General features: G+C 58.5%; 13 protein-coding genes across 32 annotated transcripts; 7 read left to right on the forward strand and 6 right to left on the reverse strand.

Moving 5' to 3' along the window:
- Positions 1-367: 367 nt before the first annotated feature.
- On the reverse strand, positions 368-2223 carry EIF4E1B (eukaryotic translation initiation factor 4E family member 1B). 2 transcript variants are annotated; one of them, XM_010399675.4, is made up of 7 exons: positions 1843-2223; positions 1603-1688; positions 1398-1493; positions 1218-1281; positions 925-1038; positions 674-813; positions 368-557 (listed from the first exon to the last, which is right to left on the reverse strand). In XM_010399675.4, exons 1-7 carry the CDS (start codon positions 1858-1860, stop codon positions 443-445), a joined length of 633 nt encoding a protein of 210 aa, XP_010397977.1. In that variant the 5' UTR covers positions 1861-2223; the 3' UTR covers positions 368-442. The 2 variants fall into 2 exon arrangements, with proteins under 2 accessions (XP_010397977.1, XP_010397975.1); XM_010399673.4 differs by having other exon boundaries at positions 674-1038.
- Positions 2224-2287: 64 nt separating this feature from the next.
- SNCB (synuclein beta) lies at positions 2288-6840 on the forward strand. Of its 3 annotated transcripts, none has more exons than XM_039559905.1 (6): positions 2288-2376; positions 2989-3116; positions 4577-4615; positions 4973-5091; positions 5863-5952; positions 6098-6840. In XM_039559905.1, exons 1-6 carry the CDS (start codon positions 2339-2341, stop codon positions 6128-6130), a joined length of 447 nt encoding a protein of 148 aa, XP_039415839.1. In that variant the 5' UTR covers positions 2288-2338; the 3' UTR covers positions 6131-6840. The 3 variants fall into 3 exon arrangements, with proteins under 3 accessions (XP_039415839.1, XP_039415841.1, XP_039415840.1); XM_039559907.1 differs by lacking the exon at positions 2288-2376 and adding an exon at positions 2495-2510; XM_039559906.1 differs by lacking the exon at positions 2288-2376 and adding an exon at positions 2689-2844.
- An 8053-nt stretch (positions 6841-14893) lies between these two features.
- Positions 14894-20123, forward strand: GPRIN1 (G protein regulated inducer of neurite outgrowth 1). 2 transcript variants are annotated; one of them, XM_039559864.1, is made up of 3 exons: positions 14894-15147; positions 16587-16680; positions 16883-20123. In XM_039559864.1, exon 3 carries the CDS (start codon positions 16923-16925, stop codon positions 18294-18296), a length of 1374 nt encoding a protein of 457 aa, XP_039415798.1. In that variant the 5' UTR covers positions 14894-15147; positions 16587-16680; positions 16883-16922; the 3' UTR covers positions 18297-20123. The 2 variants fall into 2 exon arrangements, with proteins under 2 accessions (XP_039415798.1, XP_039415799.1); XM_039559865.1 differs by lacking the exon at positions 14894-15147 and adding an exon at positions 15552-15635.
- A 193-nt stretch (positions 20124-20316) lies between these two features.
- On the reverse strand, positions 20317-30542 carry CDHR2 (cadherin related family member 2). 5 transcript variants are annotated; one of them, XM_019286000.3, is made up of 33 exons: positions 30464-30542; positions 30052-30117; positions 29544-29602; positions 29125-29190; positions 28895-29034; positions 28634-28687; positions 28333-28422; positions 27703-27792; positions 27270-27392; positions 27050-27193; positions 26832-26907; positions 26529-26635; positions 26219-26449; positions 25976-26131; positions 25590-25757; positions 25259-25320; positions 24925-25165; positions 24589-24825; positions 24241-24310; positions 23539-24153; positions 23217-23288; positions 22892-22941; positions 22626-22777; positions 22333-22435; positions 22165-22253; positions 21901-21975; positions 21729-21806; positions 21589-21649; positions 21357-21481; positions 21083-21196; positions 20910-20987; positions 20746-20806; positions 20317-20533 (listed from the first exon to the last, which is right to left on the reverse strand). In XM_019286000.3, the coding sequence occupies exons 2-33, from the start codon at positions 30090-30092 to the stop codon at positions 20414-20416; spliced, it is 3948 nt and encodes a 1315-aa protein (XP_019141545.3). In that variant the 5' UTR covers positions 30093-30117; positions 30464-30542; the 3' UTR covers positions 20317-20413. The 5 variants fall into 5 exon arrangements, with proteins under 5 accessions (XP_019141545.3, XP_019141544.3, XP_019141543.3 ...); XM_019285999.3 differs by lacking the exon at positions 30464-30542 and adding an exon at positions 30406-30450 and having other exon boundaries at positions 20317-20530; XM_019285998.3 differs by lacking the exon at positions 30464-30542 and adding an exon at positions 30406-30450.
- A 1064-nt stretch (positions 30543-31606) lies between these two features.
- Positions 31607-49672, forward strand: RNF44 (ring finger protein 44). Of its 5 annotated transcripts, none has more exons than XM_039559660.1 (11): positions 31607-31711; positions 43543-43723; positions 44117-44333; positions 44829-44996; positions 45171-45347; positions 45534-45695; positions 45773-45897; positions 46060-46147; positions 46292-46413; positions 46502-46601; positions 46842-49672. In XM_039559660.1, the coding sequence occupies exons 2-11, from the start codon at positions 43617-43619 to the stop codon at positions 46902-46904; spliced, it is 1329 nt and encodes a 442-aa protein (XP_039415594.1). In that variant the 5' UTR covers positions 31607-31711; positions 43543-43616; the 3' UTR covers positions 46905-49672. The 5 variants fall into 5 exon arrangements, with proteins under 5 accessions (XP_039415594.1, XP_039415595.1, XP_039415598.1 ...); XM_039559661.1 differs by lacking the exon at positions 31607-31711 and adding an exon at positions 32439-39353; XM_039559664.1 differs by lacking the exon at positions 31607-31711 and adding an exon at positions 40829-40897.
- A 789-nt stretch (positions 49673-50461) lies between these two features.
- FAF2 (Fas associated factor family member 2) lies at positions 50462-65649 on the reverse strand. The gene is made up of 11 exons (XM_039559443.1): positions 64908-65649; positions 58950-59018; positions 58395-58529; positions 57623-57699; positions 56337-56475; positions 54953-55038; positions 54781-54872; positions 53190-53367; positions 52145-52316; positions 51822-51965; positions 50462-51281 (listed from the first exon to the last, which is right to left on the reverse strand). The coding sequence occupies exons 1-11, from the start codon at positions 64968-64970 to the stop codon at positions 51099-51101; spliced, it is 1338 nt and encodes a 445-aa protein (XP_039415377.1). The 5' UTR covers positions 64971-65649; the 3' UTR covers positions 50462-51098.
- Positions 65650-65770: 121 nt separating this feature from the next.
- CLTB (clathrin light chain B) lies at positions 65771-72263 on the forward strand. 2 transcript variants are annotated; one of them, XM_039559445.1, is made up of 6 exons: positions 65771-66040; positions 67605-67648; positions 68779-68896; positions 69187-69298; positions 69679-69732; positions 70225-72263. In XM_039559445.1, exons 1-6 carry the CDS (start codon positions 65857-65859, stop codon positions 70394-70396), a joined length of 684 nt encoding a protein of 227 aa, XP_039415379.1. In that variant the 5' UTR covers positions 65771-65856; the 3' UTR covers positions 70397-72263. The 2 variants fall into 2 exon arrangements, with proteins under 2 accessions (XP_039415379.1, XP_039415380.1); XM_039559446.1 differs by lacking the exon at positions 69679-69732 and having other exon boundaries at positions 65772-66040.
- Positions 72264-73424: 1161 nt separating this feature from the next.
- HIGD2A (HIG1 hypoxia inducible domain family member 2A) lies at positions 73425-74450 on the reverse strand. The gene is made up of 2 exons (XM_039559469.1): positions 74289-74450; positions 73425-74098 (listed from the first exon to the last, which is right to left on the reverse strand). The coding sequence occupies exons 1-2, from the start codon at positions 74401-74403 to the stop codon at positions 73932-73934; spliced, it is 282 nt and encodes a 93-aa protein (XP_039415403.1). The 5' UTR covers positions 74404-74450; the 3' UTR covers positions 73425-73931.
- Positions 74451-74538: 88 nt separating this feature from the next.
- Positions 74539-76876, forward strand: NOP16 (NOP16 nucleolar protein). Its single transcript, XM_039559468.1, has 5 exons — positions 74539-74692; positions 74837-74948; positions 75580-75649; positions 76164-76270; positions 76519-76876. Exons 1-5 carry the CDS (start codon positions 74586-74588, stop codon positions 76660-76662), a joined length of 540 nt encoding a protein of 179 aa, XP_039415402.1. The 5' UTR covers positions 74539-74585; the 3' UTR covers positions 76663-76876.
- Positions 76877-76971: 95 nt separating this feature from the next.
- On the forward strand, positions 76972-84549 carry KIAA1191 (KIAA1191 ortholog). Of its 2 annotated transcripts, XM_039559466.1 has the most exons (7): positions 76972-77614; positions 77692-77883; positions 79174-79297; positions 80483-80607; positions 81771-81877; positions 82190-82326; positions 82779-84549. In XM_039559466.1, exons 2-7 carry the CDS (start codon positions 77728-77730, stop codon positions 82985-82987), a joined length of 858 nt encoding a protein of 285 aa, XP_039415400.1. In that variant the 5' UTR covers positions 76972-77614; positions 77692-77727; the 3' UTR covers positions 82988-84549. The 2 variants fall into 2 exon arrangements, with proteins under 2 accessions (XP_039415400.1, XP_010398207.2); XM_010399905.4 differs by having other exon boundaries at positions 76972-77883.
- A 678-nt stretch (positions 84550-85227) lies between these two features.
- Positions 85228-93279, reverse strand: SIMC1 (SUMO interacting motifs containing 1). Of its 4 annotated transcripts, none has more exons than XM_039559465.1 (10): positions 93098-93279; positions 91042-91773; positions 90666-90886; positions 89988-90057; positions 89457-89602; positions 88855-89004; positions 88248-88376; positions 87163-87319; positions 87000-87084; positions 85228-85672 (listed from the first exon to the last, which is right to left on the reverse strand). In XM_039559465.1, the coding sequence occupies exons 1-10, from the start codon at positions 93197-93199 to the stop codon at positions 85452-85454; spliced, it is 2013 nt and encodes a 670-aa protein (XP_039415399.1). In that variant the 5' UTR covers positions 93200-93279; the 3' UTR covers positions 85228-85451. The 4 variants fall into 4 exon arrangements, with proteins under 4 accessions (XP_039415399.1, XP_039415397.1, XP_039415396.1 ...); XM_039559463.1 differs by lacking the exon at positions 93098-93279 and adding an exon at positions 92470-93025 and having other exon boundaries at positions 90666-90883; XM_039559462.1 differs by lacking the exon at positions 93098-93279 and adding an exon at positions 92470-93024.
- THOC3 (THO complex 3) lies at positions 93276-96734 on the forward strand. Its single transcript, XM_039559467.1, has 6 exons — positions 93276-93516; positions 93897-94053; positions 94799-95003; positions 95325-95486; positions 95574-95674; positions 96005-96734. Exons 1-6 carry the CDS (start codon positions 93334-93336, stop codon positions 96166-96168), a joined length of 972 nt encoding a protein of 323 aa, XP_039415401.1. The 5' UTR covers positions 93276-93333; the 3' UTR covers positions 96169-96734.
- Positions 96735-97730: 996 nt separating this feature from the next.
- On the reverse strand, positions 97731-113462 carry CPLX2 (complexin 2). Of its 3 annotated transcripts, XM_039559814.1 has the most exons (5): positions 113325-113462; positions 108702-108796; positions 99993-100100; positions 99336-99511; positions 97731-99164 (listed from the first exon to the last, which is right to left on the reverse strand). In XM_039559814.1, exons 3-5 carry the CDS (start codon positions 100021-100023, stop codon positions 98967-98969), a joined length of 405 nt encoding a protein of 134 aa, XP_039415748.1. In that variant the 5' UTR covers positions 100024-100100; positions 108702-108796; positions 113325-113462; the 3' UTR covers positions 97731-98966. The 3 variants fall into 3 exon arrangements, with proteins under 3 accessions (XP_039415748.1, XP_039415750.1, XP_039415749.1); XM_039559816.1 differs by lacking the exon at positions 108702-108796; XM_039559815.1 differs by lacking the exons at positions 108702-108796; positions 113325-113462 and adding an exon at positions 102157-102197.
- Between the last annotated feature and the right edge of the window lie 3399 nt (positions 113463-116861).

Raw genomic sequence — 116861 nt, forward strand, 5'->3', positions numbered from 1 at the left:
CTCCCCAGGCTGAGCTGACCCAGATGAGCTGGGCCTCAGCAGTCCCTCCCATGCCCAGGTTTGCAGGGCAGTGAGCTGTGCCCGTGCCTTGGCCAGGAGAGGACAGATCAGCATCCTGCTGGGGGCTATCCAGGGCCTCCCAAAACACCCCCACCGCCCCAGTGAGAGGGGCACTGGTCCCAGGCTCTAGGGGAGGTGAGGAGACATGTGCAGTGTCCCAATCCCTCAGTGATGCCAGCTCTGTTCTCCTGGCCCTGCTCACCCAGAATGGAGGGGCCAAGATATGGCACATTGCCACCTCCCTCCCAGGAAACCTCCCCCCCAAACAAGAGCCACCCCAGCCTGTCAAGAGCCCTGGAGACACAGATCATGCTCAGATGCAGAAATTCATTGTGAGACAGTACATGGGGACCCCGTAGGCAGCTCCCTGCTCCCCCCACAGTCACACCACAAACTTGGTCTTGCTAAGGGAGTTGCTCTTGGTGGCCGTGTCCGCATGGGCCTGGTACCCAATGGTCACCTTCTGTGACAGGCCCAAGTGCTCCTTGTAGACACGCCTGGAGGAGAGAAGGGGATGGATGAATTGGGCAGCACCACTTCTGCTATTGGCCCTATTCCCCGAAACAGGGGGAGCCCTTATTCCCCTGCGCAGCCTCCCCTGAAGCTGCATTACCCAATGTGGGTGACCCCTTCCTGGTTCTCCGCTTCCCGGGTCCAGATAGCAATCTTGTCCCCCTTGGTGCGGATGTTGATGACGGCCCCGCACACCTCGTCGCTGTACTCATCAAACATCTCCCCAATGAGACACAGCAGCTGTGGGGAGGAGAAGAGGAGCCTGGGACAGTCCCCACTGCAGTTCAGCCCTGGGGCAGCGGGAACACCATAGCCAGGACCCCCAGGACCCTCGAGTGGGGCTGCACTCACTGTCTCCAGCCAGAAACGGTCCAGCTCGGTGTGACGCTGCTGCTTGGCCAGGGTGATGAGCCAGCGCCCACCACGCTTGTTCTGGCTGTCCTCCCACATGGGCTCAATGCCGTCCTAGGGGTGGGCGAGCAGACAGTCAGGGGCACCAAGTACCCAACCAGAGCTGGCCTGGGGAGCTGCGAACAACCAGCCAGACTTCCCCTTCCACCTTATGGCCAGGGCACCCTGAGCAGCACCCAGTGTGCCCCAATAATGCTGGGTGCTGTGGGGATTCTGAGGATAAGGTACCATACCTTGAAGAGGGAATAGTCACAGCCAGCTGCAAGCTTGCTGGCGAGCTGGATGTGACTGTACAGCCTGTGTTAGATGGAGACACAGCAGCAGGTGAGAATAGGTGCCTTAGGCTCAGACCCCCCCCACTAGGACATCTCCAGAAGGGGCACAGTGGGTGTGCCCACCCAATGGACACTCACGCCCAGAAGTCCTCCACGGTGCTGAATTTGGTGACGAGGCGCAGGTTCGCCTGCCACATCTTGCTCTTGTCATTCTTGAAAAACCACAGTGCCCATCTGGGGAGGGAGGGGAAATGGGGTGTTCAACCATGCTGGAATCCCCCTCCAGCCCCAGCACACCCCTCCCAGTGCTGGGAGAGGCTGTCCATGGCCAGGACCCCCATACCTGTTCTGCAGGGGGTGCTTGCCCAGGATCTCTGCCGGGAGCAGCTCTTGCTGCCGAGCCCTCTGCTGGCGTCGCTCTTGTTGCTTCTGCAGAGGAAGGTGGGACAGCCCCGAAGAGCCCCATGACCACCCCAACAGGGAGTCTGCAGCCCCCCCAGATACCTCCCACGCTGGGTACCCCGAGGGCTGGGAGGGTTGTCTGTGTTCTACAGCCTTCCCAGCCCATAGGGCAAGCACTCACCTGCTCCCCTGTAGCCATCCCGACTAGCACGGGCTGCCCTAGGCTGCCTCTGGCTCTTAAGTACCCACAGGCAGGTGGGATGAGGAGCCATCCCAGCTGCAGCTGGTGGAGTGGGAGGGTGGTGTCCTGGGGAGCAGAGAGGTGGGGGATCCCTCTCTAGGGCAGGGAGCTGGAGGATGAGGGCAGGGGCTCAGAGTGGGATGAGATCAGGATGAGGGAGTAGAATTGTGTAAGTTTGGGACCATGATGTGGTATGGGCAGGGCAGGACAGGACAGTACGCAGAGATAGCACACAGTGGGATAGCATCAGGTTGGAGGGCAGGGATAGGTGGAATGGGGAAGATGGGATCAGGATAGGATGTGATGGGGAGAGTGGGAGATGTGATGGGGAGGGGATGGGACCAGAATTGGATGCGGTGGGATGGGAATGGGGTGGGATGAGATGGGAAGAGGACATGACGAGAAGGGGATGGGAATGGCATAGGGACAGAGTGGAATGTGGAGGGAGTTGGATGGCTATAAGGATGGAATGGGGTAAGGGCAGCCTGTAGACGGAAAGCAATGGGATTGGGATGAGATGGGACAAGGATCGGGAGGAGACGTGGCAGGGAGAGGGTGGGAAAGGATGCGACGGGGGTCAGGACTGAATAGCATGGGGACAGCGTGGGGTGAGATCACGACGAGTGATGGGGCTGGGGAGAACGACTGTCCCAGGGAGCCGCGCAGTGCGGGGACGGAGCCTGCGGGGCTGCGGCGGCGAAGGGCGGGGGGCGCCGCTGGCTTGCGGGGCGGTGCGGGGCGGCGCGGGGGCGGCGGGGCACGGCTCGGCACAGCCGAGCACGGCTCAGCCCGGCTCAGCCCGGCGCGGCGCGGTCCCCCCCGCGCATCACGGCGCAGCGCGGCGCAGCGCAGCGCGGCCCCGGCACAGCCGCACTGAGCCCGCCCCGCCGCAGCCCGGCCCGGCCCGGCCCGGCCCGCCCGTCCCCGCCGACAGCGAGCCAGGTCGGGCGGGCGGCGGGGCCGGGGGCGCGGGACCGGGATGCGCGGGGAAGGGATGCGCGGGACCGGGATGCGCGGGACCGGGATGCGCGGGGCGGACGGGCGCGGGGCCGGGGCGGGGTGAAGCCGTGCGGCCTCTCCCCGCAGAGCCGCCATGGAGGTGTTTATGAAGGGCTTGTCCAAGGCCAAGGAGGGGGTGGTCGCCGCAGCTGAGAAGACCAAGCAGGGGGTGGCCGAGGCCGCCGAGAAGACCAAGGAAGGGGTCCTCTATGTCGGTAAGGACCGGCTCGCCCTGCCAGCCCCCTGCCAGCCCCCTGCCTGCCCCCTGCCAGCCCCTGCCTGCCCCCTGCCTCCCCACCCCCGGCTAATCTCTGCCCGTCCCTGCCTGCCCCTGCCGGCCTTATCTGCCTGCCCTTGCCTACTCCTGCGTTTGCCCTTGCGTCCTCCTGCCCATCCCCCTGCAGTCCCCCTTTCGTCCCCACCTGTCTCCGGTCCCGCTGCCCCTCTCCCCTGCTCCTTTCCTGCCACGACCATCCTGCGGTGGAGTGCCCCGGGGCAGAGAGTCGGTGCCCGCAGTGCCTCGATGCCCACCGGGAATCTGCAGGGCAGGAGAGTGGGCTCCGCGGGCAGAAGCAGAGTCGGGGACTGTTCCCCAGGCTGAGGGGCTGGGACCCTCGGGGACTGGACCCCTTGCAGCTCCCAGTCGGAGCCCGAGGGTCTCTCAGCTCTGTGCCCAGGATGCGCTGGGGCAGGAAAGCAGAGGGACCATGATGGAGGTGGTGACCCCTGTGTTGGGATGTGCCTGTCTTGGGGCAGGGGGGTGGGGACCATGTTTATTCCCCTTGGAGAGGTAATGCCCTGGAGCTCATCCCACACCAGCATCTCCCCTGCACCCAGCTGGTAACTGAGGGGTCCCTCCGTGCTGCCCCTTGGGGCCGGGATCTGTTTGGGGCCAAATCCTAGAAGACATGGCTGGCAGGAGGAGCAGTTCCTGGGCAGTCTGTGCCTGGCTGTGGTGCTGGAATGCCCAGGGAGGGAGCTGAGGCCAACCCTGCTTGCAGGGGGAGGGAGGAAGGCACAGGGCTGAGGCTCTGTTCTGCTCCAGAGGGCACGAGCTCTGTGGGAGAGCTGAGGCCGCAGAACTCTTCCCCTGGGCAGTGCCTGCCCTGGGCCCCCATCCTCCCCAGGGTGTGTGTGCTGGACAGGGGTCCAGCAGCTCAAGGAATGCCCTGCGACCCCATCCTGCTGGAGCTGCCCTACCTTTCCTTCTATCCTAGACACCCCACTCCCATTCCGTGGGGTATCCTGGGTTGTGTCACTCTGCTCGAGGGAGCCTGGCAGGGTTGGCACAGGCAGCAGCAGCAGCCAACTCCAGGCACTCTAGCTGTGGGGCTTCCCATACCGTGCTGGTTCTAGGTTTGGATCCTGTGGGAGGTTTTTCTCAGCAGCATGGCTGCCATTCGCCCTGCCTGGCTGTGCCCTGACACGGGCCCTGGGGTCTCTGCCCTGCCTGGCATGTGGCGGTGGCCCTGTGCTGCCCCAGTTCTGGCTCCTGCAGGGACAAGAGGAGCCTTGAGGGGAGCCAGGCAAGTGCTCAGTCCCCCAGGTGCCCTGGCATGGGTTGTGGACAGGATGCTGTCCTGGCTCAGAGCCCTGCCAGGGTCCCGGGCATGGCACATGCTGGAGCCCAGCTGTCAGTCCCTCTACCCTGATCTCTGTCTCTTTCTACCCTCAGGGAGTAAAACCCAAGGTGTGGTGCAAGGCGTAACCTCAGGTAAGGGCCCCTCTGTCTCCCCACCGTGGTACCCCTCTGGCCCTGAGAGCATGGCCACACTAACAAGATCAGAGGCTAATTGAGGGGCTGATGTCACTCTGCTAAAGCCTCTTATATAACAGGTCCGGCAACCAAGGATTTGCAGCGGCTGCTCACACTCCTTGCCCAGCTGCAGAGGAGTGTCGTGGCCCCCTCCCCTCCCCATCAGGGCAAGGAAGTGGGAAGAGCCTGATCCTGCCCAGCATCTCCCTGCCAGTTCCCCCCCCGCCCCGGGTGGTGCAGGGCATGAAATCACGGCTGGGGCACCCCTTTTAGCACGGGGGAGGGGCACTGATGGGGCACCCCCGGCTCTTGCAGTGGCTGAGAAAGCGAAGGAGCAGGCGTCCCAGCTGGGTGAAGCGGCATTCTCCGGCGCCGGCAACATTGCGGCGGCCACCGGGCTGGTGAAGAAGGAGGAGTTCCCTGCGGACCTGAAGGTGAGAGTCCCCAGGCATTGCCGTGCCCATGGGGAGGCTGGCACATCCCCAGGTTTGGTGGGGAGCCCCTTGGCTGTTGCCCAGACCCAGAGGAGGGACCACGAGGGTGCCCAGGTGGTCTCCCCATGCCCAGGGCAGGCAGGCATCGCGGCCCCGGCGTGCGCGGCCTTGTGCGCGGTGTCTGCGGACGTGTGCGTGCCCGGGCCCTGGCATGGCGGCCGGCGGCGTGGGCCCTCGGCGCATCGCTCCAGCAGCTGCGAGGTGACCTGACAGCTGCGGGAGGGGCAGCGGGTTCCAGCTCGCCGCCCCATGAGCCGTTGGCTTCCAGCTTAGCCCAAAATAGCATCAGCTGAAGAAATGAGGCCACCGCCGCCACCGCTGCTGCACAGGGGGATCTGCTGCCCCCCTTTCCCGCCTGCCAGCCCCAGGGAGGGGTTACCCAGCACCACCCTCCCCTGCCAGGGATGCAGGATGCTCCTGCAGCTCTGCCAGCGCCTGGAGCCTGTCGAGGCCCACGTGGTGCCAGCACTCGTTGCCTGCCCGAGGCTGGGGCTGGGAGCAGGGCAGGTACAGAAACACACAGCCCCTGCTCCCACAGACGTGTGCATGTCACCTCCCAGCTAGGTAGGCTGCTGTGTGCCCGGGGTGTCGCTGGCTCCTCACAGAACCCCTTGTATCCTGAGTGCACTGCTGGTCTGGAAGGGGCAGGAAGGGTGGGTGCCGTGTGGGGGGCTGTGTGTGTGTGGGACTGACCTCCTGGTTCACTCTCAGGCAGAGGAGGTGGCCCAGGAGGCTGTGGAGGAGCCGCTGGTTGAGCCGCTGCTGGAGCCAGAGGGGGAGAACTACGAGGAACCCCCGCAGGTGAGGGGACAGGGTGGCACAGTGGACACAGTGTGACAGTGATCAGTGCACTGTCCAGAGCAAAGCTGGTGTTGGGCTGGAGAAGAGGAGAGCTCCGTGCCCCACTTGAACTCTCTCACTGGCTCTTTCCTTCCCCATCCTGCAGGAGGAATACCAGGAATACGAGCCAGAGGCATAATGGACCCCCATCCTTGCCTCTTCCACCAGCAGCACAACGAACCGCCGGTAGCCCCCTGCTCCTCCTCAGCCGGCCCCGGCCGGTGCCTGTGTGCCGGGGAGGAGCAGGGGTGCCCCTGCCCCGTTCGCTCACGAGTTCTTCCTCCAGTTCCGTTCCAAGGGACCGTGTCCGTGTCTCCGTAACATGTCTAGCAGTGAGAAACACCCGCTGTGTCCAAGCCCCCGAGCCCCGGCACGTGCCCGAGCCGTGGGTGCTGCCCGCAGGGGCTGGTGTGTGTGAGTGTGAGCGTGTGTGTGAAGCCCGGGTTTATGGCTCTGTCTCCCTCCCAGCGCCATAAACCCCAGCTGCGTCCCGGCGTGTCCGTGTGTGTACAAAGCATGTTTACCTGCTCACGGGCTGCTGTACATTTCGCTTGCATGCGTGTCCCTGTGGTTCTGCTCTGGTCATCGTGGAACTATTTTTTTTTTATATATATATCTCTATCTATGGGTGGACGGGTCTTTTGCCTTTGTGAACCCTTGGCGCCCAAGCCCGCTCCCCAGCCTGCTGGGTGGTGACGGTGCCCGCGCCCCTCCCCGAGGTCCCATAGTGCCGACGCTGTGTTGTGACGTGGCATGGATATTCCCCCGTCGCTGGATGTGCAATACGAGGGCAGCTGCCAGTGACACAGCTGCCCCCGTGTCCGTGAATAAAGCCAACTCTTGTCTGTAGCCCCCTGGTCCTGGTCGTGGGGTCCCTGAGGAGGGGTTGTCCCTGTGCTTTGGTGGCAGGGGTAGTTTTGGAAAGAGGAATGCAGCTGGTGCTGGGGGAGTGGGCAGAACTGGTTGCTCATGAGGACAAGATGCCTTTCTGTCTGCTGGCTGCTGCGTCACAGCAGGTCACTGTGCCCTAGGCCTCCAGTCAGACTCTGGCTGAGACTTGGGGTGCAGGCAGTGTCCCCATGCCACCTGCCTGTCTGCAGGGCTTTGCATCTGCAGGGAGCCCTGTGGGGCTGAGGACCAAAAGCCAGGATGAGTGTATACACAGCCCTGGGCTCCAGCACTGGTTTCTCCTTTCCTACGTGCCCCTGCTCCCCTCAAGGGGCTGAGGACGTGGCTGGCACCCAGAGCTCTCTCAGATGCAGTGTGACCACCTGAAGGGCAGGTGGGTGTCACACACATGTGGGATGTCCACCATGGCAGGGGGTCCTGCGCCCACCCCACAGCGCAGTCCTTGGGCCTTCAGCTCTCCCAGGGCAGGACGACCAACCCAGCCTGGGTCCCCAGCTAGCCTGCAGCCCCTTGGCTGCAGCACAAGTCAGGGTGAGAGGCTGGGCTGAGTCTCCTTGCCATGAATATCAGATTAGATCCCCCACCTGTGCTGGCTCGCCGGCTTTGCCAGCGAGGAGTGAAGCTGCAGCAGTCAGCACGGACACACAACGGGTTTGCTGATGCCAGCAAATCCTGCCCTGTCTCTGGTTGCAGCAGTGCTCATACCACCCACTGTGTGTTGTTGGAAGGACCAAGACAGCTCTTTGGGGGCTGGCTGGCTAGATCCCCTAGAACATTTTTTCCTTCCCTTGTCCAATTCTGCCATCCATGGGCAAGCAGACCCAAACCAGCAGCAGCATGACTTGCCCCAGTGCCAGGGAGGCTGTAAAGGGGTTGGGGCAGAGGCAGTGTGGGGGAAGACAAGCCCATGCCTGGGAGAGCTGGAACCCAGAAAGCAGGGAGAGAACTTGCTCAAACCAACCGTTTATAGAAAGGGTGTCTCCTGTGTGCAGCACCCCGTGCACAGCAGGACTGTGACCCTCAGCAGGGCAGATCCCCTGAGTGTTGTGTCTATCGGTGCAGCCGACCTCACTGAACACAGTGAACACCTGCTCCAGGTTCCCTGTCCACACTCAGGCTGTACCTTGCAGTCATGGTTGTAATTTTCTAGAGAGAGGAGAGCTGTGAGGCTGGTGTGTGCCAGGAGGATCTAGGGGCAAGCGGGGACAGAGGTCCCTATGAGGAGTGTGCAGGCAGTGTCACATGAGCAAGCACCAGGCACAAGCCTGGCACAACCCTGGAAATGGGGTGCACAGGTTTGTGGGAACAGAGAGAGGGACAGGGACCCAGCAGCAACAAGGAGCACTGCTGAGCATGAGACTTTATCCAAGATGGATGGAGTCAGTGCTGGGAAGATGAACCCACCCTGGCGCTGACCTGCCAGGAGCTGTGATGGGGTGCCATGGGTGGGAAACCCTCAAATACAGCCCAGGGGCTCTGTAGCAAAGCAAAGAGTCCAAGAACAAGGACGGGTGAGGCAAAGAGCCCTCAGGTACCTTGGCTGACTGTTCCAAGGTGTAGGACAGTCCTGAACACAGTGGTGGGAGGGAGCTGGTATTTGTAGCAGTCCCCTGCTTTGCTCACTTTTTTCTGCTGCCAATGATTTTCAGTGCCAACACGGTGACACCCCAGTACCTTTGAGAGCATCATCTCCTCTGTCCTGAGGGCAGATCTGATACAACAATGAAGACTGAGGATGCAGAAGAGCCAGCCAAGGTCACTCCAAGGATCCTTGCTCCCTGCCAGCAAAGGGAAGGGCTTGGGCTTTCCTTCCCCCAAATGATGTAACCTGCCACCTCCACCTCATGCTCCATCCCTCTGGCACAGCAGGCAAGATGTCAATGTGGTGATGTGGTGCCTTCCTGGGCTGCTGAATTCCTAAAGCCAAGGTTCAGCTGTGCTGATGCCGCTCACACACCAGTGCAGGGTCTGTCAGGAGTGGTCTGTACGTTTGCTTGCTCTGGGGTGTGTTCTCCCTCCTGAGCTGATTCTCAACAGTGGCAGGGGTGAGGGTGTTGTGAGACATCTCTAGGATGCTGCTATCATAGGGATCTGTTTTTGGGAAACCAACTACGGTGCTGTGATCCTGGAATGTGCAGGAGAGTCCTGTTGTTCCCAGCCTGGCAGTGTTAAGCACAGCCCTCAGAGCTGGCTTTGTAGGACACGAGGGGCAGCCACCTTCTCTGTGGGCATTTTAGAGACAGGCACTGACCACCACCCCTTTGAGAACAGGGACTGGAATGACTGGGCTCAACTCACCTGCTCATAGTCTTATAGTGCCTTGGTGTTGATCCTTCTGGAATTTTGAATGGCTCTGTCTGCGTGCCCCACACAAGTACGGCAGGAACCAGACTTGTGCAGGTGTTCAGCCCACTTTGCCAAAGCCCTACAGTGACATGGAGCAGAGATGGTGTGGGAAGAGGGAAGCTGTGGGGACAAATATTTAATCTGGCCCTCTGTGCTGGTAATAGCTCCCTCTCTGGAGCTTTTGCTGAAAAGCACAAATAGAAACCTCAGCATAGCTGTTCTCGGTGAATGTTTTGGCTGGATAGAGACTAGGACCTGGCAGGACAGAGATCTCCTTGGCTGGAGAGAGGGTAGTGAAAAGCAGAGCCTGCTCATCTTCCAGCTCCTCCTGTCTTTATCACCTTCAGAGCTCCTGGACATGATGTTCCAAGCACAGCATGCTGTTCAGTTCCTAAAAGCCAATCCTGATAGAAAACAGATCCAGTGAGAAACAGTCCCTCGCTGGGCACCATGCAGCATCCAGGCGCAATCTGAGTGATCCTGCACTTCACACGGAGGGAGTGCGATTGGCTGCCCCGGGGTCAGCACAGAGCAGGGCCATGGGAGAGATCAACTCTCCTTACTGGGACAGAGGATTTTCCACTGTTTGCCCCAAAGCATTTACCAGCTTGGTACAGCTCCTAAAAGCAAAACCGACACTGCAAACCCAGTCCCAAAGCACAGCAAGACTATCCACATAGTAGTCAAAGTCTTCAGCTGCCTCATTCTCTGCTGTATCAGCGAAGCAGAAGGATGTGTAGAAAGAAAAGGGATCAGCAAAGACATGGCCATTCCCAAGGGCACTGTGGGCAGCAGCTCAGGGTGCAGCCTTGGTTCAAAGCCTCTTCCCCGGGGGAGGGAGCTGCTTTGGGGAGAGAGGGCTTGGAGGGATACACGGAGTGGCAGCTGCAGGCAGGACTTCAGCTGTGTGTTTTCCAGTTTATTCCTCCCTGGCAACAGCCTCAGGAATGGGCAGCTGCAGGCGTTGGATCAGGGCAGCAGCGCCTGGCCAAGAGCAGGAGCTCCTGGAGTTACAGCAGGGGGAAGCACCTCACCGCAGTTGTGAGCTGGACCTGGTCTGCAGGGAAGAGAGGGAAGGTCTTTCCTGGGAGGAGAGGGGAAAATGCAGTGCTGGTACCCTCAGGGTCCCACCGAGCTCTTGGGCTCCAAAGTGGTGCTATCCGAGTTTACCCAGTGCCCTGCTGTGTGGGTGTAGATATTTGCTATCCAGGACATCTCCCACTCCCCAGCTACTGAGACCAGGGGCCAGCACATCAATCCCAGGCCCTGTGGAGGTAGAAAAATCAGTCACATCTTGTCTTGCAACTCATTTGCTGAGCTCCAACCAAAGCATATCTACAACTGGGTGATTACCATGGGCTGGTCATGGTCTTGGACACACCAAGGAGTCCCCTGAACAATGTGTTGTGCTGCCCATATCCCAGGGCCACCCCAGTGTCCCACAGGCATGAATGGCTTTGGCTTTCACAGGGTCTTTGTCTTGGCCCTTACCAAGAGGGTGTGTAGAGGTCTCTGCCTTGTGACCAGCACTCTCTGAGCTCTCTATCACATGCTGAGGCAGGAGAAACCTTCACTCCTCCCTGAGTCTGAGCAGGCCAGTGGGAGTACAGGATAATGCCCAAATGAGGACCCTGCCCAGTAGGAGGACTAGCCTGAGGGTCCCTCTACTCCAAATTCTCAGTGCAGGCAAAGTAAAGTGTAAAGGGACACTGGAACACCAGGGCAGTGACAGGCAGTGATGGTGGCAGCCTCTGTATCTGTATCTGCCTGGCCAGGCAGCTGCTGTCTGCTCCCCTGACTGCCAGCACACACTGCTTACAGAGCCGGGACAAACCCACCACCTACAAACTCCTTCTTGGCCTTTTCTACAGTAAAAGGCCTTGTTATTTTCTCGAGCTTGTGTTCCTGTGCAAGAGCAACAAAACACAGTTGTTACTACAGGCCCCAGGAAAAATCACAGAGCCTCAGTACATCATCCGGCAGCTGCCCTGCCCTGCCTGACGGCTCCAGGGAGTTTAGTCACAGCAGCTGGGGACCCTGGCATGAAAAAAAGAGATGTGTGAACTCCTGCTCCCTTTGCTCACTGCCCTTCTAAGCCCTTGCTGATTTGCCCCTTCCCCCAGCCCAGCAGGCAGTGGTGGGAGCATCCCCACTCCAGACTCCCTCAGCGTGTCTCCGGTCAGATGCACCGACCCATAAACCAGAGTTCACCCCCCTCTCCCCACCCCAAGCTGCTTTTCACAGTCGCTGGGTGAGTGTTACTCACTACAAACATCTCCCCCCACTCGTCAGAGCACATCGCTGTGATGCGCATGGAGAGGGAGGGCTGTGCAAATGGAGCGTGAGTTATGGGCTGTCGGCAGGGAAACGAGGAGTGAACTCACCGAGTATTTCCTTGGATTGATCCTCACACCCACCATGGCAACACAAAAAGGAACATCTGGAAAAGGCTGGGTAAGGCAGACAGATGTTCTCTGCCAGCTCACTGCTCCCCAGGGGGAGGAAGTGACTGTGGCAATCGTGACCGTGTTGGTGAATCCAGGCAAGGGGGAACCGCTTCCCCACACCACACATGGCTCCCTGGTAATGCCGTGAAGCCTCTGCAGAGCAGAGCCGAAGGCAGGACAGGATATGGACCCTGAGCCTGCCACAAATGCCACCAGCCAGAGCTGAATCCATGACAACCCAGGCACAGCCACTGCATCCGAGGAGTACGATGCTTGACACTTCCTGATTAACACCAACATTCCGGGCTGCCAGTGGCGTGTTCTGCAGCGAGACATGCCCTCACACATCTGTGCCCAGAGGAGCATCCTGCACTTGCAAAGACCTTCTGATTTTCACAGCCCCTAATGAGCTTTTCTGACTCATGGCCCCATCCCATGCCCAAGTTACCATGTGCTTTATGTTCCCTTTGTACTTACCCACTACGGTGCGTTTGTGTGCCGTTAATGCAGCCAGGGCTTTCACTTCATCGACATGGATGGAGCTGCTGAAACGAGCCCCTGGGAAAGGAAAGAGAAGAAGTGAAGAGTCCCTGCCTCTCCACCACAAAGGCACAGAGGCACTGTAGGAAAGGCTTTCGCTCTTCTGGAACAGCAGCATCTGGTTGCAATAGATGATTGTATTGATGATCAGAAGTCAGGAGCACCTCTGCTGTGGAGACAGGATGGGAGAGTTGGGGCTGTTCAGCCTGGAGAAGAGAAGGCTCTGAGGAGACCTTAGAGCCCCCTTCCAGTACCTAAGGAGAGTTGGACAGGGACTTTTTACAAGGGAGTGGAGTGATAGGACAAGGTGGAATGTCTTTAAGGTGAAGAACAGTCAATTTAGATTACATATTAGAAAGAAATTCTTCCCTATGAGGGTGGTGTGGCCCTGGCGCAGGTTGTCCAGAGAAGCTGTGTCTGCCCCATCCCTTGAAGTGTTCAAGGTCAGGTTGGATGGGACTCTGAGCATCCCGGTCTAGTGGAAGGTGTCCCTGCCTAGATTATCTTTAAGATCCTTTCCAAACCATTCACTGATTATACGATTGTGTTGGTTCTTTTCCACAGCTCTCCCTTATCCTGTGCTGAGAGATCAAATGTGTGACTGGGTTGTTCTCCAGTGTCACCACCCAGCTCTGGCTGATTGATGCCACGCTCAGGTCCCTCTCAGTGGCACAGAGCAGCTGGCAGAACTGGGCCTCTCTGTGTCCCTGTCGCTGCCTCTGCCCCCAGCTGGCCCTGGGGCCATATCCCTGTCTGTACCCAGCAGTACCCTAGATGATGTTCTCGGCCACCAGGCTGCAGTGTCCTGGGTGCAGTTTTCTCTCATCCCACAGGGCTGAGGCAGGGGCTGTGTTTTGGGGCACCTGGGACAGAGGGTGCTGGCAGGGATCAGATACCCCCCAGCATATCCACACCAAGACAGCTGGGAAAGTAGTGCTGTTTTTAGGGTGCTTGGTGCTTTTGGGTGTCTGGGTAACATCCTTGTCACCCCAAGGCACTCACAGGCACGCTGAGGATCTTCCTGCTGGTGACATGACTTGGGGGACAGCACGGGATGCACGGCTGTGGCCAGAGATGGGATCCTGCTGCCCCTGGGCATCCCCTGCCACCCACTCCAACACCCCACCACCTTCTCACCCGACATCCCTGCCCGCCGACATGTGGGCAGCCGTGTGTGAAGGTGATGTGCCTGTGAGAGGCCGTGGGAACCCCCTCTCCTTCCTGCCGGGCAGCGCCGCAGGGGTCACATTCCCAACCAGACCCTGCCAGCTGTGTCCCACCGCTCCCCGGCACAACCGGGCACCGGAGAGCCGGACGCCGTGGAGCCAAGCTGGGGCTGAGCCGAGTGCGGGGTGCGTGTGCTGCCCGCTCCGGCGTGTGCGGGCGCCGGCGGCGGCGGGGGAGCCCGGTGTGCGTTCACGTGGAGCTGCCCGTGCGGCGTGGGAGGTGGGCCACGGCGCCCGGGGAGGGGGTGCCGTGCTACCTGCGCCAGCACCCCCTCCACCGAGGGAGAACGCGCTTTTCAGGCAGCTGCCTGGCTCCTCCCGAGCCGGCAGCGCGGGAGTGCGTTGCCAAGGCAATGGGGACCATCTTACTCATCCTCCTCGCTATTGTTCTCCTGCCAGCCCTGAGGTGCCCGGGCGGGGAGAGGAGGAGGAGGAGGCAGCCAGCCTGGGATGAAGGCTGCCTGCGGGGAGGGGAGGATGCTCCCCATGACCCCCCCCCCCCCCCCACCTCTCCCCTCCCCCCCCGGCCAGGTCTGGTGGGACGGGGACACGCTGGTGGCAAGATAACGATGGGGATGGGGAGAGACGCTGCCGGCAGAGCTGAGGGAGGCAGGTGGAAGCAAATGGCAGCAGGATGTGACCCCGCAGCCTCCTGCTTGCGGTGAAGTCCCAGCCAGAGGCCAGGAGGCGTTTGTCCCCTCCTCTGCCAGGACTTGCCCCAGTCCATGGTGTCCCTTGGACCCAAAAGGGAATGTGCCGGGGACTGGGTCTGATCCCACATGGGGCACCATGGGATGTAACCCCACACCTGTGCATCACACTAAGGTAGTTCCCCCATCGCTGCAGGCATGCAGCTGGGTCCAGTCAATGCTGCAGGACTGGAACCAGCACGCAGCACACAAATGTGGGGACAAACACCTCGAGGAGGGAACACATTGATGAGTGCAGGGTACACCCCCCACTCCAGCCTCTCCAACCATCTACTGGAGCGCCTGGTGGTGACACTGGGGTGCCTCGTTCTGCCCCAGTGAGGGAGGGGGGCAAGGATTTTTATTTAATTTCCATATCCTGCCTCCCTATTTTTAGCCTTCGGGGTTTTGTTCCAGGCTGGCTGTTTACTGAAAGAAGCATTTCCAGCCTCCCTTGTCTCCAAGCAACCAGGTGTGCCAGCTCCCATGGAACCAGCCTAACCCTATAGATCTATAGGGCTGGGGGACTGGTGCTAACGTTATCTCCAAGATGGGGAACACTGTCTAACCTTAGCACCCAGCCCCCCCAGACCTCGTAGATCTATAGCTCCTGTCTCTGTGCTGACATCCCTGGGTCGGTGGGGGACCCTGGTCCCATAGGGTGATGAGGGGCAGTGGGAAGTTTGGGGGGTATGCTGGAGGTTTTGGGGGGGATGCAGGGATGCAAGTGAGGCGAGCAGGCCGCCTTCCCCCCCGCAGCGCGAGCGGGAGTGCGTGGGAAGGAGTTAGACAAAGCCTGAGCCCGGGAGCAGAGGCAAGCGCTGCCGGGAGCGAGACGGGGCCGTTCTTCTCTCCCCGTCCTCCCCCACCCTCGGGCGAGGGGTACTCGCCCATCTCCATCCCGCCACGCTGGCACGTTGTCCCGGTCCCTCGGGCTGACTGGGGTGCAGCCCCCTCCCCGGTAATGCCCGGGAGGGAAGCGGCCGTCTCCATCACCAGGTAGGAGGGGGACTGGGCTCTGCGTTGCTGTCACCCCCACCCACGGGTCCTACGCTAACGTTTGGGACCCCCTGACTCTACCGATCCCGGCCGTGTGTCCTGCTGTGCCCGAGCGCAGCGGGGAGTGCCGGGATGCTCGTCCCTGGGGCACGCGGGGTGGTGATGCTTTGGGTACCGGGGGGAGGCTCTGGGACCGTGGGGGACTCCCAGAGCAGGACGTTGTGGTGACAGCGATGACACCGGGGGGGATGCGGTGTGCCGGGACCCCCACTCCCCACGAGGCAGCCGGCTCTCCCTCGCCTCCCCACTGCTGCTGGGGGGCGCCGGGGCGGACGGCAGCCGGGGGGAGCGGCCCGGGGCACGGTACCGCCCCCGCCGCCGCCGCCCCACGCATGCTCGCCGCCGCTGCCGCCGCCGCGCCGAGCCGAGCCGAGCGGGACGGGACCGGACGGGACGGGGACGGCACCGGGCGGGCGATTCCGCCGCAGGTACCGGCGGCCCCGGGATGCACGTGGCGGGGCCGGGCCGGGCGCTGCTACCGCCCGCCCCGTACCGGCACCCCCGAGGGGGGGTGGGCTGCAGCCCCGGGACGGGCGGCGGCGGCCGGGGCGGGTCGGGTCGGCCTCCCCCGGCCGGGGCTGCCGCGGGGCCGTCTTTGTCCGGGGCTCGGCCGGGGGAGCGGGGCCGGGGCGTGCACACGCGTGTCCGTGCGTGCGGGTGTGCCCGTGGCCATGTGCTGGCGTGTGCGTGCCCGTGCGTGTGCACACGCGTGTGCCGGGGCTCGCAGCTCCTCCGCGGAGCATCAGTGCCGGGCATGGCGCCACAGCCCCGAGGGATCGGGATGCTGTCGGGGCAGGTCCGGGTGCGGCGCGGCGCGGCCCTCCGGGGATCGGGGTGCTGCGTGGGAACCTACAGACCGGGCAGGGATCATCGCCTCCGGGCCCGGCGCTGCTGGGGGACGTCGGCGACCGCCTGGTACCCGCTCCTGTCGCCTCCCTTGGGAGGAACTCGATCGGCTCCGGCTGTGTCCTCTCGGCTCTGCCCTTTTCGGGACCCACGAGTGGCCGTGTCCGGAGGCATGGAGTGCCCCACGCCTGCCCGGACGCATGTGCCCCCACCTCTGCAGGGACGCCCTGGCATTGGCAAAGCTGGGGGGCTGCCGGAAAGTTTGGGGCTTCCCACCCTGCTTCTGCCCCATGGGGCTGGGAAGGGTTTGGGGACAGTTGGGTGACACTAGACCATGTTCCCCTCATGTGGAGAGGGAAGGGCTTGGGCTGCCCTGTGCTCCTGCCCTTCTCTGCAGCCCCCCTTGGACCCCAGGCCCAGCTTCCTCTCACCCTCCCTGTGCCCAGCTTCCTGCTGACAGGAAGGGGCTGCTGAGCCCCCTGGCTCTCAGCCTGGTGCCCAGGACCATTCTCCAGGTAACACTCTCTCCGCAGGGGTGCCTGCACTGCATCGCCCACTCCACCAGCCACAGCAGCACCTGGATCCTGCTCCCGGTCCTGCTGCACCGGGAGAAAGCTGACTTTTACGGTAGGCAGCCGACACTGTTCCTCCCTTCCCATGTGCCTGGGCACCGTGTGCCACCACACAGGCTGTGCCAGGGACAGTGAGTGCTCTGCGTGGCCGCCCAACCTGTTGTCATGGGTGGCATGGAGAAAAACAGTCGGCAGCTGAGGTGTACTGGGGGTCCATGTGCTGCTCGCTCCTCACTGCCCCATCCTCTCTCTTGCAGACCCGTGGCGGGACTAGCATGGGAGAAGCCTTCCTTGGGCATGGGCAGCGCTAAGGAGCCCGAGGGGCTGCAGGTGCTGAGCCGCCAGGCCGGGGCCGAGGACTCCTGTGAGCCCAGTGCCGGCTCCCCCGGCTGCCCAGTGGCAGGCGAGTGCCTGCCCGGCTCCGGCTGTGCTGCGGGAGCCCGTGCTATGAGGACCTGCTGTGTGGCTGAGCCAGAGTCCCAGGGCACCAAGGCAGAGAAGAAGGTGCTATCACCAGCAGGACCAGCTGGCATACTTCTCCAGGACACCAGCGCAGAGCAGAGTGTGTCAGTAGCAGCAGGGAGCTGCGGGGGACCAAGTGGTGCTGCCCCTGCCTGTGGTCCCACAGGGATGGGGGTCCCCAACACCCAGAAGGAGGACACAGTCCCCACTTCCCCCGTGCCTGATCCCTGCCTCCAGGCAACCAGCAAGGACATGGGGAGCACGCCGGGTCTTGCCAAACATGTGGCATTTGTGGAGCCCACTGCAGGCACCGGGACAGCTGTGCTTCCAAGCCAGGAGCAGCCCCAGGACAACAAAGGGACATCCCTGAGTGCTGCTCCCCAGACAAAGAGCAGTGAGGCTCCCAAGAACCCCCAGGGAGGCACAGCAGAACCCCCCAGCACCAGCACTGTGGGGATTGGGGGTCGAAGTGAGGCAGGTCCGAGCTCCACTGCTCTGGGCCAGGGCAAAGCCGAGGGGAGCTCAGCCCGGGATGTGGGAGCTGGGAGCAGCCAGCAGCCCCAAACAGCCAAGCAGCTTTGTGAATCCTACTCCTTTGAAGTGACCCCACCCCAGGACGCTGGGACACAAGACATGGGGACGCAAGTGGACAGCCGCGTGTCCCTGGTGTCGGTGGCCTTAAGCCCCATGAGCCCCCCATGTGGGGCTACTGCCTTCACTTTCCCCAAGAGAGAGACGGCCTCTGCAGCCCCACGCCTGGAGCCCTCCAAGAAGGATGCGGAGATGCAGGTGTCCATGCCCGTGGAGACCCGCTCAGTGGCCACTGGGCCGATGACACCAGTGGCCAAGTCCCCACAGACCTCATACCCTGAGGTGCAGGTGAAGGGGACGGTGCCGGAGGTGGTGGAAGAGGAGCCTCCGGAGCCCATCCGGGAGGTGAGCTGGGATGAGAAGGGGATGACGTGGGAGGTGTATGGGGCCTCCATGGAGGTGGAGGTCCTGGGAATGGCCATCCAAAAGCACCTCGAGAAGCAGATTGAGGAACACGGGCGGCAGGTGGTGGTGACCCCGCAGAGCACCCGCACCGGCTCCGTCAAGGGAGGGCCCCGCAAAGGCGAGGCCAAGAGGCAGCCCAGTGTCTTCCGTGCTCTGCTGCAGAACGTCCGGCGGCCCCGGTGCTGCTCCCGCGCCGGCCCTGCCATGGAGTGAGTCGCTGCCCATGCTGGCAGGGCGGGGGTGCCTCGGGGCTTCTCAGAGAAGGTGGGGATGGGTCCCTGCCCCGGCGTCCTGAGACACCCGGTGCCAGTGTGCAGGGCTGCGGTGGTGATGGAGCACTGCACACTGGGACAAGGTATCTCCTTTTCTGGGGTCCTCCCTGTCAGCCTGGGGTTCTCCCATGAGTGTAGCCCCATGGAGGTGCCCTGGGACGTGAGACTGGTGGCCTGTCTCTGTGCTTGGTGGCTTTTTTCAGCACGAGGAAGCACGTGGCTCCTTCCAGATGGAGGCAGCTGCTCCTGTGTGTCTCCTGCCCGTGGCACAGGTCCGAAGATGGCTCAGGGTGGGTGCTGCTGGCTGCCCTGAGCTCTGGCACCCCGAGCAGCAGCATCACTTCCCACACTGAAGAGACACTGGTGCCCTGCCACTGCTTTAGCAGCCCCGGGCTTGGCCACTCTCCAACAAGCCCATGGCTGTGCATGCGTGGGTCCCCACGGCTGCCCACAGCAGGCACCAGTCCCCCAACAGCCCTGTCCTCTCTGCCCCACTGCCGTGTTGTGGGTGCCCTGGAGCTGGGAGGATGTGGCCACAGATCTCAAATGGGAGAGACAGGGGACAACCACGTGTGCGATGGAGAGCTGCTCATCCCTGTCACCATGGCTGGAGGTGCTTGGGGAGTCTGTCCCCATGGCCCCCAGCTCGACCTGCCTGGAAGCAGCACATCCTCTCCATGGCTGGTGGTGGGCATGAAGCGTGCCCTGCTTCCAGGCCAGTCCAGCTGCCCCAGTAGTGACGGAAAGGCCCCGTGTGCTGGGGACACGGGCACGTGTCCCACTGGCCCCGCTGGCCGCTCTTCTCCGACGGCAGCTGGGGATGCGATGACTGCAAAACGCTGCCACTTTTTACAGCTGGGGTTTTACAGGGTGGGGGGAGGGGAGCTTTTATTGAACTGTGTTTGCATTTTTGGAGCTTTTTAAGAGACACTTTCAGCCATGAGCGTCCTGCCTGGAGCCACCTCCTCCATGGTGGCTTGTGAGGCTGAGACCATCTTTTCAAACACTGTTCCTACATTGCCTGTGCTCTGCTAGGCTGAAGAGCGTTGGGAGTGAAGGGTCAGTCTGCAGGGGGAGTGAACGTCCCTGTGGTTGGCCAACATCCCTATGGCTGGCAGCACCTTCATGTCTTGTCAGGACATGGATCTTGGCCCCCCAGCCTGGCCCCATACAGAGGACCAGCCCCACAGTGCCACAGCAAGGGGGGCCCACGCCTGTGTCTGGCACCTGATGGGCAGGAGGCTGCAAACAAGGGGTGCTTGGGGAGCTGCACCATCCCCTCTGGGCAGAAGTGCAGGAGGGCTAGAGGTGCCAGAGTCACCACTGCAGCCATTTTCCCTCGTTAAGGGTAAAGTCTTGTCCACCTAAACCCACACTGTACGTCCTGGGCTGGTTTTGTCCCTGTGGGGCTGCAAAGGGCTTGCTTAAGTGCCAGCTGGCAGCCAGGGCCGTGGCAATTGCCCGCTCTGTGCCGTGGCACTTGCCGGGACCTGGCTCTGCTCAGTGCCTTGGGCTGTGGGAGTGGTGCCACGGCTGTGCCAGGAAGACCAGGAGCCCTGGGGCATCCCCCTGCCACCTTGCCCCAGGCTGTGCTCACCTCCAGCCCTGCACTGCCAAGCTGTGGCACACCAGCGCTGCAGCTTCATCACCAATTTTCTTCTGTTTTTCCTCTTCATTTCTTTTTGGGGGGGGGGGGCGGGGGGAGGAAGGGGCGGGAGGACCAATCTGTCAATGTGGATGTTGGGTAATAAAACCTTGCACAAACCTCTGCATGGGGCTGCCTGCACCTCCCTCCCCCGGGGTGGAGAGGGTCCTGGGGACAAGAAGCCAGGCTGAGCCCCACAGTGACACCTCCCCTTCAGCACCAGCTGGCCCAAAACCAGCACTTCATGCTGGGAGAGATGACACCAAGCTGACTGAGCCCCCCAGGCAGATGGGCTGATGGCCACAGGACACTGTGATCCCTGTGGAACAGTTTTATTGCCAGACACTGAGCATATCACCACCAAAGCAGCTGCCCGAGTCCCGCTCTGGCCCCGCTGCACCGCATGAGCCTGCTCACAAGTCTGTGGTGGTGAAGGTGGTGTTGAGGTATGCTGTTTTGGTGGGCTCCTTCAGGTTCAGGGCAGCCACCAGCACCTCCTTGTCAGTGGGGTCTGTTGGCCGTATTTTGACCTGCTGCAGGAGGAGAGCGTGGTCAGAAGGGATGGGGACAGAGATGTAGGGCAGGGACACCCATCCTTCCCAGGAGCTGAGGGCTGTTGAGGGGTGCAGAGTAAAGGACACAAGGGGTCTGTGAGGCCCTAGGGACTACAGCAGAGAGAAGAGGATGCAGGGTGCTCTGTCAGGACTCACAGCTGCCAAGCACTGGCAGCTCTTTGCACACTTACCTCGACCTCAAAGTTGTCATCCGCTGGTGCATTTACTGTATTTTCATCCAGGGAATTCATGCTGTGGAGAGTGAAGGGTGGGAGGTAGAAGAGGACCCAGGCACTGGAGAAGTGAGGCATAGGGTGACAGCCTGTGGCCTTTGGGACCTGCCCATAGAGCTCACCTGGTCACAGAGAGGGAGTCCTCGTGGAAGCCCAGGTCGTGGGAGGGATCGAGCGGGCGGTTCAGCATGGGGTTGGCCCTGGTCAGGGATGGGTGGCAGGTAAGTACTGCAGCCCCTGGATGTGTGGACATGCCTGGTCTCTCCCCACCTGCTACAAGGAGCCCCCCACTCACCCCTCAGCATTGTACTGGTTGGTCCCGGGGATGCCAGCTCCCTGCTGTGCTGTGGCAGGGTTGAATGTTGTGGCCACCTTCAGAGCCTTCATCGCACTCAGCTTCCTCTTGTAGCTGCGAAGTCCAGGGATGGGGTGGGTGATAGGGGCAGGGGGGAGCTGGGCTGTGGGATGGGGTGGGCAGGAGTGGGTTGGAGGATGGGGACGGGTCTGGGGGTGCTGGTGAGGATGGGGGCAGTGGGGGGTGGTAGGAGGGGATGCAGGCAGTGCTGTACCTCCTGGTGGTGAGTACCAAAACCAGGGTCATGACAAGTATGAAGATAAGCAGGAATGCTGCCAATCCTGCGATGATGCCAATCAGCTCCGTCTCCTTGGTGGGCTTTGTCACCTCCCCAGGGCCCTGGCACAGAGCAGGGGTGAGGGCACAGTTCCAGCCAGTGGATGCTCCCAGCCAGCCCCAATGGGGTTGTTGCCCTCTCCCTGTGCCCCTTGCCTTCCCCCACTCACAATGACAGCTAGGCCCAGTTTCACCAGCTCAGCCAAGCCCAGCGCGTCAGACAGTATGAGTCTGCCAAGGAAAGCAGAGGTGTGAGCAGCTGGGGTGCTTCCAGCACGTGGCAGTGCCCATGTACAGCCCCAGCACTCACCTGCTCACGTCGTTGACGTCCAGGGCAGTGCCATTGCTGTACACGAAGTAGGCCTCCATCACTGACTTGGCATCCACCCTGCAGAGTCAGAGAGATGGGGGGAGTGTGGTGCCCTGCCCCAGGGTGACACTCTTGATGCCACCACCATGTCCCCTTCCTCACCGCCACTCACTGGGTGTAAGCGGTGTCCTCAAGGCGTCGGATGGCCACCACGTAGACTGCTGCCTTGGTCACGGTGGTCAAGGCCCTAGGAACAAGAGAGATGGGGCAAGCTGGGCTGGACATCCTGGTGTTCTGCTCATGGGCACAGGAAGCAGATGGAGCCCCTGCTCTGGTGGGGACCTGCCTGGCCCACTGTGTTCACAGTCCGTGAAGCTGAGAGACACAGCTGGTGGGTCCAGCTGTGCACACCTAGCCCCGGCCCAGCACCCCTTACAATTTAATACTTTCGGAGTTACTCTGGACTTCTTCCACCATTGTCACGAACTGGAGCCGAACGCGGTAGCTCTGATCCACCGTGAAGATCTGCGTGTGGGGAGCAGGGGTGAGCGGGGCTGGGCTGGGTGTGTGGCGGCCTGGGATGCGGGATGGGGTTGACACTCACATCCAGCACAGTCTGTGCTCTGTGCACCGGTTCCTGGCCGTCGTAAGCCTCCACTGTCACCTTGTACTGCCCCTTCAGTGATTCATCAAGGTTGCTGGCCACCCTGTGAGGACAGGGACATCAGCGATCCCACTGAGCTGCACAGGATGTCCCCAGGATGGCACTGCCATCCCTCAAGCTCCACCCTACTTCCATGTCCAGACAGGACTCCAGAAAGGCTTTGTCCCCTTTCCAGCCCACCCTGGCCCTGCAGCAGTTGCATCCCCCACCCTGGCCCAGACCCATGACCTCACTGGATACTCCCGACGTAGGTGCCCTTGTTGAGCGTTGTCGACACCTTGAAGAGGTTCTCAAAGGGCCGACTGGCCCCGTTGTCCTCCACAAGCACCACACTGATGATGGAGAAGGTGATGATTCCCCCCTGCCCTGAGTCAGCATCTGTGGCCTGCAGGGACAGAGCATGGCAGGAGCACGGGTGGGAATGGCCCCTGCCTGCCCATGGTGGGGACAGGTGAACAAGGCTCCATGGACTGACAGATACAGGTAGGCGGCTCCTCACCTTCACAGTAGCCACTTGCAGGTTCTCAGGAGAGATTTCGGGGACAACCACTGCCAGGAACAGACAGATGGATGGTGCAGTCATGCTGGTGAGCAGCCAGACTTGCTGCAGACCCCATGCCTACACAGCCCCAGGGTTCTAAGCCCCCACTGCTGCCCTTGGCCCCACAGCCCTCATGGAAAGCACTGAGTAACCCCAGCCTGCCCCCCCCACTGCTCACAGCCCTGCCCTGGGCTCAGGGAAGATCCTCACTGCTGGTGAGTGTGGCAGGGCATGTGTGGATGCAGCGAGGAGCCCATGTGATGTGCCAACCCCAGCTGCTCACCAAAAGTCTCTGAGATGGCCTCGAAGACTGGCGTGTTGTCATTCACATCAATAATGATGATCCTCAGGGTTTCTGCAAAGGTCCCGAAAGCAGAGCTCCGATCACCAACAGACCAGCCCTGCAGCACCATCCTCTGCTTCCTGTAGGAGCCCTGTCCTCCCAGCAGGCTCAGATCAAAAGGGCTGGGGACACCTTCCTTCCATAGCCAAACCACCCAGCTCCCGCCCTGCTGCCCACAGCTTCTCATGGGAGGTGGGAGAGGCAGGTCCCAGCACCTGCCGTGCCCAGTGGTGGTGGAAGGAGCGGGCAGTGGGGGCCGTACCGTTCTGGCTGTAGCGGTTGCCCCTCTCAGTGTACAGGTCTTCAGCCCGCAGCGTGAGCAGAACCCTGTCACACACCTCGTAGTCAATGTCTGAGCTGTTCACCAGCACCGTGCCGTTGGGTGTCAGCACGAACCAGTCCCAGCACACGTCCTCAGCACTGCTGTCCCCCTTGAAGCAGGTGACCGCCAGCTCCTCGAAGACCAGCGAGTGGTTGGTGTCGGGGTCGAAGGCGTTCAGCGTGTGGATCAGACCCTGCTGCGTCCCGTTCTCAGCCACTGACACGTCCTGCAGTGAGTCTGGCAGGATGGTGGGGGACTCGTCATTGATGTCTAGGATGTGGACCATCACTGAGACGTTGGCCTTGTCCCCTGCGTTGTCTGCGGCCGTGTTCTCCGCCAGCACTGTCAAGGTGAAGAATTTCTGCTGCAGGGTGTCATAGTCCAGGGACATGTCAGGGTCTACAGACAGCTGCCCGCTGTAGTTCCCTGGCCCCAGGCGGGATGAGCGGATCAAGAAGTTGCTGGAGCCAGTGCTTCTTTCAAGTTGGAATGAAATGCGGGAATTGATCTCTGTCCGGTCGGCATCTGTGGCCTTCACCTCGCCCACGAAGGACCCTGCAGGTGGAGACAGACACGCAGTGGGCAGTGGGCACTGACTCAGGGCCACTGCTGGTCCCACAAGACTGGCCATGCAGCTTCTACCTGGAGAGTCTTCAAAGACTGAGTACTCATAGGACTGGTTGAGGAACACGGGAATGTTGTCGTTCAGGTCCTGCAGGAGACAAAGCCCATGGCTGCAGCCCTTTCAGGAAACAGGGTTCCCCACAGCCGGCTGGGGACAAGAGTGTGGGCACCTGCCTGCCCACAGGCAGGAGCTACACAAGCCCTCTCCTGCCTCCCTGCATCAACTATTCACTCTGCCCCCACAGAAAGCCTGGAGACACAGCACCTCTGCCACAGCTAGGGATTCCACATCCCTGCCCTGCCCATCCATCCCAGTTCCAAGCCCCAGCCTGCCCCAGCTTGTCCCTGCTTGTGCCCAGGGCTCACCCCCACGGTGATGGTGACGTTCACCATGGTGCTCAGCTGTGGCTCGCCGTGGTCATACACCATCACTGCCACCACCATCTGTCCACGCTCATCTTCCAAGGCCTCGCGGTCCAGCGGCTCCTTGCTGTGCATCTCACCTGTGTCTGCATCGATGGTAAAGTTGTTGCTAAACAGTCCTGGCAAGATCTTGAAGCCCAATTTGCTGTTGAGGCTGCCAGGCTCGTCATTGTCGATGGCCTGAAAAGGTCAGCATTTGAAATGGGGCTGTCGGGCACTCCAGGAACGGTCCCTGCTCTCTGACAATCCCTCAACCCCTCCACCTCTGTTGGTACCCACCTGGATCTGTGTACTAACGTTCTGCCCCTCTTCCACCGAGATGAAGTAGGAGCCAATGATGACGGGCGCCATGTCATTGGCATCCAGCACAGTGATCTCCAGCACTGCAGTGCCCACCAGGTTGCCCCCATCCTTGGCCTGGAGGTTGGCGTAGTAGATGGAGCGAGTCTCCCGGTCCAGCAAGCTCCCGTTGTGCACCAGCAGTGCCCCCGTTGTGGCATTCACGGTGAAGATTTTACGGCTGTGGCATACACAGAGCCATCACTGGGGCTCAGGCCTGGAGCCCCCTCTCCAGGATGATGCCCTGGTTGTGGCTGGCTCTGCCCTTACGTACATGCTCTCTGGCAGCAGCTGGTAGGTGATCTGGCCCAGGATACCGCTGTCTGGATCATAGGCCTAACAGACAGAAAGAAGCATCTTGTGAATCTGTTTCAGACCTCAAAGCAGTGATGAGTCTGGGACAGTGGCTGCTGGCAATGAGCACCCCAAAAAATGTGGCCCTGATAGGAAAGGGGTCCCACCCTTGAGTACCCACTGGCCCTGACTCCTTCCTGTGTACATGAAGAGATCAGTGTCCTCAGCACAAGCTGTACTAGAAGTGCCAGGTGTGCCCAGTGCCCTGCTTGGGGATGTAAGCTGTGCCCACTCCCTGCTCAGTGCCTGACCGTGATGTTTGGGGAGATGATGGTGCCGTCAGGGCTGTTCTCCATCACAGTCAGGTTGTAGGTGCTCTGGGGGAACTCAGGGTTGTGGTCATTGGTGTCGATGAGGTCGATGGTCACGGTGGCCGTGGAGCAGCAGTCTGTGGGGTTCCCCGTGTCATTAGCAATGATCTGCAGGATTGAGAAGGGACTGTGTGTCACATGGGTCCCCAGACATTAGAGAGACCTGTCACACTCTAGCCCAGCTCCCCTGCACCACACAAGCTGCCAGGGCAGAGCCCTGTTCTGCGTTGGCTCCCAAAAATAGAAGGGCTGTGCCCCAATGTGCCCCAGTGCATGCAGGGAGCAGGAACTCCCCCACCACAGCAGGCCAGCCCTACAAGTCCCACCTGCACCACCATGACATGGCTTATCTCATAGTCCACTAAGGATGAGTTTTGCACCAGGATCTGGACTTCCCCTGAGCCCACAATAGTTGTGGGGAACACAGAGAAGGCGGCGGCATTTGGACCCTGCAGGCTCAGCTCAAAACTGCTGTTGATGCCCTGCCAGGGAGAGACAAGAGTGAGGGTGAGTGGTGCAGCCAGGACAGACACCTGCACCACAGCTCAGCCCTGTGGACGGGCTCCTACCTTATCTGGGTCGTGGGCAATGATGTTGAGGTTGGACACAGGCAGTCTGAAGGAGGAGTGCTCTATGATGTTGCCCGTGAAGTTGTCCTGGGCACTGGCAGAGAAGTTGCAGCTGGACAGGGAGCAGTTGTAGAACTGGGGCTTGTTGTCATTGACATCAGTCACCAAGACTGTCACCAGGGTGCTGGTCTGGGCCTCCTTGCCGTAGATATCCAGGTTCTTCTCACGTGCCTGGGCAGGAGGAGAGAGCAGGTTGGAGAGGCCCAGGGAGAGGAAGAGGATGGGGTTCCCCTTGCTACCTCCTACTCACCGTGACTTCCAGCAGCACTTCCTCACTTGGCAGCTGCTCACGGTCCAGGGGCTCACTCACAGTGATGGTGCCCGTTGTGACATTGATAACAAAAGGAACACTGGCATCTAGGACAAGGGGACAGCAGGAACCAGTGGCAGCCACTGGGAAAGGCAGGCCTGGCCCTCTCTCTTCCAGTAGGTCAGGCTGGCAGAGCTTGGGTGCCCAGAACCAGTTTCCAGGGTCCCCCTTGCTGCCTGAGCACCCCTCCTGCTCATTCCACCGTGCCATCCCCTGCCTGTCCCATTCTGCCCCATCACTCACTGGTGATGCTGTACAAGATTTCATCATTCACCCCTGTGTCTCGGTCCATGGCGGTGACAGTCAGCACAGTGGTGCCCTGTGGGGACATGGCCATCAGAGCAGGACCTATGACATCTCCAACTGCCCACAGGCCTGGTGGCCCAGACACTTCAGGGCATCAGAGCCCCCAGGGAGGGCCAGGGGCAGGGACATGACACTGGGGCAGGCAGGCTCCTGACCAGGTCACAGTTCTCAGGCACAGAGCCTGAGTAGGGCTCATTGAGGAACCGTGGGTCCAGGTTGGGCACGTCTTCAATGGTCAGGGACAGGTAGTTAAAGCTCTGCTGGACGATCCAATTGTTGTGCAGCAATCCCCCGCTGTCCTGAGGAGCAAAGCACCTGTCAGTCCCACAGCCCCTTACCTGGCAGCCCTGAACCCACAGCCCGGCTGGTCCCCACCTTGGCGAGGATCTTGATCTGGTAGAATGTGTTTGTGGCATAGTCCAGTGAGCCATTGAGAACCACACTCCCATTGGGCAGGATGTAGAAGAGCTGGTGGTTCTTTGTGTTGTCTGGGATTACCTGAGCAGCGGACATCAGCCTGTGTCATCAAGGCAGGGAGCAGAGGTGTCCCAGAAGAGATGGGGGCTCAATCCCCATCCTTCTGCCAGGCTTGGCTCATGGGGACCCCTTACAACCTGGCTCATCCCTGGCCTGCAACTGTTCAGCACCTTGCACCCATTGCCCGGTGGGTCCTGACCCAAAACATCCCTGCTCCCCCAGAGACATGGGGCTGCCCTGGCCATGTCCCCCAGCACCTCAGCCCCACAGGGGTGGCCCAGGGGTGGGGTTTGGGTATGGTGTGGCCCACTCCACAACGCTCTGTGCTCACCTCCTCGATGCCGTAGCTGACTTTGGAGGCGTTCCCGGTGTCGCTGTCGTTGGCAAACACGGTGTAGATGATGCTGTGCAGGCTCGTGTTCTGGGCAGGGTGGTGGCAGAGCAGGGGGTGATGCTGGGCTCGGACCCTGCCAGCCCTGCTCTGGGATGCTCTGGCCCTGCTGCCCAGTGCCATGGGACACACAGGGACGAGCCTGAATCCCCTTGCTACCCTCCCTGAGGCTCCCTGGGAGCAGGGGCTGCATGCCAGCCCTGGAGTTGCTGGATGGGGGTAGGACTCAGCCCCACACCCCATCCAGTGTCACCCTGTCCTGGGCTGAGAGGCAGCTTGGGGCACACCCTGAACAGAAACTCATTGCAAGGGCAGAGTCCCAGCCATATTCCAGCGCCTCAGCGTGACGCAGAAGCTCCCATCGGGAATTGCCCTGTCACGGAGTGCTCCCAAGTGCTGGCTGCACCCTCGGTGACCCCACACCCAGACACAGCGTCACCACACACCCAGGTGTGGGGTCATACAGTTCCCAGCCCGTTGTTGTCCCCCTGCTGGCACCCCCACGCCACAGGAGCCACCTGGCACCCTTGCCCTGCTGCCCATGGGGGCTGGGAGGTCCCAGGAAGGTACCTCGGGGATGAAGGCGTTATACGGCAGGAACTGGAAGACCGGGGCGTTGTCATTACGGTCCTCCACGATGATGATCATCTTTTGGGAGACCTACCGGGTGTCAGAGAGGGCACAGGATGGCTGTGTGAGATGGTGGCCAGCAGAGCTGGATGCAGTTCTGGCACCCCATGCCCACCCTGGCCAGCCAGCCAGCATCACCCACCCACTTCCAACTGCCTTCCCACTGAGCTTTGTCTATGGCGCTGGCTGGGACCCTGCTCCCTTCCCACCGCAGCCACCCAGCCCTTGCCCCAGCACTCACCTCATTATTTACACCATCAGACACTCTGGCAGTGATGGTGAGCCTGGCCTGGAGCTGAGGTGACACAAGGCAGGACTCGGTCAGGGCTCAATCCTTGGATGGCTGAGCCCCAACCTCTGTGTAGGATGCTCCTCCCAGACAACTCTCCCTCCAGGAGCTGGGTTTTGGGACCAGGGAGTGACCCACAGGCTCTGCCCTCCATCCCCATAGCCCCAGACTCCCACTCAGGCAGAGAAATCTGCCCCCATCCTCTGCCCACACCTCACGGTCCAGGGAGTTCCTCAGTGTCACATTGCCTGATTTGGAGTCGACAGAGAAGTAGAAGGCGTCTGTCCCTCCGATTTGGTAGGTGAGAGGGTCATTGTCTAGGTCATAAGCCTCCAGCTTGAAAGCAAACTGGCCTGGGGGCACAGGCAGTGTCAGGCCCCGCCCAAGAACCCCCCAATCACTCCTCTGACACCCCAGGCCCTTCTCGAGACCGCCCTACTCACCCAGCTCCAGGTCCTCAGGCACGTAGAAGATAGTCGTGTTGAAGATGGGGACTGTGTTGCCTGAAACTGCAGGGAAGAGGAGCTGAGCACCATCACTGAGCCCGGCAGACCCCAGACCCACATCTGGCAGCACCTCCTCCACTCCAGCCCCAGCTCCCAGATGTGGTTTGGGTCTCCATGGGATGCAGGGGAAGCCCCCAGCCCTCACATCCTTGCGCTGATCCCACACCTCCAGACCGCACTTCTCTTCCAGCTGCAGCCCCCATGCTCTCCCCACAGCCCAGCCCGGCTCTCCAGTGGGGTAGGCAGCTGTTTTGGTGTCACAGCTTCCCCCAGGGAATTGAGAAAGAGTGTTGGGGGTCGAAAGCAGCTCCAACACCTCCTGCCCACCCACACCAGATGCCAAGAAGAGTCCTTACCTGTTGCCAGGAGGAAGGGGAGCAGCACCAACGAGCGCCATGCCATCCTGCCAGGATGCCTGCGGGCACACACCAGGGAACAAGCACCTGAGAAACTGAGGGTTGCCCCCCAAATCCCTCCTGGGGAGCAGCCACCGGGGCAGGAGAGGTGCTGGTGGGGACAGTCCCCTCTGCTGAGCTGGGCTGGTGAGCAAACGCCAGGCTCCACACTGCACGCCGGGGCATGGGCTCCCTGAGGGGAGGACGGGGTTGATCTCCAGGTAGAGGAGACTGTGGGTGGGCTTGGGGGACCCCAGGAGCCTGCCCTGGGCATGGCTGGAGGCTCCGTTGCTTGTGCCCAACAGGGCCTCCCCAAGCAGTGCTTGGAGTCCGATCCGTGGCACGACCACAGTGTCTCCCTCCTTGTGCCAGGGCTTGGGGGCAGCTCCACGGCTGACAGACACCCTCACCTCTCCCCGCAGGGAGCAAGGTGCCCGTGGGGGCCGGGATAGGGGCCGACATCCCTTACCTGTGGCTGTGTCCCTGGGGATGCTGCCTCTGCACTTGCATCTTGACACTGCCAGACCTTTGCCTCCTGCAGTAAACACATTCATCAATCATTAACTGCAATTAAGGGGTGAGAAATCCCTCTCCTGTCTTCCGTATTCATTGTGCTCATCCCACAGCTCCCACCCAGCTGAGCTTTTGGCTTGCTTCCCAAAACCAGGTCCCCAGGTCTCCATACTGGGTGCTGTCCCTCAGGATTTAGCCACCCCAACCTGCTCCCATGGGACCCTGGCTCCCAGAAGGGGTGTGGAGCCTGCAGGGATGCAGAGGGATCCTGAACCACCCCAGGAGACCAAAGAGGGGTTAGGGAATTGACCTGCATCCCCTGGGCTGGGGACACTGGGGTCCCATCAGGACAGGGGGTGGGCACTAACCTTGTGGTGTGGCTACTGGGGCAGGTGCCTGGGGCCCTCTGCACCCCCTGCCACTCACTCCCCTCCCCAGGGGCTTGGTCCAGCCTCCCTGACCTACTTCAGACCCGCTGAGGACAAGGCTGGATTGTCCAGCTCTGCTCAGGCAGAAAAGGGCTGGGAAGTGGTGGTGGGGGGGGCATGGCCAGCCTGTTGGACCCCTGCATCCGTGGCCCTGTTCCCTGGGGAACCCACAGGGCCTGGATACTGGAGAAACTCTGGAGTCTCCCCAGACACTCAGCCTGCTCTGAGGTTCCCATCTCACCCTACACCAGAGAAGGGGCTACAGGGGACAGACTGTGACCACCCCATAGTGAACCTCTCCAGAGCTGCTCCAGGGTCACCCCAGCTCCTGCAAAGGCTGCTCCAGAGCATCCTCACAGACACCCCACGAGCTGCCTGGGGTTACCCCTGGAGCCCCCCAGGGCTGTCCCAGGATGCCTCCCCCGAGACTCCTGGGGCTGGTGCTGGACACCCTTTTGCAAACTGCCCCTGGCTGTCCTGGGGCACTTTCACACCTCCCAGGGCTGTCCCGAGACATCCACAACTTCCTGAAAGGAGGTTATAGCCAGGTGGGAGTCGACCTGTTCTCCCTGGCAACCAGTGAAGGATTAGATTGGACGTCAGGAAGAATTTCTTCAGGGAAAGGTTTGTCAGGCATTGGAATGGGCTGCCCAGGGACGTGGTGGAATTACACCCTGGAGGTGTTTAAGGAAAGACTGGATGTGGCACTTAGTGCCATGGTCTAGTTGACATGGTGGTGTTGGGTCACAGGTTGGGCTGCATGATCTCAGAGATGTTTTCCAACCTAAATAATTCTGTGATTCTGTGATTTCTGTGATCGTCCCCAACTCAGCCCAGGGCGGCGTTCACTGCGCTGCCACTCGGAGCATTACGGCTGAAGAGCTCCGCCGTGAGGTTTAGCGGCGCCGCTCTTGGGCTCATTACGGCAGGAGGCGGCGGGCGCGCCCATCGGCGCAGCGCGGGGGGGGGTGGGCAGCGCGGCGCGGCCGGTTCCATCGACGCAGCGGGCGCGGGGGCGCCATGAGGCGGGGCTGAGGCCGGAGCGGTAGCGGCACCGGGACCGGCACCGGCACCGGCACCGGGACGGACACGGAGCCCGGCGGGCCCGGCCGCCGCGCCATGCGAGCGGGCTGAGCGGCGGGCAGCGCCGGGACACGGCACCGAGCGCCGGGGGCGCGCCTCCAGAAGGTACGGGGCGCGGCGGCGGCCGCAGGCCCGGGCTGTGCGGGGCAGGGCCGGGGCACCAGGGGGAGGCGGCGGGTAGGGCCCGGGGCTGGGGGAAGGTGGAGGGCAGCCCCCGGGCAGCGGGACGGGGAGGGCGGCGGGCAGGGCCCAGAGCGATGGGGCGGATGCAGGGCCGGCGGGGCCCGGTGCGGCGGGCGGAGGAGCGAGCGCGGCCCGGTGCGGCGGGGGCGGCCGGGCCGGGCCCGGTGCGCGGAGGGGGCGGATGGCCGGGGCGGGCGGGGGTGGCGGCTGCCGGGGCATCGGGGCTCGGGGAAACGGCCGTAAAGCGCAGCCAGGCCCGGTGCAAGCCGCACGGCGGTGGGAGGAGCCCCGCTGCTCGGGGAGCCCCGCGGGGACAAGGGGGGCAGCGGGAAGGGAGCCGGAGCCGGAGCGCTGCCGCCCACGGCGGCTGTCCGGGCCTGCCCCGGCCGGAGCCCCTTCTCGGGGGCTCCCGCGACCCCGGCCGGGCGGGAGTCAGGGGCTGCTGCCGAGGCTCGTGCTGTGTCCTCCCGCTTGGCATCTCGCGGTGTCCCGTCCGCCGTTCCCCCGGACCCGGTAAACTGTGCCAGCTCGGGGCAAGCCCCGGCGTGGGACAGGGAGCGGGAGGGGAAGTGGTGAAACTCTTCGGAAAGTTGTCCCTGGGGAGGAGGTAGGAAACAAACGAGCCCGAAGTGACAGGGTGGGGGTAGTGGCACCCGGGGTGGTGGCAGTGGGACAAGCCGTGCCACCGGCCCGGGAGGATCTGGGCTGGCAGCGTGGGCTGCGTGTGGGGCCCGTGGCAGCCCTGTCTTACGGAGGACGTGTGGGACCGCGTTGTGGGTGGCTGGGATGCGCTCCAGGGTTTGCTCTCCCGGGCAGGAGTTGAGCTCTGCGGCCAGGAAGGTGCTGTCCTTCCGTGTGGGGACAGCCCCTCTTCCCAGGAGCGCAGCTCTGTTTTGCGCTGGTACCTTGTCCACCAGCTCTGCACCGGCCCTGTGCTCCAGCACAACTGGCTGGATGTGCCTGCGGCTCCAGAGATCATCCCTGCGCTTGCCTTCTTGCTGTCCTGTGCCAGTGCCTTGCTCCATCTCTTTGTCACCTGCGCCCATGTCGGCTCTGACGCCCCAGGACCTCGAGGCCCCCCTCGAGGTGGGGTCTTGTGCCTCGGGGAGATGCGCAGGGCAGAGCCCGGCGGGGCAGGTGGGTCTCCGGGGCCAGGCAGGAGCCTCGGGAGGAGGAGCAGCTGTCGGAGGGGAGCCGGCTGCGTCTGATGTCACTGCGGTGCATGGTGGGTAATTATGCACGTTGCAATGAAAATAATAAGGCCGGCTCCATAGTGGTGTCTAAAAATACTGCTAATGCGGAGTGCCTGCTGGGCGCCTTTGTTTGTCACCTTTGGGTGTCTGCTCTGGGGCTGGCCAGGTGATGTCACACCCCTCGAGCAGTAGGTTAGGTTTAGCAGGTGAGCTGTGCCCCCTCCATGCTCCCCCCATATTGGGACACGGTGCCAGCGGAGACAGGGCAGGTGTTGGCATGGGAGGTGAGGCAGGAGGCACCTGTGTGTGTTTGGGAGGCTCCAGTGCCACCTCTCTGCACGCAGCCATGTGAGGAGTCTCGGTGGGATGGCAAAGCTTTGTTCCCCCAGCCTTGCTTGGAGCTGGGCACTCTGAGTGGTGGCTGTTTTGTGTCCAAGAAATCTGTCCTGATATCCCCTGGCAAGTACCAGCTGGTTCCAGTACAGATCAGGATTTGGGCCCTGGTGGTGTGGTCTGGTCTGTCCATCACTGGCATTGTGTGGCCAGGGCAGAGCTCACTGCAGCTGGGGCTGCTGGACCTTGCCCCTGGGGCTGCCACCATGGTGGGTCCTGGCACTGACAGGACTTGGACTGTGGCAACTTGCTGCTTTCTGGCTGAGCAAAGGTGGGAGGGAGGAACGGATATGCACCTGGAACAGAGGGAAACGATGTGATAGGTGCTGGGCGGCACCTGGGCGCTGGCCCAGGCCAAGGACTGCCCAGCACTCTGATATCCACTCTGTGGGCTCTGCCTGGATGCTCTCAGAGCAGTTCTGGCTGCTGCTGTGGTCCCTGCATCTGCTCCCAGGCTCTGGAAGCTCCTGCTGCAGCAGAGGGAGAGGCTTGCAGGGGTGGCAAGAGCCATCTGGATCCCTGGTGGGCTGGCAGGGGGAAGGTGTTGTGTGGCAGGGCAGCAGCAGGGAGCTGGGAAGAGCAGGAAACACTGAACCTGTGTGCCTGAGTCTCAGTGACGAGTCTCTTCCGCTTTGTGTGCAGGGAGGTCAGAGAGGTGGTGGCTGCTCTTGGTTCCCAGCTGGTGCTTGTGGTGGGCTCTGCCTCCAGCTGTCAGCTGTGGGAGCTGAGCCTTGTCCCTCTTCACTGTGAGCAAACAGGGAGATGTCACCCTGCTGGCATGCTGGGCTGCTTCGCCTTTAGGGTCATGGCTGTGTTCTTGGGGGCCCCTTCACTGGAGAGGGAACATCGCTGCTGCCTCTGCTCTTGCCAGGTGCTAACTCCAACCTCTGAAGCCACGTGTGGCAGTGGTGTTCCCCTGAGCAGTGAAACACCCTGTCCCTACCTGCTGTGCTGTGTGGCTCCCTTTGCTGAGCGAGGAACAAGGAGTGGGGAGAGGAGACTTTGCGAATCCCATTGATCCTCACTGTGGAAGCTGCGTGTTTGCGTCTGCCTGCCCGGGACCAGGGCTCTGTGAGGGGAATTGATCAAGCTGTAAAACCCAGAGCCAGCTAATGAAATAGGGACTATAGATTTTTATTTTAAATGGAAGAGAGTTTAGGAGAGATTTAATTATCCTTGGTTTATGGACCTGTTAGAGGAATGAAATAACAGCTGGCAGGTAAGGGCTGGGCTTCAGCTCATAGCACTTTTCTCCCAGATGTCTGCAGAACTGGTCAAGTTCTGCTACCCAGGGTAGAGCAGGGAGTGATATGAAGTTCCTTGGAGCAGAGTTGGACAGGGTGAAGTCCTGCTTATCCTGCCAGGAGTATGTGTGCTGAAATAGCAGAGGGGCTGGCCCTGGGCAATTGTGGCTGGTGTAAGAACAGCTCTCCTTGTCCCTGGTGCTTGGTGTGGGCCAGTCCTTGTGCTAGTGGACATCAGGGAGTTCAGGAGCCCTGTGCTCACTGGGCTGTCTCCCTCCAGGTGTCATTTTCCCGGGGCTGTGGGCGCTGAGCTCTCGCTGACGCCCTTGTACCTGCGCAGTGTGTGGAGTTTGTAAAGGAGAGCTGCAGAGCGCTGGGATTTGCTGGGCTCAGCTGTGTGTTGGACACAAGCTGTAACGCTGTCACTACAGCCACTCCTCCTGTGTGCATCCACTCCACCGTCACGTGAGGCCGGCCGCAGGGCATGGCTCGGGAGGTGCTGGTGGCAGGTGGCACAGCGCTGGTTTTTGGCAGAAAAGCCTGGCTTCTGGATGCTTTTGGGGTTTTCACCTCTTTATTGAGGAGCTGGTGCACGGCATTTTCCCACCATCCCTTGGCTTCCTGCTTGGACCAGTCTGGAGAAACATGGTTTGCCACCTGCCGTGTGTGGGTGATTAGTTGGCCAAGGGGTTTGTGTACCCACCAGGCAGGCACAGTCCGTAGGGTGCCAGTCTGATGTGTTCAGAGACTGCTGAAACATCCAAGGAAGCTGCTGGTGCTGGAGAGTCCTCCCAGAGGCCCTCTGACACTGGTGCAGGAACTTGGGAGAGCCAGGCCCTGAGCCCTACGGTCATGGAGTTGCATGAGGGTGTTGCGTGGCTCCCTGACACAGCTCAGTTCCAGAGGGGAGCATTGTGGATCTGTGCTGTCAGCTCACAAGGGTGTTGGGAGAACCCAGCCTGCTGACTCTGTGGGCAGCAGAGCTGCACCATGGTGCTTATCCTTTCCTCCATGCTTGCAACCTTCAAGTCCTCAGCATTTCAGGGCAGGAGCTGTTTCCTTCGAGGGCACAAGCAGCCCATGGGGCCCATGTCCAATGTGGCATGTCTGGGTTTTCTGGAGCAGGGTGGTTTGGGAGGGCTCCACACTTGGCTGTGTGCATGGCAGAGGGCGAGGTTGAGCAGTGTCCCCAACAAGCAGCGCTCGTTGCAAGCCTTGGGAATATTATCTTCCAGCTGCAGGCTGGTCCCTGGAGACCTGCCCTCACTGGCTGCAGAGCTGTAGTTCTGAGTCTTCTTTGGCTACCCTGGAAAGCAGGATGAAGGTTTTTAGCTCAACCATGCAGAGCAGAGGACTGGCCTCTAGTGCTCTGTGTTAGGAGCTGCTTCCTCTTGGGTGAGCCTGTGTCATGGTGATCCAGGCCTCCTGCGTCTTTGGCTATTGCCCCTGGGAAGGGAGGGTCCACTTTCTGGTCCTTCTTCCCGCAAGCCTGGCAATGCTGAGGCGCGGTCCCCTCCGGCAGATTGTCTTTTCCCTGCTGTGCTGGTGGGGCTCCCTAGCTGCGTTTGCATTTTGAGCCAAGTGTCTTAGTTGGTTTTCTCTCTGTGCCTGTGCTTCGGGAAAGTGGTGAACAATAAAAATCTGCCGGCGAGAGCTGTAGCAGAGGTCAGGCAGCTCCTGTGCCCCAGGCTGCTCTCTTGTCACTGCACAGTCGTGCTTTGTGCATGGGGGCTGTCAGCTTGAAAGTCATGTTTTTGCTCTTAAAACCAACCTCAGGCACTGGTGTGGGGTTCTCTGAGTGATGTATGGGGACATATTGCAGCAAACCTCCTTTGCACTTAGGGTAGTGGTCACTCCCTGTTTCGGTGCATCTTGTAAGCAGCCTCTTGGCAAATTTTAAATCAAGGACAAAGGAGGGTAAATGGTTGCTGAAAATCCTGAGTTTCTCTGAGCTCCTTTCTGAAAATGATCGTTGCAGGTTGTCGGTGTCCCTGCAGGCTTCTTAAAATGCAAAACAAACCACCCAGCCCAACTTCCTGACTGTCACTAGCGCTTTCAAGAGACGCTTCGTTTGCTGAGCGGTAACAAAACTGTTCTTCGCCATCCACCAGCTCCTCGCTCTGCCTGTATCCCTTTGCAGGAACTGCTCTGCCCGAGCGCAGTGGAGAGCAGTGGGGAAGGTGTTTGGAGCCTGGCCGCTCCTGCCCTTGGCCGCTCACTTGACAGATGCCATTAACACTGTCCACAGCATGTAGAGAGAGGGCTGGACTCAGAGAGATGCTTGTGGAGAGGTGGCAGATGAGGTGGGGACTCCAGGGATGCTGTGTGGGGAAGAGAAAGTGGGGTGATCCCTCCTTCCTGTGCTGGCTCTGTCCAGAGAGATTGGGTCTGTTTTAGGAAAGGGCTGTCTGAAATGAGAACTAAAAGTGAAGGGCAGAGGAGTACGGAGATGTGAATTGCAGTGTCTCATAGTAGGAAGGAAAGGAAGGACCGGGGAGGCTACCCAGGCAGCAGGTTTGGCATGGACATGGTGGCATTTGCTCTTTTTCTCCCACCCATGTGCAACTGAGCTGTGGAACTGGCTGCTGCAAAATGCCTGGGCAGACAGAGGTGTGTGTAGTTCAGTGTGCTTCTGTTCAGGGGAGAAGAGGCCACCCAGGCGAGAGGAGGACACAACCCATTCCTTGATGCTGCTGAGCTACAGAGGTGGCCAAGCTGGACCCAGTTGCTGCACCTGCAGCCTTCTGGTCATGCTATTCAGGTCGTGCTGGTGTTTCTAGGGCAAGTGGAGATCTCTTCTAGGGAAGGTGGAGATCTCTGCAGATTATTTACCCTGTCCTAAGGAAATGAAGGCTTGTTGCAAGCTTACTGTTTATTTGTGAGTGTTCACTCTGCTTTGAACTTGCTGGATGGTGTCAGTTGGGGAAGGTGTCAGGTGTGGATGCTGCCTCCGAGGTCTTGGCTTGCTACAGACTCTGGCTCTCAGGGAGGAAGGTGCTGCTAGTTCTCCCTCTGCAGTGCAGCTCATCCATGCTATTAGACATCAGAGAATCCACGTGGGAGAGATCGACAGGAAACTGGGCGTTATCAGTTCCGCTGCCTGTGCAGCTACTCGCTCCTCATGTCAGCATCCTCCACGTGTGTGTGGCTGGAGGCGTTTGATGGGAGTGCTGTCAGCCCGGGGGTGGGAGTGGGTGGCGTGTGATCACGGCGGAGGCGTCCTGCCTCCACTGCCAGTGAACTCGGCTCCACCGGGTGTGCGGAGCAGGGAGGGAGCTCCTTGCTCCCCCATCTCCACGGTAGAGAAGTGCTTCACCCTGCTGATGTTGGAGTGTCCCATGTCCTCTGGTGCTTGTGTTGGGCCTTGGATAGGGTAGGGACACTTCTGCTGCTCCCCCCTCCTTGCAGTCTGAGAGCTTCTGTGTGCTAGATGCTGGTATGCTGGTTTCTTCATGCTTTTTTTCTAGGGCCTGGGGAGAAAAGAGAAGGATCTGGGGCCTCTTTCTCTCTCTGGACTCGTGTGAGAGGCCCAGGAGAATGTGGAGGTGAAGCATTGGCACGCTGAGTGTCGGGGAGAACACAGGGCAGACCAAGCCTCCAGTGGGAGATGTGCTCTCACCGCTGGATCACCCTGGCTAATCCTGTGTCAGACCTGACCTATATATGGGGCAAGGGAGGTGGCATGTCTGTGGCAGCAGATGGTCTCTTAAAGAGCCTGGGCTTGGGGAGACTTCGTCCTGCTGGCCCCTGGCTATCCTGAAGGAAAGGATGGGCCACCTGTCGGCTGTGGAGCAGCCAGGTTCAGCCTGAGCAGCCCCTTGCAGGTAGAGAGCTTTCTAAGGCTGTCCACTCACTATGGGTGTCACAGGTCTCCGTGGCTGGACTGGGACCCCTTGTCCTGGCTAGAAGCAGTGACCAGCCTTGCCATAGCATCGTTTGGGCCCCTCACATGGTTTTTCAGGCAGAGCTCTGTACTTGGGGCATTGTGATGCTGGTGTCTGTGTGCATGGCTGTGTCCCTGAGACAGTGTGGGTTGAGCTGCTTCCACATGCTCTGGTCCTGCGGCCGGATGTGTGGTGCCCCATCCTCACTGGGCGTAGCCGTGTGCAGTGTGGCTGTACCATGGGAACGATCCAGCCTGGCTGGGCAGGGAGCATGTGCAGCGTGTGAGCTGTGTTCCATCGATGGCTTCTCCTGATGCTGTCCTGAGGACATCGATAGCTGCTGCCCGTGGGGGAGCTGGTGATGCTGGAGCGGGTCTGGAGGGAGTGTCTGCACAGATACCCACCATCTGTGGCCTCTGCCTGCTGCCGGTGCTCTGCCTGTGTCCTGGCAGCCTTGTGAAGGTGCAGTGCTGCCTCTGCCCACAAACAATGGCAAGGTCAAAGGACAGAGTGCTGTTTTCCTTCTCTTCCCTGTAGTCCCCAGCTCCTGAAGCAAAGAGGCTGTAGTGGAACAGACCTGGAGGGTGGTTGTTCAGGTTTGGGCTGATTCAGTCCTTTGGCTCTTCCTGCTGGAGTTCTTGCCTGAGTGCGTGGCTCTGACACCATCACAGGTCTGCCCTGCTGTGCTGCCTTCCTGTCCCGTGTGTCTCCTACCATGGGGACAGAAGCAGTTGGCCGTGGTGCTACTGACAGTCATGGTAGAGGGATCTTGCCCCAGAATGCTCTATGTCCTGGAGGATCCTTGAGCCTGGTGTAGTTCCTCCTGCACGCCTGGATTTGGGGTGAAGAGGTGAGAGCCTTGAGAGGGGCCTGAAGGGACCTGGGCACAGGGCTGGAATCGGGCAAAGCTGAATCTGGCTGCTCATTGCAACAATGAGCTACTGAATTGTTAAATCGTCGATCTGAGGTTTTTTTTGAAAGGGGTGATGCTACAAATTAATTAGCTCCCTTTTGGTTGTTAGCACTTTAAAGCCCAGCTGTCAGGGGAGGGCTGGTTTATAGGCATTACATCAGGGCTGCCGGCTGGCTCGCTCGCCTACCTGGGAATTTCTAAGTGTGCGTTGTAACCGGGGGAAATTTGGCTCGGATGCAGCATCTGGCGCTCAGTGGAGCTGCTGCGATGCACCGTCCTGAGTACGGGGATTTGACTGGTGCCTGAGCGGTGCTGCTGAAGCACACGGGGAGCCAGTGGCACAGCCTCTTGGGCTCCTGGGGAGCCGGTGGCTCGGCCTCTTGCTGTACAGCTCCCGGGGAGCCGGTGGCACAGCCTCCCAGTGTGTGGTTCCCTGGGAGCTGGTGACTTGGCCTCTTGGTGTGCAGTTCCCGGGGAGCCAGTGGCTCTGCCTCTCGGTGCCCAGCTCTCAGCATTAGCCACCAGCCCTCAGGTGAGCTGCAGGTGTGCAGGAGATGGTCCGAGTAGTTCTTGCTTCTTGCTTAAATGTGAGAGAGTAGGAGGCTTTTCTGGTGCATGAAAGTTTGAACTGGCTAGAGATGCCCTGGGAGAGCTGTTGGTGCGGGCGAGGGCTCGATGTGCTGAGCGGGAGCGGAGCAGCTCCTCCATGCTCCCGTCCCAGCGCGGGAGGTGGCGGGGAGCCGCGTCCCTGCTTGCCACCCCCGGGTTTTCTGCCCACCAGCACAGAAACACGGCGACTCCGGGCACACGGGGCTTGCCGTCCCCGCGGCCCCACCAGGCTCACGGAGCTGCCAGCCCGGTGACCAGGGGCCCGGGAGCGATGCGGGGGGGCGCAGGTTTACGTTGCCACCAGCCTTAAGGCCTGTCGCAGCGGGGCGAGGTGGCGGTAGCGGCACCAAGCCCCTTGAGAAGGGCGGGGGCTGCCCGGTTTCCCCCGTTCTGGGCCCCTTCTCGGTGTCCCGGGCGGGGTCGGTGCCCGCGTGGCGCCCCGCCCTCCAAGATGGCTTGCGGACCGTGACACGCCTGGTCACGTGGGACGCGCGCACACCGCGCCGCCCCCCCCCCCGGGCGCCCCCCTTCCCCCCCCGCGCCCGGCGCGCGCGCCCCGGGTGCCCCCGAGCGCTGTGACTCGGTGCGGTGCGTCCCGCTGGTTCTTAAAGGGACAGGCACTCCCGCACACCCCGGCCCGCCGCGGCCGCCCGCGCCGGCGGGAAAACAAAGAGGGCACCGGGAAACAGCGGCGGCGGAGAGGGGGGCCGGCCCGGCGGGGAGGCGGCGGGAGGGAGGGAGGGAGGGCCGCGGCGGGCCGGCGGGGGGGGGGCAGGCCCGGGCCCGGCGTCGGCGAACAAAGAGCGGGCGGAGGGAGGGGGGCGGGGGCGCCGCAGCGGCACCGGAGCGGCGGGCCCAGGCCATCGGTGCAGGTACGTGCGGGCCGGGGGGGGCGGGAGCGGGGGCGGGGGGCGGGGGCCGGCCCCCGGACCCCCGGCAGCACCTGCCCCCGGGCGGCGGCGGCGGAAGCCCGGCGGCCGCCTTATGTTTATTGCTTTTGTTTGGGCGCCGAGCACATGGGCCCCGGGAGCGGCCGGCTCTTTATAAGCCACAGCCTCCGCACGGCACCGGCAGGGCTTCCGGCGGCGGGGGGGGCGCGGGCTGGGGTGCGCTCCCGGGTGCCGGTGGCCGCGGTGCCCTCCCCGGGGTGTTGCACGGTGGGTTGCTTTCGTCGGTGCGCCTCCGGGATGTGCTGGTTCGCCCCGCCCGTGGCGCCGGCCGTTCCCGGACACCCGTGATCGGCGTTCCGGGGGGTCGGGTTGGGGGTCGGGGTTCGGGGCCTTTCGAAGGGGCCTGCCGGTGCGGCGGGCCAGCGGTGACCCCGCTTCCCGGGGGGAGCTGGCGGCGCTCAGCGTGGGAACGGCGGGGAAGGGGCTTCGGGGAGAGCTCGGGGGTGCCGGGACGGAGCCGCCGGCGGGGTGGCCAGCCGGGGTGGGCAGCGACCCCCGGGGCAGGCGGCAGCCTCGGAGCCCGGCTCTGCCCGAGCAGATGGCACCGGGCGTGAGCGCTGGCGCGCTGCTAACTTTGTTCTCGGCGGGGCCCGGGAGCCGCCTCCCTCCGCCCTTCCGAGGGGCTGCGGGACCGCGATCCTCTTCGCTTCGGAGCTGCGGTGGCCTCCGCGGGTCGCGGTCACCCTGCTCGGCGTGAGCGCGGAGGGAGCCGGGTGTGCCCGCTCAGGACAGGAGGGTGGGCACCTTATGGGTGCTGGTTGTGGCAGGACGGGGGCCGGGCCAAAACTGTCCCGCAAGTCGGGGTGCCGTCCTGCCTCGGGATGCTGTCCTGGGGTTCCGAGGGCGCAGGCAGCCCCCCCGCTCTGGTGGTCCCAGGAACAGGAGAGCCCCTGTATGGCTTCAGTGTTCCTCTGCGGACGTGCTACCCATCCCCAAGCCTATCGCTGGTGGTGCCTGGTCTGGAAGGTCCCTGCTGGATCACACAGGACCTTGGTACCACGTGTGCTCCAAGAGTGAGGATGTGGAACTGGAAGCAGTAACACCTCAGAGAAGGTTCTTCAGAGTGGGGTTAAACCTGGGCTGTTGCTGCATTTTGGCCCCCAGCCCACTCAGGGTCACATTGCAGCTGGGCAGAGCTTTGAGGTGGGCAGAATAAACTCCGTGTGGAAGGAACCTCCTGTTCCAGGAACCACCCTTTCCTGGTGACAGTCACAGACAGGTTCCTGGGGGGCTCAGGCTGTGGCTTTTGCCTTTTTTTTTTTTTTTCCTTTTTCCTGCCAAAACAAAGAGAGAAATTTGCTTTCAGCTTCCACAGTAGTGTGGAGATGAGGGTGAGGATAAGAAGAGACCTGTGTGTGGCACGGGACTTGCCCCGGTGGTTGTTGATATGTTGTCACCCAAAAGTGACACTGCAGCTTCTCCCTGCTGGGCTGACATCCCCCCTCTGAGCAGCATTCCCCAGGCTCCAGGTCCCTGAATTGTCTTTTCTGTCCCCAGTGTGTCTTTGCCATGGGCACTGAGGAGGAGGTGAGGCTAAAGAAGCTGCTCTCAGGGGGACCTCACCAGCCTGCAGTGAGCTGGATTTAGGGGCAGGTGGGCTGCAGTCCCAAGGCTGTGGCTGCTGCCGTGTGCTGGCCTGGGCCTGTGGAGGCTGAAGGAAGCTGGGCAGTGGGAGGGTGCCCAGGGAGGATGTTGGACATACACAGAGCCAAGGGAGGCCCTTTTGGGACCTGGGAAAGCAGAGCCTGGGGAAGCCCAGCCCCAAATGCAGATGTCTCCTCTGTGCAGTGCCAGGCTTCACTGGGGCTGAGGGTTCGAGCTGAGTCCTGGAAGGGGGCTCTGGTACAGGAACACCAGTCAGGCTGGGTGCAGGAGGGGAGATGGGGCAGGGCCAGGGCACTGTTCCCCCTGTCCCATTGCCTTGGGGAGCAGCTGGGGGAGCAGAGCTGCCTGCTTGGCTTCAGCAGAGCCCATGCTTGTCGCCTGCTCCATGGGGATGTGTGGCTGCACCCTGTTTGCAGCAGGGAGTTGAAGTGCACAGCCCTGACAGAGAAGGGCCATGTGCCTCGCTGCCACCACCAGCCCCCGCGCCTGTCACTGGGGCAGCAGTATCACTCCAGAGTAGGATGTGCAAGAGATCAGCAACAAAGAGCACCCCCCAGAGCACAGAGCAGCATCAAGGACCTGCTGGGAACTCCCCATGCCACTGCTCAGGCTCCCTGTTGGCCAGTGAGCAGGCTGGGATGCTGCCTCAGCCACAGGGCTCTTCATCACTTTCTTTCCTCTGTGCCAAAAATAAGTGCTTCTCTCTCTCTCTGTGTCTGTATCGTGCATGGGGGGGGGGGGTGACTCTGGCCATGAAGGGGAGGGCCAGTAACAAGGGGGTTGGGGACAGGCTCTTCCTAGCCCCTCTCAGTGCCATATCCAGCCCCAGGAGATGGGGTGGGTGCAGCTCTAGGTGGAGGAGCAGCAAGAGCTCCAGCTGTCGGCATCACCATCCTTGTGGGGATGGAGCAGCAGACTGAGCTGTGGGGGGACAGTGCCATGACCTGCTGTCCCTCTTGCAGAATTCAAGGTGCTGGTATCTTGCCCTGCCTGCAGCCTGAGGTCCCGTGTGCCCATCCGTCTCCCAACGTCACCAATGCGACCATGGGAACTGGCAGTGAATAGGCGGCCGCCCTCTGCCCCTTTTGCCCAGCGCCGTTTCTCGGGGGGACCTTGCAGCAGCCCCGACCACCTCCGGCGAAGGTACGGGGTGCAGGGTGGTGCGGAGCCCTGGCCCTTGTGACACGTGGGGACGTGGGGCCGGTTCCCTGGTCCTGCTGGGGCAAGGCACTGGCTCCCAGTGGGGCTTGGGGGAACATTGACAGGGAAGCACATCCACCTGGCCCAGGTGAGGGGTCCCTGGGGAGCAGGGGTCTTTTTTATGCTGCAGACACGGAGAGGGCACTTGCAGGGTGAGCAGAGAAGCTGGTTCTGGAGCTGCCCAGCCTGATGTGGCCTGGCACAATGCCCTGAGCATCTCACCCTGGGCATTGGGCTGGCACTGATCCTCCTGTGTCCATCCTGCCTGGGGCTGTGGTGCCCCCCTGGCCTGGGGGGTCACTCCTGCTCTGTTTCTCTCCTGCGGTGGCCCCGCAGCCCCTCTGCCAGGCGTCAGTGGGGACGACGCGACCGACCTCTGGCAACCCTGCTGGGCCAGGATGAGCCCCAGGTGCACCCTGCCTTCCCCCAGCAGCCGCACATCCCTGTAGATGAGCCCCGCGCCTACGCTCTTCCCAGCACGCCGCCACGAATGCTTCACCCAGCCGCTCACCCGCCCCACCAGAACCCATTCATGGTGGATCTGCATGACCAGGTAGGTGCTGCAGCCCCCAGCCTCACTCCTAAGTGTGATCCTATGATGGCACTGGGCTTGGTGTCTGGAGTGGTGACTTGTCCCTGGGTCCCCTCTAGGCACTTGCTGCTGGGATCGCCCAGCCCTGAGCCTGCTGGTGCTCTTGTTCTCTTAGCATTTAAATCTTGGGGCCCTTCTGCCAGGGTGGTCCCTCTTGCCAGGGGCTGGGGACAGTCCCCTCGTAGGGTCGTTCATGTGACAACTGTCATCATCATCCATGGTAATGGTGATGTGTTGGAGGCTGTGTCAGCCTGTCTGTGAGGAGGAAAGAGGGGTCCAGAACTCCCTCAAGCTGAGCCCTCACTCAGCCTGTTCCTCTGGCCACACCAGCAGGATGGGCATGCCAGGTGTTCTGTCCCAGTGCTGAGTGCCCAGCGTCCTGCTATGACCCTGTCAGGACAGGGACAGCTCAGCCAGGGCTGTACCCTGACCGTGCCCTCGGCACCTTGTCCTCAGGTGCACCAGGGACCTGTCCCTCTCTCCTACACGGTTACCACCGTAACGACGCAAGGCTTCCCCATCCACGCTGGCCAGCACATCCCTGGGTGCAGCACCCAGCAGCTCCCAGCATGCTCAGTGATGTTCAGTGGACAGCACTACCCGCTCTGCTGCCTCCCACCCCCGGTGAGTCACAGCGGGGGACGCCTGGGGACAGCCTGGGCTGTGAATGCCCAGAAGTCGTGTGGGTACCTAAGCCCACTGTAGTGCAAGTTTCTGGGAACACAGGGTCCTTCGGAGGCCCTGGGGAGGGGGGCAGGGGTGTCTGACCCTTGTTTTTCTCTCTGTCTCTCCTCACAGCTGATTCAGGCATGTGCCATGCAACAACTTCCCGTCTCCTACCAGACATTCCCCCCCATCATCTCCAGCGACCATTACATCCTGCACCCACCCCCGCCACCAGTGCCCCCCCACCAGCCGCCCCACATGGCCCCCCTGGGGCAGTTTGTACCTCTCCAAGCCCAGCATCCACGCATGGTGAGTTGGGGTGGAGGGACGGGCTGGGGACGTGACGCGCCCACCGCTTTGGGGTCTTGTCCTTCTGCAACCCCTGTGGGTCTAAGCTGGGGGTGGCACGCAGGGTGCCCAGGGTGCCTCTGTCTTCATAGCGTCAGGGAGGTGTAATTTGGGATGCTCCTCTCAGCCTAACTGTTTCCCCCACAGCCTCTGCAGAGGATAGACAATGACGTGGACCTGCGAGGGGAGCAGCACCCCATCGCAGGCTTCACGTACCCTCCGTCTCACCACGCTCCCACACTGTCGCCCTCCATGCCGCTGCATTACCTCCCCCACGACCCGCTGCACCAAGAACTGCCATTTGGCGTGGTGAGTCCCTGTCCTGTGGAGGGGTTGGGGACACTGTAGGGCTGGGATGACTCTGAGTGCCCCGTCTCTCCCTGCAGCCATACCCCCATATGATGCCCCGGCGGCTGAACACCCAGCGGTACCGGCTGCAACAGGCGCTGCCCCCACCGCCACCCCCTCCGCCGCCTCCTCCGTACTATCCGAGCTTCCTGCCCTATTTCCTGTGAGTACTGGTGGGGATATTGTAGGATGTGTAGGGCAGGGGTGGCACTGTGGATGGGGGCCACAGTGGCACTGTGTTGGCACAGAGGGAGGGCTCTGCCCCCTGGGGATGCTAGGGTGGGGATTGTGGCCCCATGCTGACTGCCCTGTCCTTCCCCCCCAGTTCTATGCTTCCTGTGTCGCCAACGGCCGTGGGGCCCACGATCAGCTTAGACCTGGACGTGGATGACGTAGAGATGGAGAATTATGAGGTGCGTCGGCTTGGCTTCCCCACAGTGATGGGATGGGAGAGCTGGGGGGGGTTTGCTGATTGCTCTTCTGGGAGGAGAGAGCCTTGGAGGGGTGCTGTGCCAGAACATGAGACGAGCTGAGCTGGCTTCTGCATTTCCCTGCAGGCACTGCTGAACTTGGCCGAGCGGCTGGGGGAGGCCAAGCCACGGGGACTCACCAAAGCAGACATCGAGCACCTCCCATCCTACCGCTTCAACCCTGAGAGCCACCAGTCTGAGCAGACCCTGTGAGTGAGCCACCCGTCTGAGCAGACCCTGTGAGGGGTGGGGGGCTGTGACCGGCAATGGGGCCCTACTGACGGCTGCTTCCCCCAGGTGCGTCGTGTGCTTCAGCGACTTCGAGGCCCGGCAGCTTCTCCGCGTCCTGCCCTGCAACCACGAGTTCCACGCCAAGTGTGTCGACAAATGGTTAAAGGTACTGCCTGTGCCAGCTGTGGGAAGCGGGGTGACTCCCTGGGGTGCCGTGGGGGTGGGGTGCTGCCTTTTGGGTGGCCTCAGTTCCCTCCCTGCGTGCACTGGGAGCTGGGGCCAAGCACTGTGCAAGGCTGGGTAAGCCACTCCTGGGATGTGGTTCCAGCCTTGCCAGCGGTGCATGGTGGGTCCAGTGGGTGCCATGTGGTGCTGCTCACTTGCCTCTGTCTCTGGTTGCCCGCAGGCGAACCGCACGTGCCCGATCTGCCGGGCGGACGCGTCGGAGGTGCAGCGGGAGGCGGACTGAGGCTGACAGGCGCTGTGCCGCACAATTCGCTAGAGGACGAGGACGCCGGGCCGGGGCGGGGGCCGCTGCCCGCTGCTAGGGCTTGACCCTGCGCTTACCCCCCCTCCCCAAAGCCTCTCCTCGGATGTGGTGAGCATTGAGCAGTCCGGGCTCCCGGCCAGCCCTCCTCCTCCCCGCCAGGGCACGGACTCGGCCAGACGCCTGCCCGCTGCGCTCCCAGGGCCCCGAATCGTGTTGTGCTGGAGGCGGGAGGTGCGTGGCCGTGCCCTCTGTGCTCCAAAGACGCTGTTGTTGCTCCATCACTTTCCAGGTCTTTGTACTTTGCTAGGGAATTAGTGGTTTTTCCCTTTGTCACTATTTTTTTTACGATATTTTTTTTTTCCTTGTTTCATTTTTATTTCTGTCAAGTTTTTGGTTCCTTGACCGTTTGCCCCAGGGGCGTGCAGGCGGCTCCTCCCCTCGGCGTTGCTCTCGGAGGACGCGGGGAGGAGAGAGGAGGGAGCGCTGCGGGTTTGATGCCGGCAGCACTGCGAGCCGGAGCGCCGGGCCGGCCCCGGGGAGAGCCGGAGGAGGTGGCTGGCGGAGTGCGGCCGAGGTGGGACACCAGCAACCCCGTGGCGTGGCTGGGGCAGAAAGGCAGGAACACAGGAATGCCTCTGTCCCCGCTCCCGCACGCAGCCCGGCACGGCCCCTCTCCTGCCTCTGCTGCCCTGGGGAGCTCCCAGAGGGCTATGGCTGCTTGGGGTCTTTTGCCAGTGGGAGGATGGTGCTGGCACAGCCCTGGCCCTTCTCCCTGTTCATTCCCCTGTGCCCGGCCGGTGCAGCTCCCGGGGCCAGGCCCATGTGGCATCCTGCAAGGCAGCCAGGCTTGAGGAGGGGACACCAACCTCGTCCCTGGGGCCGTGGGCGTGTGGTGTCCCCGGTGTGCTGCCCAGCCCCCGGCTCCTGCTCGTTTCTCTGTCCCGACGACGTAAATCAAGGTAGCCCCGTGCCCCGTCCTGCTGGCTGGACGGGCGCGGTGTCCCCGGCCGGTGGGCAGCAAGGGGCTGGGCTGTGGCCCCCGGAGCCGGGGGGGGTTTATTCATAACCTCGTGGAGTATTTTCAGTGCTACCCAGGCCTTGGCCCGGCTGGTGCGGGGGAAGCTGTGAGCGGCCCCCCTGCCGCCGTATCCCCTCTGCCCATGCAGGGGCCGGGGGAGAAGCCGCCACGCCGCTGCCCGGCTCCATCAATCCCGCGTGGCCGTTGTTTTGCATGATTAATTAGCGAGGAGGGTGACGGGAGGCGGTGGCAGGGCCGGTGGTGAGAGCACTGCCCTCCCCTCGTGGCGCGTCGCTGACGCCTGGGAGCCTCCGAGCGGACGCCAGCCCTATGTAAATGTTCACAAATATGCATGCATGTCTGACCAGCTTGGAACGTGGTCTTGGCTACGTCTAGCCGGCTGTGGGGTGAGGGGGGTGGGGAGAGGGGTTTTTGTGCTCAGCTGATACTGCCATGCACTGTACTGCACATGTCCGCAACGCCACAGCAGGACCGTGAGACTTTCAGGGCCGTCCCCGCGGGGTCCGTGCCCGCGGCGGCGGCGTGTGCAAGGGACCGGGGTGGGAGGGGGCGGCTCCCCGCGGGGCGGGGGGCAGGCACGGGGCTGGCCCCCGGCGGTGGCTCGGCCGGGTGCGAGGTGAGGGGCCGCGCCCGGAACGTGGGTGGGCACGACGGCGCTCCCCACGCCGAGGGCCGGAGGGCAGTGCCAGCCACCGGTCGGCCGGCTCCGGTCGCTGCCCGGTCTGGCGCGGAGGGCGGCGAGCAGCGGCGGGCTACGGGCCGGCTCCCCCTCGCCGCCCTTTCCCACCTCTCCGGCGGCCGCCCTCCATGCGGAGCGTCGAGGCCGAGGGCCCCGCCGTGGCATGGGCGCCGGCACCGCTGGGCTCGGTGCCCCTTGGGCAGGACCCCGGCCCCCTCCCCGTCCTTCACTCAGTGACAGATAACCAAAGGAGTCCCCGGCTTCGTGCCCCCGGAGACGCCCCCCTCCTCCCCTCCCGCCCTCGCGGTGCCCAGGGAGCCAGGAAAGCCTTACGGTCCTTTGACGGCGACTCGAAAGCTCACAGCTCGTGTGCTGCAGAATTTATTCCAATGAGCAGCTAAAAGTATCATTTAAAAAAAAATAACAAAAAGAAAAAACGACAAAAAAAATACTAAAAAACAATTATTTAGGGTGTTTGTGATTGCTGACTGCGCTGTAGATACCACTGTTTACCAATGAATTCCTGTGGTGGGATAGTGGACTGTTTACTGTTCTATTATACCAGTCCCCGGGCCCTCCGGTGGGACCCCCGCGTTCCCCGCGGCTCCCCGGAAGGTGCTAGGACGTGTGTTCTGTGTTAGAAAGTTTTTATATATATATATATATATAAATATATATATATAATTTTTTTTGCTCTGTTACTTGCACATTTTACAGTTACCTCATTTTTCCCATGTATGTATTTGAAAAAAGGCTAATATATAGAAAAAAAGGTTCTTAAAGCTCTAAAAGTGTTTGTTTTTTTCCATTCCATTGGAATCATATTGGTTTTGTAGCATTTAACATAACTAGTATGTTGTATTATATATATGTGTATTATACTGATTGAAATTTTTAACAGATTTGTACTTTTTTTAAAATGAAAGTTGCTAGTTCTGCTTGACCAAGTAGTGCAATCATTATTTTTTTTAATGTTGTGGCTGATTTTGAGAGGGATATTCACTAATAAATGTATGATGTATACCAACACGCTGGGTCCAGCTCTTATCTCCATGGGGTCTTGAGGGGAACTGTGGGGGCCAGGGATGGGAGGGAGCTGCAGCAGCTGGAAGGGCCCTGGAGAGAGGCTTGGAGGAGAGCCCAAGGGTGGGAGCAGGGCCTGGTTGGATGCTCTGCCCCAGTGGGATCTGGTTTTGAGCAGCACCACACGCCCCCTCCTTCCCACCTCGAGACCCCTCACAGCGTGCACAGAGATGGAAAGTCCTCCTGGCTGCTATCCTGGGACAGCAGAGCTCCCTGGGTGGCTCCAGCTACAGCAGTGGGACACCTTCCACCTCTCCTCCATCCCAACCCTCCAGCAGACCCACACTGGGCCAGGGAAGAGCTATCCCTGTGCTCCTGTGTCCCTGCCCACGGCAGCTGTGCTTTGAGATTCCTTCTACCTTCAACCATTCTAAGTGAGCTTGGCTCCAGAGCAGTAGGGAAGGACCAGGCTCCTACCACTACTCTCCCTTTGGGCAGCTGATGGCCCAGCCTTACACTCACCTCTCACACCTTTTTCACCTCCCACTTGCTCCAAGAGGGTTCACCCAGCTCCCTCCCTCCCTCCCAGCCTGAGCCCAGAGCCGATACCACAGGAAGGGGCAGAGTGGCACCCCCAGCCCTGCCATCCCCTGCGCTGGGCAACAGCTCCATTGGCCCAAAATCCCCACTGTGAGGCCAGAAGCTGAGTGTACCCACACTTCTGGGAGCCACAACTCCCAGAGCAGCTGACCCCCTCCCTCCCTGGGGCACGGGCAGAAAGCATCAGCACAGACATGCTAGAGGCAGAGTTTATTACACTACGCAGGCTAAGAACCCCTGGGCAAGACCCCACACGGGTAAGAATCGAACCAGCTCTTTATCAAAAAGTTAATACTATAGTCAACCCCAGTCTCCTTTGGTCATTACAAAGCAAGAGAAATATTAAAAGAACAGTATTTATACACAGAGGGAAGCTGAAGAGAGTCTGTCCAGCCCTTTCCCCCCACCCCACTCCCAGCACGTTCCGGTGCTCGGTCTTGTGTCTCTCAGGAGCAGCAGAGTATCAAATCTTCACGAGATGTTGGGTTGTTGGGGTTTTATTATTATCGTCATCAATAAAAGCAATAATTACCAAGAGCTGCCATTCCTGTTCCTCCCCAGGGAGGGCAGGGGGGGCAACACCAGCTCGCCCCTGTGTGCCCCCCCAGTGCAGGGGATGGCCGTGCGCACGCGTCCTCTCGCCAGCGCACGCACGCAGCACAGCTGGCACAGGCCATGTGGTCTCTGATCCCTCGTTTGTATGCAGTCTTTTAAAAAAAATATTGTATTATAATAATAATATGAATTTCTCTTTCCGTTTTGTGTCTTCTGGAAAAAAACCAAAACAAAACAAAACAACAAAACAAACAAAAAACAAAACCAAAAAGAAATGTCAATCGTCCGTGAGGTCCTGCACAAAGAGGACTTCCGTGTGGCTGAGTCCGGCCTCCTGCAGCGTGGGGGGGTTGGGCCACTCCTCTGTAGGGAGGCAGGGCAGGACACGGCGAGGGAAGTTGGCCTCAATCTGGAACTTCTCAGGGCTTTCTTTCAAGGAGAACAGGAAGTCGTGGATCACCTGGGAATGAAGCACAGGAATAACTGCCAGCTGGGGGAGCAGTGACACAGCCAGAGCGAATCCCTGGCCTCTCGAGGGGGAAGGTTACCAAATTTGCACCATCACTGCACTATAGACCTGAGACAGCCATTTCCTTGGCACACATGAAACTGGGCTTGGCACAGAGCACTTGCTGAGTCCAGACACTGTTTGTGCCTCTTCCTACGCCTTTATTTCTCAGGGAGCAATGGAACTGTAAAATGTTAAGGGTTGGAAGGGACGTTAAAGATCATCTAGTCCCACACCCTGCCCTGCCATGGGCGTAGACACCTTCCAGCTTTTCAGGAGTTAAAAAAGCTTCTTCCATTTTCTCCCCTCTTCTAAGCTGGTGGGAGCAGGCCCCACAGCACTCTCCTTACTGAGCAGCAGCTCTGCCTGGCAAGGCTCTCAGCAAACGTCACCATTTAGCAAAGTCCAAGGGAAATAAAGCTTTGCTGAGCCACCTGCAAGTCTCTTCATCCCCTTGCTCTGGAAGGCCCCTCAGCTCTGCCCCAAGCTCACCGTCAGTGACTGTGTGAAGTGGAATCGCCGCTCCACTCTGGAATCATTAGGCAGCTTGAAAATGATCTTGACGCTCTCCGGGTCGTCAGGATGTGGCTCTGGAGGGAGGCATTCCGACTTCCGTTCCTTCTCCTCCTGCAGTGTCTGCAAGGCAAGGGGGGAGCAGGAGCAATGGCTTTGCTCTGAGCTGACCTTTGTGCCTGTCCCTGCAGCACAGCTGCTCCCAGAGCCTCGAAGGATGCTCAAAGGCCCAAGCAAGACAAGCAATTCCTACAGCAGGCCACAGGACACTGCAGCCTCTCCTGCTACCCCTCTGCTCTCACCTGCCGCCGTCTCTCCTCTGCCAGTTTTTGCTGCTGCACTTCCTCCTCCTTCTTCTTCTTCCTCTCCCGTTCCTCCTTCTTCTTGCGCTCTTTTTCCTGGTCTGCACGCAAGGATGCCAGATATGCCTCGTCCTGCTGCTGCCTCAGGACTTGGGTTTGGTTCCTCTCTTCCCTGCAAATGTGAGTGGGAAGTGGTCAGGGCTAACAGGCCCTAAAGTGAGGGGGTGGCAGGCTGAGGGCAGACCCAAGGACAGCCTCCAACTCATTAGAGCACACAGCAGGTAATGCCTTGGGGTACCACAAGCTCCCAAAAGGCCAAGCCAGGTCCTCACAGTCCCCCACACACAAACTGCTCCCCAAGGGTGGTGAAACTGAACTTAAAAGGCTTCTGAGCTCCTGCAGCTTGACAGAGCTGACAGACAGCACAAAAACAGTGCCCAGGATTCCTGCCTCATATCTGAAAATCTTCCTGGTTTTATCTCCTTTAGGTAATCCCTTTCAGAACACATTTCAGAAACCAAAACATATTACTGAGGGAAGAGGAGGGAAAAACAGAAGATCAGAAGGTGAGATCCTGTTTTGGACACAACCTGTACATCCCCATAAGAGTCACCAGGAACTTGTGAGGCCCCACCAGAAAAGCAGACAGAGCTCAGCACAACCAGGGCAGCTGCATGCACTCACCAACTGGCTGTGGACACCAGCTCTCCTGCCTGCAATGCCTTTGCTCCCACTGGCTACTGTCCAAGCTTTCCCTGCAAAGCTCCAGCATGCCAAGGGTGTGCTTCAGTTGCAGAGAACAGAGTACTCACACCCACCTCTCAGTGGTGGGATTGTGTGTGCAACACATCTGGCTCCCTGGCTATAGGGTGGCCTGAATTTATGGACTGATGATCCCCCTGGGAAGAGGAGAGCCCGTGGGCTGTGTTACAGAACAGAAGGTGCTGAGCTGTGTGCCTACACACGGTGTCTGGAGGGAGGAAGGGGACAGAGCAGAGCCTGCCTCGACAAGGTCTGTGTTACTGGAGCTCTGGTCCCACCCTACCTTTCCAGGCGCTCGGACACCAGGTATGTCTGGTTGGCATCCATGATAAACATCAGCTGGTTGATGAGGTCATCAGCCTGGATGAGGCCTTCCAGCCGCCCAACCACGGTCATCCTGCGGTCCTTGAGCATGATCACAGCCAGGAACGGGTACGTGTTCTCCCGCAGAGCCTGGGACACTGGAACAGGGACAAACGTCACTGCCCCGTCCTGAAGGGCCACCAAGGGGTACAGCACAAATGCTTCCCATCACTGAGGGCCAAGGAAAGCACCTTCCCCAGACATTCTCTCTTCCAAGGCAGAAAAGGCCTCAGGCTCCATTTTGAAAATTAAACCCTATAAGTTAGCAAAGGGAGAAAAAGGCTTTGGAGCAGAGAGACCGATGGGAAAAAAACAGCTTTGAAGCAACCAAAAAAGGCCCTTTAACTCAAGCAGGAAGGAAGTAAATGGCTCTGAATGTCCATTCAAAATGGGACAAAGCCATGGGTTTAAACTGCAGGAAGAGAAACACGGGACAAGCACATGGAAACACTTGCTCAGGTGACTAGGGATGGTTGGACTCTGGAACAAACTGTCATGGGGGAGATGGTAATATGTCCATGTTGAACATTTCTGAACAAATTTTGGTTGGTTTTGCTGGACGCAGGCTCTGAAGCCAGGAATGGAGCAGATTAGGGGCTTAAGTTACTTGTCATATATGGCTGCTGATCCCCTCCTTAAAACACACGTGGTGCATCATGCAACTTGGAGCCATTGTCACCAGTGGAGCCCTCCAAACAAAATCAGAGCAGCTCAAGGATTAAATGGAAGGCCACAACCCCTTCCAGCTCTGCTTTCCAGGCTGTGACTCCAAAGCATTGCAGCAATGAAACAAGAATAAGTCAAAGACTGTCTCCTCACAGAGCTGTTCTCTCAAGTTGTTGGTAACTGGGAGCAGAACTATGGAGCCAAGACTGACCCAAATTCAGCATTTTCCTGACCATGAAACAGAACTGGAAGTTGAAAGAAATGGTGGAAAGAACATGGGAGGCATGAACAGAACTTTAGGAAAAGGCTCCACTTGCAGCAAAACCTTACCAAAATGCTATCAGGTCAGGTATCAACAGCTCTCAATGACTTGTGGGCTTTTGAGGAGACACAGAGACTGGGTGTGGATTAAGATGACCGTCTCAGAAAAGAAAAGAATGTACCTAACAAGTCCTTCCTGGCCTCAGGCATCACAGGAGCCAGTGTTAAGGACACATCTAGTAGGATACTTGTTTCTGCACTCAGTTTATCCCCAGCATATACCCACCAACTCCCACTGACAAGGCACTGAAAGCAGCCTGAATGCCCACAGCAATGAGCACAGAACTAAGACTGCTGAGAAACACAGAACAGCAGAGGTGAAGGTCAGAATGCATTTCCCTGGCAGCCAAACCTTTCGAGATATCCCAGGAAACCAATACATGTACTCCCCCATGCAATCCTGAAATTTCTTGTCTACTTGCACTAAATACAACAGTGTTCCACATGTGTAAATTTGTCAAAGAGCATCTGGCTCGTTCCAGAGACAGGAGGGGACACGTAAAGCCCAGGCAGGACACACTCACCTCTGTATCCCTCTGGTTTATTGGTTGAGCAAGCCCAGAAGAGCATTCTAGTGTTGATGAGGGTGATGACCTCAGGTGCACACAGTGTATTGCTGAGGGATGAGAAGAGACCATGTGAGGGAAGCTGCATTTCAAGTGCAAAGACAACTTTTTGGGAAACTCTCCTACCTACCGGCAGAACTCATCTGTGTCTTGGTGGTCATCTCCATGAAGATAAACCAACAGGAAGCGCAGCTCCCGCTTGGCATCATTCAGTGCCTTGGCATAAGAACAGAGGAGGTAAAGTTACAGGGTCTCTGGGCAAGGGGAAAGCAGCACCCACAAGGCTTGTGCGACCCAGGCCATTATTCTGCCACTAGAGTGGTTCTAGTGAAGCAGCAGTGGAGGATGAACCTGTCAGACCTAAATAAGCCTTTATTTAAGAGGGCTACAATGGTGTTCTTTCATATCCTTTCAGGATGCGGCTTTGGAGAACACTGAACTCAGAGTGAAACCGAGTAGGCAATGACATGGATTGGCACCCCAGCTGCTTGCCAGACTCAGCTGGCAGTGAAAAAACTCCTTCACCCCTTGGACTCCCAGCAGCCAAGGCTGAGCTTTCCACTCCAGCCTGTACAGGACACAATCTTCAGGTCACACCAAATGAAAATGCTATTAAAACAGGTAATAAATAATGCTGCAGGCCCCCCAAAAACCAGACAACAAAGAAAAAAATCCCTCCTTTTCCACATCTACAGTGTCTGGATTCCACCCACCCAAGAGCATTTTTAACAAGACCACAGGGTAAGTGCACAATATGCTCCCTGTTTTACTGGCACCACATTTTGGTAGCCTAACCATTCCAGGATTATTTAAGTTTGGATTCCACGAATGACAGAGGAGCCTAAAAGAGCTGCAGAGGCGGTGAGCTCCATCACTGTGCAGTGTGGAGCAGACAGGGACTCGACACTTTTTTCCCAGGCATTTGGGAAGCAGTGCTGATCCAACTGTCTGATGGGATGCACTGCAGGAGACCCCCTCCCTTGGCCAGGCTGAGAGAAGCTGTGGAAGAGGCAGTGTCCATGCGGACATCCCTCTTCTACAGAGAGCCCCCTCAGATTTGATATATGGAACACTCACCTCCCAGAATTTCTTAGGGGCTCCCTCTCAATTTTGAGGCCCTGCACTGTTGTGAAGTTGCATTGTGATACAAGCCCAGGGAGTTAATCCCAATTTGGTGAACAGAAGGACAGACTCTGGCACAGCACACCAGTTTATAAAAACAAAGGCAGGATTACAAAGAAAAGCTGTTGGCTACAGAGTCACACAGACGGTCGAGGAACAGCCAGAGCAGCTTTGCTTTCCAACTTTGCAGGCTTGGCAAATCATCAAGCCTGGCAGACACTGGTTTCCCAATACATTTATTCACTAGCTCTCCATTACCCTGTTAAGAGAGTTTGGGGACAAACGCTGGGCTTGTAGATGAAAAGTAGTTTTGCCAGGTAGGCCCTGATACCATGTGGCAATATCCCCTCTCTCCACCTCCCAGGATCTATGCACCAACACGTGACACTGACCTGGCTGTAAGTTCCCTGGTAGAAGACAGGGTGTGTCCTCCCATATTTTTCCTCAAACATATGAATAAACGAAATAATGTCACCCACTGGGTCAGTGACCCGACTACGAGGATCAGGGCGTATAAAACGCAGAGCAAACCTAGGAAGGAAGCAAAGGACACTGGAAATTCAGCTCACTGACTTCCTGAAGAACAGGTTTTCTTTCTCACAGACAGTCACTGGGATTCATAAAGAGGAAAAAAGTCACAGCTGAGACCCTTGAACATTTATAATCTGAACCTAAACTGACACCTGCTCCAAACTGATACCACTGCCAAAGAACCAACCCCCCATCAAGTATCATCTCATGCCAGGCATCAGTAAGGATCCGAATTCTGTGTGATTAAATAGTTTCAGCTTCCTCTGAAGCATCAGGCACAAGCCACACCAAAAATTGGAGGTTTGAGGAATTTAGTCAAAGATAGACTGTTAAAAGCCACACAGTTTTGTCCAGATAACTTTGAAAACTGTATTTCTGCTAATCCAGAACTAACGATTCCAATGTACAAAGAGCTGCAGAAAGTGAACATTACACTAGGAGTCCTATGAAACTGTCATTCCTCTGAGGCTGAAGGAGGTCCACTGCAAGCCAGATATCAGTGTTGCTTAGTTCTACTGATGCACAGAAGATACACTGAATTTTGGAAATGCCTTTAATGGGGAAAAAAAGTAATACAACAGGGAAAACTGCCAAACCAGTGCAGATGGCAAGACTGCTGGCTATTTACCACCCTTACCATTCCCTTTTTCCTCTATCAGTGCTGTAAGGAGACAAGAATTAGTGCTTTGGGGCAGTAAAGGGAGAAGAGGCAACAGACACCAAAGGGAATAAAGCAGAGGTGTTTACAGTCTGGGTTTTGCCAAGTAACATCCAGGAATTAGGGCAGGTTAACCTGCAGCCCAGCCCAACGGGACACAATTCTGATGTTTGTCCAAGAACACCAAACAGTTGGACACTGTTTTGCAACCCCTTTGTGTGGCACTCAGACTGTAAAGCTGCGTGGACTTAGAGCTCCAATTAAACACTTCACTTATGGAGCTGCAAGGTGCTCTTTTCTCTATAGTAAGATTTATTTCTTACTAAACAGCATAGGAACTTTACAAGGCTACAAATAACGCCAGTTAAAGAAACAAATGGAAAATCTGCCATGAGGCTTAAAGACGTAAGTGACAGAGATCCAGCCAAATCTGAGCTAGTGTGTTCCCTGATGCAGTCAATAAGTGAGTCAGCACAAACAAGGACTTACCTAAATATATCAAGTAACGTGTAATAGGTAAATCGGAATGGAAGCATTATGAAGTAGTAACCCCATCCTAACAAGCCCTGCAATTACAAATAAGGAATTAGAACAGTCTCTACCCCTGCTACAGCAAAGTGTCCACCAACACCATGCACCCAGGCACACGTGGAGTATCAGTGCTCCAACCACAAGAAAAAAAGCCTCAGTGATAGTTCCTGGCTTCAGACATGTCAAATCAAACGTGACCAATGTGGTTCACTCATAATTCACTGTGACACATCTGGAAACTGGTCTCACTGACTATTCAAACAGCAATGCTTTTGCTCTGTGCTAATTTTCTTAGCTATACAAAGACATTAACAGAACCAAGCCTTACAGGTGCTTGTGCAAATTCATTTGTGAAACACTAATGAAAGTAATTGATACTGTATTCTAGTTAATACAGATTTAAGGGGGGGCTCTAAAAAGAAAACATCATCACTGCCACATGGAGGGGACAGTCCTTTGTTCCAATTCAACTGATCAAAAAACTTTACTACACCAGAGCAAGACAGCCTATGACAAAAAAAATGCCCTCATACTGTGAATCACACCATGAAGAAAATCTCCACAGCAGCAACAAAACCAGAAGGAATAGCTCTACATTTTGTTTTCGTAAGATAAAGTATTTAGAAGGGAGATAACAGCATGCAAAGAAAACAATTTCTTTCCCTGCTTGCAGATTCTGTGTTCATAGTCAGCCAAGAAGCAGGACAAAATCCACTGTAAGATAACTTGCCCTTGGCTGTGGCCTTGAGACAACGTAGCTGTAGATCCTGTGGTCAGCTGTATTGACCTGCAACGGCCGCAGTGGAGGAGGATTAAAGACACTTGGGACACCCTCTTGCTCATTCAGTCGGTCCTGCACAGCTGCCTTTGACACAAGAAAGAGCAAAGGGAGGTTTCAGGCATTCATGGTTTTTATACTTCGGACACTGACAGTGGGTATTACTTGTCCACAGCCCTGGAGCACTGGATACGCACAATTCCTGACAAACAGCAACCACCAGTGCTCTTTTCCATGTGGAAAGCCTTCTCCATGGCAGCGAGCACACAGGCTCTACAGGAGGCCACACCATGTGCCAGTCAAAGGATTGTTCACAGCCATAATGACTCTGCTGTGTTTGGCTGAAACCAGCTCTCCAGACGTGTGGAGATACAGCTCTAAAGAGCTACTTGGGTAAATCAAGGGGTGGACAGCTTAATCTTACTGGTAGGGCCCCCCCCCTCCCACAGAGGGCTGCATTTAAGCCAGGTACGTGGAAACTGCTACAAATCTCATTTTCAGTGGTACCTCTATGTTCCAGTTGTGCTGCTCCAGCGTGTGGCGACATTGGTCCATGGACTCTATGCCAGTCAAGTCCTAAAGGACAATAAAAGCAGATGAGTGCCAGGAAGTGTTGCATTTTTACTGTTCTTTACAACAAATGAGCACATGATGGGATTTACCACAACACATTACCGCAATGCCTATTTTTTAAGTGCCCTCCTCTGAGTTTAAGAGCAAAGCGACCTGAGCCAACCCAAATCCATAAACACACAGGAGGCCTCAAACAGGCCTTTGCACTCTTCCAGCATCAGCCAACTCTCAGTGTGCCCACGGTCTGCCACTACAACAGCACTCAGCACAGTCAAGGGTTTAACACAATACTGCCCACAGGCTTCACTCTGAAAAGATGTGCTGGGCCGATGCCCTCATACATCACCTCGAACTCAAAATACAGACGAAGCATTTCTGAAAATTCAAGATGACTGTTACTCCACTCACTGCGAGCATAAACAGAAACTAAAACCAAAATGAGCCAGACTTTACTGAAGGTGATGTTTTCAGCATCACAGGGGAAGTAAAAAAAGTATAGTAAACAGTGTAGTAAAAAAAGCAGGAACAGTTCAACACAGGGCCCAAAACAGAAAATAGTCCAAACACACTGGCAAACCTCAAAGCCACTGGGCGTATTTTAACCCCGTGCCAATCAGCATTTCCGCACAGGAGATCAAACAATTGTGTCTGTTATTACAGGAAGCCACATCAATACCTCCCAAACAGAGACAAGCATTTGCTGAAGGGAACATCCCTGTCACTGTGCCACAGAAACATCTCTCCCCACTGCACTTGCTTTATGGTCTGAGCAGACATTTTCCTTGCTTCCTTGAAAAGCCCCTGCCACACTGACAGGCTGACCATTTAGGAATGCAGTGAATTGCTTTTTTTACTGGAGAAGGATGGTGCATCTATTCCCGTCCCTGCCCCCATTCATACATTCCACATGCCATTTCCACCCGAGCAACAAACACTGTGGACAAATGCCCTATTCAATCTCTGGGCTTGCTTCAAACTTTTGAGCATTTCTTGGCTTCCTCCTCATGAAGTCTCCAGATCACCAACTTCTCTCCAATCTATTGGGCAAAAATCATTGTTTCTTTCTGCTGCACAGAACCAATCAGACTGTTTAAAGCATTGTGACTGCAGAAGCTCAGAAAAAAAGCACTTCAAGTCGCTGTTCAGTGGTGCATAAATATTTATTAAAAAGTAAATCTGCAGCAAGCCTTGCAAGGGAACACTGCAGAACTGGATTTCATAGAAGAAATGAAGCTCAGTGAACTCAGCTGTTGCTGCTAGAATACCTTTGATTATCACTCAGTTTCATCATTTAAGGTTTTAGTTTAGCTATCTTTCTTTAAAGATGTGCTTCACAGAGTAAAATTTAGGTTTTGTATTCTGACTTTATTTTTTATTTATTTTGCATTCTGACTTTATTTTTTTAACCTGAATTCCTACAGCAGGCACTTGTCTTTTTAGAAGGACAGCATAAAAGGCACTGCAATCTACGCAATTAATTGACAGTGGAGTCACAATGTGTTTATTCCAAAGCCTTGAAAGACTTCTGATCACCATCCCTCAACACCCTGGAAATTCTGCTGGTGTTTACAAAGTTTACAAGATTCAGAAACTCATTTACACCTTTGTCTCTAAATGCCTGGATTATCTGTGAGCACTAAGAACATCACTGAGCATTCCCTCCTTTTTAAATTATGCAAAATGCTTCTGCAGCTATAGATCAGAAAGCAGCAGAACTATCAACAAGCATTTAATGAGCACTGAATCACTGCAGCATTTGCAAGGCCTCCTGAGCTCCAGAGACACCAGAGCCAGCCAACTTCACCCCTCCTGACCACCATCACAGTGACAGGCAGCTCTAGTCACTTCTCAGTCTTCTACACGAGGTCTCCAGGGAGGTGAATTTCCTTTCTTTTTTCCTTTAGCATCTTCATTCAGCTGCTCTCAACTCAAACCAGAAGAGACAAAACCACTCCAAGCAGCACAGTGCCAAGCGCTCCCACCACTCGTCTGATCAGTGAGGCTGCACTTTATTAAACATTGCAGGGAAAAAAAACTGCCTGTGCAAAGGCAGCTTTTAAAACTCAACACCTTGTTGGCTGTTACTCTGATGTGCTCCACCGGACACACCACAGCTCCAAGATGTTCTGGGAGACACACTAGGGTTCAGAATGACCCATGCCCGATGTAAGGAATGGCAGGACCACAGTTCAACTGCCACTTCAGACAACTCTTGCTGGCAAACACAGACACTGGTCATTATCATCCCCATGACATTCCTATGGCTGCTGCTTCACCAAATCACGCAAACAGATCAGAAACTTGAAATACCACATCATTTCCACTGCCCCCCCTCACAGCATTTCTGGTGAACCTTGTTCAGCTGCAAACTGTTAAGCATGTGGCAAATGAGCACATTCTTTGTATCATCAGGACTAAGAGAATAACCAGCATCTTCAAACCTTGCTGCTTGGATCCTACTCAGGTCTCTTATTAGCTGCCTTTAAGAGCAGTATCTTACAGACATAGTAAGTAGTTAAAGTTAGCTCAATTAAACCAGCACTCTCAAACCTTCAAATAAATCCAAGCTCAGCACAGTGGCTAATATTTCAAAAACAAAATACTGAAGTCCACAAATGCCAGGAAAATTCAATACCGCCTTCTCAACCACCACACAAAGCAAGAGGGTTATTGTAAAGCATAATGAAGATTTTGCTGGAGGTAATTATTTGTATCTCTCACCTTTAAGACTGCTCGGAATCATCTCAATATTGAAGTAGTGGAAAGGACAATTCCATGCTTCAAAAGCAGAAGAAATACCCCTGAGTGGACAAAGGTTGTAAACCAGACTTGCGAAACTGTTGCCTCTGCAGATACGCTCCGATGTTGAAACACAGCATGAGACATGCAAATCCACAGGACTAACTGGCACTGCTCTTACTTCCCAACCCACTGCCAAATTCCAGAGAATTATGTTTCCAAGGGTAAAGAACATCTGAGTTCTAACTGGAAAAAAGCCTCAAGAGTTTCTCATTGCATATTACAGCAAATACCTTTCTGAGGGTTTTGATCGATATACTGAGTGGGAAACACACCTGCAGTTTCATGTTTCCTCCTTCCCCTAAATCAGAGCCATATCCAGCCCTGAGCATTGTGTTTTCCCCAGCTGAAGTCAGAGATGGTATCGTAAGCGCCAACTCTTTTGCAAATAACACTCCATTACTCTACATTAGCATATTACAATATCAGACATCAGCCCAAGTGTAATGGGCACAGATCAATAACCAGATCTACAAAGGCTGCTCTGCTGTTTCTTCCATCTCCCAAATGAATCATATCTCCACTTTCCTAAACTGTTCACATCAAACTTCTCCCTCCAAATGTCAGGACAGCAAGATCTTGACAGATGAAAAATTTAGATGCTTTTACTCCCTTACATTATTAGCCAGTTCTCTGGCAGTAAATGGCAGGCTGAAAGCAAAGAGGTTTTGTTGCTCTCATTTCAAGTTTATCCCAGTTCTCTCTACTGTTTTTTTTTCCCCTTCACTAACCTGCCCCAGCATGGTGCAGACAGCTGCCCTGTTCCAGCCCTGCCCACAAGAAGAAAGCTGCTGGTTTCAGCATTCTGCCAGCAAAGCTTTTTGTATGAGCACTACAGAACCCACCAAACAAACAGCAGTGGAATTAATGCAGAGCAGGCACTAACACAAAACTGTGCCAAACAGCTCGGGCCAGGACAGGACAGCACATTCACCTCTGCCTGGAAAGGTGCACTTTCCAGCAGAAGTAGGATAAACAGTTTAGGGCAATAGCATCTTCACCCCAAACAGCTATTTGCTGGGTGAATAGCAGTGCTTGCTCAATGCTTCCCTCTGGCTCTCTATTTAACTGAGAGCCTTCTACTGCTCCTTACCTCATCTTTGTCACCCTGCCTTCTTTCCTAGTCTGCTCTCCTGCTCTATTCACACTGCAGTGGGATAGGACCTTCTGTGGAAGTGCAATGCTCTGTCGCCATGGAATGTTGTACAGCCTACTTATGGTGGCACATCACAAAGTGTGAAGTTATCCTTGAAAACACTGAAGTGTTCCCTGCAAAGTCAGCAGGATCCCTGAAGGCTTTCCAAGATGACTTGTAGCAGTGTTTCGTAGCAATGTACAAATTATTTTAATGAGACTTAGCCAATCTCTCCAAACACCAAATTCTTCTTATTGGAGTCCAAGAAAAAAATCTCTTCCAGGTAGACTGATTTAGTTTCAAGGAAGCAGCAGGACTCACACCTGAAGCCCTTCTCAACTAGGTGTGACATATCAGAGGAGAAGAAATCACCAGTGGGGTCTGTCATTAGCCCTGGAGAAAGCTGATACAACATACCCCAGGAGACAGAAGAGTGAGGATTCTGGCTGGTATCCAAGCCTTCTGGCCCACAGCTTTCACATCTGGCTCTGCACAGCAGCGGCCTCCTAACTGAAAAAATGTCTCCCCTTTATAGCCTGAGGAGTGTTTCCCTGTGTCTCAAACCAGGGAACCTGGACTAAAGCATGAATCCTCCCTTCTGCCTTCCTTCTCATTCCCCGCCAGCCCTCTGCCCATGACAACACCAGGTAGCATTGGGAAACAGGATTCTTTCATTTCATGCCCACAGTGGTTTGGAAATAGCAGCAGGGGCAGTGGTGAGAGCAGCTGGTCCCATCTGTCCAGACCAAGCAGATGAGCAAGAACCAGGAACTCTCACAGCAAGAGAACGGGACCTTCTGCACATCTACACGTGCAAAACCCTCACCTGCTCACCAGGCAGTACAGGGACAGCAATGGCTAACAATGGTTAACACTGCCCTGTGCCCTTTGTCTGTATTTGACTGCTCACACAGCTCAATTTGCAGTACATTTAGAGGGGACATCTGCAAAGCCAGTTTCCTCATAGGACCAGCCATGGGAAAACAGTCAGCACCTTAATTAAGTCAAGTGGCTGTAAATCAGGTACAGGCTTGGGAAGTCAATGTGTGGAATGATGAACACCTGTGCTGTCTCACCTGGGGAAGGCAGGGCCAAATGCCTCTGGAGTCCCTTTAAACCCATGGTTACATCACACCAAAATTCCAAAGTACAGTCTTAAAAAAATTAATGTAAAGCAAGAAAAGCAGACAAGACTCTTAAAAGTAATCACTGTATTTGTAAAAGAACTGCAATCCAAGGGACACCACATGATGTCCTACAGCTCAGAAACAAACCCAAGACACCTGAATGTAATTTTCATTGCTCAGCACACTTAATTACTCATCACGGAGCAACCCTAAGTATTTCAGCTGCCCAGCACTGTTTTCTCCCTAATAAACCACATCTTCAGATTGTGTTTATGATTATTCATCTGCTACACAGCCCGAGGCCTCGCAAACCAAAAGTTAAGCGACCCTGCCTGTGTTGTGAAGCAGACACAGATTAGATCATTACATTCTCCAGTGGCGTTACCCAATCGTGAGGGGCAGGAACCACGTTCCACAGAAACCCACTGGGTAACTCTCCTTCGGTGCCAGGAAAGGCTCTCCAGCTACGGCAAGGAAAAATTTCAGACTAATTAAAATGGCCAGGACTTACCAAGGAGTTTTTCCTGCACGGAGTTTACTCAGCAGTCACCTCTCACCACCCCAGTTAGCGACGACAGAACACCGCCCCGATAAATTACTCGGGGCACGGAAGTGACACTCACCCCGGCCAGGACTGGGACCACAGGTGTCTCTCCTCTCACCGTCGCCTCAGGCCCAGCCCGACACCCGGCTCCAAGACGGGCCTACCCGGCTCTGTGAGCCCCGTACCCCGACAGCGCGGGCGGGGCGGGCCCAGCTCAGCCCCTTCCGTGCCCATGCACCGCCTCCCCCGCTCCCGCCGGCCGGCACGGGCCCCCCGGGAACTGGCACCTGGAACTGCAGCAGCTTCTCGGTCTGTTCCGCCGTCAGCTCCCGTTCCTCAGGCGCCGCCATTTTGCCGCCGCCTCTGACCCGCCGCTCCGTCACTCTCCGGAAGTGACGTTACCCGCGCCTACTTCCACCCCGGCCCCGCGCGGCGTGGCCAATGGCTGTTTATCGGCCAGCGCCGGAACTGCTGGGCCGCATTCCGGACAAAACCGAAGTGCTCTAGGGCCTGTCCGGAAATGCCCGAATCCCATCGGCGGCGGTGGCCGCTCTTGGGCGTCCCCGGCGGGCGCACGTAAAGTTCCGAAGTGTGCCGAGCACCGCTCGCGTGTTCCCGGCGGACGCACGAGGAGTTCCGAAACGTGCCAAGGGCTGCTCGGGTGTTACCGGAGCAGGCCGGGGTTGGGGGGGCAGCCTGTGGCTGTCGGAGCGGGCCCGGAGCCCAAGGCGGGGGGCTATGAGCCGGAGACCCCCGGGAGCTGGTTGTGTTCCCGTCACCGCCGGGGCTGCCGGACACCCAGTGGGTCCTGCCCGGGCACCTCTGGTCCCGCTGGCTGGGTCCTGCCCGCTACCTCCGGTCCCGCCGGGTGGGTCCTGCCCGGCACCCCTCGTCCCGCTGGGCCGCCCGTGCGCCGGGCCCAAGATGGCGGCGGCCGCTAAGATGGAGGAGGCTGTGAGGGGCCCCCGCTCCCACCCGCAGCTACGAGCGCCCGCCTGAGGGGTCGGCGCGGCGGGACCGCGGTCAGTCGAGCCCCGGGGGAGGCAGCCGGGCAGCCCCGGTTCCCCGTGCCCGCTGCGGCTGGCGGGGAGGCGGGGCGGGCCCGCCCCGGTGCTGATGTCAGCGCGGCTGCCCCGCCCGCCGCCGCAGTGACAGCGGCAGCTCCGCCCGGGCGCAGTCGGGCCCAGCCCAGCGGAGCCGCGCAGCCGGACCGGGAGCGGCGCGGGCGGGCCGGTCATGGCCGACGACTTCGGCTTCTTTTCCTCATCTGAGGGCGCCGGCGCCGAGGAGGACCCGGCCGCCGCCTTTCTGGCCCAGCAGGAGAGCGAGATCGCTGGCATCGAGAACGATGAGGGCTTTGGGCCGACCGACGGCGAGGCGGCCGCCGCCCCGGGCGGGCAGGGGGCCCCACCGGAACAGGGTGAGCATGGCCGCGGGAGCCGCTCGGCTGCGCTCCCGCTGGGCACGGGCGGGCTGCCGACCTCGTGGGGTAACAGAGGGCTGTGCCCTCTTCTGCCCCGAAGGCAGGGAAGGGTCCTCTGGGCCGCATCCACGCGGGGCTGGGGTCCCCGGGGGATGTACAGCATCCCCGGTGGGTGATGGGGTCTGTGCTGCACCTCATGGGCCGGTGGCGGGGTGACCCTGTGGGCCAGGCTGGCATCGCAGCAAGGGCTGTGTGGGCCTGTGCTTGGGCCCAAAGGGATTCTCGAACCTCGGGGATCTGGGCTGAATCCTGAGCTGGGATGTGCCAGCCATGGGGCGATTTCTCCCCCTTGTGCTCAGGCTGGGTGTTCCGGGTTGGATGGACTCCCGATTCCATGTTTCAGTGCTCCCAGCTATGGCAGTGTAAAAGGCATCCAGGCGGCACTGAGGAGCAATGACAGCCTTGTCACTGTCCGCACAGACAGGAGTGCCCTTTGGGATGCAAAATGGAAGACATTGCCATTGGGAACATTGTGGTCGCAGGCCCTGCAGGTAGAATGTGCTAATTCTGATCTCTTGCCTCCAGTCTGCAGGGGCTCTGGCGTCTGCTCTCTGCATAGACATAGGGGCACTGTTGCCACAGGACTCTGACTCCTTCCCATAACCCAGCCCCACAAGGTCTCCTCATACTGCCTGTAGAGCAGTGGTTTCACAGCTCTGCACATAGGGCCATGGAGGCAGTTCTGGGCCTGGAGAGGTGTTGACAGCCACAGTGATAAATGCAGTCAGACAGGCTGGAGCTGGGTGTAGTCATGGGGGTGATCACCTTGGGGACAGTGCTTGCCTGAGCTGCACTGTGTCTGTGCCTGCAACTGTCTGGCCAGGAGAATCCCTGTGGTCACTGGGGAAAGCTCAGGGCCTGGAGTGTGACTCCTTCAAAGCCTCTTTTCTCCTGACAGTAAAAAGCCCCCTGCCTGTGCTGGCTTTGCGACCCTGGTGTGCAGCTCTCTGGGGTTGTGGGGGCAGATGGGTGCCTCGTTTCCAACCCTGACCTTGCAGCTCATCCTAGGTGAGCTCCCAAGGACCTTGGCCTGTGGGCATGCCCTCCTGTCCTGGTGGAGCACAAGGAGTGTTTCCATCAGCCATGTCCCTGGAGAGTTGCCTCAGCACTTGGCCGGCAGCTCTTGGATCAGCCACGTCCATCGGCAGCCTCTGCATGTTGGGGTTGGTCAGATTGTCTTTCTACAGTCAGAGCAGCAGCCTGTGTCGGTCTTGTTCTGGAACAGAGTCCCTAATCTTCAGATAAAATAAAACACCAGTGAAAACACCATAAAGACGTAAATGCCTGCAGAGGTTTGTGTGGGAGAGTGAGAGGTGCTCGCTGAATCCCACCAAGGACAGGACGCTGTGGGGGTGTTGTGGATGGGTGTGCTGTGCTGAAAAAGGCACTGACAAACTCCCAGGAACTGATTTGATGTAGTTTCATGAGCACCAGCCCTTCAGGGATCACCTGCAGCTGCCATAGTTGTGTTTTTCCTTCTCTCTTCCTTTTTCTCGAGCAGGTTTCCAGAATGGAGGAGCCACTGTCAATGGAGATGTCTTTCAGGTAAAAGCTCAGCCTTTTGCTGGCCCAGGGCTGCTAAGGGAGATTGGGTGGGTGTGGGGCCAGCATTCTGCTGCTCTGCCCCCAGCATTGACTGGAGTTTGCTGTCCAGCTGCAGAACAGCTACGGTGGTCCTGGAAAGGTCTGGGTCTCCTGCGGGAGTCCTGGCTGCTCCATTCTCTTTGAAGAGAAGATGTGTCCCACCTGCCATGACCTGCCCCACATCTGTTTGCAGGTGGCTTGTGCCATGAAGGAGTGCCTGGGCCCTAAGAGCAGGTGACAAATCGTCCATTCCCCATGGAAGCCCCCTCTCTCCAGCCTGGGTAGCTTCTGGAGGCCTCTGGGGCAGGCAGGAACATCTCTTGGCAGAGGCCAGAGCCAGGATAGGGCTGCTATGGGACTGGCATCTCCTATGAAAACCACTTGTCCCGTGGCCAGGGGCATTTTGGGGGGACCCACCTGGGTCTCAGATCCCTTTGGGAGCCTGAAGCCCAGCTCTGCTGTCAGCAGTGCCAGTGTCTGACAAACCCTTCACCCCACTTGGTGCCCAGCAGTGGGGCATATGGACTGCCCATACCTGGTTTACAGGATGATAATTGCACCAGTAATGGGGCAGACTTAATTAGATTGAGGATCGTGGAAGAAAGCCGTAATCCCATTGCTGAGCTTGGTGTCAGACTGGGCATCTGGCCAGTGGAAGGTGTTAGGGGAGGTGCTGGGCCTGGTGGGGCCATGTGGGCACCTCAGCTCAGAAGCGAGGGAAGCATCTTAGTCCCGGGGCTCCCTGGGCCCCAGTGAGGGCCTGGGAATCCCTGGGAGCAGTTCCAAGGCCAGTGTCTGTCCTGTGCAGTGGGGCTGCTCAGAGGGTGCAACAGCTGCAGTGGCAGCGAGCAGCAAGTCAAGGAGGGAAATGCTGGGAAGGCTTTAGGTGACAGGGCCTGAGGCTGGGACAGAGCTTAAGCAGCACTTTGAGAATGCTGTCCCACGTGTCCCAAGCTGTCACCCTTCCTATCTCCTATCTTGGCTTGTCAGTGCTGGGAATGTGGAATCCTGACTGCTGCCAGCCCTTGGCGGTGGCTGAGCTGGGCTGTTGGAAACGCTGGTGCTGATGGCAAGGTGCTCATGTCCTGCAGGAGTCCAACGGCCCCACGGATGCCTACGCAGCCATAGCCAAGGCTGACCGGCTGACCCAGGAACCCGAGAGCATCCGCAAGTGGAGGGAGGAGCAGAAGAAGCGCCTGGAGGAGCTGGGTGAGACCCAAGGCCACGTGTGGCCCCCCTGTGCTTGTGGCACCCTGTGACATGGCAGTCAGGGCCCTTGGGGTCCCTCACTTCTTGGTGACCCTGCTGCATCCCAGGGAGCTGTCTCGTGCCCCTGCCAAAGATCTGCTATCCTTGGGGCAGTGGTGCATTTTGGCCAGTATTGGTGGGGACTGGGGACAGGTCTGGGGGGCTGCAGCTGTCCTGCCTGCCCAGGGGCTGCCCAGCACACCCAGCGGGTACCAGTGTGGCTGATGGGCTCTGTCTCACTCGGGCCTTAGATGCGGCATCGAAGGTGACTGAGCAGGAATGGCGTGAGAAGGCCAAGAAGGACCTGGAAGAGTGGAACCTGCGTCAGAATGAGCAGATGGAGAAGAACCGAGCAAACAACAGGTATATTGGGGTCAGCAGGGCCAAGAGGACTGTCTTCCTTCCTGGGATGTTTGGGGGCCTCTTTCCCCACAGTGGGGCCCAGCCCTGCAGGGACAGAGCCTTGCCAAGCAAGGGGAGAGAGCCCAAGTCTTGGAGTGGCTCCAGTGGCTGTGCAGAGCCGCCCTGGCTGGAACCACACTGGGATCACCATGGGATCTTGGTGCCTCCTGCCCCTGTGTGGGGCTTGCAGGGGGGGCAGGGTTGGGCTCCAGGTTCTCCTGGTGTGCTGTAGTGTGTGGGTTACACTCTTTGGGAGGACTAACCCCCTCTGTTCTCTCTTTCTAACCCTTTGCCTGCCTGTCGCTCCGCTCCGCTCTCTCTCTCTCTGTGCCCGGGGCTAGGATCGCTGACAAAGCCTTTTACCAGCAGCCGGACGCCGATGTCATTGGCTACGTGTATGTGCCTCTTACAGACCATATCCTGCCCCACAGGCTCTGGGGTCCTGGCCCCAGCACTGCCTGCCCAGCCAAGGGAGGGGGGGATGCTGGGAGGTCCCGGGCTCTGGTGAGGTACCAGAGGGAGGATGATGCAGATGAGCGTTTCCAAATGGTGGAGTTTTAGGAGATGAGTGGAGCTCCTGGAGATGCCGCTGTGGGAGCTGGTTGAAGATGCAAAGCCGTGGGCTCTTCTGCCTTTTTGGGGATTGCTCTGCGGGGTGGAGAAGTCTTGAGAGCAGGCGGACACCCCAGCACCCCTGGATGAATGATGTTTTGGGTGACTGCAGCCAAAGGCAGGCTTGAGCATTGCGTGTCTCTGGATCCCAGAGAGCACTGATCTCATCAGCTGGAGTAAAGGGACAGGAAGCAGGGACACAGGGGTTTTTAAGACAGAAGGAAGAGTCTCCTTGGAAAGGGCTCTGCCAGTGACAACCCTCAATGTCTCTGCAGGGCCTCGGAGGAAGCATTCCTGAAGGAGTCCAAGGAGGAGACCCCAGGCTCTGAGTGGGAGAAGGTGGCCCAGCTGTGTGATTTCAACCCCAAGAGCAGCAAGCAGAGCAAGGATGTCTCTCGGATGCGCTCGGTGCTCATCTCCCTCAAACAGACGCCCCTGTCCCGTTAGCTGTGCCTGGCGCAGCCGGGAGCACAGCGGGCATGGCTGGGCTTGCTGAGCTGGGCGGCTTCAGGGGCCGGCCCAGGAAGGGCCTCCCGCTGCCTGCTCCCTGATCTGCGCCTCGGCTGTGCTCGAGTCACTGGTTGTATAACTCTCCCCATGGTTTTCCTTTGCTTAAAAGGTGCATTGGTCTCTTTTTACACTTATTTATAAATCACTGTGGCATTTCCCCGGGAAGCGGCACTGGGTGGCAGAGCTGAGTTAGTGGGGAAGCCCCAGCCCAGGCTCTTCAGGAGGTTGTCTTTGAGAGCCTGGCTGAGTGAGCAGAGAATATCCCATCCTGTGTTCCCCACTTCAGCCCTGTGCTGGGAATAAACCTCCCTGCAGCTGTCCTGGCAACCCATACCCAGGCCTCAGTCCTAGCCCTGAGGCAGGGATCCCAGTGGGACCCCAGACTGTTGTCTGACTTTCCCATGGGATTTAGAGCAGAGCTGGAGCAGGGCTGGGAGGGTAGAGAAACAGCCCTGGCTCAGCTCCACACTGCTGGGTCCTGCAGGGAGCATGGTTGCAGCATGACACTGCCAGACTGGCAGGGACTGACGAATGTGAGTACAGGTGCCCAAGTTGGGCCTGGACTGCTAGCAGCTGCCCCAAGCCCATCAGAACTCTGCCCAGCCTGGCTATGCACCCCAAAAAGGTGGTGGGGCTCCAGTGTCCATGTCCCATCCATCCTGCAGTGCTGGCAGCACAGTGGTGTGGGTCACTGGGAAGGGACTATGGCAGGAGTGTGCAGGATGTTTCTTGTCCTTCCCCCATGAACACCATAGTTGGGAATGTGGGATGCCAGGCTTTGGGGGACCCTTGGCTTTGCTCTGCTCCTTCCCTTGCTACTAGAATGGGAGATGGTGGCTGTTGCATGGAAGAAGGTAGGAAGGTCCTGCTGCTGTGGGGCTGGTCAAGCACCCCAGCTTCCTAACCCAGGGGCCCATAGCAGGGTTGGGCAGAGTTCTGGTGCTGGGGCTTGTACTGTCCCTGAGAACCACCTGCACATCTGTCTGCAGCTGCTCTGCCCCCCCTGGATTTGCCCACCTAAGGCAGTGTGGGGAGATGCCTCAGTCCTGCTCCCTGCTCGAACTTTCTCTCCTCTGCTTGGCAGGGATGGCACCAGCCCTGGGAATCTGCCCAACTCTCGGTTAGCAGGAGAGGGACAGCCTCTAGCTGGTGCCCTGGGTCTGGCCTGCTGGGGGCTTGGGAAGGGCTTGCAGCAGCTGGGGGGACATAGAGCAGAGCCCACAAAACATTCACTTGAGCCCCTTTGCAGAGCCCTGCTCAGCTGGAAATCAAGTGTGCAGAGCTCTCCTGCCCTGCAGCTGTGGCTCCAGGGTAAGAATGTTACCTGCCCTGCTGCTGCAGCTGTGGGGGGTGCCTGGGCACCCATGGCTCTGGGGCATGATCTTACCAGTGGGCTGAGAAGGGAAACGGGTGTGTAGGGAATCACTCGGTGGTGTGTGTTGGGACTGTGCCCCCTGCCCATAGGGCTGATCGTTCCTGCCCGGCCCCCCTGAGCTCCAGCATGCGTAGGCAGCTCTGCTGTGCTGCAGGACACCTGGGGCCTTGGCTGCCTGCCTCAGAATTTAATTGCAAAGCAGCAGGAAGTGCCCCAGGCTGCTTCTGGGGGGCAGTTGCCCTCCCTGTTCTCTGTCCCTCCAGCCCCTGCAAGCATCTGGGCCCCTGGGTCCCTCAGCTGCCATGTGCTCTCTGTCAGGCTGGGGCAGCTCTCGGGGAGCCATGCCCACAGCTGTTCTACATCCCCTTGGCTTTGGTATCTGTGACTGTCCAAATTACCTGTTAAAATAAACCAACATCTCCAATCGTACAGGGCACTGTCGTCTTTCTGCATTAGGGAGACACACTGTGTTTAGGAGAACCCACAGCCATGAAGCCTCCTGTGGAAAGGATGGGACTGGAGGAGAAACATCCTGCTGGAAAAAATAGGCGTGAAGGGAAGGCTGGAGGGTTTGTGCTCAGATGGGGCCAAAGCAGTGGCAGCAGGAGCTGGGCCTTGGCTCTGTCCCCAAGGAACCGCAAGCTCCAGCTTGTCCAAACAGGCTGAGCTGCTCCCCTGTCCACTGCGCCCTTCTCCAGCTGCCAAGGGGCTGTGCTCATGGATCTGCCCACCTGCTGCTCCTCACACCCCTGCTCCAAGCTGGCTGGGCTGGAAGTGCCAGTGAGGCAGCCAAAAGCAGTTTCCTGTGGGAAGGATGTCCTGTGCAGGCAGCCGGAGAGGGAAGACAGGCAGGGCCCTGGGGTCCCCAGTGCTGAGGTGGAGCTCACTCTGCTCAGCAGTGGCATTGGCCTGTTGCCCACCCTCATGGCTGAGGTCAGCTCTGGTGAGCAAGAGCCTTCCTCCTCTCCTTGCCAAGGCTGACAGCACAATTCCCTGGACAGGACAAACCATGTGCTTGTTTGCAGATAGAGGGTTCACCCCCCAGCCCATCTGCACAAAGGCTCAGGGCAGTCAGGGCACAGGACACCAACTCACAGAACAACACCTGGAAACAGCCCAGGCTGCTCAGTGAGGTGTTTCAGCACAGGCAGAGGTGTCTGTGCCCCTTCCCCTGCAGGTACGAGCTGCTGAAGCCACCGTGCAATGACCAGAGACTGTGGCCCCATGTCCTCCCAGCTCTATGGGCCTGGCATGGGAGAGTGAAACCTCGTGGATCAACAAACCCCTTGGTGTGATTCAGAGCCAGCAGTGGGACCATGTTTGTCAGGACACAGGCAGTGCAGGTCCCTCTGGGAAGAAGGCATTGCTGACTCCCCAGCAAGAACAGCTGAAACAGCAGCACATCCCAGAGAACACAGCCAGACCCCATTTTGGAAATGCAAGTTCCCAGCTTGCTTTCACAGGGAGTTTCATGTCTTGTGGCCTGCTTGCATCACCACAGCTTCAAGACAGCCATGCCCACTCTCTTACCTCCCTGCACTGTTTACTGTTGTGGCTTCTCAATGCTCTGCAATCCAGTATCAGTCAGAATCTTGCTGCAATTCACTTTATTACTCACCAGTTTTAATTGAACAGGTCACACAACCTCCCAAACTGCCTCCCCTGCTACCTACGGACTCTGTCCTGCCAGGACCAAGCCATAAACAGCGGTTCCCTCCTCATGGGCAGCTCATTTCTCAAACACTGGTGCACTGCCTGACTACAGCCACACCTCAGGCCATGACCAAGAGGACACAATTTTATCAGCCTGTGACAGCATCAAGCAGGGACAAGAAGTCTGAGAGAGGCGGTGAGCCTTAGTGACATGCAGCCTCAGTGCTGCAGGAGGGTGAGCTCTTGGGGAAACAAAAAAAATGCCACGGCCCAAATTACATGTTAATCACAAAGTGTATTCACCCCATTTCCAGTGCTCCAGAACTGGCTCCACCGAGACATCACAACAGTCTCTCAGAAAACTCCATCCGCAGCCAGGATCCACCCTGCTAGCCGAGGCTGGTAGACGCTTGCCCGTGGCCGCAGCTTCGCTCTTGCCCGATGTCACTGTCGGGATTTGATGGCCGTGGCCACCATGCCTCCCAGCAGGGCGGCGAAGGTGAAGCCCTGGGCCACGACACGCGCCCGCATCATCATCTGGGAGCGCCGAGTGTTGCCTTTCTTGAAGCTGATCAGTCCGTAGGTCAGGACGCCGACGGTGCACAGGCAGCCTGCGGGGAAGGACGGAGGCTGTGAGGCGCGGCCTCCCCCGGGCCTGAGCGCTGCCGGCCGGTTCCACCGCACCCCCAAACCCGAGCCGCGCCCCCCGGGGCTGAGGGATCAGCTCCTCACCAGCGACTATCGCCCCGGCCCTCGCCCCTCAATCAGCCTCCGTCCCGCCACCCCCCGCCCCACTCTCACCGAGGGGCACCAGGGGGTTCTCGCGGGTCTTGCGCAGGAACTTCTCCCCGAATCCCTCTTCAGCGAACGTGGGCAGCGGGCTGGGCTCCAGCGGCGGGGGCGGCCCGGCCGTCATGGCCAAGGTGACAACACCAACCCTTTCCGGCCGCCGTAGCCCCCGCCTCCGACGCGGTGTATGCCGGGGGTTGCAGTCCGACGCACACACTTATCGCGGGGCGCTGCTGCCTCGGAACTACACTTCCCGTGGTGCCCCGAGACGCGCCCGGCAGCCCCGTGGCCAGCCAGCGCGTGTCCGCCATGCCGAAGGCCAAGGGGAAGAGCCGGCGGCACAAATACTCCTACAACCTCAACCGCAAGCGCCTCTACCGCAGCGCCCGCCGCCGCGCCGCACCCCGCATCGCCTGGTGAGCGCCGGGGCCACGGGGGACGCGCGCCGAGCGTGGGCTGGGGCAGGGTGGCCGGGAGCCGCTGCACGTGTCGGTGGGAACGGGGACGCGCGCCCCCGCGGGATGGGGGGCACAGCCGTGATGTCCCTTGTCCCCGCGCAGCTCGCACATCCGCCATGCCTGGGACCCGCACAAGTCGGTGGCGCAGAACCTGGCCGAGATGGGCCTGGCCGAGGACCCCAACAAGGCTGTCCCCATTCCGAAGAAGCTGTTGGTAAGGGAGGGTTTGGCGGGGACCGCTCCTTTGTGGGGGATGGAGGAGGCTGGGGGAAACAGCGCGGAGAGCATCCAGCTTCGCAGTACGGGGCAGGTGGCTCTGGATCAGTCTCTGGCGGTGGACACGTTTCTTATCTTGATCTACGCGCTTATCTCACCAAGATCCTGGCGTGGGAACGAGCTACAGCGCTACGGAGACATGATGGACTTTAGGACAAATATAGATAAAGTCAGTCCTGGGACTTGCCAGAGACAGGTGGGGTTGGGAACGCTGCGGCCAAGTTGCTCCTGATAACAAAGAAAGGCTCTTTGTGTACGGCAGTGCCAGCCTGGCCCATCTGCATAAGAGGGCAGCGCTTCCAGGTGAAAGGTGGCCCCATGAAACTCGAGGAAAAAGTAGGACTGACCTTATTTGCCATTTGTCTCCATTCACACAGCGTTTCTCAGATGACAGCCTCGCCCACGAGCCAATTTAATGGCACAAGTAAGGCTCTGCTTAAGCCAGCTGGGATTTCCTGCCCCTTGCAGCCATGTAGAAGCAGTTTGGAGTTTTGGGAACAATGTGTACGGACACAGCACTCTTCCCAATTGGGCTTTTCTTCATTTGTCTTTTCTTTGCTGTAATTCAGGGGATGGAAGTGGAAAGCGACGGACAGCAGCTAGGAAAGAAAATAGTGCGGAAGCCGTACGTGGTGAATGGTCAGTGTTGCATTTGGGGTTCTCCTAAACCCCTGTGGGTTATTTTGTCATCCCGTGCTGTGCCAGGGGTAGGGAAGGGTGTTATTTCTTATCCAGCCGTGTGGAGGAGAACGTCTTTTCCACAGTGTTTGTCCCTGCAGCCTCAAGAGGGCTCTTGTCACTGTGAGATGTGCTGGTGTGTGGGCCCAGGGTGATGAGAAGCCACGGATGCAGTACCTCGTGTTTCAGTGGTGGGCTGGGCAGTTCTGAGCAATCACACTCTGCAGCCTGGGCTGAAAGGGTCTGCTCCTCGTATGTGAGCTGGAGGAGGGCTGCAGTGCAGGCCGGGATGCCTGCAGCCTGGGCAGAGGGCTGTTGTCTTGGCTATTTTCCTGCACCATCATGCTGGGAAATGTCCCTGCATGCACCAGCAGCCGAGCTGTGTGGCTGGAGTCAACCTTGAGGGGAGGTTGGGGACCTCTGAGGTGTTGCTGCTTCCTTCCCCTGCCTCATGCTGCCTCTGCCCTCTCCCTAGAGATGGAATTGGAGGCCAGCCTCCCTGAGAAGAAGTCGAACACACTCTCACGAGACCTCATTGACTATGTACGATACATGATCCAGAACCATGGGGAGAACTACAAGGTACATTCCAGAGCAAGGAGCAGCCAGAGTGATTCACTCCTGGATCTTCCCATCGGCAGGATGAGAACCGATAATCCTCTCTGTCCTGAATGCTGTTTTGCAGTCAGCTGGTTCTTAAGGGAAAACAACGCTTTGAACTGTGGCCAGATCCCTGTCTGAGTCAGGCAGTGATCACACTGGTGTGGGTGGGCTGGTTTGGTGTTTGCTCTTGGGGATACTCCTCTGACTTACTTTCTCCTTTGTCACAGGAAATGGCTCGGGATGAGAAGAACTACTACCAGGATACTCCCAAACAGATTAAAAGAAAGATCAATGTGTACAAGAATTTCTATCCCGAGGAGTACAAGAATTTCATTGCATCACTCAAGCCAGAAAAAATGGAAGTGCAATGACTGCTCTTTTTCCTCAGGTTTACCTGTAAATGCAGGGTTGACTTGACCATTTCCCAAACTGAAAAAAACTGGCCATGGAGGAAGGACCTTCATTAGACAGAGATGGTTATAATTGTTCATGAAAGACTCTTTGGCACTGGCTCACTTTCTGTGTGGCAGCCAGCACTTCTTTTAGCTTTGCTAAAATAAAATACTCTTTCTAGCTGCTTGTGAATATCTTGCTTGTGGGCTCTTGCTTGGTGCAGCTCTGCTTTGGAGAGCTCCTGGTGGCAGCCTGTGTGATGTTGGCACTGGTCATGTGTCACCCTCTGCGGTCTCAGGGCTCGGTGTGGGCAGCACTCGGACTTTTGCTGATTGTCCTGTGGGCAGCGTAAGTTGGAGCAGGGCCACGTGCTGCTTACCCCGTACCTGCAGCTTGGGAGACTGGGCTGGGGTCCCTTCCCTGCCGAGGAACTGGAGGGCAGCAGGGAGGTCACCCTTCTACTGACAAGAGGAAGGAGCAGCTGTAGAAAAGGTGTCTCAGTGAGACTGTCTGGCATGTACTCCTGTTCCCTAATGAGCATGCCAGCTTCCACAATAGGTTTTCCAGGACCCAGCAGCCTCCTGTCTGCAGGAGGACAGGACATGTGGGCAGGACACGACCCCAGACCCGCCACCGGGGCCGTGGGTGCCCTGGAAACCCGCTCGGGACCCGCCCCGGGACCGCCCCGGGACCGCCCCTCAGGTAGGCCCCGCCTTCTCCGCCCGAACTACGTCTCCCAGCGTGCCCCGCGCGAAATTACCACATCTCGCGAGACCTCGCGTCTATAAGAGCGCCCCCGCAACCGTAAATAGCCTCCAGCTGTGGCAGCCCCCGAAGGCTCCGCTATGAGCGCTCCGGGCCTGGCCCTGCTGCCGCTCGCCGAGTCCCGCTGAGCGCCCGCCATGAGCTCTGGGCAGCCCGACGCTCCCGGTAAGGTTCCCCCCGCTCTCCCTGCCGGCCTCGGTCGGGCGCGGCGGCGGGCGCTGAGTGCTGCGCTCTCTCCGCAGCGCTGGAGCCGGGCGGTGGGGGCCCGCTCGGGCAGGATGTCGCTGCCCCTCGGCGTCCCACGCCGCGCCTTCAGCTACGATGATGCTCTGGAGGACACGGCGCCCATGACGCCGCCGCCCGCCGATCTGTGTGCCAGCGTCCTCTGGAAGCAGCCGGTCATCCCCGAGCGCAAGTACCAGGAGCTCTCGAAGGTACGGGCCCGGCGGCGCTCTGGCCCCGGCATGTCCTTGGGTACCCCGCAGCTCTGGCACCCCTCTCCTGGCATCCTCCTTCTCCCAAGCATCCTCCCGGTCCTGGCACTCCTCCTTCTGGCTGGCGCTGCCCCCCTGCCCTCGCAGCAGGACCCTCGGGAAGGGCTGGGGACAGAACTCGGCATTGCTGCCTGGCCCTGCTCTGGGCACACGGAGGGGTGGGTGGGACAAGCGTGTGCTGAGCGTCTCCTTGGTGTTTGTGGTTAAAAAAACCCCAGCAGCTAGCTGTAATTAAACTAGAGCATAAGGGTGGTTTAGGTTGGATGTAAATCCTTTACAATAAGGGTGGTGAGGCACTGGCACATGGAGAAACTGTGGCTGCCCCATCCCTTGAAGTGTTCAAGGCCGGGTTGGAGTGCGCTCTGGGTGACCTGGTTTAGCGGAAAGTGTCCCCCCACCATGGCAGGGGGTTGGAACTGGATGATCTTTAAGTTCCCTTCCAACCCAAACCATTCTGGCATTCTATGCTTTGAGTGCAGGACCAGCCCTTCTAAATTTAGAGGCTGTTTTCTAAGTTGGAAATGAAGCTAAGTGTTGTTGGGTGCATCCCTTTGAGCTTAACCTCTATTTTATACCTCTTTGATTTTTAAATTTCTTGTGGGAGACAACCAAAAGTTGTAGCTTGGTACAAAAAGTAAACTCTCTAGTCAGGGAGCTCCTGTTTTGGGAGGAGGAAGTCAGTGTTTCACAGGATTTTTTGTTTTCTAGTACTTATTTTCTGTTTCTTTGCTAGGGTCTCGTGGTCAGTGGTAGAACTACGACCACTTGACACACTGAGCAAGAAACGTACAAGGAATGAGGTGGGAAAACAAGTTGTTCCCACCAGGTTCTGCTCTGTGACTGGCATTCTGTGAACAGCTGGTGCTTGAGCTGCCTTTGGAAGGTGCTCTTGGTGCTTTTGCTCAGTTGACCTTGAAGTCCAGTTTGCATTTAGGAGAAGAACAGATGTTCTGGTTTCTTTCCTGTTGACCTTTTTGTACTTGGACTAACAACTTGTTTGCTCTGATCCTGGTAGGTTTTCAAGTGTTGGGTGCAAGTTGCTTGTTCATTGCTATGAATTCTAAGGTTCTGAACACTCTGGGCTGCAGTGAGGACAGCATAGGGATTTCTCCCATGGGATGAAGGCTTAGAGCAGTGTTGCTTTGTCTCACTTGTGTAGTTAGAGGTGTGTCCTGACCAGGTGCTGAGATACTTTCCCATCTCAAACTGTCCCCTGCTGCTTCCCCACAGGATGAGGAAGGGGATGCCGACATGAAACCAGTCATAACTCCTTCATCGTCCACAGAAAGTGTGAACAAGGTGCCTGTGGTGAAGGCCAAGGCCACTCACATCATCATGAACTCCCTGATCACAAGTAAGAGCTCACCTCTCACGTGGGGGGTGGGCACTGAGAGTGCTCCAGCTTGGTGATGCCTCAGGGTAATTCCTGGAGAGCTCTTGGGTTTAGATGGACTCTGCTCTGGTGCTGTGTGAGTTTGTTTTGCTTTGGAGGACATTTCCAGAAGGAAGCAAGGAACTGGGGAATAGGCCACATGTGGAGCTTCTGTATTTCCTGGGGCTAAGGGAGGAGTGCAGAGTTTGCTGACAGGACACTGCAGTCCATGTTGCTGGAGTGCAGAGTCTGCTGCTGCTCTGTTTGCTTATTAACTTGCTATTTCTGAGTGACAGGCAGAGCTCTGCCATTAACCCAAGTGGTGAGGAGAGCTGGCACACTGTGCTAATGGAGCACTGGCTGGCGTTTATGTTAGTTAATAGCAGCAGCTGCCTTGCTAACACTTCAAAACATAAATCATGATGCTTTAAAATAAAATTGGGTCAGTTATGCTTGCAGAGAAGATGTGCCCTTTTCCAATAAGAGGAATTATTTCTGTATTAATCTGTCCATGCTGCCTCTTTCAGCAGCCACAAATAACAGGGATCTGAAAATAACTTTAATATGTGAAGTGTTACCTGTTTTAAAGAAGACAATGGGCTTTGCCAGTAACCTTTTTCTGCTCTGATTCCTTTTGACTTTTCTCTTAGTTCCACTAGGGAGTGAACATCTTATGCTGGGGTTTGGAGAAAGTGCTTGTGTTTTTCACAACTGAAGTTGCTATCAGTGTATTAGATGCTGGCTCTGTATCTGACTGAAATAGCTTATTTTATCTAATCTAAAATCACTGTGAGTCTTTAAAACATAAACTTCAAGGCTCCCTTGAATGTAGTGGGCCACTTAAAATGTCCATCTTAGTGGGTTCTTCTAGGTTTATGAAGTTGTGAGTAAGAGTGATGCAGTGTCTGGGGTGAGATGGGATTTATTACAGGTGTTGCATTTGTGATATATCTGGTGATTTGGGACAAATCACTGTTCAGCTGAATTAGCCCTGTGTCTCAGGATAGTTGTCAAGCCAGAATATCTCATCAGCTTCATCTTTCTGCCTCAGCTTGTTACAATGTGTGAATGATTAAAAAAAGGGGTTTGCTTTCCGTTGCTGGAGCTGCCTTTGCTAGAACTGCTTGTGGTGGCATTTCTTTGTGAATTTGTGCTCGTGTGTTCCAGAGCAGACTCAGGAGAGCATCCAGCGCTTTGAGCAGCAGGCAGGGCTGAGGGAAGCTGGCTACACACCCCACAAAGGCCTCACCACTGAGGAGACCAAGTACCACCGAGTGGCTGAGGCAGTCCACGTAAGGCTTGTTTTCCATTGGATTTCTCCATTCAGGATGTGTCTAGTTCAACATTTATCTGGTGATATAACTTTTGGAGCGTGTTGCCAAGAGTCCTTAAGCTGAAGGCTTTTAGTCCTCTGAAGGCTTTTAGCTCATTGTGTAGAATACTTTACCCACTTTTATTTTAAAGTAAACATTAGCCTTTGTAGTTTTGAAACAATTGTTTGTCTGAAATCTGTCACATTTCACTGTCTTGTCAAACTGTGACAGTTGTCTTTCCAAGTGGGGACACCCCTACACAGTCTAATTTCTTGCTGTACTTTTGAATGGTGCCCTGCAGTTTTGTAACTGTGTCCCCAAAGAGAACTTGTAAACCGTGCATTGTGGAAGTTACCAGATGTGTCTTACTGAAAGAAAGGTCTTGAATGAATGTGTTACCATGGGCTACTGAGCTCTTAAAGAAAGATCTTGCAGTTGGAGTTTAATAGTCAACTCCAACAGTGTCCTCCCACGAGGTCAAAGTTTCAGTAACTGCGTCGGTGAATTGCATTAGTGTGGCTTGAATGGCCACAGGAAACATTACAAGGTACCCTGTGTATTTTGTGTTTGAACTGTAACTGCCCTTCAAGTGACTTCTTCAAAGTTCAGTTTGTACTGTCCAGCTCGTAATAACATGGTTTGCATGCACCCAGTTCCTGTTTATTTTGTGCCCAGGTTCATCTCTGTTCCAGAGTAGTGTTTCCATCCTGATGTCCACTGATTGCTTCACAGGGTCTGGTACTCCAGTACCTTCTGTGGGAACTGGTCTCACCCTCATTACAGAACTGGTGGGACTGAAGGCTTTGTTGCTCTGAAAAGTGCTGGAGACAAATGGGTGCTGTGGCATTTAGACCTGTTACCAGGTAGCTGAAGTGAGCTCTGCTGCATCCACAACGTCCCTATGAATGCTGATGTTCCTTCCTGTAGCCTGAAGTGAGCTTTCAAAATGCTTATATTTGATGTGGAGAGAAACTTAAGGGGTGTATACACATATTGTAATACTCGCTACAACTTTAGGTGAAGTGACACTTTATCACCTGTGATAGAAACAATTGTCTGGTTTTGACTGTAAAACTAGGTGTTGTTCCTTATGTCCTGTTTTTAAGCTGTGTTGCTTCTGTTTCTCTTGCCTCTCCTGACAGAACCTAAAAATGCAGAATGGAGAGACGACAAAAGATGACAAACAGAATTCTTCTGCTCAGTCCACTCCAAGCAGCACCCCTCACTCCTCCCCCAGGCATAGAAACAGGTACTCTGCCTCCTTTGGTTTCCTACAGGCTGCTGAGGTGGGAGCTGCTACAAATAACCTTCTTATCCAGTAAGGGGCTGTCTGGGGTGAAATTCAGAGCCTGCTGAGGATTTGTGTTGGATAGATCCAAATGTTGGAAGCCTGTGGAACTTGAGCATGCATATCTTATCCTGGGTGGTAACAAACCTGTTAAGATTTCTTAAATTGCCCCTGTTAACTACATGGAAAGTTCCTGGCAAGGTGGAGTCACTTGAAGTATTTATTCTTGTGTTTTAAAATTCTCAATGGTTTTTTTTTTTTTTCTTCCCTTAGGGGTTGGTTTAGTCAGGGATCCTCTATTTCTATCACTGGCTCAGACTTTGCTATGGAAGGTGGTGGGGACAGATTGCCATCTGAAAGATGGAGCTTTTTTGGACCTAAAGCTGTCCAGAAATCCGCCAGTGATGCAGGTATGTCCTTGAAAATCTGCCTTGCCAAGAGCAAGGGGGAAACTGTCACACAACAGACTTGCTGGCTCTTTCTGGAGTCTTACCCTGCTTGCCTTGTTACTCTCCAGGACCACCTTGGGAATGTGTGTTAGTCATATAATTTCTGTGCCTAAATATAGAGCAGTTGGGTAAAACCTGTGCCAAGGATCTGGAAGCAGAAATAACTTGCAGTGAGCTGCAGTGGAAGGAGCAGGGTGTGAAGGTGACAGCTTTTTACTCTTTCTCTGATACAACCAGGACTGGAAGTGCCAGCCCCAATGTGGAATAAGCTTTAGATGACATGAAGCTGCTGGAATTTGCATAGGCTCTCTGTGGTGTTGAGTGTCAGTGACACGGCTCACTCCTGGCAGCAGTAGGAAATGGACTTGACTGGTTTTCCTGGTTTTTACTGTGATTTTTTTTTTTTTCATCAGGAGGATTTACCATTCAGTCCTATAAGGGTGCCCAGAAGCCATCCCCAATGGAGCTGATGCGTGCACAGGCTACAAGGATGTCAGAGGATCCAGTCACCTTCAAGCCACCCAAAATGGACATTCCAGGCACAGATGGGAGGAAACAATCTCCACGTTCCCACAATATCAAACCTCGGGATCTGAACGTGCTCACTCCCACTGGGTTCTAGAGGAAAGCTTCCAGTGTCTTTAGCAGGCTACAAGTGTGTCTTAGGCTCTGCTTCCCTGTCTGTGTGCTGCAGTAAAGTAGGAAAGTTTCCCTTTCCAGCTCTTTATCTCAGAAAAAGAAACAGTTGTGATTGTCCTGCTAAAGCCAGTCCTGGAAAAACTCCTGCACCAGTCCTAAACCAATGTAAACCATCCTGTCTGCTGCAGTGCACCGGTTTGGGCTGCCAGGCTGCTCTGGATGTGCTTCCCAGTACACCACACCACAGTGAAACCCTGAGCCATGTTTTTTTGGGACAGGATTCCATGTGGTGTGTGAGCAACTGGCTTGTATGCCTGGAGTCTGGTTGTCTTGTCCTGATCAGTGCTAAAGGACCCACAGGAGGACTGGTTCTGTCAGAGCTCGAGCAGGAAATGATGGAAGCAAACAAGGACTGAAAACTGGACCATTAACTGCCAGAAGGAAGATGGGGTATGTGGTTGGTCAGTTTAAATGTGGTACTCCCTTACTATCCAGTGTGACCATGTTTTTTGTTTTTGGAATGTTTTTTAAAGGGAAAAGGGACCAGTGATCATTCTAAGGTGCTCTCATTGGAAAGGCAGGGAGAAGAATCTAACGGAGCTTGGAAGTAATAAGGAAGAATTCCTTTTCTTCCAACTCTTCATGTTCCTCTAAGAAGGTGGAAATGACCGAAGCTGGTGTGGCTGGAACCAAGTAATCCTCTTCTCTTCTTTCTGCAAAACAGCACTGTCCTGCCTTCTAGACAGCAGATTTGCAGGTGTTCTGGCGCTCTGGGTGCTGCTTGATTTGTTTTTGTTGGGGTTTTTTACCCTAGAATCACATAGAATGTATTAGACACTGGAAACACTTCTCAGACAGGGTATTTTGTTTTATCAGCATTGTGTTCTTCAGGGCTGGGGGAGGACTGAGGGCTGACCAAGGCTGAACGTTCCTCCCTGCTGAGGTACAACTGGATGTGATCCTTGACCTGGTCAGAACCAGTTCCTGGGAACAGCTAACACTGACTTTCAGGAAAAGGGGAAGGAACTCCTGGCTACCATCTAATCCCTTAAGCATGATAGGCAGCATTGCTCTGTAATCCTCACCTGTGCTCTGGCAAATGGGTCTTCTCAGGTCTGCTCTTGATCTCACGACTGTGTTGCAGAGTCTCTCAGCCAGCAGCAGCCTTGCAGCTGGAAGCTTCTCTGTTGCCAGGACATTATACAGAGGTTACTTAACATCTGGTAAATGTTGAGCTCCGGGGTTTCTGCCTTCTTAAACCAAACATTCTCCCTGGAGGGTGAGGCAGGGTTGGCTCCCTTGGCTGGCTGCTGGCCCCTCTGAAGCAGCACATTTTGTAGCACTGCTTTCTCTCAAGCTTCAGCAGCACTGCCAGAGATTTGTTGTGTGAAAGTCTCCCACCCAACCCAGCAGTTCTGTCGCCACTCATTTGCACCTTGGCAATCAGGCTCTCATTTGACATTAATTTATTTGTTGTCTGTATTCACGTCTCCTAATGTGTATGTTTTTGTTTGTTACAGGACAATAAAATCCTTGTGGAATGGAGGTCCACAGTGTGTGTTGGTGCTGGTAGAGCCATCTGTGGGAGAAATGTGGGGCTCTCCAGTGAGTGTGGGGTCAAGGTTCTGATGGACAAGGCTCCAGCAGCACCTCGCTAGGGTGAAATGTTTGCCCACAAACTCTCCGTTGACAGGGAGACTGGGTTTACAGCCAGGCTCAGTTCTGTCTTAAGGCTTGTGCAGATGAAACATAACATGAAGTCTTTGGGTTTTCTTGAGCAACTCAAATTCTTCATGTTCCTGAGATTGTGTCCCTTGTTGCTTGTGTGCTGTGTTCCCACCTGTACTGTGGGGGTGGGCACAGGTATGGGAACCAGGCTGGTATTTCCCTAGAGGTGCCCAGTTCCTCTCTGGAAAGATGTGGTTTGGTGCTGTTTGAGTGTTTTTAGCTGCCCTTTAAAGTCCTGCTGATGGAGCATATGATTCACCTGGGCTGGGGATGTCTGAGCTGAATGATTGTGTTCCCTGTGCTCCTGGAGTGTAAGCTGAGCTAAAAGTCATGGAATAGATCCAGGTACTGAGGTACAGGCTACTGCTGTGGTCCTGATTACACAGGTGAATCTCACGGATTGGGAAAGCTGGGGTTAAAGCATGGTCTTGTGGTGTGAGCTGACAGAGCTCTGCACTTGCTTTGGGCAGGGCTGGCACCAAGATGAAAGAATCGTAGCAAATATGAAAATAATTTATTTTTTAAAGTGTACAAAGTGCCTAGTAGAACTGTACAATGAGGCAAATTTGAAAGGAAATTCTGAGACAATGTAAACCAGACATCTTTCCAAAGAAATGTATAAATGAAACCCCCATGATGTTGAGATTGCAGCACAAAAAAGGGGGGTTTTATATTGAGAACATGAAGTTTTGTTCCCCTTGCTGCAGGGGTTGTCTCCATCAGGTAGTAGCGACAATGAAGAACAACTCTTGCAGCATGAGCAATTTCTCCTGGATTTGTAGGGGTAAAGGCTGCCCCAGGGCCTCCTGCATTCTGCTGATGAAGTCATTCATCTTCAGCTGAATGTCCAGCTGGCTGATGTCATCACTGTCCTGGGGCCTGGGCTTGGCTTTCTGAGCGATCAAGTCCATCCGGTCACTGAGGGAGCTCCGCAGGTGCTCTGCAAGAGGAGATGCTGGTGGGCAGAGGCAACATGCAAGGGGCTGCCTGAGCTGCTGGGATGGATCCCAGTGTGCCACAGGCAGTGCTGGGAACGGGGCTGATCGTTATCCTTTATGGTTCTGCACAAGACTTTGGGAAGAAGGAACCAGCCCCTCCTGGAGCTCATTCTGCATGTGGAGAGAGCCCAGGGAATGGGGAAGGGACAAAACTTGTATAATCCTTGTGTGAATGGCAAAAGGGCAGCTGCAAAGGAGTCTCCAAAGAGCCCAACAACAGTGATTGCTTAGGGCTTCAGGGAGAGTGAGACTTTGCACACATGATGGTGGATTCCTCTGCATTCATTCATGAGAGCCTTAACCCTGGGCTAAAGCACCTGAAGTTGGAAGAGACTTCTGGCAGAATTACTTTTAGGGAGTTTTACAGAGTGTTTTGTGACTCTGCCACTCTCCTAGGGTCAGACATGCTGCTCTTTCCATGGCTGCTGTGGGTGGTGCTCCCTGCCCAATTTACCAAGTGCTGAAAGTGTCCTGGCTTGCCCAAAGAGTGCCCAAAGGAGATGGTGATGCTCTTTGGAGATGGTGAGGGGTTTAGACGGGAAGCCACATAAGGAGTGGCTGAGGTCACTTGGTGTGTTTAGCCTTGAGGAGACAGATCAGACCTCAGTGGGGTCTGCAGCCTCCTCAGGAGGGGCATCTCTGATCTCTGCTCTGTAGGACAGTGACAGGACCTGCAGGAATGACTGGAGATGTGCCAGGGGAGTTTTAGGTTGGCTATTAGGAAAAAGTTCTTCCCCCTAGGGGCACTGACCAGGCTCCCCATGGAATGGTCATGGCCCCAAGGCTGCCAGAGCTCCAGAAGTGTTTGGACAACACTCAGGCACAGGGTGGGATTAGGGAGTGTGTGCAGGGCCAGGAGTTGCATTCAATGATTCTTGTAGGTCCCTTCCAACTCGGGATATTCTATGATCCCTTTGCCTTCTGCTTTTTTTCCTAAACCACCCTATTCTTCCATCCACTGTGCAGCAACTTAGACAACACTGGATACAAAGCATCCTCTTGTGTACTTTCCAGTGCTGGGAAGTGCTTCCTTCCTTTAGAAAGAAGACTATTTTGTAGGGGTTAAACTTGGCAAAGCAAGTTGGGTGCTCTCATTGATGCAGCATCACTACTTTGACTGCTGGGAACAGTTACTATCATGGATGGAGGCACACTGTCTTAAAAGATTCAGTGGCCATGAGCCCAAGAGTGATGAGAAGAGGAATTTGGCTGTTCTACTGCAGCCTCTTGATGAGACTGTTTGTTAGGGCCAGAACAAGCAGTGCTTACCCAGTTTTACACTTTGGTAACTCAGTAGCAGCAAACTCAAGTACTGCAGCATCTCGTCCCACCTTTGCCACGTTGCTGTTTCATCCTAGGACAGGAGATAGTATTTGGTTGTTAGAAGTTTTCTCAGAGGAAAACAAGTCAATGGAGAGGTTGTACTGGATACCTGAAATTGTGGCAGCACAGAGGAGTGGCTCAGGAAATACAGGATCTTGTCCAGAGACATGGATGAGGTTGTGGGCACATCACAGCTATGCTGGAATAACAGCTCTAGCAGTCTGCAGCGCAGGAGCTGGCTCTCCATGGTGTTTACTAAAGTTTCCCTGGAACACAAAAAGAATTTACTTTGGGACAGACAGCACAGCCTGACCAGAGACAACTGTTCCAGCATGCTCCTGCTGTGCTGCTGACCCAGTGCAGATGTGGGGGACTGCAGGGGCTGCCCAGCCGTGCTGTGGAAGGAAGACCACCAGATGTGGTGAGAGACCTTTGTTATGCAGCTTGGCCATGGCCATGTTTTCGTCCTCAGGTGTCACCTGCAGCAGCTGGAAGTGAGTAGAGTCTCTAAAGCAAATTGAGCTGCTTCACTCCACCCCACCCAGCAGCCTGTGTGGCAGTGGCCCATTCCTGCTGACCTGCAGGGAGCACAGCCAAGCCAAGCGTGACAAGGGGTGAGGGGCAGATGGATCTATATCTGTCCTGGGCAAAGCGACAGCTTGGTTAGAGTCAGTTTGGCTCAGTTACACCTGCTGTGTGCAGAGTTCTGCTGAAAGGGTGTGAAGGGCTGCCTGCTGGGCACTGCAAACAGGGGTTTGAAATGCTTGGGGGCCTAGTGGTCTCTTGTTTACACCAGGGCCAGTCAGGCCCTTGTGCTTTGTCTTCGCATTTGCATTTCTTAAAGAACCAAACAAAGGATGTCAAGGCAAAGCTGTAGGAACTGCATCTTATTTCTGACTACCGGGTTGCCCGTGGGAATCAGTGCTAACGTACTAATGCACAGTGCTGCTTTTCAGACCCTCTTTACAGTTTTAAGGTCACACAACTAACAAATGGGAGAATTGACTGTTCTCAGCAACACACCACCTGTTCAGCTGGTGATGTTGTATCTCCATGGGAGACACAGCCATGCTCTTGCTGGCTGGCCTGTCTTTCTATACCCTGTAGAACTTTATGCATCCAGACTTGGATGTAAACTGGGAGTAAGACCACAGTTCACACATGCAAATGCTGCCTTGCACACGCTTGTCTCACCTTTGGCTCCTCAGGGGGATGTTCAGTATGAAGGGGAATATGTCATCTGCGATCTTACGGGAGCTGCAGGTGGGAGATCTGTCCACTTCCACTGCCATGGACAACATCCGCTGGAGCAGCAGTATCACCCTGGGTGAGAGGGACAGTCAGCACAGGGAGACTCTGCTCCTCAGCTTGCCAAGCAAAGCCTTGGGGATGGCCCCTAGTTCAGCCTCGTGCAACAAGGGACACGGGAATGCGGTGCGCCAGGTTTGGTGTCTCCTGGTGCTTCCGAATCTGATGCTCTTGCAAGCAAAGCTCATCCCCAGATTGGCCCTCGGGAGGTGTTGGTGGCTCTTCTGATTGTTGGAGCAGCATGGGACAGCCTGAGTGTGGGCCAAGAGCTCCAGCCTTACACTGCATGCAAGAGGATGACACTGAGCCAGTTTCCTACCAGGTGAGAGTCTTTTGCTCACCAAGTCGTGTATCTAACCCAAAGAAGAACCAGCAAAGCTGGTCACAGGTACAGTCTGGCTTCCCTGAACTGGCAGGGGGAGAGAGACTGTGGCTTCTGCCTGACCTGGGTCCATGATAATGCCAGCAGGGAGTTTGGAATTCTGGAGCTTACTTTTGGGCAAAGAAAGCTGTCTGAGCCTGGTCAGTGCTGGCCAGCCTTGGTGAAGATGAGCTGTGTTCAGCCCTGGCTTCTTGCAGCTGCTCCGGGGGCTGGGAGAACCCGACTCCTGTAACTGCTGCCACCAACCACTTCACCACTTCCCTGGGACAGAAACAAGAATTTTATTGGGGATGTGCCTCGTTTTGCTGTGTTCTGACCTCTAGATACACTTGGAGCTTGAGGAAAGACCCTGAGAATGAAGAGAATGTTCCACCCACTTGGACAGGTTAGGGAAGTAGCTCTGTTGAGCAGCTCAACAGAGGAGCTCTCTTGTACACCTGCCCACAGGACTGCCTCCTTCTCAGTCCTCAGCAATGCAAATCTGACCTCATTCCTGGGAAAAGCCCACTGTATGGTGACTGGAAAGGCCTTGCATTGTCTCTGGTGGTCTGCTTTTGTTAATCTTTTCCTAGCTCCTATTATTGACCCTACACTTTCCCTTTGTCTCCCAAGTCTGCTTCTTGGAAAGTCTGACTGGAGTCTCAACAAGTGTTCCCTGAGCCTCTGCCTCTCAGTTTCTGGTTAGAGAACAAGGAGCAGGATATGTCCATTACCTGACATTGGAGAAGTACAAGTCACATGAAAGCACTTTCTTGGCAATTGACTTCTGCAGCAGCTGTGACTTCAGATTGTGCTGCAAGTCATCCTCCAGGGTCTGCACCACGTACTGCAGGAAGAGGAGCCGGCCAGGGGGCTTCTCCTGGGGGCAGATGGAGAATGTATGAGCCTGGTGGGGCCACAGGGTGAGGAACACCAGGGAATTTGGCTGTCTCGAGAGTGGACTGATGTACGTGACTGAGGAGTAGTTCTAGGAGGAGCTGCCTGGCTCAGGCAAGGCCCTGAGGGGCATTTCACTAGTGTTGTGACCCAGAGAGGGTTTATCTGTTGCTGTGCCTTCTTCAGTGGACAGCCTGCCTAAAACCGTGCAGAGGGTTAAGGGAGCACTGTGGATAAATGTGGGATTCCCAGCTGGCACTCACTGTTGGACTGGCCAGCTCTGCAGAGCACAGCCACACGAAGCACTTGGGTAACGCTCACCCCCAGGCAGCATGTGCTGCATGATCCCTGCCCCCTGTGCCAAGTACCTGGTCCTCCATGACGAAGTTCACCAGTTTCCAGTCCCATCCCACAGTGGCGACGTTGGCTGGATGGAGCCTGCAAGGACAGCCCTGTCTATTTGTGCTGAACTGCCTGACCACCTGCCTGGAGGCATGGCAGCCCCTTAGCCCTTCCCCAGCCCTTGGCCCTTCCCCAGCCACTTCCACCCCACTTGCTCAGGTGCCTCCCCTGCCTTCTTCTCTCCATCTTTGCCCTCATCCCTTCTCCTCACCATACCACATTAATTTTTTGGAAGTACCTGAGAGGGGCTGTACTCCATGGAGATGCCCAGGACTCCTTCCTGGGCCTATGGCCTCATAAAACATTGTACTTCTTTGTAGAAAACCTGAGGGCAGCAAGGGAACTGCTGCAGCCCAGGAAAGGCACTTCTGCTAGGTCACAGCAGTGAAGAATGAGACCTGTGCTTCACAGCAAGGCAAACACACTCTTCTGTCCCCAAGGGCTCCCTTGTGTCACAAGCTGTCCCTGACCCACCCTCAGAGAGCCCCGGGTGTGCCTGTGCTGGCAGGAGGATTATCCTGGCTTATAGGGGAAATCACTCCCTCTTCTGTGGGTGAGCACCAGAGAGAATAACCCTTACACTGGGCAGACCCCTGGGAGCACCTAGGCCAGCCCCAGGGCACCAGGACAAGGGGAACACATACATTTGGATCTTCATCAGCAGCATGTAGATGTCCTTCAGGATCTCCCCTTCGTTGGTGTCCAACAGCATCTGTCTGATCAGGTGGCAGATGATTTCTTGGGGGGGACAGTGCTGGCAGGAGACAAACTCGCTCAGGAAATACAAGGTGCCCTCCAGGATGTTCTCCTCCATAGTTGTGCGCACCATGCTCAGCTTCCCGCTGGGGATGAGCCCAGGTTTCTGCTGTGTACAAGGCAAGGCAATGGGTGAAAGCTCCCCCAACACAGAGGAACCCAGCTGTGGTGCAGGGCCCACTGTGAAGGGAGCTGCAATAACCAGAGCCCCTGACTGCCTGGCAAAGGACAAGGGGAGCAGGGGCTGCTCCAAACCCTGTTTACCTGCTGTGTTTCCCTGTTAGGTGCTATGCCTTGGAGGAAGAGGTGCTGGACTCCACTCCTCCTGAAACTGTGCAGTTTGTCCAGCCAGGCCTTGCTGTCAGCGTCAGTCCTGGCTGGGGTGCTGTGCTGGATTGGTTGGTGTGATGGGAAGTCACTTGCTTCCAGCAGAGGCCTTTGGGCCTTTCCTGGTGCTTTAGGAATGGTTGGGGCAGGGCTCAGCCTTGGAGGGAGGTTCCTTTCCTGGCAGAGCTGGGGAGGGTCTTCCTCTGGGCCATCAGCTCTCCAGCTGCTGTTGCTGTCCAGGCTGGGGGGGGATGGGGACAGGGACAGCATGTCTGAGTCCAGCTGTGAGTCCAAGTTGCTGCTAAAGGTGGTAGTGCTGTAGTCCTGCTCTGAGCTCCAGCTGTGGCAGCTAGAAGCAGGAGAGAGGCAGCTCCAGTTCTCCATGATTTCTGCTGTGTCCATGGTGGAACTGAGCTTCACAGGGGTGCTGTGCCATGCTGGTGCAGGGCTCGGCTCTGCCACTGCTTGCATTTCTTCTTCTGTGGTGGGGCAGAGTTGGGGATGGGACAGGTGTGCTGCTGGGGCAGCAGGCACATTTCTGGGGTTCTGGGCAGCACCAAGGGTGGAGTGGAGAGGGCTGCACATGTCCTCAGTCAGGTCGATGATGGCGAGGCTGCTCGATGGTGTCAGGTCTGTGTTTGTGTCCTCACAGGTCAGGTCAATGATCTCCTGTGGGGACGGAGCAGCAGTGTCAGTGTCCTGTCCTGGTGGGAGCCTCTGCTATGGTGGCACTGTAGCCGAGTCCAAGAGGGAAAAGGGCACCAGCCCAGCAAAAAAAACCAGGGACAAAGACCCTTCTGCCCTGTCTGAGGGGGCCTGTGGCCCTGAGCTCTGGGATCAGCCTCCCCTGGCAGCACAGCTGAGCCTGAGCCTGACCCTGACCCAAGCTCTTCTTCCCCTCTGCCCTCAGGGCTCATGTCCTCATGCCTCAGCTCAGAGCAGACCTGGCTGCCTGCTCAGCTCCTTCCCATGACAGGGAAATGCCAGTCCTTCTGGCATGTCCAGGGAAGGCAAGGGAAGCACAGGGAGCTCTCATGTCCCCAGGCACCGGCAGGAACAGCACAGGATCCAAACCCTGGCGGGAGTGGCAGGAAACAAAGCTGCCTTTTGATCTGTGGCACCAGTCTGGAGCTACAGCAGCCCTGAGACATTGGGGATTCCCACCCAGGCCTCACTGGCCGATGCAGGGTCCGAGGGGCGGCAGGGGAAGGCAGCAGCAGGCAGGACCTGCTCGCACCAGCAGCAGGCAGGACACAGCACTTCCCAAGATCTTTGCGTGCCCAGGAAGGGTCAGCCCCCTCAACACCTCGAATCAGGGAACACGTTTAGCAGACAATTTAAATCCATTTTTGCCCCGACTCAGACCTGCTGCCTTCCCCAGGGAGGTGGCAAAGCCCAGCGGCCTCCAACTGCCTCAGGACCCGGGACAGCGGTGCGGGGCCGGGGACCGACCCTTCCCCCGCCACGGGCTGAGCCTCGCGCCCGGAGCCGCCGCCGCCGCACGGCCTCACCGGCCCCGCACCCGCCGGCGGAGCTGGACCGGGCACAGCAACGGCACAGGGGGCGAGGGACGGCAACCGCCCCACCGCATCCCGCCGCTGGACCCGCCGGGGGCTGAGCCCTGCAGGGCTGGACCCTCCTCGGTGTGCAGAGGGCACGGCGACACTCCATGACGGGCAGCGGGCTCTTTCGAAGGGTACATGGCCAAGGAGGCTGGCACCCCTGCGAGGGGCGCGCTTGCGGAACGGGGCTCTGCTGGCGGGAGGTGGCCGCGGAGAGTCGAGCCCGGCTGGGAAGAGGGTGGGAGGCCCCTAAGGATGCGGCTGGGGCGGGACGGGACGGGACCGAGGAGTCCCCGGGAACACACGCCCACCCCCCTCCACTGCCCCAAGGCTTCTTGTCCGTGCGCGGCTCCCGTCCCCGCCCGCAATGGGAGCGCCGCCATCTTTGTGTGGGGTAGCGGCGCCGCGCCCGGCGGGAGCCCCGGACTCACGGCGGGGGTGGGCAGCGAGCGGCGGGAGCGGCAGGGCCGGCGCGGCGGCGACCGGGCGCCCTCCGAGTCCGAGTCACTGACGAGGACCACGCTGTCTTCCATCTCGGCCGCAGGTGGCGGCTCGGCCCCGCCGCTGGGGCCGCGCCGGGTGCGGGGAAGCGGCGGAAGTAACGTCAGGCGCGGGGCCGGGGCGGGGCGCGCGCGGGGGTCGCGGTGCCGGCGGCGGCGGCCCCGCCATGGCGCTGTCGCCCTACGTGCAGGCCATGCAGGAGCTGTTCCGCGCCAACACGCGGAGCCGCGAGTTCCCGGCGCACGGTGCCAAGGTGCACTCGGTAGCCTGGAGCTGCTGCGGCCGCCGCCTCGCCTCCGGCTCCTTCGACAAGACCGCCAGCGTCTTCCTGCTCGAGAAGGACCGGCTGGTGAGATCCCCCGGCATCGGGCGGGCGGCGGTGGTGCGGATCGGTACCGCGGTGCTTGGGCAGGTGTCCGGAACCGGGAGCGTGTCCCGGTGGTCGGTGCCGGGCCTGGGGGTGGGTACTCGGTGTGCGCCGGAACGGGAGCATCGCCAAGGACGGCGCAGGCCGGGTCTGCGAGCCGGGAATGGAGCTAGTGCCTGGCGCGGAACGTGGCGGGGATTCTCTATCGTGGCCGGCCGTGGGCGGGAGCGTGGCTGGGGTGACGGTGGGGCCCCGGGCGCGGCTCCTGATTTATCCCAGCGTGGATGCAGCGTGCTGGGATGTGGGGCAGGAGTGGGAGCAGGGCTAGGCATATCCTCACGTTGTCTGCCCTCTCCCTCCAGGTGAAGGAGAACAACTACCGGGGTCACGGGGACAGCGTGGATCAGCTCTGCTGGCACCCCAGCAACCCTGACCTCTTCGTCACAGCGTCAGGGGACAAAACCATCCGCATCTGGGACGTCCGCACCACCAAGTGCATCGCCACTGTTAACACCAAAGGTGAGTCCCTGCCTTCCCAGGGGATCTTGCGAGGTGGGTCCCAGCTAGACCTCAGCTGTGTGGGACCCATCTGCAGTGGCTCAGAGCTTTGGACCCTTCCTGTGGTTTATTTCTGTTTGGGACATCTTTGCTGACTGCTTTATCTTTGTGTTGTGCTCATCACATAAGGGTCGATTTACTGTGGGGTCAGGACTGGAGGAACTAGTGAAATATGGTGCTGGCTCTTAAAATATCCTGTGTACTTGTCTCTGGAGTCAGTGGGTTGTGAGGCTGGAGACTGGGGAAAAGCATGTTTACAGAGAGCCATGGTGGAAATAAAGGTTTGTGTGGATTCAAAAAAACAGTTATTTGAATTCATGTGATGCTTTGCCCAGATACCATCTCTGCTCTTGGAAATGTCCAGTTTTGAGTTGTTGGGGCTGGCAGTGGCATTGTAAGATGGCATAACAGCAACCTGCCTTGTTCTTACCTTCATTCGAAGGTATTTATTGTTGGCTTCTGCTTTTTCTGGATCTTAGAGATCACTAGATTCAGAGGATCTTTGGCTTGACCTTGTGTGGTGATTGCTGTGGTCCCATCTTGGCTCACATGGGATGTGGCATATTGTTTTCAAGCGATACTTCTCATAAGTTTGATTTTGCTGGATAGCTACTGGTTTGTGTGTTAGACTGAGGAACTGGCATTCTTTCTCATTTGGGAATGGTTGGGAGTGGAAGTGGGACCTGCTGTGTTTCTGTCCCTTCAGGTGAGAACATCAACATCTGCTGGAGCCCCGATGGACAGACCATCGCCGTGGGGAACAAGGATGACGTGGTCACCTTCATTGATGCCAAGACACATCGCTCCAAAGCTGAGGAGCAGTTTAAGTTTGAAGTGAACGAGATCTCCTGGAACAACGATAACAACATGTTCTTCCTCACCAATGGGAACGGCTGCATCAACATCCTCAGGCAGGTGCTCGTGGCTGCTGGGTGGCTGGGCTGGCTGCAGTCATTTGCAAGTACCTTTGTTACTTTTGGGAAACTTGAATCCCACATCCCAGCAATCCCCTGCCCTCTGGTAGGAATGAGCTTGCCTGGAGCTGAGGTTGCCACAGTTCTGGGCTGGGCTCAGCTCCCTGAGACGGCCCCTGATGCTTTGCCTCATTCACTGGACACTCAGTGTCTCGTGCCTCGACTGGGTTTGCTTCCAGTCCTGGTGTGCCTCATGCCTGCCCTGCTCTAGGCAATCTCTGTGCTTCTCTCACTGCTCCCTGCCCTCTCCCTTCACAGCTACCCAGAGCTGAAACCCATCCAGTCCATCAATGCACATCCTTCCAACTGCATCTGCATCAAGTTCGATCCCATGGGAAAATATTTTGCCACAGGCAGTGCTGATGCGTTGGTCAGCCTCTGGGATGTGGATGAGCTGGTGTGTGTGAGATGCTTCTCCAGGTAGGTAGGGCTGTCCCAAAGCTTTTCCCCCCTCTCCAGGGACTGTGGTGGCAGTGCCTCACTGTCTGCTCCCCTCATTTGCTGCAGGCTTGACTGGCCTGTGCGGACGCTGAGCTTTAGCCATGATGGGAAGATGCTGGCCTCAGCATCAGAAGATCACTTCATTGACATTGCCGAGGTGGAGACAGGTAGTGGCTTTATTTTGGGGAACGCCAAGGAGGAAATTGGATGGAAAAGTGCTGGTGGAGCTGGGAGGACACAGGGAGAGTCCATCTGCTAAAGAAGAGCTTTGCTGTGCAGAGCAGAATGCCATGAGGGGGAGCCTCTGCCTCGGCAGTCTGTGGTAGACACGCCTGTCATGTCTGTACCTTGTCACTGGGTGACTAAAAGGCGCCGGAGCAGCGTTTGTGCTGCCTCTGCCCTGTGCTGGCAGAAGCAGCAGGTGCTTGGCTCTGGGGAGCTGAGCAGCAGAGGGGGCTGGTGGCTCTCCAGGCTGACATAGCTCCTTTTCCATGCAGGAGAGAAGCTCTGGGAGGTGCAGTGTGAGTCCCCCACCTTCACAGTGGCCTGGCACCCGAAGAGGCCGCTGCTGGCCTTTGCCTGTGACGACAAAGATGGCAAATACGACAGCAGCAGGGAGGCTGGCACTGTCAAGCTCTTCGGGCTCCCCAACGACTCCTGATGAAGCTGCTGCACCCGGGGAGGCAACACCTGCCTGCTCTCGGGGGTGGGAGCTTAGATGGCGTTGGTGGGGCAAGGAGCTGGCTCCTCTCCTTGCCAACCTGGCAGGGCTGTGACCTTGGGCTAGCTCGGTGTGTCCTGCTCTTGGGAGCTTTTGTAAACAGGCAGCTGTGTGCTGGGGAGAATGGGGGGATGCTGGCAGGGCTCCCCTCTGATGCCTCCTCTCTGGGGCGTGGGGGCCTTTTTCCAAAGGCAAGTGGCCAAAGAAAATCAGTCACTGAAGGTGGCTGCTGAGGAGCCTCCCATGGGAGATGCTCTGCTCTGACCAGGCTCCCCAGCAGTGATGAGCTACGTGACTGTCCCCTTGTCCCCAAAAGCCTGGTGGCAAGGGCAGCTCTGGGAGCACAGCCTGCCTCTCCCCCTCCCAGACATCCTATGTCCCTTCCCTGTGCTGGGGCAATGAGGGCAGGGTGGGGGGATGTGTACTGGTAGATGTTTCCCCAGCTGGGGCTTTTTTTCTAATATTTGTGGTGTCTTTTTCTAATTTTGATAAATCATCTTCCTTAACGAAGGTGTCTGTGGCTATTTGAAGCGGGAGAAGGGGGGTGCTGAGCTGCTCTCCCTTCCCCTGGCCATGGCAAGGCCCTGGCAGAGGGGTCTGTCCAGAGTTGTCCCCCTTGTCCCTGTGCCTGTCCCCGCTCTCCGTGTCCCCTGTCCTGCGCTGTCACCACAGCAGGGGGCGCTGCGTCCCCACGGTGGGGACAGGTGGCAGCGGGGACACCGCTCAGACGGGGACAAGGAGGACACTGCTGGTTCCCTGCCACGGCCACCGGCTCCGGGCAGAGCCCTTCTCCTGCCCTGTCCCCACTGCCCAGGGAGGGCTGCAGGGATCTCTCCCCACCTGCACCATCGTGCTGGGTCACAGGGCACAGCCTGCCTGCGATGGAGACCATGCCTGCGAGATCTCCGCCGTTTCCTACCCTCATATTTCCTTCTGACAGAAGCTTTTCTGGGTGACTGCTCCGCTGATGCCGCCTGGGTAACAGCTGAGCTCTTTGCTGGTAAATGATGGCACATCAGTCGGAGCTGAGGCTGGCACCAGGCTGAAGCCTCCAGGGCTGTGCCAAGCCTGGGCGCTGCTAGGGCCTCTGCCTTGCTGCGGAGGCATGAGGTGCCCCATGCCCACAGCCTCATGCCCCTCTCTTGGAGGGCTAGAAGGCTGTGACCCATCAGAAACAGCCCTTGGACCCCTGGGTATCCCCAGTCATTCAGTGAGGGAAGTCCCGGAGTGAAGGGGAAGGGGCAGAAACCCTCATGCCATGTCTGTGGGACATCCTTTTTGTCTTGTCCCCAACGCCAGAGAGGACAGACGCCTGTGGAGTGGGAAGGCAGCAGGAATGAGCAGGACTCTGGGAGCCACATGTGGCTGCTTTGTGCACCTGTATAGACCTGGCTGGGGGCCAGCCCATGTGTGATGAGCTGCCAGATTTCAGCCCTGAGGTTGGCAGCATGAGGGAGCGGACACGGGGGCCCAGGAAAGCAACGGATGAGAAGAGGCTGGAGCAATGTACAAATCCCTTTATTTTATTAGTTTGTCAAAGACTAGTTCGAGCAGGATGGTCACAGCATGTCTGTGGGCCCCCGAGCTGCCCGCCACCTCGTGGGAGGGCCCTGGTGAGCGGCTGGAGGCCGTGGCTGAGGAAGCACAGGGAGGGGGGAGCACGGTGCGGCAAGCGACGGGCCGGGATGAGGGTGTGCCCCTGCCTCCCCCCGTTGGGGTGCAAGCAGCGGCTCCTGGGACATCCCGGGGCACTTGCCCAGGGATCCTTTCCCAGGCCCGGGGACCCATGTGTCCAGCATCAGGTGGGGGGCAGCCGGGTACTCCCAGCCCGGGACTGGCCCGGCAGCCCTCAGCTCTGCGCTGGCTTTATTGCAGGAGGCAGAGTGGGGGTCCCGGCAGCGCGGCGAGGGGCACCGCGGGTGGCCCCCGGGGACAGTGGGGACTCGGGGGTGGGAGTCTGAGCAGCGGACACGAGGACGCATGGAGCGACGGGGCGCACCCTGGCACAGAGACACTAATGCGAGAACGGGGGCCAGCGGGGCCAAGACACAGACGAGCGAGCGGCGGGGACGGGGGGACGAGGCAGGGGGGCCCCTGCCCCGCGCGTGCCTTTGTACACGGTTGGCGGAGCGCGGCGCCCGCTCCTCCCGGTGCTGAAGTATTGCAGTCTAACTGATATGGCTTTAACTATGGGGCCAGAGATGCGGGGAGGGGGGGTCCCCTCCAACCCCCCGATGCAGGGGCACACCGGGCAGCCCCGGGGGACCCCCGTGCCCGACGACCGGGGATGGGGGAGCTGCGGGCAGGGCGCCTGGCTTTGTGCTTTGGGCTTGGCCCAGGGCGGGACGGGGCAGGGGGATGGCAGTGTTGGGGACGAGGGCAGGCGAGCAGAGGCCTACTGGGGTCCCCTGGGAGAACAGAAGGGGGCAGGGCAGGGGCCACGAGGAGCCACCCCGGGGGGGCCGGTAGGGCCTGGGTGCCCCTAGCCTGCCGCGAGGTTACATCAGTGCATTTGGTCCCGGTTCGCCCTGTCCGGCCAGGGCTGCTCCCCTTTGGCGTGGTGGGGGGGCCCTGCCTGGACGGGACGGGGCGGGCTTTTGGTCTGGTTGGGGGACAGGGCAGGAGGGGATGGGAGGGGGTGTGGGCACCCCCTCTCCAGGGCCAAGGGAACTGATGGAGGAGTTGTAGGGGAGAGGGCGCCCATGCCCCAGCACCCTATGGCAGGGTTGACGGTGCTGTTACTTCTTGAACATATCCTGCAGTGGGCCGGGCAGGTACTTGAGGACGGTGTCCAGGATGCTCTCCTCTTCCTCCTCTTCCTCGTCCCCACAGCCTGCCGGGATCGCCTTCTTGGGGCGCGTCAGGCTGCCCTCACACGGCTGCTCCAGAGCAGCTTTCTCCTCTGCTTCCTTCTCCTCCTTCTTCTTCAGCCCGTACTGAGAGGACACAGGCCCTCAGCAGGGCAGGCAGTGGGCACTGCCTGCGCTGTGCCCCGTGCCCATCGCCACCGCCTTGGGCCGCCCTCCTCCCGGCCATGCCGGCTCCCTGTCCCAGCCCCACCCCGGCTGCCTCGGGCAGGGGCGGGCACAGGGGAGGTGTGTGCCCACCTTGTCACGGATCTGCTGCCGGACTTTCTCTCGCTCCGCTTCCATGCGGGCGTGCTTGGCTTTCCGCTCCTCCTCCTGCTGGCGCAGGGCCTCCTGCCTCTCCTCCTCTTTCTTCTGCGCATCAGGGTCCTTCTCCTCCTCGCCCCCCAGCATCTTCCCCATGTCCTTGGTGGCCCCTGCGCATAACAAGACCCTTGGTTGGTCCCCAAGGGTGCTGCAGCCTGGTGCTGCTGCCAAAGCCCGTGCAGCAGCAGGGAGGGCAAGGAGCCCCCCGGCAAGGAGGACCTGGGACATCCCCAGGGCCACCCGTGCCGAAGCGGGCTGCAGACGGGCTTGGGAGGCCCTGGGGATGGGGAGTGCCACAGGCTGGCTGTTCTGCCCTAGTTCAGCGTCAACTGGGGGAGATGCCAACAGCTCCTTCTTCAGCACCCAGGGGACCCGCTGGGGAATCCCACTTAGTGGCAGAAGAGCCAGGATTCCCCAGCCAGCCACTGACAGCGCTGGAACCCTGGAGGGCTCCAGCAGCAGCTCCCCACTGCCGGTGGCTCTCCGCGTGACTCTGTCCCCTTGCCGTGTCCCTCCCACTGCACTCCTGGGGTGCTGGGCCAGCACTGCTCCCGGAGGCGGGACCCTGAGGAGGGAGCAGCTCCCACTCACCGCCCAGCGCTTGCTTCATGACGAAGTCCATGGTGCCGGTGTGTGCGTGTGGCTAGGCCAGTGCCCAGCACTCATCCACCGCTGTCCGGGCTTGCTGACCTGGGCCACCTATGCGGGCAGAGAAGGACAGGGCTGGGGATACCATGCCAAGATTCCCTACTGCTCAGGCTGAGGGATGGAATGATCTCTGGGGCTGCACTTTGCACCCTTTGCATCCTCAGCCCAAATGCCTTCCAGGACAGGCAGAGGGAGCTTCTGGGGTCTGCAGGCAGAGGGTGACTGTGCCTGCTCCCCTCAGCCCCCTCCCTACATCCCTTCTGGCCTTGAGGACCTGTGGAGGCACTAAGACAAGGACTCCAGAAGGATGTTCCACCTCAGCACTGCCCCTGGTGTGGCACCAGGAGCCCTGGTGTGCTGCCTGGGGGCTGGTGGGATGGGGACCCACCACCACTGTGTGCCCCTGCTTTGTGGGAGGGGGTGACAGACCTTGTCTGGGGGTGCCAGCGTGGCGCAGCCGGACCCGTGTGCACGCGTGTCTACGGCAGCGCGAGTGCTCTGCAGAAGGATGGGGAAGAGGCTGTTGGCAGGTTGCGGCGGTGCTTGGGGGCTGCAGGGGTTGCAGGCAGCAGCCTGTGACTGTGTGTGTGATCCATGCGGGTGCTGCGGGTGGGTGACACCGTGCAGGGGCACTGACTGCGCAGGACGGAGCGGGTGCGCGCCGTGCCTGCGCGTGCTGTGTGTGTGAGCTCTGCGTGCAGGCTGTGTTTGCTCAAGAGGTGTGTTTGCGGGTGGCTGCAGGCTGTGTTTGCATGGGGGGTGTGTGCACACGCGCGTGGATAAGTTTGTGGGGCTGCAGACTGCGTGTGCCCCCGCGATGTGCGGGTTTGCAGCCTGTTTGCAAGCTTCGAGCGTGTGCGAGTTTTGGGGTGCGCGGGCTCTGCAGATGTGTGTGCACGCAGGTTCGCGGGCTGTGTGTCTGTGTGCTGGGTGTTTGTGCTGCTGGTGTGCGTGTGTTTGCACACTGGGGGGGTGCTGCAGGCTGTGTTAGTGTGCGTGTGGGGGGGTTGTGTGTGCAGGTCCGTGGGTTTGCAGGCTGCACGGGGGGCTGTGCGCACAAATTTGCAGACTGTGTCGCGCGTGTGTACGTGTGGGGGTGTTGCAGGCTGCTTGTGCGCTCTGTGTGTGTGCGGGGGATTACAGGCGGAGGGTGAGAGTGGGGGGTGCCCGTGGGGGTGCCCGTGCCCCCCCCCCGTGCCCCGTGTGAGTGGGGTGCTGCAGGCTGTGCTCGGAGCCTGGGAGTGCAGCTTGCAGCGTGTGTGTGTGTATGTACGTGCCCGGTGGGTGCCGCAGCCCCGCGGGCACCCCCAACCCGGCTCCCCGGGACCCCACGGGGGCTGGGGGGACTGTACGAGCTGTGACCCCGGGAAGTTTGTTACTGCCAGCCCCGGGGCACCCCGCGACAGCGTGGGGGGGCTCCTCCGGGCAGTACAGTGCTGAGCCCTGGGACTGCAGTGGGGGCTCGGGGGGTACCGGGGATGGCGAGCACCGGGGAGCACCGGGACACCAGGGCCGCAGGCAAGGTGCAAGGAACACGGGGGGCACTGGAACACTGGGGACCCGTGGCGGGGGGGCTCGTAGCGATAGCGAGGTACGTAGGGGACATCGGGAGGTGCACGGGCGACGCGGGGGGAACACGGCAAACGGGGGAAACACCGGCAGGTACCGGGATACCGGTACCGGGGCCACAGGGGCTGCAGAGACGCAGGAGACACGGGGGGGGGCGCCGGGAAGGCGGGGGACAGCGGGGACACGGGACGTAGCGGACACCCGGCATGCGGGGGACACCGGGACCGCGGCGGGGTGCAGGACCCGGGGGAAGCGCCGCCGTTGGGGGGGGTGGGGAGGGCGCAGGCACAAGGAGGGGGGAACCCGGGACGGGGGACACGCACCGGAGGTGCAGGGGACACCGGGGACGAGGGGGAACACGGGGACACGGGGAGGGCGGGAACCGCGCGGGGGGCGAGGGTCGCGCAAGGGACGCGGTGCCGCGGGGACCCCCCACCCCCCCACCCCATCCCGGTGTCTGCGGCGCGGGGCCCCGCCCGCCGCCCGGGGCCGCCCGGTGCCGCAGCGGCGGCGCTGTCCCTTCAGCACCGGCACTCACCGGCTCCGCCGCCGCTCGCCGCTGCCGCCGCTCCGCCCCGCCCCGCCCCGCCGCGGCCCGGCCCTCTCCCGCCCCCGGCGGCACGCGTGGGCCCGCCCGGAGCAACACCCCCCGCCACCGCGCGGACCGGCCCCCGCGGGGGCGGCGGGATGCGGGACCCCTCCCGGGAAACGCCGCACGACCCCCGGGAAACGTCCCGGAGAGCCCCGCACCGCTCACCAGGTGCCCCCCCGGACACCACCCCGCGCTCCCGCAGCGGAGGGACGGGGCGAGCGCCTCCTGCGCGGGGTTAATGATTCACCGCCGCGGCAATTAACGGGCGAAACGAGGCATTAATCAACCAGAGGTGCCCCCAGTCCCGCACCCCCCGGCTCCCTCAGCCGGCCCCCCGACCCGCAGCACCCCGGCCCCTCTGCAGCGGCGCGGGGCGGCTGCGGGACTTTAATTAAAGTCCCTGGTAAATCATCTCACCCTCCCTCCCCCCTCCGCCGACAGCTGCCGCTCGGGGGCCCCAGCTTTGGATTTTTGGTGCTGTTCCCCCAGCGTGGCTCCCAGGAGGGGTGTGGGGTGCTCAAGGAGGGGATGCCAGAGGGGGTTTGCGGTGGCACCGAGGTTATGATGCCCACGGAGCTCAGGACCGCCTTCAGCGAAGGGTTCCCGCGCGGGAAACGGGGCGCACCACCCTGCCTGGGCCCCCTGCACCTTCCCAAAGGGAGACGGGCTCCTGCAGCCCCTCCTGTGTTCCTCCCCTGCAGTGCGAGACAGGACTCCCGGGTCTCCCACCCTTGTCCCGATGCATAGCGACTCTGTGTGCCCCTCAGAGCGGCAGCCCGTGCCTCCTAATTAATCCAGCCCTGGGTTCTTAGAGACAAGATGAGCCCTGTGCAAATCACATTAGCGGTGCTTGGAGCCGGGCTTTGGGATAGCTGGTGTTTAATAGTGAGGCTCTGGAGTAGCAGCCTGCGGGGGCCCAGAAGGGTGCTGGAGAGGGTCTGGGCGCGGGGTCCTTTCAGGGATATCCCCCCAAAACGTGGGAGGCTGCAGGGAGCTGGGACGGGCTGCAGCTGCCCCCACAAACCCTTGGGGTGGGCTGCGGAGATGTTGCCGGTGCTGCTGGGCGCTGCTGGGGCTCCTGTGGGAAGCCTGGGGGCGATGCAGGATGCGGGGCAGGAGTGGGGGGACATCTCGCAGCCAGGGGGGCCAAAACTGGCTCTCAAGTGCCGCCTCCTCAGGGATGCCGCACCGACAGATCTATGTGTGTTCACCCGCTGCCAGCTCCTGCCTCAACGCACGGCCGCTGCCACGGACAACTCTCAGCACAGGGACAGCACATCAGAGACTTGTCCCTCTTGTTCACCCGCTCTCACTGCTCCCAAAAATACCCCCCGGCGCAACCATCTCCACCAGCCCCAAGCCCTCAGCCTGGCACTGGCCAACAACTCCTTTTTCCACCTCCAAGGTAAAAAAGCCTCCTGCCCTTGTGCCCAGCCCCGCTGTGCCTGCTGGCAGCTGGTGGGACGGGCATGTGGGCGGCAAGACAGGCCTGTGCTTGGCCCGTCCGTCTGTCCGTCCGTCCGTCCTGCGGCAGCCCTGCTCCGGGCGTTGACGTCAGCGCTCCCGGCAGCCGGGCGGTGGGCGGGCGGCACCGCTCCTATTGTATTAAAAATAATACAGCGGAGCACAAATTCATTACAGATAAGTGTGACAGCCAGGAGGAATTAACGAGCCCGTCTCTCAGCGCCTGACAAACGCCTCCTTTTGTTCCTGGGATGGGTCCTTGAGTCTTTCAATCTTTGGAGATGCCTCGGCTCATTAAGCACATCCTCCTCCAGTAGATCCCACTGTGCCAGAGGACTGCTCCCAGTACGAGCTGAGGCCAAACTGGCAGGGACATCCCTTTGTGCTAGTGACCAGTGTTAACTCGGGCTTGCCTATCTTAGGAGTCAGTGGCCTGGAGTACTGTCCCTAAGCACTGTTCCCACGTGGGGTGCGGGGTGGCCAGGGGGAGGTGGGCGAAGCAGCCCCCATCCCTGCTGCTGCGGGAAGCACGAGGCTCGTGTGAGCTGAGGCTGCCCACCCCAGCACTCCAGATGCTGGTGCCAGCAGCACAACTGCAGCCGCCGGGCTGGCGGGCACCCAACCCTGCCCTGCTGGCCGTGCTCCCAAGGGAAGAGCAGCCAAGGGCTCATCACCAGCCCTGGACATTGCCTCCTGCTGTACACACCCCTGCGGACACCCCTGCTCCTGGGGCAGGGACGGATCCAGGGGACCCCCGCAGTCCCAGAACTGAGCTACCTCTGGCTGGTGTTTGGGGGATGCTCCTGGTGCTTGTGCCCAGTGCGGGCACTCCTTAGGCCCGGCTGTTCCTTGGCATCATCCTGGGCAGTGTCACCTGCTGGGTGGCTGCCTGGAGCTGCTGGGGGAGGCAGGAAGGGAAGGGAAGGGAAGGGATGGGGAGAGATGTGAGGGACTGTGGTAGCAGCACCGTAGCCAAATGGAGGAGGAAGCTCTCAGCACCACCAAGCCCTGCAAGTGGCCTCCGTGGAGTTAGCACAGGTGCCAGGGCCCCAGCAGCTCTGTGCTCCAGTCCACGCTGGTGCCCAGGGAAAGGGAATGGGGCTGGCTGGTGCCACCACATTGGCCACAGCATCTGCTGTCAGCAACGCCTGAGTGGCACCTGCCTGCTGGCATCATCCCCGTTGTCCCCTGACAGCCAGACGGGGACCCTGCAAGGTCACAGCCTCTGTGGGCCCTTGCAAAGCTCCCAGGCAGAGGGAATACCTGCACCCATCCCTGCAGCACTGCCAGCCCAGCCTGCTGCCACCCATTAGCACAGGGCAGTTATTTCACTTATCCGCCCCCCAACATCTTTGCAGAAAATAATTATTGGTCCTTCTCATTGCACCGAGGGATTAAAAGTGGTTAACTCCATTTCCAAAGGCTTTGTTATGTTGGTTTTCCCTCAGCTGCTGCACAAGGCGATTTCCACAGTGCCACTTAGGCAGCTTTTATCAGGTTGTCTTCTGGAGGTAATTGGGTTTTTCAGGAGCCTGTTTAAAATTCGTAACCCAGCCTCTTAAACAAAACAAAAACAGCAGCGGGGAGAAGAGGAAGAGGCAGCACGAAACATGCAGCAGCTGCAGCCTCTGAAGAGCAGCTCTGGTCCCTTGGGGCTGGCACCCGGCAGGGGTAGGGACAGGGACAGGCACCAGCCGTGCTTCAGAATCAGTCTGGAGACAGACCCTCCAGCTCATGGCTGAGCACAGACTGCTCAGGGACAAGGGGGACCCGGGGTCACTCCCTCATGCTGTGCTCTGGGTGAGGCGAGTCTGTGGTGCTCAGAGCCACCCACGTCCAGCCCCGGGGGATGCCATGGCCACCACTCTGCCCCTGCAGCAAGTCACAGACCCCCCAGCACACATGAGGGAGACCCCAGCACCCACTCACCCGTTATCACACCCACGTCAGACACGGGGTGTGAATGTGGTCTCACTGCTTGTCCAGCACTCACCAGGAGCCCTGGGGCTGGTGGGGAAGGAGGTGGGCTCATGTCATAGCTTGACCCCAGCTCCACCATGATGCTCCCAGCTGTGGGAGCAAGCACCGTGGCAGGTCCCCCTGAGGTCACCAGAGAGGGACAGAGCAAACAGGCAAAACCCACCCTTATGGGGTAACTTCTGCTGGCCCTGAGCCCTGAGGATCTCCCTGGCTCTGAGCTTTGCTGGCTGGCTGGGGCAGGCGGGGGGGGGGGGGGGGGGGGGGAAATCCTGCTGCCCACCCTGTGCACCCCTGCAGCCAGAGGGGCTCTGGGCCGACGCTGCGGCTGTTCCTCTTCTCCTGCATCACTACACGGGTCTGCATTTACACCCATCTGCATTGCTACCACAGCCCTGTCACTGTCACTCTGGCTGACCTGTGTGCCCTCTCCTCGTGGGGCAGGGGGTGCACTGGGCACCCCCAGCTCATCCCTGCCCCGCTCCGTGCCGCGGGGAGCAGCGTGGGCTGGGGAGCGGGTGGGTGGCAGGGAGCTGCCACAGCAGATGGTCGGTGGGGCCGGATCACGGAACTGCACGCAACGAGGGAGGTCCCCGGGGGGGCCATCACAGGAGCTGGCTGTGAACCGGTGCCTGCGGGGCCCCGTCACGCACCTGCTCGTCCCAGGCACGGCGGCAGCGTGGGAGCCGGGGAGGCTGCGGCTGACGGAGGGATGGGGTGAGTGAGGAGCAGCCTGAGCCCACGGCTTCCAGCTGTTCCCAGCATGGCAGCATCCCAGGAGGATACCAGAGAGAGGGGGTGCTCCCAGTGCTGCTCAGCCCTCCAGAGCTCCCCAAAATGACCATCTACACCTACATCTGTGTCACAGAGTGATGCAGGGGCTGAATCTCCCATCAAGACGGCCCAAGGGGACGGGGACTCAGCTCCAGGCTCCAGCTAAGAAGACTCCAGAGTGGCCGGGATGTCAGCCGTGGTGTGACCGAGCGCCTTGGCTTTGCCACCGCTGCTCTGTGCCCTGTGATGTGGAGCTCTGCTCACCCAGTCCCAGTCTCAGGGCCACCCAGAATGCCGAGGAGTCCACATCCCACGAGCGCTGGGGCACGCAGGGACGGACCTGTGAGTGCCAGGGGGACATCGGGATGGACCCTGCCACTCGAGTGCTGCAGTGGTGACTCCTCATCCCCGCAGTTCCCGACTTGCAGCGTGTGTCCGGTGCCTCTGTGCCATGCATTATTAAACAGAGGCACTGCAGCCTCTCGCTGTTTGTCCTGGTGTGGCTGTGCAGGGACAGGCTGTGGGAGCTGTGCTGGCTCGCTGCAGACTCAGCCACAAGATTTAGGCTCGCTGCAGGTCTGGCCAATTCCCCAAAAGGTTTATGACCCCTGGGCTTACTGATCTGGACGCTTCCAACCCCCTTCCCCCCCCCATATAGGATGGATCCCACCTCCCTGTGAAACAGGCACTGCGTTCAGCCTCGGTGCTCTCACCTCTGCCACGCTGCCCTGCCCACACAGCAGGTACAGCATTTACATCCCAATTGCCTCGACAAGGGCACACTTGTGCCGAGTCCACCCCATCAATATTTATGGCAGGCACGCACACCCGCGCAGCTCTGCAGGGGCCGGTGCGGAGCCGAGCTGGGCACAGCACACCAGACCCTACTTGGGAAGCAGACAGAAGCCCCCCGAGCCCCTCTGCTGCCACCCCATCACCCTACCCTGTGCACACACTGTTTTCCATCCTCCCCACACTGACAGGGCCTGTGCAGGCACCAGTGACTGAGGTGGTCAGCACTGTGTGGGTAGTGGATGCACAAGGATCATCTCCTGGCTCCGTGTCAGGGTGGGATTTGGGCACCCACTCCCCACAGAAAGCCTCAGAGAGGTTATACCCAGCCTCATCTCACTGACAGAAAAAAGACATGAAGGACAAGGGTGTGATTGGCTCACGGCTGGGCATCCAGGTCACGGCAGGGCAATAGCAGCCCCTGCCTGTCCCCTCTCCAACCAAAACACCCTGGGCACTGCTCCCCTGGGGTTCAGCCTCATGCTGTTGGTTTCACAAAGACCCTGTAAGCTCTTTGGGGCACCTGAGTTGAGGACAGAGACTGGGGTGCTTTAACCCCTCTCTGTACCACCAGTGCTGGGAAGTGGGAGGAAGTGAGGAGCAGGAATGCTTGACCCAAACTCCCAGCCTGGCTCTGGGAGAGCATCTCCCTTCTGTGGGTGAAAAGGCTCATTGTATCCCATGAGAGGGGGGGTTTGGGAGCCCAGATGCCCCATGGCCTGGGCAGCAGAGCCGGATAAGGGGGGCAACACCAGGGACACCCTGTCCTCGATGGCAGCAGATGGCTGCATGGTGGGGGGCTTCATGGCAGCGTGGGGGAGACATCTGGGTGCCTGGGCTCCAGCCAAGCTGCAGCTCGCTGGGAGCAGGATGAGCCTGAGCTGCCCTGGCTGGGGAGGCAGGGAGGGGTGAGATCTCTGCAGCTGGGATGGGTGTGGAGCTTGCTGCCCACCCCGGCTGAGACTTCCCCCAGCCTGCCGGTGCTCGGGGTTTCTGCCACGGTGTGACGCCGGACAGGCATGGTGCTGCTCCAAGAGCTGCTGGGGCTCGGGCCAGAAAATTCATTCTTGGCTGCTTTCAGTGGGGTTTGGCTCATACCTTTCCCATCTGGGGGCTTTCAAAAGGACAAAAAAAAAAAAAAAGAAGAAAGAAAAGAAATCCTGGCCCTGTGCCACCTCCACAGTCACCATCACTTGCCATGGTCTCCAGGTGGGACTGTGCCCAGCATCTGCCGAGGGCCTGAGTTGGTCCTCACTCCCGTGGCCTCTGCCTGGTCCTGAGCTGCTTCAGGTGCCTCTTGCCCTGCATCAAAGTGTCACCCAGAGGAGACCCCCCCCCATCTTGGGTGACCTGACTGGCTCTACTGAGGCAGCCCCAGGTGGTACCTCCGAGCCTCCCCATCCGTCCCATGGCTGTGCTGTGCCCCCCATAGCATGGGGAGTGAAAGGGCCCCCCAACCCCCCGAGAGCCACAGCGCTGCCTACCTTGGTGTGTGCAGCACCAGGTGTCTGCTTCAGCACCTAACGCAGGGGGACAAGGACCTCGCGGGGGTGGCTGGGCATCGCAGGGAGAGCAGGGCCTGGAGAGACACCGACAGCGAGAGGATGAGTGCCTTGGAGGGGCCACGGGACCAGGTGGCATCGACAAAGTGGAATCACTTGGTGGGTGACAGACGGAGCACAGCGCTGCTTGCTGCCCTCTCCTCCACCTGGGTGGGTCTGTGTACATCCTGCATCCCGACCTCCAAAGATGGGAGCAAGCTGCTGCCAAGAGCCACCATCTCCCTGCAGGTGGGAGCCCAGGGTGACAGGCTGCAGGAGGTGGTGGCTCATCAGAGTCTTTGGTCCTCTCCTTGATCAGGGGCACCCACTCTGCTGCTGGCAGAGGACTCCTGGCCGTCTCTGCAGGTACCCGGCAGTTCGGATGCCTTCATTAAAAATTTAGAGGGCTCTCAACTCTTCAAGGGTTTTAAAATTTCACATTAACTCTGCCTTCCTTGCATAAGCCTTAGCTTGCATATGATGAATTTCTTCTTTGGAGAACATAATGGCAAGCTAAAACAAGCCACCAAACAAAAGTCCTTGCTCAGACTCAGCAACTGGAGGAAGCCTGGCACTGCTCTGGGCTCCCCCCTCCTGCTGGTCCTCAGGAAACTTCTGTCTGGGGATCTCATCCCTTCCTTAATGTCCTTGAAATTCCCCTGTGATGCTTGGGGAGATGCAGAGGATGCTGGCCTGGGCAGGGGCTGTGCAGGGGCCTGTGTGCCAGGGTGCTGGGTACCACACTGGCAGTTTCGGGGGTGGGCTGTCCCTGTGGTGTGGCTCATGTCACGAGTGTGATTTCTCCTCTACAACTCGAGGAGCGGGTTCCTGGGGAAGTTACAAATTCATCCTGACTTCAAGCAAAGGCTTTTCATCCACCCTGGGGAAGGAGGGAGGCTTTGGCAAATTGGAAATAAATATATGACCCAGGGGAGCCAGGGGAAACACAGGCAAACACCGACGCTGTGGAGGAGCAGGGGCTGGGATGGATGGAGCCTGCATTTTTAAAGGCTTTACAGAGCAGGGATGCCTCATTCCAATCCCGGGAGCAGGAGACACTTAGAGCCCCTGGGAAGAGGGTCTGGGGAGGCTGGCTGTGGAAAGAGGTAAAGGGTCCCCAGTGGGACCTCCGAGGAGACCCCAGAATGGTGACTGGTGTCCTGGGAAATGCAGTGCTAAGAGCTCAGCCTGGAAAGGGCTCGGCAGCAGCGTGAAGGTGACCTTTGCTGGGGACAACCAGTGCCTCCTTTGGGATGTGGGAAGGCTGTGGAGCAGGGTGAGACAGGCTGCAGAGAGCTGCAGGGATGTGTGCCTGGGGGCGTCTGGTTTCCAGACAGCGCCGAGGAGACAGCTGGGCTGGGACAGCATCAGTTTGGCTCTGCTGGCCATGGCCCCGGGGGGCAAATCGGCAGATATTTATTTGCTGGAATCCCAGAGGGTAGGAAGAGCAGGAACACCCTGCCCTGGTGCCTGAGAGGATGTAAAGAGTCCTGAGGGGTGCTGCTCCAGTTCCTGCAGGTTTTTTTTTTATTTCAGCCAGATCAAAGAGTTTTTTTTACCTCCTTTGCAATGGGCAGAACCTGCCAGTACCATGAAGATGCATCTCACCTGGACAGCTGCACTAGCTCTGTCTGTCTGTCTGTCCAGGCAGCCAGACACCAACCACAGCCAAAGCAGAGGACAGGGAACAGCAGAGCAGGGTGATGCTGCCAGAACTCCCCCAGCTCCAGAGACAGCAGTGCTCCCAGGTGCTGGCAGGGATGTTTTGATCCAGTCTGGACACAAGACACAGTATCCAGGGAAAACTTCAGGCTCAAGATGAGACATTAGTGAGTCCACAGCTCTTCTGTTTTGGCAACTCCAGCTCTCAGCACCCTGCTTGAATAGCTGAGCTTGTCCAAATATCTGCGAGGAGGGTGGGCTGGGGAAGGAGGATGGTGAGCAGTGAGGTGCATGGGCTGAGAAGCCCAGGGCACATCTCAAAGCACTTCCCCTGCCTAAGGGAGATGCTCCTGGGACCTGCCTTGGGTCTGGCACCAGTTTCCTGTCTGGGCAGCAGGTGAGAAGGAAGGTTCAGATGTTTGGGGAAAGTCTGTGCTGGCAGTGCGCTGTCCTGGCTCTCATGCAGGGATACAAAGGGCTGAGGGAGCCACACCACACCAGGCAGCCGCCAGAGGCATTCCCCAGTTGAGGTCTGTACCTGAGCTGACCTGCCTTGCCTTCAAAAAGCAGATCCTCAGCCTCAAACATCTCAATGCCTCTTGCACAATTCCTCTCGCCTCAGACTGGGGCAGGTGTGGGTCACACTTTTGACAGAGATGATCAATGTTTCTGAGCCTCTGGTGAGTGTCACAGCAGGGGCTGGTGACACCAGTTAGGGAGGGATGGACCTACTGGCCTGGCTGTGTGCAGGAGGAGCAGAACAACTCATGGTGCAGAACAACATGGCAAAGGTGACAGTGGCTCCTAGCAAGGCACTGGGTGACCTAGTGAGCCTGGAGGCACAGCCTGGAGAGCCCAGAGCAGGACAAGGCAGATGGTCGGGGTCTCTGCAGCCAGGAAGGCTCCGTGGGACCAGGAGAGGTGGAGGGGAAAGCTCCTGGGACGAGAGAGCAGAGAACGCTCATGCGAGAGCAGCCCGAGGAGCGCAGCTTGTTTACCCTGGCTGAGCAGGCCTGATTGCTCTCTATAAATACACCCGGTGAATAAACACGGGGGAGGGAGAAGGATCATTTAAACTCGAGGATGATGCTGGCATAAGAACAAATGGGAAGGCCTGGCCAGGAACACACAGAGGCTGCGGGTGAGAGCGGAGATCCTCTGGCCATGGGGAAGGTCCTCTGGGCCCAGCCCTGGCTGTTGGGGCAGTGTGTGGTGTCCAAGGGCTTGGGCTCGGTGCCGGTGGGAGAGGCAGCAGCCTGGGCTGCAGTGACCACGCTCTCCTGCCATACCAGACCTCCCGAGCTCCAGGCCACGGGGGCACATCGGTGCCCAGTGGTAGGAATGGAGATGTGCCACACTGTCAGTGATCACTGCCCCTTCCCCAGAGGATTTTTCCACAGGACTGGACCTCTGCTGGGACTTCTCATCTCCAGAGCGTAAACCAGGCTGGGCAACTCAACGCAGCTGCCCTTGGCTCCTGATATGGGCCTGGTGGGCTGTGCCTGGCAGCAGCCTCTGCAGAAACCCAGGAAAGAGCCAAGGTGTGAACCACAATCATCCTCCAGTGCTTTGAGGTGTTCAGAGCTCTGTCTGCTCGGGGTCATTTCAATACTAATGTCATCACGCAAGGCAATCGAAGAAACAAACACTTGGCCCACAGCCAAGCGAGACTTTGAGACATTTTTCTGTGCCAGTTTGTCTCAGCTGAGCTGTCTCCAGTTTCCCCAGGAGGGTAGGGGTCAGACACTGTGAGCAGTGCTACTGGATGGGGACTGAGCTCCTTTGTTTCCATGCTGGTGCCTGTCCTGACAACCCTTGGGGTCCTGCAGCCTCAGGGCACGAGGACAGGTTTGGCAGGGGGGACACTTCCCTGCACCCTGAGCCCGGCCCATCCTTCCTCATCCTCTATTTTCCAAACCCAGCACCTCAGCTTGACTCGAATCACTCCGGTTCCTTCACCAGTCCTGGCCAGCAGCTGCCACCACGGTGGAGCCCAGCTGGTTGCAAGGAGAAGCCCTGAGCCCTGAGCCCTGTTCTGAGCGACGGTGCCAGCCCTGCTTCGCTGCTCTGACTCACTGCACTGCCAGCCTCGGGCAGTGGCTGCCCGGTCACGCTCGTGCCATGCGGGTGGCAGTGCCACCGCGTGCTGCCAAGGCCTGGATCACGCCAGCCACCCGCCCGTGTGCTGCAGCCGTGGCGTTGGGGGCATGGCGGGGAGAGGGGCTGGAGTGTGGGGCTTAGGAGGCTCCTTGTAGGGACAGTGCAGAGGGGAGATGGGCTGAATCTCAGGGTACTGGAGACGGTGCAGCTGGAATGCTCCACGAGTGGTTGGACTTAGCCGTGGAGAGCAGGGTAGGGGAGGGAGCCAGTGATGGGGAGGCATGGGAAGAGCCCGGCAGGTACCGGGAGCTCCCCACAGTAGAAAGGTGCACGGAGCCTCCCGGCTGCAGGCAGGGGGTGATGGCGGGATCAGGTCACATCCTCTCCCTGCCCACAGCCCCGCTCTGCGGAGCCCCCCACAGGGGATGGCCAGGCACGGAGTGGCTGGAGAGGAGATCTAAAGCGCGGTCCGGGGATGACAGCCCTTCTCCTGCCATCCCCTGCACATCGGCGTGTCCTCCCTCCCCAGACCTGCCGGTGGGCAGTTCGGGGGCGCGCCGCTCAGCCCTGCATCTTGCACTCGCACCCCTCATCACCTGCATCCTTCCCCGCATCGCGCATCACCTGCATCCTTCCCCGCATCCCGCCCCGCATGCCGCATCCCGCCGCTCCGCGGCCGCCGCCCCGTTATATAAGCCGGCGGCCCCGGGAGGCTCGGCGGGCCGATCCCCGCGCCCGTGCCCGGCCCCCCCGGGCTCTGCGGCACGGCGGGCCTGGCACGGCCCGGCCCGGTCCCGCACCCACCTGGCTGGCTCGGCGCGGCTCCGGTGCGCCCCGTCCGCCCCCGGCGCAGGGAAGGAGCCGCCGCCGGAAGGGAGGCGGGAGCCGTAGCGGTACAGGGGGGGCCCGGTGCTGGCTCCCCCTCCGCCGCACGGCCTCCCGGGCGGGGCCGCCTCCGTGCCCGCCCCCGGACCGCCCCGCGCCCCGGGCGGCAGCCCCCGGCCCGGCCTTCCGCTCCGGTACAGGGCGGGTCCCCTCCGGTACCCGGTAATTGCTCCTCCGGTACCGAAACGCCCCCCTGCTATTCAACCATCCGCCCCCTGCAGCCCGGCTATGCCCCGCATCACCCGGCATCACCCCCAGTACGTCGCATCCCTCCCAGTACTACTTGTGCCTACAGCTGCCCCTGCAGTGCCATAACAGCCACCCCCAGTGCGTGGCCATGTCTTCCGGTACCCCCATTTCTTGGCCACACGTTTCTCCAGTATCCAGCAATTCCCCCCACTCCCTCCCCACAGCCCCCGGTGCTTCTCTCCCCCCTGAATTGGTGATTCCTCTCCCATGGCACTGCCAACTCCCCCAGAGGAGGGGTCTCTAGACAGGGCATCTCAGGGTGCCAGCAGTGCTCTCCAAATCAGAGATCCCTGTTGCACAAAACTCTTGCCCAGGTTCTCTTGCAGGGTGTCCTGAGGATGGGGGTGATGAAGAGCCATGAGGCTGCTGGAGCCTGCAGGGCTCACAGAAAAGCCAGGGGGGAGCAGAGGACGTGGAGAGGCTGGGGCAGGGGCTGCTCTGGGGGCTGCAGAGCTCTGGGATGGGGATATGGGTAGGCCGGTCATGCACTGCTGTGTGGGGTACGGAATAGCAGAAGGAGGGAGTGTGAGAAGAGCACGAACTCATCCACAGAGGTTTTAAGAAGCCATAACTCTGGTTCAGGGATTGGTGCAGAGCACGGTCAAGAGGACGGCAAGATCCCCACTGGCCTGAGAGGCTGGAACTCATCCTCCCCCTGCCCAGTCCCTCTCCAGAGGCCGCTGCCCTTGTGTTCCTGGCAGGCAGGGGAGGCCCTTTTTCCTCCTAGGTTTTGCTTTGGATTTGTGGGTGCTCAGAACAGCTCCCACCAAGCCCTGGAGATGCTCTGGAGTTGGTGTTTTCTGGGGTGGGCTCCTTGTGTTGCAACTTGTCTTTGCAATCTGTATGGCCATTGGGATCTCGGATTGCTCTCTGAACAGCAGGGTCCTGCCTCTCCTTCCTGAAAAGGGGGTGCAAGACAGCTGTGTCTCAGTGCCCGAGGAGGGCTCAGAACCACTGCCACAGGGGAGTTTGCTGCTCACGTTTCCCACCCTGGGGAATCCTTCCTCCACCAGGCATCATGGCAGGGTCAGATGCGGGTCAGCCGGGAGCCACCTCCGGTTATCCCTCCCTGCTCCCGCCGTGCTGCTCGTCACATCACGCAGCAGCTCACTGCACCACTCCTTCTTGCAGGGCTGCTGCGGGATGGAGAGGCTGATGAATAAATCAATCCCCCTCGGTGCTGAGGCAGCAAAACTTGGATGCGAGCAGAGGAGCAGCGCCGGGGCTGGCGGCCTGACGGCCGGGGTGGCACCGCTTGTGAATTCTCCCCATGCAGCCGCCGCAGACGGAGCTGCTGCAGCCAAGTGGGCAGCTCTGATTGCCTTCTCGACATGTTTTATTTATCAAAGCGCTCAATATGCAGCTCTCTCCTGCTGTCCCACATTTTTCCTAGATTCTCCCGCCTGGAAATAGGAGCAGCGGTTTGGAGCGGAGCCGTGGGGCGCTGCTGGCTTCTCCTGGGCTCAGGGGGCAGTGGCATCGCCCTGCCACACGGCTGTCACTCAGCTGCCACTGTGCCGAGCAGACGGGTCCCTTGCTGCGAGCAGAAGGACAGCGCTGTGCGGCTGACCTTTCCCGAGCTCAGGGAACACTTTTAAGGAGCAGCCAGGCTTTTGGTCCTCCTTCTGCGCTTTGCCAAGAGCAGCGGTGTCCCAGGCTGATGCCAGGCGCTGCAGGAGGCTGCTGCGATGCCTCCATGAATGGCAGAGGCTGGCTTTGACCTGGCCCTGGCCAAACTGTGGCCGCTGTCACTGGCCCCATCCTGGTTCCTGCTCGCTTTCCTCCATCGCCTCCAGCTGCCTGTGCCAGAGGAGGAGAAGAGGGAGCTGCAGGGTGCGTTTCTGCTGCCTCGCTGCTAATAAATAAGCCCCAGTAATGAGTTGGGCTCTGGCGGGCGGGCAGGTAGTGGCAATAATCCCCCAATTAAGTGGATGAGGCAGACAGTTAAGTGCAGAAAACCCACAAATAAACAACAAGGAGAATAATATAGGAGCAGGGAGGAGCTGGTGTCTTGGTCCCTCAGCCTTTCCCCCGGCAGTGCCAGGAGCACTCTGGGAAGTGTAGTTCTACCTTCATCCTCTGCCGATATCCTCCTCTGGAGGGACGGAAATCTCCAACTTTCGGCCCGTTCCTCCCGTTGCACCAAGGCTGGGCGCCCCGTGAAAGACCGGGACAGTCAGCCCTGGGGATGTGGAGCAGGACGGGAACATAGGTCTGAGAGGAGCCTGTGTGCACAGAGCATCCCTGCCGAGATGGGAGCCCACAGGGCTCTGAGAGAGGAAGCCCTGCCAGGCAGAGAATCCTTGGGGCTGTCTCCATGCCACCAGTGTGGAAATTGAGGGGATGGAGAGGCTCCAGACGTGGGATGGCTGCTTTGCCTTCTCACCCCTGCCATGCACGTATGAGCATCGCTCCCCTCGAGCTTCCTACGGATGGAGATACCGGCTCAGAGAGCTCGACAGAGGGTTCATTGTGGAGGATGGAACTGTGCAGGGGCCATGCTGGATGCTGGCACAGCACAGGCTTCCTCCTGGAGCCCTAGATGGACACAAAAACCTCAGTGAGAGCAAATGCCTCCCTGGCACTATCGATCTGTGGGCTGTGCGTGCCTCGTGCTGGACTCGCAGGGACGATCAATACTCGTTTTTCTCCCCTGCCTTCACCTCGCTAATGGGAGCCACCAGCCCTGTCACTTCCCCAGAGCTGCCAGGAGGAGATGGCCATGGGTGGGCTGGAGCTGGATCCACATCTCCTTTGCATTCTTAGGATAGAAGTCCCCAAGAGCCGCGGTGCTGTCGCAGCCCGGGGCTTTGCCACTGGGCACTGGCAAGCCGGTGGCTGCCAAGGCCACAGGGACAGTGGACACCGGTCCCCAGCTGGCACTGGGATAGCTGTGATTAGCCATAAGCAAGCATTTTGGAGCAAAGGTCCACGGGCTTGTGGTGTGCTGGGAATTTGCTCCCTGCAGGGACACGTTTCACCCTTCATGGCAGCCAGCAGTGGCCGCACAGGTGCAAGGCAGGAGGAGATGCTCAGCTCCACGGCTCTGCCTGTGCCACTGCAGGTGCCCGGGAGGATGTTCCCACCGTGTGTGGGTGGAAGAGGGAAGCCCATGGTGCCAGGGGCCTGGCTGCAGTGCCAGGGGCCACAGTCCCATTTTGCCTGGTGGCAGTGCTGCTGACGGTGTCACCGCGGGGGTTTTTCCTG

Source organism: Corvus cornix, chromosome 13 (genome assembly GCF_000738735.6).
Source record: "Corvus cornix cornix isolate S_Up_H32 chromosome 13, ASM73873v5, whole genome shotgun sequence".
Lineage (NCBI taxonomy): Eukaryota > Metazoa > Chordata > Aves > Passeriformes > Corvidae > Corvus > Corvus cornix.

Coding starts and splice junctions, on each gene's coding strand:
- FAF2 (XM_039559443.1), bottom strand. CDS start 64,970: ATGGCGGCGCCTGAGGAACGGGAGCTGACGGCGGAACAGACCGAGAAG. Junction 53,368..54,780: donor TAAACCAGAGGGATACAGAG/GTGAGTGTGTCC, acceptor TCCCTGTTCCAG/TGTCCCAGGCTCTGCGGGAG. Junction 52,317..53,189: donor GTGTCCGAGCGCCTGGAAAG/GTAGGGTGGGAC, acceptor TCACATTTGCAG/GGAAGAGAGGAACCAAACCC.
- CPLX2 (XM_039559816.1), bottom strand. CDS start 100,023: ATGGACTTCGTCATGAAGCAAGCGCTGGGCG. Junction 99,512..99,992: donor CATGAAGCAAGCGCTGGGCG/GTGAGTGGGAGC, acceptor TGTTATGCGCAG/GGGCCACCAAGGACATGGGG. Junction 99,165..99,335: donor GGCAGCAGATCCGTGACAAG/GTGGGCACACAC, acceptor GTGTCCTCTCAG/TACGGGCTGAAGAAGAAGGA.
- CDHR2 (XM_019285998.3), bottom strand. CDS start 30,440: ATGGGACCCCAGTGTCCCCAGCCCAGGGGATGCAG. Junction 29,191..29,543: donor CCCCTTCCTCCTGGCAACAG/GTAAGGACTCTT, acceptor TCTTCCCTGCAG/TTTCAGGCAACACAGTCCCC. Junction 20,988..21,082: donor AACCAGTACAATGCTGAGGG/GTGAGTGGGGGG, acceptor ATCCCTGACCAG/GGCCAACCCCATGCTGAACC.
- THOC3 (XM_039559467.1), top strand. CDS start 93,334: ATGGCGCTGTCGCCCTACGTGCAGGCCATGCAGGAGCTGTTCCGCGCC. Junction 95,004..95,324: donor GGCTGCATCAACATCCTCAG/GCAGGTGCTCGT, acceptor CTCCCTTCACAG/CTACCCAGAGCTGAAACCCA. Junction 95,487..95,573: donor TGTGTGAGATGCTTCTCCAG/GTAGGTAGGGCT, acceptor CATTTGCTGCAG/GCTTGACTGGCCTGTGCGGA.
- SNCB (XM_039559905.1), top strand. CDS start 2,339: ATGTGGAGGGAGTTGGATGGCTATAAGGATGGAATGGG. Junction 5,092..5,862: donor AGTTCCCTGCGGACCTGAAG/GTGAGAGTCCCC, acceptor GTTCACTCTCAG/GCAGAGGAGGTGGCCCAGGA. Junction 5,953..6,097: donor ACTACGAGGAACCCCCGCAG/GTGAGGGGACAG, acceptor CCCATCCTGCAG/GAGGAATACCAGGAATACGA.
- GPRIN1 (XM_039559864.1), top strand. CDS start 16,923: ATGGGCAGCGCTAAGGAGCCCGAGGGGCTGCAGGTGCTGAGCCGCCAG.
- KIAA1191 (XM_010399905.4), top strand. CDS start 77,587: ATGAGCTCTGGGCAGCCCGACGCTCCCGGTAAGGTTCCCCCCGCTCTC. Junction 77,884..79,173: donor AGTACCAGGAGCTCTCGAAG/GTACGGGCCCGG, acceptor GCTTCCCCACAG/GATGAGGAAGGGGATGCCGA. Junction 80,608..81,770: donor GAGTGGCTGAGGCAGTCCAC/GTAAGGCTTGTT, acceptor CTCTCCTGACAG/AACCTAAAAATGCAGAATGG.
- RNF44 (XM_039559660.1), top strand. CDS start 43,617: ATGCGACCATGGGAACTGGCAGTGAATAGGCGGCCGCCCTCTGCCCCT. Junction 45,696..45,772: donor AAGAACTGCCATTTGGCGTG/GTGAGTCCCTGT, acceptor CTCTCCCTGCAG/CCATACCCCCATATGATGCC. Junction 46,602..46,841: donor GTGTCGACAAATGGTTAAAG/GTACTGCCTGTG, acceptor GGTTGCCCGCAG/GCGAACCGCACGTGCCCGAT.
- EIF4E1B (XM_010399673.4), bottom strand. Junction 1,039..1,217: donor GTGACTATTCCCTCTTCAAG/GTATGGTACCTT, acceptor GCCCACCCCTAG/GACGGCATTGAGCCCATGTG. Junction 558..673: donor GAAGGGGTCACCCACATTGG/GTAATGCAGCTT, acceptor TCTCTCCTCCAG/GCGTGTCTACAAGGAGCACT.
- HIGD2A (XM_039559469.1), bottom strand. CDS start 74,403: ATGACGGCCGGGCCGCCCCCGCCGCTGGAGCCCAGCCCGCTGCCCACG. Junction 74,099..74,288: donor GAACCCCCTGGTGCCCCTCG/GTGAGAGTGGGG, acceptor CCTTCCCCGCAG/GCTGCCTGTGCACCGTCGGC.
- NOP16 (XM_039559468.1), top strand. CDS start 74,586: ATGCCGAAGGCCAAGGGGAAGAGCCGGCGGCACAAATACTCCTACAAC. Junction 74,949..75,579: donor CCATTCCGAAGAAGCTGTTG/GTAAGGGAGGGT, acceptor GCTGTAATTCAG/GGGATGGAAGTGGAAAGCGA. Junction 75,650..76,163: donor GAAGCCGTACGTGGTGAATG/GTCAGTGTTGCA, acceptor CCCTCTCCCTAG/AGATGGAATTGGAGGCCAGC.
- CLTB (XM_039559445.1), top strand. CDS start 65,857: ATGGCCGACGACTTCGGCTTCTTTTCCTCATCTGAGGGCGCCGGCGCC. Junction 66,041..67,604: donor GGGGGCCCCACCGGAACAGG/GTGAGCATGGCC, acceptor TTTCTCGAGCAG/GTTTCCAGAATGGAGGAGCC. Junction 69,299..69,678: donor AAGAACCGAGCAAACAACAG/GTATATTGGGGT, acceptor GCCCGGGGCTAG/GATCGCTGACAAAGCCTTTT.
- SIMC1 (XM_039559462.1), bottom strand. CDS start 92,775: ATGGAGTGTCGCCGTGCCCTCTGCACACCGAGGAGGGTCCAGCCCTGC. Junction 90,887..91,041: donor CTAACAGGGAAACACAGCAG/GTAAACAGGGTT, acceptor CCTTGTACACAG/CAGAAACCTGGGCTCATCCC. Junction 87,085..87,162: donor CTGTGCTGCCACAATTTCAG/GTATCCAGTACA, acceptor CTCCTGTCCTAG/GATGAAACAGCAACGTGGCA.